The sequence below is a fragment of the Prinia subflava genome, chromosome 2 (assembly GCF_021018805.1).
Source record: "Prinia subflava isolate CZ2003 ecotype Zambia chromosome 2, Cam_Psub_1.2, whole genome shotgun sequence".
Lineage (NCBI taxonomy): Eukaryota > Metazoa > Chordata > Aves > Passeriformes > Cisticolidae > Prinia > Prinia subflava.
Window position 1 is genome coordinate 54,457,935 of NC_086248.1, and position 101,665 is coordinate 54,559,599.

A 101,665-nucleotide genomic window follows, 5' to 3' on the forward strand; every position below is an offset into this window, starting at 1 on the left:
TTGTACATCTGCCTCTTGATAACCAGCAAGGGATATCCAGTCATACACTCAAGGGATATCCACTACATACATTGTGATTTTCTGCTGAGCAAAACTCTGTCTACTCTGAGTTTTGCTGTGTCCAGAGAACTGGACATTGAAGTCGTCCCTGCCTGAAGCACCATCTCAGATACATGAGTTATGTACTGCATCACCAGCTATCCGACGTGAGCAAAATGCATTAAGCTCAATAGATGACGTGATGCAGCTGCCGGGATGGATGGCACGAACACAGACAGGCACACAAGGTGACCACTTCTCCAAACGAACCTCCAAACGCCCCGACACCAAAATCCCGCCAGCGGGCGGCAGCCTCCAAGCACAGCTTTCCTCCCCGGCCGCAGCGTGTGCACGGTGTCTCTCTGTCCCCACTGCTCCGGTGCCTGAACAAACGCGGCGCTCCCGCACCGCCACCTGCCGCCGCCCCGCCGGGCAGGAAACACGGACAAAGCCGGGACACCGCGCTGCAGCCGCCCGTGGCGGCTCCCGGGACCTGTGTCCCCGAGGGCGGCCCTGGCACACGCAGTGGAGCAGAGGGTGCCGCAGGGATGACCCTCGGCTGGGCCCCGGCCGGCGGTGGCTGCCAGCGGAGGCGGGCGCGCATCGCCACAGGGGATAAGCAGGCGGCGGTGTCGCCGCTCCCGGGAGCACAGGGACTCCCGCGGGAAGGCAGCGCAGAACTGCCCTGCAGGACCTCATCTACCGCACAGCACGGGCGCGACTGCTCGGCAATTTGCTTTCGAGAGTAACCACATCACAGAGGCACAATGGTAACACAGAGGGCAAGGCTCGTTCGATAGGTGAAATACAGAGACTGTGGCTCTCAATGCAAATGAGCATTAGTTATTGGTTTTACAGTGCCACCGGGGGGAAGGACGGATCCTTTCAGTCATCCCAAAATGGACTATCAAGGAGTAATAATGTAATAAACGCCAATCGCTTGTTTTTGAAATTTATGAAAGTTTAATAAAAATAAAATGGTTATAAAAATAGTAATACAAATATAATAATAATAATAAAGGTTAAACAATTTAGAGTTAGGACAATTAATGAGACAATACCAGCAAAGAATTACAGCCCGGGCTGGGTACCTCTTCCTGGACCAAAGTGAGCCAGGAAAAGGACCCCGTTAAAAGAGAATTTACCCCTTAAGAGGAGTAACCTCATGACTATGCATATTTTACTTAAAACAAGAAATTTGTCTGGTCCTTGTCAAAAACTTTCTGTTATTCCCCAGGCGCCTTTGAGTCTAAGTCAGGCTTGAAAAAGTTCGTTTCTGTTGATAAGGAGAGCCATAAATTCTTTTCCACTGGAAAATTTAGGGGTCTCTGTAATTGTTATCTATGTGCGAAGAATTTCTTGATTATCTTCTCCTTTTCTTGAGCTAAAAAAAAGAATATCTCACACACATAGTTTCTATTTTAACCACTAAAGCTTGATTTTAATTACACTACTACATTTACTATATTGTTGAAATGTTAATACAGCATAACTTTCCAACCTAGCATAATACATATAATAAATATCTGCGTAGAGCCATATAATATGCATTTTTCACAAATAATATCTGCGGGGCTTTTGAACAACCACCACTTCCTAGGATTCATGAACAGCAAGCTGTATTCCCACGATGGTTTAAAACCTGCAAGGAAGGCTGTCTTTCAGTAATGCCCAGTTTTTAATTTGATTATTCCCCAGGGTGAAGGTAATTCCCAACAGCCCTAGACACAGAGAGAGGAGAGGTATTTCCACTCACTTCCTCACCCGCATCAGTGCCTTCAGCTGTGGTTGAAAAGGTGCTCAGTCCACAGAGAGGGTACAGCCATGAGTTGTAGAGAGGCTGTACCCAAAAAGCCAGCCCAGAAGAATTGCAGCTTCAGCAACAATCACCCACACTGCCACATCAACAACAACCAAAAAACAAAACAAAACAAAAAAACCACCCACCCCAAAAAAAACAACAACAAAAAAGCCACCACCAAAAAAAACCCCCACACAACAAAAACCACAGGTGGCAACACCAGCAAGTGCTTTCTCAAGCCTCCAAGGGCCTGATGCCAAATCCCACTGGCTGGCTGTGAGCTCCAAGCATAGCCTTCCTCCATGGCCAGAGCATGGTTGATGTATGGTTTCTCTCACACTTCTGTTCTGGTGCCTAAATGAAAGTGGAGCTTATGCTGTCATCTCCCCACTCAACAAAGGACTCCTACTACCTAGTTTTATGAAGCTCATAGATGTTTAATTATTTTTTGACACATGCCTTTCCTCCCACCACATTTGCCAAAAATTACTGAAGTCTGCCAACAGACTCAGAAGTAATTAGGGGAAGACACACAAGGTAGCAAGATTACCCCAGATAAATTTCCTTTGGAAATCAGGCTAAAAATTACAGCATTGTACTTATTAAAAGAATCCCCTGAAGCCATGCTTGTGATTGCTATACTGCTGTTACTGGCAATATAGCAGGTTTTTAAAGCAGTTGTTTGAGGATCATATTTGGTCTCTACAAATCAGATTAATTTCGCCCCTTTTAGCCAGAAGCCAGCCATTTATGAACACTTTTCCCATCTGTTAAATGGCCATGACAGGTACTTACCTACTTCACTTGTGGTCTGTGTGCAAACACAAACAGTAGTATAAATGTCTTTAAAGCATTGCTCTACATAAAAAAATATTATAAATACTGCTGTAAGGTTAGCACATACGCATTTTATACTTTTTGAATGGCTGCAACCTTTTAAAGATAGAAGCAGAGCACAGAACTAATCCTAAGATGCATTTAAGTGTGATAACAAGGAAATAATTTCTTTAGCAATCTTTTGCCAAATTAGCTTGCTGCTGCAATTTAACTCAATACTTAGGAAAAGCATGTTTTATTTGAGAGTTACATTGCTTTAAATAATGTCTGACAAAGAAATAATGGGCTGGGAAAAGTTTCAAGTGGGTCTTTCTCAAACATTTCCTTCCTTGTTGGTACTCACTGCCAAAAAGTGCATCTCCTCATCCTTGAATTCATCTGTCATGCCACTGCTTAGTGGAAGGCCTGACAGAAATTCAGCCAGTATTTCCAACACATCCAGATCCATTCATCTTCCTGCTCCCTACTGTCTTCTTGAAATCCCAGTGGAATGCTCAGAGATGCTGCCTGTTGACTTGCAACGTGAGATAAACCTGTCTCACTGCCGCTCACACAGGGGGCAGCTGGTTGGGGTGACACCTTTGCTCCTGGCCCCCATGGATAACCAGGGATGGTGCATATGCTTGGAACAAGGTGGGGAAGAACAGGAGGTGATGGAAAATGAGTGCAAACTCTGCAGTCTTTGAAGAAGAACAGGCAGCGCGAGAAAGGTGTCTACACCTCATACCTTTCCCCTCCTTCATGAGAGGGTTTTTGAGCACAAAACCATCCTTACATGCTCCACAACATCCAGGCAGTGATAAGAGAGACCATCACCTGCTTCCCCACTCCTTCCTCTCCCCAGTACCTGCTGCTCTGCCTGCACAGGGTTGCACACAGCATTTATCTGTCAGCTGGGTGAAAAAAACTCCTGCATACACGTTTCCCAAGTCATCAGACAAACAATGGTGGCCTGCCAAATCACCCCAAATAAGCCACTAATGCAGCATTGTCTTTTTAATTATAAAAGATTCTTATCAGCTTACCTGAATTCATTTTGGACTTCCCATTTGTGCCCTAATTTAATGACATAATTATGAGGAATTAAGAGCCAGTATTTTCAATGAGCACTGAGAAGTCTCCTGTTCCTTTGCACGTGCTCAGTAATTGTTATATTACAGATTTAGCAAAGGTGTATTGCAATTGCAGCAAAGTTCTAAACTTCTAGCCAGTTATTTCTTTTTCCAGCAGGCATTTGTTTTGCAGGACTTTAACTTATCAATGTCTTTTGTCATATACAATGCTACATGCTCTCTACAAAGGCGAAGTCACAAAATAATCATCACTTACTGTCATTTGGGTACATTTTATGCACAAATATAAGAATTTGAATCAGAAAAGAAGTCAGAAAAAAAACAACATTTAATTACAAAAGAACTTCCTTAAATTAAAAAAATGCAATGGCACTAAACCAAAACCAAAGTTATTTAAGAGATCATAACAACAGGTTGGTTGCAATTTTATACTGAAACTGTTAGGAACAGCTGTTCCTATCATCTGCACTTTGCTCCTGATTAAAATAACACCTAGGGTTCCAGTAACAAGTAATCTTTTACAGAACTATAATGTATCAAGAAAACACACATTATTTTTGTATTACATGTCAAAAAACCCCTTATATTTATTACATTAGGTTCATAAATGTTTACCTAAGCATTGTACTGTTTTGGTACTCTATTCCTTGCATTTTAAGAACAGGGAGTTTGTTCTACAGACAAAAGTAACTTGTCTTAGAGGATTTGCCCATAGTGGCACAGTGCTGTACCACGTGGGAATACCCAACTAGATTGAGTATCAAGGGCAGTACAGTCACATTACAACAATTTCCTCTTTTACTCATCCTGCTTTTCAGAACCAACCAGTGCAGTGCTTCCTCTTCATATGAAGTCAGCCTTTGACTTTAAGAAACAATAAATACACACGGCCCCAGAATTGTTCATATGCTGTGGATAACTAATCAGCAGATGTCTAATTTTTCTGTGACCTTTCAGAGTTCTATTTCACTGCTTGTATACAAAAGGGAGAGTTCCAGTGGTTACTTTGTCAACACAGGGCCCATGTCCAAAGCTCAGCAGAAAGGTCCTTTATTCCTTTAATCAGCTTTGATCATGTGAAAAAAATGTAATTCAGTCCTTGATTGTATGTAGAATACTCCCTATGAGGTCAATATAAATCTCTGTGTGCATTGAAAGAAGGTATTCATTCCAAGGATACAATTTCACAGTAGTTACTTCAGGTAGTCAGCACGCATGTGAAAAAGCACTTGAGCACAGCTGAGCTAGTTTACAAATAAACTCTCAAGTGGTACACAAGCTAGCGAGCCCAAAGTGCTGCTGTGGGACGGGCTCTGGAGCTCCAGGCCACAGCTCTTTGTGTTGCAACAAGCCTTCTCAGTCTATAATTTATTATCAATGAATTCCACAGGGAGTTTCCAGTCCTTTCCTGAAAAGGGATGGATTTGCAATAGTTCTCTGTTGGACCACTAATTTTGAAGTGATTTAGACAGCATCTATCAGCATCAGGGAAATGAGAACTTGATTTCTAGCCTAGTCCAGGATAGACCAGATATATAGCTGATGGAAGGTAATACCCACAGTAGACCCTTACATAGTTTTTGAGTGAAAGGTTTAGTGGTTTGCTACCTATGAAATTTAGACTATAGTTTCCTTCCACAGTTATTTTAATTTTCCTGAAAGTTTTTATTACGCTAGTAATAGAAAAGTTTTGGCAGTTCACAAAACTCAGTCTATCAGATGTCAAAAAACCCCCTGAAATCAGTGTGTGTAACATAGCTGCATATCACTGCTGAAAAACCTAAAAGGTTTTTCTAGTGCATGACAATATGCTAGAAAGGACAATGCCAAGAGTAGTGAGCTTTAAAAAGACTCACCTTGTCACATGATCTTTTCTTTGTTTTTTCTTTCCTTTTTTTGTAATAATCTCAAGAACACAATCAATAGGAGTAAAAATAAAATTACTTAAAAGATCTAGCAAAAAAGCTGCATAGAAAGCATTTTCACAGTTGTTTTTAAATAGTTTTCATGAAACTTTAAATTAGGACTTCCAAAGACATTGCATTGCAGGTTTTTTTCCTGTGAAATTCACACTTATTTGGGAAATTCATATTAGGTACTAGGGTTAGGTATTTTTAATACTGTACCATTCAGAAGTGGTGATCAGGATTTGGTTCTCTATTGTACTAGCATTGAAAAGACCTATATGAACACAAAATGCTACACAAACAGATTGTAGCTCTCTAATATAAAGAGTTTAAACACCTGTTTGAAAAATAAATTCTTCTTAAACAAGACCTACCAGATGGGAGGTAGCTTAGTGCCATTAAAATATTTAAGGTTCTTATATATAAAATATATAAGGTACTTATACTTGTTTCAAACATGAGTGGGAAAACTGTGCTATCTCCAAAATTTTGCTGCAAGTAAAACTGAAAGTTTACTGGTTATAATTGTTGGGTCACCATCATTTTGTTGTTGTGGTGGTGGTGGTGTTTGGTTGTAGTTTTTTAACTGGATAAAGTTCTATTAATATACATAATGGTTGAATGCTGAAAGGACACACTATGCCTCTGAAACATTCAGCCATACAACAGAAGTCCACAGGCTGGAGGTTTTGCCATTAGCTGTGATCTTAGCTCTGCTTGGGTTTTATAACCCACTCAGCATTTGGGTTGAGCTGGTATAGGTCCTTCATGTAGGTATCATCATCAAGGCAGCGTTCTCCTACAAACAGAGAAGACGTGGTTACACCAGTAGCAAAAGAGAAACAACTTCTAAAGTTCCTGTTACTGTTTTACTCCATGTACATTTTCAACATCTCTCTGTGGTGTTTAACAAAGGACAATGCACATAAAAGTTGGAGGTGCTCTTACCCTTCCTTAAGGAGGAAGGGGACAAGAGGAAGAAGAGAAGGGGCTGTTCCACGTCTGTGACACATTCTAGCCAGATTCTTCACAAAGACCATGCAGATGGGAACTCCCCTCTGCAAGCAAAAATGGAGCAATGTCCCGATCCTCTTACGATTATATCCAAAACCAACATTTACACTTGCACAGAAGCCTATTAAAATTTCAGGTTATTTCCCCCTTTTCAAATGCTAAGTTTGTGCAAGGTTTTTCCTTGCTAAGAAGATGTTACTCCTTATTCTCCTTCTCTTAAGTCAGCTGTTCTGCATAGCACTTGTAATAATTGCTGTCCTAGGCGGGGAAAGTAATACACTGTTCTTGGTGCACTACAGGCAATTAATTTATGTCTAGTAGCTATGATGAAAATAGCATATGCCGATCCATCAAGATCTGCACATTCTTCCATTCCCCTACAGGCAAAGCATTATCTCATGCATTTGCAGCTCTACATCACAGCCCCTCTTCTACTCTGCTGTGCAATTGGCCGGGGTGGATGGCTCGTGCCAGACAGACATTTCCAGTACCTGCACTCCCTACACGGGAGGCAAACACAGGCAGAACATTGCAGCTGAGTTTGTCCCCCAGCTCTTTGGACTCCCTGCACAGTGAAGGCAAGAAGGCAAGACTCCCTGCTCAACCAGGCAGTCTCTGTCTGCTCTCTCTAGGATTCTAATCCCAGCCTCTGTGACCAGTACTGCCCACGTTGCTGAACTAGATCTCCTCTGCACAGTGCAGCATGTTCAGGCAGTGAGAGCATGGGGACAGTACTTTGCCATGTCCCTATCCAGCCAGTCCCAGGCACAAAGCAGTAGCAGAAGTTCCATTCAGTGCCCTGAAGTCCTACAGTGTATTGACTACTAAAGAAATGTCTGGAGACTTCAGCAGCTGCATCTGCTAGGGGATAAGAACACAGCATTGTGCTTATTACAATTATGAGCGTAAGTGTAAGGATATGAGTGTGTCATTAGCCCCTCAAGTCTTACTGTTCTGGGTGCCCTCCACATGAGCCAGGCACATTGGGAAGACAGACAGATGGCAAAGGTCAGGACAGCTGGCTTACTTAAACCTGTATGGCAGGGTAAAGAAAGGCAGGGAGTTTCTCTTACCTCAACTGAGAGTATTAATAAGGACTAGTAAGGACTAGTTAAAGTTGAAGTAAACCATTCAGACAGAGAAAACATCTACACTTTCTAACGTATGTGACAACAAAACAAAACATATCTGCACTTCCTCTAAGAGAAATACAATTTCTGTCATATGTTTAATAGTAAGTTGTTGCAATCTTATTGGAATTCTGTTACAAAATCTTTTTTCCTGCAATGACTACACCTCTGTAGAATAAACAAGATATTCCTCTCCTTTACAAAAGTCTTATTGTCTGGGACTGCAACCTGCTTCAGCAGGCATAGGAATTGTATGTAGATACTGGATTTGCATGAGAGCATACAATACATTCTGGCACCCAACTATCTTGGTAACTTATTTACTTAGTAAAATAACTTAGTAAAAACACTAAAACATACCTCTTGCAGGAAACATAGGTAAGTGCTATTTAATTAAGTCTTTTGGTTTAGCCAAACATGCAAAAAATTGATATATAATCGTGATTAGAATAAAAGAAAAAATGCTAGAAGTAGCAATTTACATACAGAATTCAAACTTCCAAAGGAAAAAAGTACTGCATGTAATTATAATGCCAAATAAGTTAACGGGTCACAGTTAAAGAAAAAAGTAAATGTAAGTCCAATCTACTACTGCTTTCTAGTTCTCCCTTTGTTTTCCTGAGCATATGAAAAATACTGTGATTAGAAACTGATTTCTAATGCAAAAATACTCTTGCATTTGTGGAAGAAAACTCTAGAACTGTGTTCAAAATTATCCTTGGCATTAACTGTGCTGATCTGCTAATTACTTTAATCAAAAGGGTCCAGAATAAGCAGAGCAGGAAAGATTAACTGTTGGAAAATTTTATCACTTTGTCATCTTTCTGTCTGAGCATTTTCTTCTACCCAAAAGAACCTGCAAGTGACACTCAAATGAAGAACATGAAGGACTGTAAGTTCACTTATTATGCTTCAGTACAAAGAGATAAATAAGATAAACTTCAAGCACCTTTGTACCCAACCTTTCTGTGCTTATTCACTGTACATACATATCAGGAACATCTGTTACAGCTGCCAACTTCCTCTGGGACAGATAATAAGATACTACTAATACAATGATCACACCAACTCCTCTGCTGCCTTCTCCACAAGGTTAACTGTCTCCCTTAGTGTAAGAGAGAACAAGGGACACAGATAAAAATGCAGCTGCAGTGAAGTCCATGGACAGTGGAATCCCATTCTAGCAAAAGAAGTTGTTCAGAAGCCATTCTTACCAATATTTCCTCCTATTTCATAAAGGAAGACCTCTTCTTTCTTGAGTGTTTGGACATTTCCGCTGTGGGGAACAGAACACAACAAATGATCATATTATGAAGGCATTTGTGGATCAGCCACCTAAACATGTCTGGGAGAAGTTATGCTAATTGAGATCAGCACTGCACCCACCACAAATCCTTTATATGCATGCTTACTGATACAAGCGAACAAGAACAATAGTGAATAATAAATAAATAAACACAATAGTGAACAAGAATACCATTGCATGCTAGTGCAAATGAACAGTCCTGCAAGTGAGCAATACACTAGAAAAGGTAAGATAAATACGAAAAAACTGCAGGGTTTAGGAAAGTACTTCATTGTTATTTGCAAGTGGCTTGATATTTACCCTCTGATTTTTCTTTTACTGCTGCTACAAAAATAAGTATTTCCCTCAATAAGCCATAGCTCAGAAAAAGCCATATGGTTGGGTGGGAGAAACCACATTCTTGCTGGATTTAATTGTACTGCAACTAAAAGAAGTAAAGGACAGTGGAAGAATAAAGTCCCTGTATTACAAAGGGGTTCTATTTTTCTCATTGCTTAATTGTAATAATGTATGCTAAAGCCCAGCCAGAAAATAACTCTCTGACAATGGTGTAAAACTCTAAAAACAGTGCTTAGGAAAAGTACCTTCTTAATCTCAACTAGTGTACCACATTATTGCGTTAGCTGAATAGTTAGATATGATGAACATGTGTTATTTTTTTTTTAAAGATGGATTAAAATTTCCCCCTTTCTAAATGGATTTGAAAGACTAAAATGTGGCTTTTTTTTTACATCATTTCATGTGCATGACATTTGCACATTATTATACTCCAATACCTATTGCGCTGTTGTATATAAATGCATTATTTTAAAAAATATTTTCTTTCTTCTTTTTTTATTCCTCTGTTTGCTTGGAGTTCCCTTCTGATTTGTCCCCAGAAAATTACGAAACTATTCCTGACCCATCAGATTAAACAACAATTTTTTTTTTTTACTAACAGCACTCACATATTCCTGAAGGCTTCTGGAGCTTTAATGACATTTAAAAGCATTAAATCCTCAAGTGTGTATTTTGATGGCTAAATTCAGCCAAAAAGTTCATGAACTGACCTGGACTTGGAGTATTTTAGAACTTTTTTCTTGATATAATAAATGAAGAGACACTTCTCCCGACATGGTAACAAAACAAAGATGTGTTTATACCTTTTCTGGCTGAGAAACCTGGCTACTATATCACCGGCTTTCAGTTCTTCTGTCAGCTGTATTGCCATGGAAACTTTGGAAAGATGAGGCGCTTGCACCCGTATCACTCCCTGAGGAACATCAGTCTGCAAAGCAATAAGAGTGTTGGAACAAAGCTGCTAGCAGCTGGCTTTGATGAGCTCCTCAAAATACAGTATGGAATAAGTAAGTACAGTGCTCTGCACTTCACTACCTACTACACTTCACTACAAACACATGATAACTGCACTGCAGTTCAGTAAATTACATCCGACCTTCAAAGCTCTTTTTAACTACAGGGACAACTTCAGAACAAAACAACAGTAGTGTTTAATTATTTTTCAAAGATGTTAAGAAGAACAATAACAATTACGCTATATTAAGAACACACTTTGGTATGATAAGAAGCATGTGACACTGATACAGAAAATTCTTGCTGCAGGCATGAAAACCAGGCAACGCCCCCACACTGACCCTCTGCTAAAACTTCTGGAAGAAACCTGTCCAGTTCCATTTAATCTGAACTTCCTGCCAAAGAAAAAAACCAAAACGCACAAAGTACTCATGGATCAGTCTACTTTAAAGGATTTTTCTTCCCTTTTTGTAAATTCCATTTTTTAAAAACAGATATTCACTACTGCAGGTTTTTCTCCCTATTTCTTATTGTCCAGAATATATTCAACTAGCCAACCTGCCCTATATAATAGTCTGACTATATAATGGATTCATATTTTATTTCAACCCACAAGTCCTTGATGATGAATATTAATCATATTAGCTACAGAGAAGGAGGACAAAGGACACCTTTTCTGTTCAACTTGCAGGTACATGACATTTGAAGTTACAAAATGCATAATTTATTTGTTAATTAGGTCCTACTTTTTGTTCCTGGAATTTTTTCTATTCTGATTACATTATCATTTACCCAAACATACTAATTTTGATAGGAAAATAAAGTAAGAGTCTCTGTACTCAAGGTTGATTATGACGGTTGACTCTCTCCTTTCCCACCCTACACCCCTCCATTTACCCAACTGTAAGGCTGAACATTTTTTCTTTCATAATCAATGAATAAATGTGGGCACCTGTGAATCTAGAATAGCTTCTCTGAAGCCATCAGAGTTGAAGGAGTATAGAACAAATACAAATGTGAGCAGAATCACAGGAACAGCTTCCTGAAAAAGCTGAAGGCTCATGACAAATGATGAGTTATGGTACACAATTTTAACCAAACAATTCTTTTGCATCCAGTCTTATTATTTATCAATTTAAAAATACTCGACATCATAACTATTTCTGTCTAAAGCAGTAAGAATCATTATATTGAGAATTTGCTAGGTAGTAATTGTGGAATCAAAGATTCATAAGGTTGTAGGAGATCTCAATGAGATTTCTCCTATATTTATCTCTAAAATTTGTCAAATCTGTTCTTTAAGGCCTCCACCTATGGAAATAGTGTCTGTAGCCATCTGCTAGGTAGTAAATCCTGCTTAAAAATTTTTGCCTCCTTCCAAACTTTTGGGAACCTGGCAAAAAGAAATTAATTTTTAAGGATGAAATGATTATTTATACATGCCCCTAACCGGTCTTCCATCAACTTCAAATTGGTAAATTTAAAGTAGCTTTCATTTTTTTATACAGTTCTTTATCATTTTGTCTCAGTTGATTTCAGTGGAGTTTCTCCAACTTTCAGCTGGATAACTTTTTTTCTGCTACACAGCAGGCATATGATAAATTATTTAAAAAGCAGTCTGCTTTGAGTGTGTGAGAGAAAGAACAAGAATTGTCCACAGAGCTGCAACATTATGGTCACAGATCAAACAGAATAATTACTTTGTTTATTCACAGAAAATCATTATTAGCTCAGCTAATTAATGCATTTTGCCACTTTCACCACCTGCATTTCCAGGAGAAATCAAGCTCAGCTGCACAGTATGTTCATGCTGCCAAACTACAGAGAGAACAGAACCTGAGCAACCCCTAGCCCATACACCATGCAAGTTGGTGAGAAAGAAAATGTGGCCTAAAGCCTCTAAGAGCTGAATGACATGACCTATTCTCTGCACAGCACAGTTCAAAATACCCAAGTGAGGGGCTCCATATCACAACATATTACACTATGAACCTATGAGCGGACTGACAACACACTGAAGAGTTGGGTCACCTATGCTATTCAGTTTGCAAGTTTCCTTCCCTGCCTCACAGGCCCTCTCAGGTCAGATTTAAAACACTGCAACCCTTGGCTGAATTAGGTATTGCATTATTTTAAAAAAATGAAGACAGTACATCCTTACTTGATGGAAAACACATTGGCCTACAACATTTAGTCTGCAGCAGGCACAGCTGTCATCTGTGAGGTAGTAATCTTCTTCAAACCCCTCCTTTTCAGAGGGACTTGCAATCTATATATCACAGAGCAGCTGCCTGACTACAGGATCTGGGGTAGGTCTCTTCTAGTTTTTTCTAATCCATTTTTCACTCCAGGTGCAGAGAGAAATGTGAGTATGCAATATTTTCACTAATGAAGGAATATTATACATACTTATTAAAGGTGCAAAGTATACCAAGCAGGTGTGGGGCATGAACATTATGAAGAACAAAATGATTTTCAAAAGGGATTCTTGCTACATGGAAGGCAAAGTCTGAAAGAAATGCAAAGCAGTTGTTCTCGTTGGGCTGCAAAATCCTGCACCTAGTTTGGGACAAAAAAACTAGAAAGCCATACACAGATAAATGATTTAGCAGGTAGCAATTTTTTTAGTAAATAATCTGTCACTGCAGTGGCTGACATATTCAGCAGGAATAGCAGACAGGTTACTCTGTGTAAATTCAAACAGATTGTACAAACAGAAGGGCCATGGGATACAATGGTTTTTATGACCTGCAGTAGCTCAGCCCAGTGCATTGCGTTGTGCTGCTCACATGAGAGCTCCCTTTTTTGGAACAACTGCACCATACAGAGGAATACAATGACAGATGGGATAGATGTGGCTAAAGGCAGTAGGTAAATTTCCAGTCCTGAGGGCATCTTTCTTTGCCTATCTAGAGCATTATTCAGCCCAATACCAACATAAAGACTTAATCCCCAACACTGACTTGGGGCTATAGGTATGCATAGTTCTCCCAAAAGGCAATTAACCCTCACAAGCCCTCTAATATTAACCACTCTCAACACTGTACACAGATCTCATCTGAAGTTAGCTTTTTAACCTCTGCTTTTTAACTTCTGTCAAAAAAGGGGAAATGTGATTGAAAGAGAGGCCTCATCAGAGCTAAGATGAAATTTTGTTCAAATGAGATGCAGATACTGAGTTATTTCTGGAGAATATGGAAGTGACTCAGGTTCTGTCCATCTATGTTTAATCATGTAGGGTGCCGCAGCAAGTGTTAGAAAATAGAAACTTATCCTCAGCTTATATTCAGCAGCACACAAGGTAATTAGGTATTGAAAGTTTCAAGCAGGTTTCACTGGAGTGGGAAATTCACCACAGGTCTGGGTGCCTCACTTGCCACCTGACAGTGAAATACTGTTCAAGAACTGCACAGGAAAAGTCACGTCATTTTTAAATTAAAGCATTATAAATTGAAAACTGGGGAGAAGGAAAACCCAGATCAATAAATGTTCCTGAAAGAGACTTTTTTTTACTTCAAAAATATATAGAACTGTCATTCCCAATAACACCTTATCAATTTGTGAACGTGATTTTAAGAGTAATATGTTCTCAAGCACCTAAAATTACTGAATGCTTGCAATAAGCATGAAGGATTTGTAAAAAATTGTACCATTTAATTTTGACAAAAATCTCCACAGAATTCTAGGGCTTAAAGAAAATTATTGAATAGTAACTTTACATTTACATTTAAGTAAGAATATTACAGAAGACTTCAGTTCTATCTCCCCAGTGGATCAGAAAGGCATAATTTACTCTAAAAGACCTCAGTCCTAACCCCTCAGTGGATTAAAAAGACATATCTTTGCACTGAATTACTAAAAAAATCTAATACCTGAACTTGAAACAGCATTTACTTTTTTCAGTGTATTTGCTGTTATCTCGGTGCTGAACACAGGATGGCAGCATTAAGGCATTAAGCATCATCACATCAACTCAAGTGAATTGAATTCAAAGAATTCTTTTCTTATCGGACCAAGAAAAACAAATTCCAGTGTTTAATTAGCTTTATCTTAAAATCATATGTAATTCATTCTGTGTAAAGATTCCTTCATACAGAGAGATACAAAAGTAGGGCGAAGTGATGCCTGGGGAATTAATTAATTTTGGACATTAGGATACCTGTCAAATACTGCATACAAAATGAGGTAGGAATACTGAAATATAAGTCCCCAGCAAATTCTGCATATATAGCATATTCATTTGCCCCATTCTATTTGCTTTGGCTTAAAAGCTTAAAAAATGCATTTATAAGAATATGACAACCCTTTCTTTGGTAACAGTCTGACTTGGTAAGAAAACCAGGCTGCTCAGAGCACTGCATTTCTACCAGCGACCACAAGATGACTCTCCCTCACCAGAATCTTCACTGTGACTCCAAGCCACAAGGGGGAACTTTCATATCACTCAAGTATGAGCTTCTATCACCACCCAAATCTGATACATTTTCATCATGGTATCTGATTACACGAATCAAGATTGGTATTACCTGTTTGTGTATTTAAACTAACTTTGGAATAATGTACTTCAAATGCTTTATAATTCAGGTACTATATTGTGTAGGCTAAAAAGTTTAAACAAATCGTAATTCTAAAAATTATCAACAATTTCAACATGCACGAGATGTATTTTTAAAGTTTTGATGTCAGTGGGAACAGCTCAACTAAAATCTTTCTGAACTACAGGGAAAAATTATCACCATAATTGCCACAGGATTTTTGTATTTTAAAGAATGTGCAAAGAGTGTTACACTGAAAGTTATGCCTTGACATCACTGATGGGTATGGCAGAAGCCAATTACCTAAAGGAGAGATAGTGAACTGTGGGTTATATGCACTGGGGTAAGCTGGCAGTAGCCACTTGGACAGTAGCTGCATAAGAAGCAGTTCATCAGTTTTTCATTTTTGTTTCATCTTTTGAGGTTTCTTGGGTTGGGCAGGTCATGCATGTTCTAGCTATGGACCAGGACAGAGTTCAGTGATTTTGGAACTCCTGTAGATGGGAGAAGAATTAAATGCCAGATTTGTTTCCAAACATTTTTAAATATCAAGTAGGGAAATTTAGATATTTAGTTTTTAAGTAAACACATGGTCTGCTGTGACTTCCACTGGGCAACAACACGTCTAGATGTGGGTTCAGTAATACTGAGGCGTGCCACAACACTTGCTCTCTTTACAGATACAGACCTAATGTATATTTATTTCAGATGCCCAGATGAAACAACCTGGTATCATTTTTTCAGAACAGAAATAGTCTGAAAAATGTGTGAAAACAAACAAAAAACCAGTACAACCCTCTAAATGTGTCCTGCCAGTAACTCACAAACTGTGAAATCCACCCTAACATGCTATCTATTGAAATTCTCAGTTAGAAAAATGTATATATTCCCTTGGCTACATCCACTTTTTCATTAAAAATTACGATCCTATTAGTAAAGCATTTCAGATGTAGGTTTCCTTACATCATTAGGAGGCTTCTCCTGCTTCTCATGCTTTTCCCTGTCATATGCCATCTTTTTCAGAAGTTTCTTCATAGCTTTGTCCTTTTTCTCCTTCTTCTGGCTTTCAGTGTTTTGTTTTCTCACTTGGTTAACAATAAACTTCGGAATCTACAAAAATATAGAGTAAGCATGAATAACTACATAATTTGCTTACCAAAATTTTGTAAATGGCCAGATTTTTAGGTAGAACTCAAAAATAGTGTTTCTTTCCACTAATAACTAAAGACTCAAATAATATAAAAATGTGAAACAATTTTAAAAGCACTTCATTTGTGATAAAATATGTGACTTCAGTGACTTCTCAGGGGAAGAGAGGTTCAATCATACAGAGTTTTTACTTTTGTCAGCCAAAAAAATTCACTTGACATTTAGTGTGTAAAATCATGATAATTACTTTTTCTCACATGCAACAAAGGTCAAAATTGTTTCAGGTTGCTGATGGACAATACACCTCCAACTTGTAAAGTTTATCTAAGGCTAGAGCTTTGCTTAAGACCATGTCACAACCTCATGCTTTACCAAAACATGTTTTACATAATATTAATTTTGTCCCAAAAGAGCAATGAGTTCAAACACTGTGTTTCCTGCTAATACCTCTAAGCCAAAAGAATTGCCCACAGCAATGCATACTGATAGACCAAATACACATATGCCCCAAGGACTTATTTTTGAGTTCAACTGTAGTACGTACAATATTAAAACTCTGAGCACCAGAGCTTAACATAAGAGGTAATATTTTTGTTTTGCTCCCGTGAGAGTTACCTATGAGCAAGAACCCAGCTGGATCGGTCTGATCCTTTTCTAAATCATGGCTGTAGCTTCACATGACTTCTCTATTCAGATACCTTGTTGTGAAATACATCATCCTCCACGCCCCCCTTAAAAACACACTTACTGTCCAGAGAAGTTTTTGGTACTGAATCATGAAGCGCATGACATTTGCTGTCCCAGCTGCCATAGCAAACTCGCTTTGTTCAATAGTCTTGGAGCCAAACCCATGGAACGTGAAAAGGTTTGGGGCCATCACCATTGCAACATTCTTCAACGTCATCTTATTTTTGTCTCGGTGATCAATTACCCTTTGGAGGAATTCAAGCAGTACCTGAAAGGAGAGCAGAACTTTCAGCTCAACTCTGCATGTGAAAAGTGAAGCATGTGCAGAGCTGAAAATGAACACAAGAGTGAAACATGAAGTTGCATATTTTTTTGAAAAAGCTCTTAATTCCTAATAAAACCACGTTAAAAGCAATCAATAATAGAAGTGTGAATATTCATAGAACGGTAATGCAAGTTTTGTTTCCTTCAAGTAATGAAGGAGAACATTCTTGTTGTTTTCAAGGGTAATGTTTTCAAAACCATTCACATGACTTCGAGGCCCTGCATAGTAAGATTTGTCTCAAAATCTTTGTTGTGTAGGTGCATAAGCAGCATCCCACAGATGCTTGTGAAGACATTACTGTTGGCATCTGTTAAACTGAAACTGAACACAAGAGTGCCAGCTGTCATAGTTATGAAGACATGGAGCAGCTAATTCTGTAAGGTAAGTAGTTCACGAGTAAAGCACTGCGTTGTGAATGACAGGTAGCCAGCCAGAAACTGGCAATTTTCAATTAATTTGGCTCCAGATATTTGTAGTTCAACTCAGGAGCCTTCTCGACTGCCTCCACAAAATAAACAAACTCAAAAAGAAAGTCTTGTTTTAACAATAAGACCTAGTAGAATTTTTTGCCTGTAATAGATGACGTTCTGCATCCTACACAAATCCTGCATTCTTTCTTGATTGTAACAGCTTTAACAGTAGGCATATTCTGAAAAACAGTAAGCATATTCTGAAAAAAAAAACATTAATAGTTTTGCTACAAAAGGACAAGCACAAATTGGAAGAATCCATGTAACACGCTACAGATAGCAACAGGAAGCGTAAATTTCTGGTTTTAGAGTAGAAAAAAACAGCACAGAGAAAAATGAGGAATAAAAATGAAGAGCTAAACCCACTTCCTAAAAGGAAACTCACATTCATTGTATTTTACCACTGTTTATTTTTTGCACTGGAAATAATGACTGATGCAAAAAAAAAAAAAAAAAGGAGCAAAACTTCTAAGAGAAAAGGTTGCTCACAGGGAGATTACTATTGCAATCCTGGAAAAATGTCAAGTCACATTCTTAAAAGTCATTTGGGAGGAATTAGGGTCCTAAGTTGTTTTTGTTTTTTCTCCCAAAGTTATGTGAAATATGAGGGAATATAAAGAACCACTAGTTTCAGCATTAACTTTGAACTGAAAAAAAAATGTTAAAAAGACAACAGCATTCATTACAGTGGATTCACAGAAACAGACAAAATGTTTATGCAGGAAAATAGTATTAACAATTCTAACCTTCAGGGTGTCTCTGTTTGCTTCAGGTAGAAGTATAACCAAAAGATTCAAAGCTTGCAGTTGCTGTTTTCTCGTCGGGAGATCTGCCAATCAAGCACACAGACCTCAGTGTTTTGAAATTGTTATTTATACTCTTCAAAAAGCATGATTTCTAAGTTGAAACTTCTTGCAAAATGCTGAGTGCATACACATGGCTAATTATCATAGTATGACAAAGTACTGGCAGGTCCTGATTTTCTGATACTCATTTCCAAAAGTTCTTTTAGGATTCAGTTGGTGTGTGACTCAGCAGTCTTTTGGCAATGCTTTCTGGATGCCTTGTGATCCCTTCTTTATTTTGCAATGCTACAAGAAGGAATAGCTAGCGGTTCTTCCCTCTCTGAGCTGTGCCCCAAATACCAAAGGGTATATTCAACACTGCTTTCACAGCTTCTCTGGTTGCCTTCACAGTTGCACGATCTCCCAAGTCACCCACACTGAATGAATACCACGTGTAACTGAGTAAGGCAGGTCTGCAGCGACATAACCAACAGCAGCTGCCATGGCAAACCAGCAGGGATAAAACCAACAGCAGAGAAGCCTGACACATATCTACAGCAGAGAGTGCTGTACCAAATGAGGCAAGCTATAATTAAACAAAAGCAACGTTGATTCTGCCTTTTACCAGTTGCTCAGTGGTGCATCATTCACCCAAGCTGCACAGTGAATGCATCCCTACACTCCTCCATCTCCTAGAAGAACTCCTACGTTTTGGCAGTGCAGAAAGACCCAGCTCTCTCACAATTGTCTCTTGTGATAAACTTCCTCCTGTCATGCTTTAGGGGACATGCTCTGGCAAGTCTTCTCAGGAGATTCCTAATGAATCAGGCTATCCATAAAACAAGTGAAGAAGGAGGTTCCTACACAACATAGATTCAGCACATTCTTTCAAAATTCAACAGGGCTGTTCTCATGCATCCTGCTGGGATTCCAACTGAATTGCTATTTCAAATACATTTCATCCAAATCAACTGAGACACCATAAACCAAAAAAAAAGTTCATTGATGAAATTAAGAAACCCCCACCTTGCTGATTACTTTCTACCATGCTAAAAATTAAGGATCAGGATAAATGAGTGGCAAATTGTATAGCCATTTAAAACATCTAGTAGTGAGAGCAATGTATCTGCTGGCTTTAGAAGGGCACACATTAAAAGTAAGGCTTAAATTCAGTTTCAAAATACCATATGTCACAATGTTCAAAAAGCAATGAGAATCAGTCTTAGGAAAGTCAGCAAAAATACAATTGCAAAGCAATTAAAATTCATTACTTAAATGAAGAGTTTCTGTCTGCTCACCTAAGTAACAACTGAATTTTAGTTGCTTACGTTACCTGAATTACCAAATTAAATTGTTTAAATTATGTTCTTTAAATATTTAATGCTAACCACACTACTTAGCCATGGTATCATGAAAAACACTGATTACTGTCACAAAGATGGTTCTTTTTTTCTACCACTTAATCTTATTGCATGTAAACAACAAGACAAATTACCTTAACAATGGGAGTCTATGAAGTGCTATGTCTGTTTTGAAGCAAATCCTTTGGTTCATTATAGAAAGCAGTTTGGATCCTGGCACCTGAGTATTTCTGGGTAAGTAAAACCACATAAGCCTCCAGACAGCTCAGGAGCACAAGCAGAAACCTTCCTGGCTCCAATCACTATCCAGTAAATGGAACAACCTCGTGGAGCTCTTTGCTGCCAGCACCATCTGAAAGTGTTCTGGCCAGTTTTAACTTGACACTCAGTATTGCAAAATCAACAACACTGTGTAGCAGGCCAAAGCACCAGCCCCCTACTCCAACCAACCTGATGGCACTGAAAGGCAGCTCAGACCTGGGAGACTTGACATAGCCAGGCCTTTTTAAGAATATTTCTCAGTCTGACTGTCTATGTGACTTTTCTGACCCTGAGTTTAGCTCAGTTGGTTGGAGCATGGTGCTACTAATGCCAAGGCTGATGGCTTGATCCTCATATGGACCATCCAAAAAGTTGGACTTGATAATTTTTGTGGATTCCTTCCAATCCAGACTATTCTGTGATTCCATGAAAGCCCCTCTTAGAAATGAGCCATAGCTCTGCCTGCAGACAAGGGAAATAGAAGTTGCAGTCCCATGTTGACTGGGGAGTGAATGTGTGTGGGTTCTCACTCTGGATTCATTATCACCATGCCACTCTCTTCCAGTTACAGCTGGTATGTTTGCTGTCTTGGTAACCAGTTGGCAAAGAGGACATTTTCACAAAATGTCCCTTGCTGATCTCAAGGACTATGGACAATCAGCAGTTCTGATTATTCTGCTCTAACTTCTCTCTTATAAATGGATAAAAGACCCTAAACAGTATAAATTATCATTTGCTGTATTTCCTGAAGAACTTCTCTTTGTTGTGGTTTGCTTTTGAAGCACACACTATTTATAAACTGATACTGTCATATACATTTTCTGTATAACCCTTGTACACCTCATAACTACCATCAGGAATATTAGGAAGTGAAAATGTGCTTTCACTGTATGTGTAAGCTATTAAAGTAGCTGTTACATGAAAGATGTTATTGGCACAGTAACAAAATTGTGCCCATCTTTTCTCAGGAGAAACTTGTTGTTATTCAATTTGTTTCTCAGCAAAGAGGCACTTCTCTGCACGGGTATCAATTTCTTCAGCAGAGATAGAAAGGACACTACTCACTCTGCACATCTTGGAAAGCTTTGAGATATTCTACAGTGAGGAGTGGCTGAGGCAGTTCACGGATGAAGAGTTTTAAAAGACTTGCTGCATCATGTTGCTTTACGTTTTCCCAGTTGAAAGTCCCTTCATAAAATTTTGCTTCCAGTTCTTGGCAAAGACCCTGAAATGCAATGGATACAGAGAGCACCGGTAATATTTGGCTGCTGGAAGTCACTCATTACACACAGCAATACTTTCCACACGTTGATATGGGGAGAAGGATATCTGAAATATCACAACTCCAGTTGCTGCTGGTCTTTTGCTACAAAACAGATAAATTTGGGATCAGAAGTGCTGCAAGCAAACACATGTTAATAGGCAGCAGTCAAATCATATGGGAAAAAATCCCATGGGCCTCAATCAGAGCCATATGGAATAAATATACAATAAGAAACAGACATCATATTCAAGCACATAAGGGTCATGACTTCCCCTCTGCTCAAATATTAAGACTTGTCTGATATACAGAGCAATTTTGAAACTGCTACCCAAGGGTGTTGCTGTAATGCATACATGGCCATTTTCATAAACAAATAAGACAATTATGTGTGTTGACACACAGCTTCTTATCAAAATATACACTAAGGTGAGGCTGGTTCTCTTTTTAAAACAAAGGGAATGATTTGTGTAAGTGAACAGCTGAATGTCTCACCACCTACAGGGAATTCCATGTTGCTGGGCACATACAGCTTTGCCTAGCACGGCTGTCAAACATGCCCAGTGTGGAAGTGGACTGTTCCACAGATCATGAGGTTATGCAGCAAAGAGCTCTAAAAGTCTCAGTGGAAGGTCATAACTCTGGGGCTGGGAAAGGATTTGATACTGTTGGCAGCAGACATTACCATATCCCAGCCCTGCTGCCGTGGCAGTGTTACTACTGGGCTTTCACAGATGCACAAACAGGAACATGCTGCAAAGACCAAGTCCTTCTTAGTCTATTGCTATGTATCAGTCCTGATCTCACACCCACTTCATTTATGTCCTAGTCTGGCAGAGTGAGAAGTAACCTCAGTATAGGGCCAGAGGCCCTGAGGCACCTCTCACAGGTCCCTCCCTTCTTCTAGCTCAGTTATTCTGCATAGAAAAGGTAGACAGAGACACTGGCTCATATTTTGCAAAACATGTGCTGTGGAAAAATATAGCCATAATTATTTATCTGGACAAGAAGGGCACATTGAACAGAGGATATTAGATACATTTTTAAGATACCCTTCTCATTAAATTTAACTTTGTCCAAATGGAAAACGGATCTATTTAAAAAGAAAATGTGGACACTTAGTTTGATATGAAAGTTGGATATTCCCAACTGTCCTCCAGAGAGCTCTTCTGTCTCCTCTGACTGTATTGGAGGTTCAAATGTGCAATGGTCATGATTCAGATGCCTAAAGTCAAGTGGGTGCGATTTCCTGATCATCAAAAATAGCAAGCCTTAGAAACAGAGATGAAAATTCTCCCCCAGAGACTCATCACCTTCTTCATCCATATTCAGACCAAATCACTGCAGTAAATGCAGGATTAAACATATAGATACAATTATTTTATATGAGAGGCAAAGGCTGAAATTTCAACTATGTGTCCTAGTGCTCCAATGCCAACATTTTAAAGTAAATGTATTTGACTATGGAGTATATCCAATGCATTTTTAATAATAACCCTAAAATCTATAGAATATGATAGCGAAGTATTTTTCTGTGTCTATCCATATAACTATAGAATGAGGAAAATACTTTTTTTTCTGTTTAAGAAAATTAAGGGAAAACTTTGGCCCTTTAGTATGATTGCTTTTTAAAAAAAATTCTATTAGAATAAGTAAAAGAACATACTTGCTAACAAAATTATTGCTTAATTTAAAGAAGTAGTTCCTGCAAATAGAGAGGCTAAAAATAAATGAAAGTTGAATAGTGGATGATCCACTGTCTGGGAAATTGCATTAAGCTAAAAAAAAAAAATCAAAGAACAAACAAATAAACAAAATCATTAAGAAATCACTCCGGTTTGCAGAACTGATGTGAAGTGGAAAACAAAGAACGAAGGAAAACTGAAAAAAAAATTAGTATCTTAGTTACTGGTAAATAAACAAACCCAATTTCCATAATATTCCCTTCTTTTAGTTGTTTCTAATGAGCCAGCAGCTGGACCAAGTTCTACACAACAGAGGCTGGCAGACGTCTTCGGACAGCTGAATCCACTTAAATGGTCCTTTCTGTTTAGAATTTAAGGCCAGTTCAGACCGTCTTTTTAACACATTGAGTCTTGGCATGAATCACAGTGTGTATTTAGCTCCCTGCATTAAGGCCAATACTGGGGAAGAGTCTGCATGTAATTGGCACTCGCCCTGCGAAGTGTCCGTGTGCACAGACGTGCCTAACAAGATTGCGCTCAGTGAGCCGAGTAGTTATATTGCTGTTCATAAAAATAAATGTGAGAGGTTCTTCAGTGCGTGCTGCCCGCCTTGCCCTGCAACGCAGGTTAAGTCTAGCCATTAAAAAAGGCTCACAATGCCAGAGAAAAGCTTCCTCCTGGGGTAGAAAGACCGTGTATGAACTGTTCAGATGGTTAAACTGGTTCAGCGAAAAAGCAAAAGGCTGGAAAGCTCATGCCAAGAATTAATGAGATTTTGGCACAACTGAATTTGAAACGTAGCTTTGACTCTCCTTCAAACTTGAACTACAAAACTACAAAACTTTCCCCAAAACGGCACTGAGTGAAAGCGTCATTTCTCTGGTTAATATAATTCAGCTCTCTTTGTAAAGACATTTTGCTTTCTGTTTTTGAAGATTTTCACAACAACAGGATGCTAAAATATATTTATTTGAAAAAATAAATTCAGCAACCACACATGCATTTTGGGGGATATTAATAACCTGTGCAATGTTTTACCTTTACTCTTGTCGCAACTCCTGGTATTCTAAGAAGTCCCTCTGTTTCCAGAGTTGTCTCTTCTATCTGGGCAATCAGCTGTCAAACACAAACAAAATTGGCATGAACAAAGATGCCAATTAAAATTACTGGCAGACAATCCTGATATATTGAAGCCTTTATGCTTGTACCTCTCTTTTTCTGTGCACATGCATTTGTGCACACAGCTTTGTAACAAGCAGAGGTTCAAACACAGTTTGCAAATGGATTACAGTTGTTGTAGAAGAAAATTTTAATTTGGTTATTACCCTTTTTATGAATAGTATTAAAGAAGAGCTTGGTTATTTTATTAAAAAAGAAAACTGTGGGTTTTTACCTCCTTCAAGCCTCCTCTGAAGACTGAAGAATTCTTTTCAAAAATTACTGTGACTTCAAAATTATATCCCAATTACTACCCTTGTTAAAATGTCTCCAAATCAAAATAACTAAGGTAACATTCTCATGAATACTCTAGGACTTTACAAGAGGAGAACTAAGAACTTCTAGGCTTTGAAGAAGCCTCTGATTTGCAAATTCTGATGTCCTAATGGACTCAAAAGTTTGCAACCCTTCACATGAATAAATTTGCAGAAATTCCATAAAAGTACTTAAAACCCATACAATAATTTTTTCCTCTAAATAATATGCCTAGAAACATTCATTGAAGGATGGATTTAAAAATATTTAAAACAAATCTGTAAACGTCAAAGGCTGATGACATAATTTTAGCACAAATAGTTCCCACAATGTTTAACTAGGGCAGTGCCTTTGTTAAATGCCTTCCTGCACCAATGCTCGAGTAAGAAAAATTATGCAACGGAGTTGTGCTTTTTCCAGTTACAGAAACTAAAGGGAGTTTACCTACCACTGCATTTATGTAACAGATAAATGCTATAAAGAAGACTGGACAGAAAACCCCACAAAGTTAGAAAACCACACTAGAAGTTTTCCCCTAGTGCACTTTCCATGGTTAAAAAAAAAGTGCTGACTGGCCCCATCCAACTCACCCTGTACCCGGCTGACACCGGATCGGTGCCTGCCACTCGCACCTGCTGGGCACAGAGACGCTGTGGGCAGGGTGTGACCTGCCACCACCACCACTGCTGGGGAAGGCAAGGTCTGGTGGCACGACTGGTGGCCACAACTCCTTCACAAACACTCACAAGTGTTCCCTTGGCACACAGCAAGAGGTGGCTGGTGCCCATCACCAACATCCCCCCTGTGGGAAATCCACCCTTCTGGTCTCTCAGGGCTGCTTTGCATGGCCTTATTAGCAGGCCAGAGAATGGAATTACTGTCAGCAGAAACTTCTGATGACAACACATGAATTGGTATTACTGTCAGAATTTCCAGTTGGAAAACCCCTGACTAAATTATGTCATTATTTTTAATTTAAATTCCTCAGTGAAATAAAAACTAGGTGTATTTTTATTTTTAATGAAGCAGTCTTCCTGTCAGCTTGCTTTGTTTCATTTCAGTGATAAACAAGATACATTCAAAAAGCAGAATGAACAAAATTATCTCTTACACTTTATATAAATACCCCATTCTTGGAAAGTATGTGCTGCAGAGCACAAGCAGAAGAAATGGGAAACTTTAAATTTTCATATTCTTATTTGAAGTAGAACTGTATTCCAAATGATGTCTACACCTTGCAAAACAAATTACATCTATAAGATATTAATGTTTATGTAGAATATTCGATGTTGCTAGGACAGCAGAGTGATCAATCACTGTTTGCAATGTGATTTCTCAGTATATAGATAGCATATTTTCCAGAAATGTGTTTTTATGATCCTGAGGAAGTAATTTCTGGCATGAATGACATGGCAGTAGTTTTCAGACTGTGGTGCAAAACTACTTTGAGACTTCTGTTTCTCAAAAAGTAACAAGCACATCTACAAACAGACTGAAATGGTGACAATAGAGCACTGAGTTTCTGTTAGTGTTACAACAGGTCCACACACAGTGGTTTCTTTTCTCCTCATGAAATGAGACATCCTATGTGTGGGTAGTAAATACAGGGTCTCCATCTTCTTTCCAATTATCTCCCCCATTACCATGACATGATATGGGCCATAGCATTGCCCTTTGTACTAAAGCAACAAGTCTTCTGGAAAAGCACCTGCCTTGTGAGTTTATTTCTTTAACTCAAAATATGTCTGATACAATGCGAAATATCACATTTACTGAATTAGTAAGTAAAGTTGCAAATAAAAGTTACACTAACTTGGATGGATTAGAGTATTATACTGAAAACTGCTACAGGAAGCAAATAAATCCAGGACAAAATGTTATGGTTTTGTCATTTTGTATGTACGTAGGAAATTAACTTCTTCATGTCTGTTTACCTTCTGAAAAATCAGTGGGATCTTGGTTCCTGGGACCTTCTTCTGATCCTGTTCCAGTAAAAGTGACAGTGGGACACCAAACAAGCCAGAGTCTAAAGAATAAAGCAAAAGAAACTGAAATATTATCCACATCTTTTCCAGTATATGTGATACTGGCATAAACCCATATTTCTGAAGCAGTAAGTCTATGTAATGTGTTCAGAGCTATTGACCTTTTGTTTAAAGTGTTTTAATGTCTTTGCCAATCAAGTTATTACACAAAACATTCTGGCTAAAAGGATTCATCATTTCTTCCTTAGGAGCCTTCTATTTTAACTTCAAATTGCCATCCACATATTCTGCAGCACAGTAAAGCAAACTGCATAAATGAAAGCAAACTGCGTAGTTCTGGTTTGCAGAATGAATGTGATGATGACCCTGCAATGCAGATCTTCACCACTCAATGTAAGTTATTCTAGTTGAGATTGAAATGGCATGACTAAAATATCCAGAACTTGGTCACTAAAATGGGGCAAATACAATTGTCACCCAGAGTTGCTCTGAACACTTCTTTCTACAAGGGTTTGGAAATAACAGCTTTTCAACTCCTGTGCTTTTGAATTATACAGCACCAGCAGAACAGCAAGATTACCAACTCACTAAAGATTCATTTTTAAAAAAAGCAAAAATACAGTTAATTCTTGGTTAGAAAGTAACTTTTACTATAGGGCTAAGGCAATTCAAATTTTTTTAAAAAAGGAATTCAGTCGCAGTTAATTTAGCCCTGATGAAAAACTAACCTTAGTCTTCATGTAAATGGGAATTTCATGTGTTATGGCCCAGTTGAATAGAAGTGAATAACCATTTAAAGAGAGCTATGCTAATAATGACTAACCCAAGTTTGCTGACACAGAACTTCTCTGCCAGAAGTACTGATAATTGCTGCATGTGCAAGTTTTCTGGAGCAGCATATAACAATAGATGTAGTTAAAAACTGCTGCTTGGTATGGTGCCATGCCAATATTGAACACAGAACAGATGCAATTACTAAAAAAACCTGTCAGCCCTTGAGAAAATATGATATATATCAAAGAGAGATCAATTTCAGTGCCAAAGCAGAAGTTCTTGTATCTCTGTTAGCATAAAAAATCTACCTGTAAAATACAAGGACCTCATACATACAGGCAATATCCATACCCCATAGCTTTATTATCTTGAAGTTCTTGTCAATAATAGAAGTTTCCATTGAAATGTAGTTGAAAAAACAAACTCCAGAAGGTCAATAAAAAGGCAGCACAGCATTCCCCAGAAGAATGATGTTTTCATCATCTTTACATACTCAAGCACAAAGGAGAAAGCAAACAGACCCACCACTGTATGAATCAATTGGCCAAACAACAGTTAAGGAGTGAAGAGGTAAGGGTCAGACAGAGCAACAAGGCACTGGAGGCAGTACATTGCAAAAGCAGATTAGCTTGGCAGAAAAGGTGATGTCCTTGTCCATTTCCTACACATTGCCATGAGTCTAGCCTATCTTATTTACCTTTCAAAAAAGTTTTTAATCAATTCAACATTTTAAAAATGCCAGCCATTCAGATTATTATGCTGAGACTGAAATTCAATAAACATTTTTTTAAGAAGAAGCAGTTATAACTAAAACCCAAAATACAAGAGAAGAAAGTGCTTTGTCTCTGTGTATTAGTGACAGCACAAGTACTTCTGCAAGAAGAAAATGCATTCAAGCAATCAAGGTCTTGTTGATGCTTCTATGTGTGCCTTTTGCATTAAAAAAGCTGTTTACTACTACTGTAAAGTAAAGAACATATTCTGGAAAATCTATTGTACCTTGCCGTGTATCTCTCTATGCTCTCTGTTGCTTTCAATTATTTAAACTGAGCTATTGCACTGTCACGTTCACTGAACCTTGACAACAGAGTTCTGGGCAAAGCAGACTTGTGATTAAATGGTAACACATCTCAAGCTCTTGTAAAGCATTTAGCAGAAACCAGAAATACAAAAACCAAACAAAGCACTGAAAACCTCTAGCATCAAGCAACTGGTTTCCATGCTTTCCATGCTCCCAAGAAAAGCACTGTGATTACACATATGCTCTGATGGCTTGCAGAGGGAAATGACATGTTGCAGCTGTCTCTGCCTCCTCTGCAACAGTTTAAATCTTCCACTTTATGTGATGCCATTCAGCATAAAAACTACATTATAGCCTAAGTAAATACTGGATGGGCAAGGCCTATATGACACAGGAACGTTTGTGCCAGACAGAATAGGAAACAGGTGACAAAGGCTTCCAGCATCTCCCACCAATGGCAACAAAAGCACAAAAGTCAAGTAGACTCACCTGAATGACAGAATTGTAAAGGCTGAAAACTACCTTTGAGATCACTGAGTCCAAATCTGAAAGTAGACCAGTACCTACCTTCAGGAAATCAGGAAAAGAACACCCACAAAGAGCAGATGCTCATGCTCTTTAGGAATAAATCAGCACATACAAACTTTGGTGAAGCAATTCCTGTTGCACATAAGGGCAACATCGTTACCCTTCACTCCTTAGATTATCTGCTCAGTGACTGTCTTGAGTTTTAATTTTAGACAAAGAGTTGGAGGCTTTATGTCAGTGAATTTGCTTAAAACTTGCCTGGAGTTAAGGTGTAAAATTAAATGTTGCTCAGGACCTATGTTACTGCTTATATATTATATATAAATTTTCTGCTGGAAGATCATAAAGAAATGGGTGCATTTGTTTTATTGGATTAAACAGATGCAATTGGTTCAGAATACAAAACACCAACTTACCTTTGGTTTTGATTTTTACAGCTTTTTGCTGCTTGAATTCTGTCCCAAGTATGTCATAGAGAGCAGTTAATTCAATCAGTGCTAAAGAATAGACTTTCTTCATGTCCTGAGGGGCTAGGTCACCAATCTTTGTGGTACCTGTTTTGTCCTTCGGCAGTCTGAAATTCTAAATGCAGAGATTTGCAGCAGAGTGAATAATCCAAGTCATGACAAATTACTTAGCTCAAAGGCTGTGCTTCCTTCAGGGTACAACCTTTCATTATGAAGCCTGCTGTTACTGACTAAATCAAGGGAGAATCCCACAAATAAGTTAAAAAGCAGATGACCTTAAAATGGTAGGAAGATTTAGATTTCCAGTGACTTCTGGAGGTCATCTAATTCAGTTGCTGCTCAAAGCAAGGCTAAATGCAAAATCTGGTTGGATTGCTTGTTGCTGCTATTCAAATGAATTTTGAAAATTCCCAATAACCCTGTGGGAATCTGGTTCAGTGTGGAATGCTCTCATGAGGGCTTTCTTTACTTTGCCATTAGTCACATGTGCTCAGTAACTCTTGTCTTTTTACTTGGCACCTCCAAGAAGAGTCTGGATCTGTCCTGCTTGCAACCACATACTCGTCCTCCACCTTCTGCATCCTTTTCCAGTTTATACTGGTGGAAATGGCTGTCCATGAACAATCCTACACACATACAATTGGGATAGAAATCCTTCTGCACTTGTGCACACAAAATAAAATATTTTGCTGCCATATAAATAATAATAAAGGAATTCTCTTCTTAGGGAAGGGGGATACTTAATAACGGCTCCTTCCTACTGCACTAGATACCCAGAGGCTGCAGTCAGAGATCAATATAAGGAATTTAGTTGAAAGGGTGACGGACTTCCCAACTCATTGAACTTTCTAACCCCATCTCTCACCAGCAGGCTTCTAAGTATGCATGACTCAGAGCAGGAAGCTTGACAAGACTTTCTTCCACTTGGAAAGACGTATTATACTCATGAATTATTTTCTTACTCTGTACAAACCCAGCAACAGCAGAGATGAATTGCTGGTTATGGTACATGACTACAAGGGCACATACCAAAACATAAACATAATTTACAAAAGGTAGATACATAGCCAGCTCCCCACCTTGAGCTTTCATTGACTTGCACAAACATGTCTGTTTAAAAATAGCTGCCGATGATGAAGGCGCAACCAACATATTGTAGATTTAAATTGGTAACTACCTTCCTTTTCCTATAATTTTGCAGCTCCTTTTGTAACTGAATAAGAAATCCCATAGCCGTGTCTTTGAGCAATCCTTCACAAGCCTGGCCAGAAGTAGAGCTAATGTATGTATTATGCATATATATGCATATATACAGAAGTTAGAGCATAGTTTTTATCTCCTTGTTAAAGGCTGCATTAGAGAAACATGACTCAAACACTTTAGAATCCATCTCTAAATATCCATTACTGTCTGGTTTATGATGTTTAAACTAGGATACATGGGGTAATTACTACTTGAAGAACTGCACATGTCCTTATCTAAATTAAGTGTTTGAAGAACTGGGAAACATTATTTCAGAAACTGTGTTTACTCAGACGTGTTTGCATACAGTGTTAGAAAAAAACCAAAAACAACAACACAATTTTCACACCAGTCATTAGTTTACAGGTTATATGTTTCTGCATGTTCATGAACAGTTAGGCAGGAAGAGATCCTCAGATTTCTGAGGATCGACAACAAAATCCCTTGGAGAATTTACTTCTGATTATATGGATTCATTCAGAAAGAGTCTTTTTTAATTAAGAGCTGGAAAGAAAAACTGAGTTCAAATCAATCTTTAATTTCCTGCCACTTAACTTCTATAGACAATTCTGTTCTTAATTCTCATCCCTCACCTACCTGTGTCAGACAACTGAGTAAGTTTCTACAGGCATCCACCAACCACCAACCGTTTTTATATTACAGCAGAGCTTTTATTAGAGGTAAAGTATCTCACCTCAGATAACATAAAAAGGGACTGTAAGCAAACGAAGCAATGATAGAGTGGTACAACTACCACTAAGCCACTATCCCAGCTTAATATCAGAAGTTCATTTCTGCCTAAATATGGAGTGCATTTTTCCAGACACACAACTACATAAACAGGCATCATTGCATTTTCATCTTATCGAGCATACTATTCCCAAAAGTTAGTTACCTTAAGAACCTCTATCTCTACAAAGCTAAATCTGACAACGTTCTTCTAAATCTAATTCACTCAGTCTCACCCAAACAGTACTTCTAGCCAAAAAAAAAGAGGAATCAATAAGAAACACCTACCGGGAGAAGAGTGTCACCCCCTCCACCTTTGTACATTTTGCCTACTGAGCTGTCTTTGAGATTAGCTGCCTGTTCTGCAAACGATATCTCCAAATTGATGTCAGTGTCTGAAGATGGCATGTCATCAAGCAGGCTCTTCTGCTCATCTGTTCCGAGACTGAACTTTGGACCTGGAAACACCATTAAAGAAAAAAAGCTAAAAATCAACAGCAGCACAATTGAGCACCACTCAGTGCATGAGAGTAAGTTTTAAACCAATGCTGTGCAAGCAATGAAATTTCTGATTGCAAAGTCACCGTTCCTGTATTTTTTATGTCAAGTTGAAAATTTAGCTATTGACGAGGGTTCAACTTTTTTAGGTTTTTTTCAATAATTTTGCCAAGGCATAGGGTTTTCTCTCCTATTTATCTATTACGAAAAAATAGAGCAATCCAGCTCAAACAAACAGCAGACTCCCAGAATCTTGCAAAACCAAAAAGCTTTGGCATCAGAAGTTTCTTGCCATCAAATGCTTTCCAGCCTCAAAGACTGTAACATCCTGCAAACAAATCAGCAAAATTTTCTGCTGTTAAAATCTCAAAAGCAATAGAGAATGTGTCCTCTACGATCCAAAGCATTAACATCTGGGAATAACAGGGAGTACACAGATCATATCTTTTTTCCATCATTACTGTTCTCACCTCAGTCTGATTCCTCAAAACAGTTGGGGCATGTTTCCATGATACAAGGAAGAAGAAAGTACACAACAATAGCCTTACTTCTCTTTTTTTGTTCCTTAAAGGAATCAAACACTAGACAAATTTAGAACACTTTTTGCTAAAGGAGTAAAGAATCAAAAAATAGAGAAGAAGTTCTGCTTTTAGAAAAAGAAGTTGCCCAATTTCACAGTAAATCAACCACTGCTTTTGGTCTGAAGTTAAATATTTTGTGAAAGAAGCAAGAACAAAATTATGCAGTAAAAACACTATTTAACACAAAGCATACAAGTCTAAGAAAACTTTCAGTCTCTCATCCATCCTTCTCATGGTATCTATCAAAAAAAAAACATCAAGAAAAAGGTTCCTTTTACAAGATATTATAGAATCACAGAAGGTTTCCGGTCTTTCCTTAAACACCTCCAGGGACCCCACAACCTCCTTGGACAGTCCATTCCAATATCTAATCAGCTTTTCTGTGAAGAACTTCCCCCTTGTGTCCAACCTAAACCTCTCCTGGCACAGCTTGAAGCTGTGACCTCTTGTCCTGTTGCTGCCTGGGAGAAAAACCAACTCTCCCTGTGCTACAGCCTCTTATCAGGCAGTTGTAGAGAGAGGTATGATTCCCTCAAGCCTCCTGCAGGCTAAATACCCCCAGCTCCCTCAGCCTCTCCTCACAAGACAAGTGCTCCAGACCCTTCAACAGCGTCACTGCCCTTCTCTGGACATGCTCCAGCCCCTCAATGTTCTTCCTGAATTGAGGCGTTCAGAACTGGACACAGAACTTGACATGTAGCCTCCCCAGTGCTGAGTACAGAGGAAGAATCACCTCCTGGGACCATGGCTCCTACTTACACAAGTCTGCAGCCTGTTCAAAGCTAATATACCACAAGTGAAGGAAAACTGAATGGAAATGGACATGAGTTCTGAAGAAGAACCATGAGCAATGCATATGTTTTGGTGTAAGAATGTTGTGTAACCTAATAAACTAATTTTTTTTACACTGCTGCGGGAAATTTTTTATGGCCTAGAGTAACTACCCTAAGCCAAGACAGAAAAAAGTTCCCAGAAAATAAAGTACAGCAAAAGATTCTGAAGCAGGAGAATGCCTGCAGATAGGCTGATTAAGAGGAGTCAGAGAAGTGCTGCTCTACACTGATGGTATCAGTGGTCTGTAAAAGAACCGAGCTGCAAGCACACAATCCAAACAGCATATGAAGCATGAAGTTTTAAAAAAATTACAGCACTTTGACAATTTTTCTAAATTATGTCTGTGTCTTATTGAAAAACACAAAACTATTTTCTGACATTATTTAGAGAAAGTCCTGAAAATAACCTCAGCCAGCCAGAGCCAGACTTAGAGGACCTGAAAGGCAAATGGCTGAAGCCACCACAGCCACTTTCCGATAAGACACAGTACTTTACACAACCACTCCCATGTCAAAGCAGTTACCTAAGCTGAGACACTTTCAGGGAGAGAAGGTGGATTTGAGTTAATACTTTGACTCTACTTACGACCAAGCAATGCTGTGAGAAGTAGAATAACACATTTTCATATTCTGCCTATTGTGCGTTACTCATCACTTGTTTTTTCCATAGTGGCTTCTGTTCACTTTCCACAGACCCCAAAACGCCTAGGGCATACGCTAAAGATTAGGCTGATCTTGAAACTAGAGCTGCTCATTTTGGTAAAGAGATATCCGAGTCCTTAGTAAGAAAACATATCCAAGGTCAAATTCATCCCTGACTCTGATCCTTGGCATCCCTGCGTGTATATCTGTATGTATCACGTAAACTGTTTAATGCATCCAAACTTAATGAAAGCAGCTTCCAGTCTCCCCAAAACTTTTGTCATGCTAATGTGGCCTATACTTGACCTACATACTTCCTACCAGCCTAGGAGGGATCTGATGTTAACAAACAAAAAGCAGTAGCTCCTATTTCAGTCCTCTGGTCATACGAAGGTGTCATGTAAAGCAGATGTCTCAGTAATGCTCTGCACATTTTAAAGATCTGGAAGTGCTGCTGTTGTGGGGAGTCTCTTCTTGGCTGTATAGCCTTGCTCCCATTGTTGTACATTCCTGAACTAGGCAGCAGCTGTAAGAGGAAGTAGCCTTGGTGTTCTGCCAACCACATGCAATATTTAACGAGAGAAATTGCAAGTGTGATACCGAAAAATGTAAGTATTGTCTATGAGGATGTGGAAACCATATTTTACATGAGTTCTGTACCCTTTCCTTAGTTCACAGAACTATTTAAAGATTACATAAAATGATGTGAATTCTTCAGGAATAAAACAAGGAAACATTGCAAGTGTCAACTGTGCTATATCCCAGTTTTGCTAGAGAATCTTGAGCGCACACCAATGGAGATAAGCTGACAGATCCTAATTTATGATTGGAAAAGTAGAATGATTTTTTTCTTTGACTGACAAAGCATTTCTCAAAAATTCTAGTTCAGTTGGTTATAAATTGAAAATAAAAAAAAAAACTTGTAATCATTTCACTGACAGCATTACTTTGGCTATAGGATACTCATTTATCATGTAAAATGAAATGCAAAACCAAACTCTTTCAGTAAAAACCACCAGACTTCAGATTTTTTCCCTACCAAGAAACAAACATTACTGCTCTTTACCCTCATATTACACATGGTACACACAATTAGTTCATCCATTCTCTAGATTGTTATGTCTTGAAGCTGCAGAGGTTTTATCTATTATTCCTCCCCTGTAGCTAACCCTAAGTTCAGAGAAACAACTGCAGTCACAGTAAACTGACTTTTGCTACTCCCCTATTTAAGCTAATAAGTATTTAGCTTTTCATATGTTTTATTATTTCCTTTTTATTTCTTGAGAGGTCTCAACCAACACAGTTATTTACTCCTTTTCACACAATTCCAAAGAAAATTACTTCTTTTCTTTTGTATCTATTGAACATAATGCTAGCTTTGCAGGCTTTTTGTGAGTGTTATGGATTGTTAAAATGATAATGCCTTTTGAGAGCTTAATACAGGATTCTGAATTTTCTTTTTGTTTCCTGTAGACACACTCCATACCTACATGAAACAAAGGCACTTATTATTCTGTGAGTTTGCATATATTATTTAGTCAAGAAACAAGGTGTTGGACTGGTAAGAAACAAGAACGGGTTCACATAGCCCAGGTATGCTCTAAGGGCAAACCACTAACAACTTCAGTCTGGCAGAAGCACTTCGGAATGCAGCATTCAAATATCCCATTAGGAGCAGTCATCACCTTTGGAGTATGGCCAAGAAGAGTTTTTTACCGTAACAATTTTAAGATGTCTCAATTTAGGCCTTTTTAATAATGTCTGAGATGACGTTCATTTTTTTTTTTCAGGTAAAACTGGGACTATTTCTGTGTCAAAGAAGGTTTCCATTTTAAAATAATGTCCTTGGATTTGGATTTCACAAATATTTAGTACCTCTGAAATATCAGGCACTGTTTACATTTTGCCTTGAATTCATTCACTGTTTGTATAACACTTATTTGCTAATCATTCTGGAGGAAAGATCAAGCACTGAACCAGATGCATGCTTTTAACACCACCAAACTTCCATGGTTTGACTGCAGATTGAACTGATTTTTCCTTCCTGCTCCAATCTTGGGAGCAGAGACCACTGTAGCACGTTGACGAGAGCACGAGTGTATCAGGATGTAAGCAGGCTGCATTTGCCATCCACATCACAATCTGTGCTGAGGAGAGCCAGCATATGGGATTTGCCTTTCAGAACTTCCCATTTCTGAAGGGTTCATCAGGGCCACGGGGAAAAAAAAGAACCAGATGTGATAAAAACTCTGTAATAATTGCTTGGTAATTTTCCAGCTCTGAATCCTACAGTGAAGTTTATTGACACAAGCACCAGGCATCTTTTCCTTCCCTTGTGCTGAACCAGCAGTCTGGCAGTCCTCCCAATTTTTTTACTGTTCTTATTAGAGTGAGGTTTGCTGAGAGGGCAGGAGGGAAGTACACGCTTCTGGAAACACACAGATCCAGTGTTATTCAGGGCTGGTTTATATTCATGCCTCTCACTTCAAGTGCCATGCACATTGTACTGTCCACTGCTGTCTTCCAAGCCTACCTCTAAAGTAGCAATTTTTCCAAAATGCTACTGGTCAGAACTCTAGAACTGAAGCAGAACTTTATTTGGTGGCTTAATTACAGCTAACTAACTTGCAATAGGTAACTTGATCTGCCTGCTTAATGTGGGTATAGGGTTCAGTGTAACATCTATGTGCTATCCAGTCCTCCAGAAGAAGCAAAAACCCCAACATATAAACAAAGCAGAATAACAGTGCAGCATCTTAAAACTTAACTAGCTGCCAGTAAATAACCTGATCTCTACAGGGGTGGTTAGGGTGGTACACCAGACACAGTGCAACCCTTACTTTGACGAAACCTAACATGATGCAAGAGAGCCACCCTTTTACTACTGGATCAGCACAGCAGAAAGCTCTTCACTGGAATTCATACTCTCAAAACAGAAACTACGTAGTCAGCTAAGGACTTCTGTGATGTACTATCCTGACAGTGAGAGGAAAGGGTCTTCCATGGGTACTGCACCTCTCTTCTGTGACCACATGCCACTGAACACAACCTAGGCACATAGAACACTATTTCGTTTCCATTTTCCTTGAAAAGGTAAACAACTTCGTTTCTTTCACCATTGTTTTTCCTTTAATTTGGGCTGCAGGTATATAGCCAGTTATCACAGTCTTTTTGATGCCTGAGTCCAGCCAGTTCTCATTTTTTTGCTTATAGTCCATTTTGTTTTCATTCTTTTCTATGCACTGATGAGTTTATGCATAGATCTTTATTTCCTGTACTGTACAGCAGAGACAGACCAGAAGCAATAAATCAAGGATCAGAAACAAACTGAGCATGAGCTACAGGAGAAGACTTCTCCCAGACAGCTTGATTATAACCTGATAAATATAAACCCTGATACTAAACAGGGTTTCTCAAGTGGCTCAAAGGACACAACCTACAGGCACACTTAAAATTTTACACACCAACAATGCAGTCCAGAACAGGTTTCTCATTATAATTAATTTTATTTTGCTGAAAAGTTACTTAAAATATGGACCCATGTAGTATCCTGTGTAGTTGAACACCAACAAACGAAAAGAAAAACAAATAAAACAGAGAGTAATTTGACATTACCTTTTGTTCCATCATGTGTTTCATTTTTGTTTTCACTTGTTCTCACAGCTGAAGGCTCACTTCCATCACAGACCTAAGAAAAGAACAATAAATATGCATGCCTATAAAAACCTAGTGTATGGTTGTAGAAACTCCTTTGACTTGGTGCAGGATACTCCTGCAATTCAGGGGTATGCAAAAGCCCATCTCTGTGTTTCAGCAGAAAACCCTTTGCCAAAGTCTAAGGGGATCTGAAACCTAGGTAATTAAAAAAGAAGTAATTAAGTCAATTACTTTTCCTCCTAGAAGGCTACATGGGTGAATGACTTTATTTTCCAGAGCAGCAAAGAATAAGAAAATTCAGTCTGACCAGAAGCTGTAGTTCAAACTGGAAAGGATATGGAAAGGGAATCTGGAGAAGATATTTTGACTGACTCAGACCAAATTCCTTTCTCTTGAAAAAGCTTACATGGTTGCCTCGCCTAAAGAGCAAACCCATCCCTTTTGCAGGGCAGCCTGATGTTAATATCTGTGCTTACAGCTTAGATTTCCAACAGCAAATCCAGGACACTTCAAAGAGACAAAGAACGGGAAAGGATTTGAACCATCCTCTCCTTTCTGTAAGGCTGCCCTACCCGGTCTCAAGATGTGACATTTTGTGAACTGGATGACACCAACTATAGACAAAATATTTCAGAAAATCTATGCCCATATACTCGGGTATACACAGACTCATATACATTTTTACCCACATATCATTTTCACTTTTTGTCAACTGAAATTAACAATGAATGTGTATTTCTAACTGCATTTTACTCAAGCAAATTTTAACTCTATACTTACTGAGAAAACAAATGCAAGTTTTAAAGATTTATCCTACTGGCATGATCTGTATTTTCACTTTTATTTATTTTCAATCAGGTATCTTGAGAGGAGGAAGAAGTTAGCTTGAGTGCCCAGAAAATTATCTCTGTTTCACAAAGCAGCAGAAGCAGACTGGGAAGCTGTTAATGTACCAAAGTCTAGCTTCTCTTCGGGAATATGGCAGGAAATTTAAGAGAAACATTAACACAGTTGTTGTGTTGATGCAAAACATCAACACTATTGTTTTACCTTTCCTCTTCCTTTCCTCCAGATGAAGGGAGGCTACAGGATTTTTGGAGGCTATTATTAAACTGGAATGACTTCATGCAGCTGCAGGTGGCTTCAGTTCTCTTTTGTTATATAAAAAGCTTTCTAATGATGGGTGAGTAACAAAGCAGTGAGACAAGTTACCTAGGGAGGTAGTGGAAGCCACTTCACTACAGGCTTTCAGTAACAGATTTGGTGAATAACCACAAGCAATGATTTTGAACAATTATCTTGCTTTGGAGAAAGGAATGAAGTACAAGTTTGAGGACCAATATTTGTATTACTTTATTTCAGTCAAGGAGATAAATTTAGAAGGATTTCCCCCCCAGTAATTCTGTATTTAATAAATAATCATTTGTTTTAGACATCTTAAATGCCTAAAGTAATTTGTCTTCTCAGTGGTGTCTTCAATATCAAAACACGTAGTTTAGGAGAAGCAAAAATCTATCAAACACTGTGACATAGGATTTTCAAACATTACAGTATGTCACTTATGTACATGAATATTTCTTGTGCTTTACTGGAAAAAAAAAAGAAAAAAAAAAGAGAAATTATACTGCTTTAAGCTACATGATATTTTACCTTTAATTGCTCTGCTATTAGATCTGGTAATTTTTAGGTAGAGTCAATTACAAAGCAGACCCCAGAGAGCTTTTATGGAGGCAATATCTCTTCTGGAACCACAGGCAAAGCAGAACAGTGAAAGGGAAGTTGTGACTCCAAAATATACCACTTCCTCCACTAAACTTCAGCTGCATTTAAGAAAGACTGGAAGCTGTTGAGGGAAGGAGGAAATTAAATCCCCTCAAAATTCACCATGCTTTCCATCACCACAACTACTGCACTGAAAGGCACTGTCAGCAGTGAGAACAAGGGACAGAGTTGAGGTCAGATAAACCAGTTATGCCATAAGACCTCATTCTTATGGCTGAAGATCTCTGCTCTGAGGGAGCAGAGAGGACACACACCCCTCTCCAAGGAAAAGGAATTCTAATCATAGTCTCTATTTCCCTCCTTCCCCTTTCCTGTATATGGGAAAGGAACTCTCTTCAATATCCCATGACGGGAAACTTGGACCCTGTGGGGCCTGTCACAGCAACTTCCCATACACAGTTTAACACACACATAGGCCCTGAGAGCTGGTATAGGGTTTACACTGCCAGCTGACAGGCACAAAGACCTAGCCAAAACCAAGGAGGTTAGGCTAATGCTCCATTTTTTCCCTTTTTAATAAACTAACTAACAAACAAATAAACAAAAGTACCAGTAGGTAAGAGGTAACCACTTTAAGGTAAAAGAAGCTTGTGCTAGCTCTTTGGATGATTGCTGGGATGAGTTTCACATCTGTGTCAAAAATAATTCTGATTAAAATGAGCGGTTGTTTTATTCAACACCTTTAAGTAAGATGAGGCAAATATACACACCTCTTTATAAATACTATGATTGCTTAATGCAATGTCTAATCTAGAGAAACACCATCCCTGAAAATTTAGTGAAAAACTCCCTTGGAAATCAATAAAGTTAAACACAAATCTTCTGGAAATATCCCTTTCAGGTGCCACCCTCCTCTCCCCCCATCCGCACGTGTCCCTCTCTTCTCTCTGCCAGAATCAAACAGAACAACCAGCAGGAACTCACTTTTCCCTTTGAGTCATTTTGTAGCCTGAAGATATCTCTGACATCAGGAATCTGGTGCTGTTTGTTTTTTTTCCTCATGGTTTGTGTGACAGTCTCTACTCGCTTCTCCACCGCAGCTTTCTGGGTTCGGGTCAGTGTGGATAAAAACACCATGCTTTCCAGGGAGTCACCAGAGCTCTCTCCAAACAGATTTGACAAACCTGCCTCCTTCAGCCATTCTTCTTCCAGTTCTCCCTCTGAGCAATTTGAAGAGAAAAAGGCATAAACATTGGCTTTTGAGTGCTGCCAAGCACATTGGATTTTAATGACATGACACAGTTAATATAATTCACAGAAAAGTACCAAGGGAATACGCAATTAAGAATTACTTACACTGTCATGACTCGGAAAAAAGCTATTGTTTCTAAAGACCCTCAAAAGGTTTAATATATGATATAAAAGCTTTTAAAGTAGTTAATCCAATACAGATTGCTATGTAGCAATCTTTATAATAATCTACAGCACTTCCATTAAAATCCTATACCATTTTATAAATGTACCTAAATAAAAATGTATATGGGGAGGCTGAAAGCCAGATCATTGCTGCTTCACTGATTTTTAGCTCAATACTCAATCTTTTTAGCTCTCTTACTGACATGGTTCTGCCCACTTTTCTTGATACATTAATCCTACAGCCTTCCACTAGCTCAATTTAATGAAGGACAAACCAGCCCACACGAGTCACCTTAATGCTATTTTGCCATCAGTTCTTATGACATGGTCTCCAGCCTGCTGTCAACCCACAGAACAATTTTTGCTTTAGTCTTAGAGCTGATAAGGTATCTTTTATTGACAGATCACTGCACATGAAAGAAGAGAAAGCTATTAAATACTGCCACCAATGGCAAAACTTCTGCTCCTGAAATCTGTGTCTCCCTAATGATATTTTCTACAAAACACTAAGTTCTGTCTGTAGCAGTTGAGGTTGTGCTGATTGCCAACAATTCTCCCAAATGTTCAAGCAATATTTCCATTTATCAGATATCTAAAAATGCTCCAAAGCTGGCATGTCAACTTTACTATTGATTGCATTTTACCACTGTGCCCAGGGCACATCCAAGAGGGAATCTTAATATTAACAGAAAACAGGTACCAAAATTTAAGTATGAAATGTGCTATGGCTGTGCAGTCACATCCTGAGCCTCTGACAAAACTCTCAGGTTTTGTTAACGGGGCTGGAAATAAGGGGCTACACCCACACTCGAGAGCAGCTGTGAGCAAGCTCTCCCCTGACTTGCCTTTGCCTGGCCGAGTTTCAGGCAGGTCCATCAGGCAGCCCAAGTGCTCAGGAGTACTCCTGTCCAGGAGAGGTGCTGCACATTAGGCAAGGTGTGGGGCACAGCAACTCATGCTCAAGCTGATAACTCAACTGGGCTGACTCACTCGGGCTTCACGCCAGAGTCAGCTGCAGTAACCAGGGGGAGGAAGGCTGCATACAAACCCAACAGAAATGGTGGGGCTGGGGGTGCAGAGCCTACAGGCACAGACACATCAGTGAGCTGATGTAAGAGAAGAGCTGCATGTACTACAGAATGATGAGGTTTGCTGCTCTGGACAAAGCCCCACAGCTCCTCAGTCACAAGGGTTGGGAGCCTTGCTGCTTACTCCAGGGATCACATTGTTATGCTCTTCAGAGCAGTGACTTTTCAAAGTGCTTAGGAAGGCACAAGTGCAAATCCCTTTGAAAGCTCACGGAGCACATTCTTCTTACTTATGTGGAGGCCATACCAAAATGCAAAATTCACCATTTTCACGTACTGAGACTGTGGGTCTCATAAAAACTGGGAGTGAGGCAGCTGCTGCATTGTTAAAAATATTTTGTAAGAGAAAACTGGAATTAAGGACATCACTCCTCTTATCTGAGAAAACCTAAAAAAAACCCCAAACAAACAAACAAAAAAAAAAACAACAAAACAAAACAAAACAAAACAAAACAAAAAAAAGAAAAAAAAACAAAAAACAAACAAAAAAAACACAACAACAACAAATTGCCCAGCCTCTAAGACCATGCCTCAAGGAGTGGCCCACAATTTATGCTTCTGAGAAACAAAAACAGTACAACTGAACAATCACAATAGTTACAAGCGTAGAAAGTTACTCACTAAACTTAAACCGGTTAATCATTGGCTTGTCTTCTAAAGCGTGAGGTCTCTATCCACAATAGCTACAATAACGAACAACATACACAAAGAGTGAAAGGGTAAGTTAGTTCAACAGTAAACTGCAAATAGTTCAGCTGTGATTTGCAAGTACAGGCACCTTTCTGATATTCTGCAAACACCATTCAAAGGAAAACCAGCCTTTTCCTTGTCTCTGATAAAACTCTCTTTTAGGGCACTGCCTGTTTCTGGTGATATGCATCAGTGGAAACTGAATTTTCAAAGCAGATGTTCAGGAAAGTGACCTCCTTTTTTGATCTGTATTAGGTGGGTGCCATCTCTTGAAATAAGTCTTGAAGAAAAATCCCTACATCACCAAACTGATGAACATGGATAGAACGGATTTCATTACCATCTGGCTCTTTCACTACAAGTGCTACTCGTTCCTCGTGATTATTTCCTCTGGTTTCGTGGATGTTTTCAAGTTCTTTCCAGTAGTCATCCATGGACAGTTCATCCAAGGAGTCCTGGGATCCTGAGCGGTCAAACGATGCTCCATCTGGGATCTTCTTGGAATGGTCATGGTTCATTGTATACTGCCCCGACCGACGGCTACAAGCGTAAATCAAAAAGAGATTTTTGGTTAACATCTTAAGGTACTGGATGTATTAATATGCGTGAAGGCAGCACAAATTGTATCAAAGTACAAAAAGTATCAAAGCAAACCACTTTCACCAAACAAACCAAAAATTAATTTTAGTCTCTGGAATATATTTTCAGTTTAATATTTCTGTTCTATGTATCTCCCAATCTGCAACAGCACAGGAGTCAGTCTTAAAAAGGAAAAAATTAATCCAAGCTCTAGTAATCCTCATCACACATACCTTTAATTCAACTCTCAACAGTCAGGTCCACAAAACTCATGGCACATGTCTTCTTAGAATCACCACTTAAAGAATTTTTCAAAAGTGCCTTTCTGCCTGAGTAAAATCTTACAGCTTGACAGTATAATTACTGTTTCCCTTTGCTATTCCACTTTTATTTTTTAATTGATATTTCCTCTGGTATCTATAACCTTAATTACAGCTGGGAAAGGACAATGTAGAATTACAGCAGTTACAGTTCGCAAAGTAAACTGGCAAGTCCAAATCTTTAATAAAGACCATAGAAACTATTTGTTTCTATCTTGCCACCTCTTTGACTGAAGGCTTACCATTTTTATAGTTTGACGTAATTGGTTTTTGGTTCACCCTGCCAAATGTATATTGACACAGCTTCCAAAAGAATCTTTCATCCTAAATACAGCTGCAGCTATAAAAAAAGAGACCAACTAGCTGAAACCTCTAGGTATCATTTTGACCTCATTAAGTCACTGGCAAAAATGACCACTGACCTAGTAAAGAATTCAGCTTAAAAAGGACACAGGTTGCAATGATGTCAGTGAAGTTACAGTCACCCTTACAGTTAAATATACCAAAATCAAAGGCCACAAACTGATTCAGATTATCAGTTGATTACATGCGTAGTATCTAATTCAACTTCAGAGTTATCCCTACTTTTTGCAGAGGTAAGACTGGACATGATGATTTTCAGTAATCTTTTTCTAAACTACTGCTGTAACAGTGTATCAAAATTCTTCTTTGTATTAAAAAAATAGCAACTTCTTTGTATTTCAGGAAGAGCTTCAGAGTTCTCTATATCTGAATTTTTCTCCATATTCTAAAAAATGTTTGGGGTTAAGTAAAAAATACTCATTCATAGAGAAAAAAGCCTATCAAATACCAAGGACTGTGGATTTATCACAATGTAAACACAGTAAATTAAATCCTACCTTCCTATCTAGCTGACTTGGCAAGTTTATATATGGTATTAAAACGAAAATCTCTTGTCCTTACATTTTATCTCAGGACAACTGATGCTTGTTAGCTGCGCCTAGGTAAAAACGCCATGCCTTTTTCTTTGAAGATAAGTTCCTTGTATGCCCAAGTCACAAATCCTTTCACTCCAGACATGCTTGATTCTCTGGTAAGAAATACTAACCATATGGACTTTGCCTTTAAAAATAAAGAACCTTATGGAACGTTTCTGAGTTTCTACTCACCCTGTCTCTCTGCTCCAAGTGCAAGTTAATAAATGACAATTAATCACCAAGCTAATGTGCACCTCAACACCATTGCTTAACCTGCCCTTACTTGAAAGTTCAGGGGACAAAAACCTCCAAAATATTAAGGACTGTTCAGCTTTTGCATCAATGGCAATAACACCATCATGCCCATAGTGCATGTTACCAAGTAAATACAACTTCTCTGCATAGCTACCTCATGCTGACAGGCATGTCCCACGTGTGACCAGTGCTGCTTGTGAATTCAACACTTATCATTGCAGAAAGATGTTCATGGAGCCACAGAAGTGTCCCCAGCAGGCAGCTGGGGTGCTGAGTGTTGTCAAAGCAGGCCAGACTTCCCAGCCCTTGACCAGCCTTCCCTCCTCCTTCAGCTGAAGGTGCTCAGAGCAGACTGGGTCTCTCTCACAAATACACTCTGGACACTTGAACTGCTGCCTGAGAGAGGTCAAACTTCAGCTCATTGTCCCTCAGTTTAACCCTGTGGAGCTGCTCAGCAGCTCTTGGGTGGCCTTTTACCTTTGGAACAACCTGCTCTCACTGATCCACCTCAGCTGAAATTTAACTACCTCCACACATCATGAAAAACATAAAACTAACAGACAGAATACATTACAGTATGCACTTCGAGGACCTCTGGCAGACTGAGGTGGGATATGCTCCAACATGCTGTGGCTCTGTGCCACACTGACAGGGCAGAGCTACTCCAATCCTTCTATAAAAGCCAGGCTTGTCACCTTCTCCAGACTGTTTTGTCTCTGAGAAGAGAAGCCTGTGTCCTGAAATGCAGAGCTGACACTCAGCACAGAGCACTGAAAGCCATTTTCAGGGTCCTAAGAACATTTTGTGTACACCACAAACACTCCATTAACTCTCAGAGACAGCGCCCTGCCCTTCAGTCTCTGGGCACAGGGCTGCTCTGCTCCACCAAATGTAAGGGCTTTTCTTGCAAGGCTCCTCCTGGCCTGACCTTCCACCCCTCATTAACAAACCAATATAGCAACTCCTAATTCTGAGCAGGCAGTGCTCTATGCCTTGTGAAAGCCCTTTGAAACAGTTTGACATCAGTGACTGAGGGATCCTGATGAGAAATATTCATACAAAAACCTCACCACTCTGCTGTGAATCTTTGAATCTCTCCCTCAATATCTGTGTTGCTTTAGGCCCATCCTCAGCTGCCAGCCTCAACCCCAGCCCCAGCAATGCTTGAGCTCCTCACGAGCCAAGTGTCACACCACTCCCCCTCCACTCACTGATTCCTTGTCTTCCCTCATCAGACTCAATCAGCTCCCTACCCCCAGTTTCTGTTCAGACTGCAAACCCTTTCAAAGCCATCTGCATTTGTTCACAGCCGCAATTCACATTTCTGTGGGCTAGGACAGAGAGACGCTCAGGCTCGCAGAGAACAACTGCTAAAGCTCCGGCTGACAGAGCAGATCAGATCTTTTTTTCACTTCACTTGGTTCAAGGTTTCTTGCCTTGCACAGTCCACCAGAAAAAAGTATTGATGAAGCAGTATTTGGTGCATAATCTGCAAAGCAAAGGCTCCAGGCATCTTCCTTTCTGTCTCTCCTATGAACCTTCCCCTGGGTACAAAAAGGCACAAACAGGACCTTTTGAAGATAACGAGGACAGTCTTCATACCACAGGTTTGGTGTAGGTGAGAAGAGAAAAATGATTTTAAAATTTCCTAGCATATGAAAAAATAGGTTGCCAGTTATGATTTTTATTTTTATATATCTGTTCACAAGAGCAAGAACATGTGTTTTCTGCTGTGACCTTCCACAAAATTCAATCCTTCTCCAAACTTATCCTTAGTAAGCACTTGTATATTGCACAATAGAAATGCAGAGGTGGAAACATTAAGGCCAGGAACAACAGAGAGAAAGGGAAAGGTAATCAGTCTTAGTAATAATATTATAAGGGATCCCAGAGATCTTTTTAAATATAATCAATGCCACATTTATTGACTCATTAAAAATTATTTTAGAAGTATTTCAAATGCCCCATGTTACAAACTTTGAAATTCTGTAGAAGACTGCTTTCCAAAAAACTATCAGTAGGAAATAAATGTCTCATTTAAAAAAGGAACAAAAAACCTCCAACAAACAAACAAATAAATATATTACTGCTGTTGCAGAAAATAGGTTACTTCTCCAGTACATTGGTGTTTCAGGTGTCCAGTTTATGTATTTAAAATTTGAAGAATGCAGCTGTTTTTCACAAGGAACTTAAAGGAGATCTCTTTTTTCCTAGAAAATGTAAGGTACTGCTAACACGCAGAGTCATTTGAAGCAATTTTCAAGCATTTCCGATTACTAAATAGCAAGCTTACTCACCAGCAGTTTCTTCACCCCCAGAAAACTCATATTTTCATTAAGGTCTTCACTAACAATGCACTCAAACTCCATTAAAATCTTATTAACACCTATTTCCACTTACTTGTAAATAGTTTACTCTTCAAATAGCTTTACAGGGAGCAGTGCAATACTCTCATTTCCAGATGGTACAGTCAGTTCTGACCTCGGATACTCAGCCACTGACCTTTGCAGCCGATGAGATTTTTGGCTGTTTATCTCAGTACAAAACAGAGTCCCCCAGGTATAAAACTCATTCTTCAATACAGTTATTGCCACATTTAATCTTCTTGTCCCTCCCACCAGAGATACTTCTTTTTATTGGAAACATCAAGGATGCAAGATGAAGCACTCCAGGTCTTCCAGAAGAGAGCCATTAAAAACCATTCTTGTAATGAACACCATTCATTACATTTACAAGAGAAAAAAACCCCAGATTTGGGTTACTTTGCTAAGTAATGATGTGCTTTATGTTGTGGTAAGTACTTAAAGGAGAAGAACTGTGCAAATTGATGCCTCCATAACTTAGATCAAATTTAAAAGGTGCTTATATAGCTTGAGTTATAGATATCAATATGACCTAATATATACATATAACCTGATATCAATATAACCTAAATCATGACTTTTTATGTCTCTATATAACCTGATACCCATATAACCTGAATCATAGCTTTTATACCTATATAACCTGATAGAAATAACTTTTTATACAATGTAATGGCTACTACATGGTTAACTAGTTGCTTAACGCTGAATAGACAAAAAAAGAAGTAAAAACCCACCAGGTGGATAGCTTTAGAGATAGATAGGCACAGGACTAATGAAAAATTCGCAAGTGCAAAGCCAATCAGCCATAAAACAAAGAATTTAGGCCAGTTAAGACCAGACAGATCAAGGAAGACCTTAACTGTGTGTGCTCTGAAGACAAAGTTGAAAAGTTCTGCTGCAAAGAAGACCTTGGAAGCCTTCATCAAAGACCCCTGATGATCGCTGAATTGGGGAGGCACAAGCACAGTGCAGAAGAACTCTCTAATAACCATGAGATCATACCATGTAAATTAGTTCTGGTGCATATCTGGTGATGTTGTAGTGACATAGTGATATTGAGTAATACTTACTGTATAAATATACCACAGCACTTGACAAGGGTGGGTGAGTTAGGAGAAATCCCCCTCACCACCAGCACTGCAAGAAACAAATACCTGCTCTGTAGACATTGGTCTATGGGGATTTATTTCCAGCCTGTCTTTTGAGTATCAAAATATTTTCTTCACAGCCTTTCCTTTCACGACAACTGTGTCCTTTCTCAGCCTTTAAGAAAATATGACTCTTTTCCTTAATCATTGATTTATGGTATAATAAAATGTGCGCTTTTTTCCAGTTCTGTCATCTTGATTTTGATTTCATCAAGAGTCATAACAGTGCAGCTGTTTTTATTCCTTATCTTGTTCCCTGTGAAAACTAAATCTCCTGTCTGTTCCTCTGCCTTTTTAGCAGTTCATAACTGATGTTTGTCATGTGTAAACTACAACACCCAGAGATGAATCGGCTCTTAAGGTGCTCTTTCACTGGCATTTCAGATACATTCACTTTGCAGAAAGCTAATTTTGCCCTTAATCCCATTCTTCTCACTTGAGAATGAAGGACTATGTTGTGTTCTAAAACAGCAAATGATGAGAAAAAATATAATCTTTGTCATTTTTGTAGTGCTAACCACTAAATTTGGATCTGAATATAACCTTTCAATGTCACAAAAACATAACTGTACAGGCACCAAAACTGTATGAATTATATTCTTATATGCTGTACATACGTGTATGCATATATTAGATGTGTAGATATACTGAAGGGCAGAAATACTAAATGCAAGGATACCCATGGTCATAAAAACTAGGGAATACAAATGTACTGTTGAACCAAACATAAAAGATTAACACTGCTAAAAGATACGTGCAGTTCCTCTAAAAAGATTATTGCAGGAATGCTCACTGATTCTAGGAAAGGACAAAGTCCAGCTACTAAATACTGTACAAGTATGAGGCAAAAAGACACCAGTTTCTAGAATCTGTTATTGTCATCTTGGAAAGAACAATGGATGAAAAACAAGTGAAAGGGGGGAGAGGGAAACACCTTTTCAGCCTACACTTTAGGAACTTCTCTCCAGGGTCCTTTTTTCTACCTGCCTTAGCCAAATTTTGAAATTCAAAATTCAGGCCTGGAACTTTCCTGCACAAAAATTTTCATACCTATAAAAAGTGTCATGAGGGCAACAAGGGAAAAGGCCATCAACTTAATTACTGGGTCTAATCTTAATTTGGATTCAACTCTTCGGGTTAAACAAATATGGTCCTTTACCACAGCTACCAAACAATACTTATGAGAGTTTTAAATACTGTTTTTAATTCAATGTTCTACAAGACTAAGAGTTTCTTAAACATTTGTTTTTATCAGCCAATTTCCAATATTGGTAAAAATAAAGAAAATTGCATTATTAAGTATGCTGGGTTTGAGGTAGTTAATTTTCTTCATGATGGTTAGGATAGGGTTGTGTTTTGAATTTGTGCTGAACACAGAGTTGATAATATAGAGGGAGGGGTGTGTCATTGCTGTTTTGTTATTGGTTTTGTGTTATGGCCTTTTCTGCTTTTCATACTGCCCTGCTAGCAGGGATGTCAGGAAGAGAGACAGCCAGGACAGCTGACCCAGACTAACCAAAGGGATATTGCAGATCATATCACATCATGCTCAGTATACAAAGTGGGGGGGAAAAGGAAGAAGGAGGGGATATTTGAAGTGATGGAGTTTGTCTTCCCAAGTAACCATTGCATGTGATGAGGCCCTGCTCTTCTGGAGATGGCTGGACACCTGCCTGCCCATGGGAAGCAGGGAATTAATGCCGTGTTTTGCTTTGCTTGTGTGCAAATGGGGAGCTTTTGCTTTCCCCATTAAAGTGTCTCTATCTCAAATCCATGAGTTTTCTAGCTTCTACTCTTCTGATTCTCTCCCCAGCCCTGGTGATGAGAGAGTGACTGAGTGGTGACTGATTGCTGGCTGGGCTTAAACCACAACACCGAGTGATGTAATTATTTGTCAAACTGAACCATTACATATCCTTAAGCTGTACACTGAAAATACAATGTTTGGCCTTAAAAGTGTCTTTAAATCCTAGCCATTAACCATTGCTGTTGGAATTCTTGTACAGGCAATGTCTGGAGCACTGCTGCCCTTCAGACACATTTTCTGGCACTGCAATAAACTAGCACTTTACTTACACAAAACAACAAAAACATACCTGACTACAGCTACATTACAGCAGCAACTTCTGAAATGTCCCTGCAAAGAGAGCCATAAAAGCTATTTGGCAGTATTATTGCAGCCATACACTGAGCTGGTAATGAGGCTCACTGATTCTGGACATCACACCAACACATGCTTAGATGTTTTAAGCTGATAAACAAGACACACAAAGAGAGAGGGAGAAAAAAGGGGTGGGTACTTGGCTCAGAAAGGTGAACCCTGCTGTTCAAACTCATGCTGTAAGTCAGTGACAGAAACAAGAATAATTCTCAGATCCCTGGAGTCTTTCACCACTGGACCACTAAGTGTTAAAGATTGAGATCTGACCCCATGGCATACTGCAAGACAGATAAAAGGAAGCTTTGCTGTTGTGGGTTTGTGATCAACTCCAGTACTGTGGCTATAAATAAAACAGCACTCTCAAAGAACAATTATCTGGCTGACATAGGAGTTACAAAGTACAGTAATATGTGTAAGTAATATTAAGTTTTGTTAGTACAAAGGCTAGCTAGATTGAAACAACCAAAAAAAAGTCTGTAAGTACTAGTACTGGTTCATTATGAAAACTATTTACTGAGCAATCACATGCATGAGACACTGTGCCCTGAAACACAAATACAAGAGTTCTTAAACCCTGTCTAATCTAAACAACTAAGTAGACAAGGAGAGGGAAGCAGTGTGATCTCCTGTCCCACTTGTCATCCTGAATGCTTAACTACAAGAAGTGTGGGAATAAGTCAAGCTCGTAAACCCAAAGCTCTTCCCAAACCCAAGCAGCACCACAAGAAGCAAAAACTTCTGAACTGAATTAATCAAGAAAGCTTTAATCCAATGGCTACAGCAGTCACATGGCTTCATCTCCCCATTTTTGGCTGGATCACTGGCCTGGGAAGTGACTGCCAGACTTTTCTACAGCCATGGTACCTACTAGAAGGGCATCCTGATTTTTCAAGATTTCTAGGAAAAGCTGCAGATTTTTTTTGATTACCAAATCACTTATTCTAATGGTTTCAACTCTATATATTTGACACACTTTTGACACACCATCCCTTCACACAGTATCCAGCATTTTGCAGTGGGGTTTTGAGCATTTTTCAAAGCCTTATTCTGTTAAAAAAAAAAAATTGGAATTGATGTGACCATCAAAGCAGGTTGTCCTAAAATAACTGAATTTCACATAAAGCCGTAATGACAAATGAAGATAAATCATTTTTTGAAAATGAAAACGTCATCTTTTTACAAGACTTAACATATTAAAAATTGAGGGTTTTTATTTAATTGACAGTTAAAACCTCCCATCAAACAAAAGCCAGTATCACAACCTTTCATAAGTAACAGGTAACTCTTGAGCAAGAACAATTCTGGACATTTGGAATCCAGAACAATGCAAAAATATTTCTAACCACCCTTAAAGTGTTTCATAGCTTTTAAAAGGCATTAGAGAAACTTCAGTCTGGGTTTGTATGGCTTCTTTTCATTCTATCGCCTAAGTCTTATCATCTGCTGTAACAGCTGCATCCTTTCTTTTCTACCTTTTGTGACATTTGCTCTTGACGTGACTGACTGCAAACTCTTCTGCAATTCAGTCTTTTCAAGAGAATCATATGGAACATGGAAAAACAGCAGTAAGGAAGCAACATAATTTACAGTATTTTTCATGAAATGACACTTAACGTTCCTTCTCTCTCACATTAAATAGTTTCATCTTGGCTACTCTGTAAACTTATGGAACATTTTGAATGTCAAATGCAATCAAAATTCCCAAAATCCCCCTTAAGCTCCAAAGAAAAAACAGTGAAGTAGGAACTGAGGCAAAGCTCTGTTTTCTTTCCAAAGAGTACAAAGTGATTGCGGAGAAGGTAAAAAACAGCGCTCACTTTCTAAATGAGCATAAAAAAGGCTGAGCAAAGAGAATCAGGTCTCTCAGGATTTTTTGTAATACCATCAGCTGCTGTTAATACCTGCTCAAAACTGCTCTGGAGATTAACAACAACAAAAAACAACAGCAAAGAAAACCGAAACCCAACAAAACCAAAAATCCAGAAAACCCCACTAACTGGCATTTTAAACCCCTCTGTGAATAATAAATATAAACCAGGTCAAAGTTAAGGTTGCCAGACTCTAAGTTTAAAAAGCTATATATGCATTGTATAGCTTCCAGCCACATCCTCATTATTACTATGTAGTTTGGTTTTTTTTTTACCTTCATGCACATAATCTTACTACTTCCCCAACCCCAGCCTGTCGCTAAAGAAAACAGGAAAGAAATTGTGGCAAAGGCACAGGCTTTTACATTTAACATTCTAATCCACTGCACCAGAAATGGCAGATTCCAGTTACGATGCCAAAACTTAATCTGCCTGAACTATATGCAGCACTTCTAATAAGATTAAAATATTTCATAACATTTCATTTGACAGGACTTCAAGTTTCTACACAGCCATTTGGACTCTGTTTTCCACTTCTGATACCATAAATTATAATTACGGTAAATTAATAAATTTAATAAATAAATAAATTTTCTCTATATAAATTATATACTCTATAATAAACTCACCTTGAATATTACGTGCAGTTTTGGTCACAGCAATGTAAGAATGATATTAAACTATTAGAGACCATCCAAAGGAAGGCAACAAAGATGGTGAAGGGGTTTTAGGGGAAGCTGTATGAGGAGCAGCTGAGGTCACTTGGTCTGTTCAGCCTGGAGGAGACTGAGGGGAGACCACAGTGCAATTTACAGCTTCCTCATGAGGGGAAGAGGAAGAGCAGACCCTGTTCTCTTCTCTGTGGTGACCAGTGACAAGACCCAAGGGAACGGCCTGAAGTTGTGTCTGTGTTTTTCATCCAGATGGGGACTGGGCACTGGAACAGGCTCCCCATGGGAAGCGGTCACAGCACCAAGGCTGACAGAGTTCAAGAAGGGTTTGGACAACACTCTCAGGCACAGGGTGTGACTCTCAGGAGTGTCCTGTGCAGGGCCAGGAGTTGGACTTGATGATTCTTGTGGGACCCTTCCAATTCAGCATATTCTGTGATTCTGTGGTTCTGATACAGATCACTGGCACCCCATGTATGATGTATGATGTGAAATGATTTATTAACAAAAGAGGTGCTAGAACTATAACATATACACTTTTGAACAGCTGCCAAAGGAGTTATTTGCTATGCCATCTCAGTTTGTTTCAGGAAAAAATGACCTTGTTCCACTCCACACAACATGAGAAAGAATTCAGGACTGACAAGTACAGCCATAAAGCCTCTCCCCATAAAATGACTGCACCAGCTCTGTTTCCTTGGTTTGGGGGGTACTACTGCGTTCCAGCATCCAAGTTGTTCAACTCAGCGCATGCTTTTATCTTTATTCTACAACCATAATACGCAGAAGACTGCTTGTTTCTTTTAGAAAAAGGTGATTCTCAAGGATTCAGATTTGGAGATTATTTAAAACCCCAAAACACCACAATATATCAGACTTGCAATGAAATTATCACAACCTAGATAAACTAGGAGAAGTAGGAGAAGAAATTTGTTTTGGTTTTACTCCTGTACTGACAAAATGACATTGACTGCATTGTCTCAGATCCTGACATTCTGACCCTTTCCATTCTCATTTGAATGAAGACCCTTAGAGGTTTAGGATTCACATTCCTATTTTTTTGCACATACATATCAATTTCTGTTCCAAATCACACATTTCAGAAAATCAGCTATTCCTGGGAGTGCAAAATCCACTGGAAGGGAAAACAAGGGGACAATGGAATGTGGGTGACCCGCATAGCTAAAATCACAAAAGTGGCACCACATTAGGAGCTGGTTTGCAAGTCAAGCACACCTTTGGAAAAGCTGGGCAGCTCACCCTGTCCCAAATTTTACTGAATGAAAACAGAAGTCAATTTCCATACTCAACAAACACTCAGTTTATTTCCCTTATATTCAACCCTAATTGTGTTTAAAGCTATAGTCTAAAAAGACAAATTGTCTACAGCTAGGAAAATAGGAAAAGAAAGGGCCTCACTTGAATCTCTTTCGTCACATTTTTGACTCTGTCCCATGGTCAACTGACCTACCTTTCTCATTCCTTCCAAATGCCTTCTATATCACCTGGTTTCATATGGGCACAGATGTTTTCCTTTGCAATTTTGATTATTTTCATTCTCCACAGTTCATATAAATGACAAAAATGTACACAAAATATGACCCCTGTAACCACCCTCATGATGCTTATTGGGAAAATACTCAAGCATATAAGACACATTTTAAAAGTATACTTTTTTCTGTAATCTTCCACGAGAACCACTGGAACTAATCTTATTCCAAAGAAGAGAATAAAGTCTGTGTGAGATCACTTCAGGCTCCACAAATATCAAAGAGAATAAACCAGGAAGTGAAACAGATACAGTATTTGTAATTCCATTATTGAGAGACAGAGAGGAAAGATTTAAATAATTTATTTTTCTTTTCACACTGGAAAAAAATAAGCATGGCAACAAAGTCCGATTTAAGATATCCTGGCAAATACGAAGACCATTTAGTGGAAGTACAGTCATAGCCATGAAATAATAATGCAGTTACTTTTGTGCCTTTAAAAGCAATTAGTTCTCTAAAATCATTTAGCTCTTACCATTTTAAAGGACCTCTTAGTTTGGCCTATAACCCTGTTACTTGCAAATATAAGGCTTACAGTACAATTCAGTAATTTTGTTTATGCTTGAAGGGAATTGGCATGCATTCATAGGCAATTTATTACAATATAATCCTTACATTCAGAATAAATTGTAAATGAATTTTTATGAGCATTCCCAAACAAGGAAATTCATGCAGGAATCTAAAGGTGCTTTGTACTGAAACCCCTTTCATTGTCCAAACAAACCACCACCAAAGACCCAGTAAGACAAAGCAAATAAAACATGTCTCAGAGAAGCTGGACAAGAGAAGGAAAGGAGGAAGCAGGAAGGGCTGAGGACAGCAGCATGTGCAAGATGGACCAGCTCTAAAGGATTAAGAGGGACACAGGTCTGTTTAAAAACATCAGGGAGATGCTTAATGGCAAAAGGATAGGAGAGAGGGAGGTCTCAAGGATGCTGCAAGGAATGAACCATCTGGGTTTAGTTCAGGCTCAGCAGAGGGAAAGTGGCATTTGCAACCAGCTTCAAAAGTGGTGGCTGGGATTTCACCTAATGCCAGAGGAGCTAACACACAATGCTGTACATGCCTCTGCACATGAGGCAAACCTGCTCTGAGAAATTCCTTTAATAGGAGGCAGGCAGGGCGTGCCACAGCGGGAGCAAAGGGCAATGCAGATGTGCCCTGATCCAGCTCTTTCCTCCACAGCCCTCCCCACAGACCCACTGCACAAAGAGGGCAGCAGAGAAGCCCATTCCCATCTCAGCACAAGAAAAGAGGCTAAAAGGTGCACCCAGCTGCAATCCTAACTTCTTATCTTTGAGGGCAGCCGCTAAAGCTCTGAGTCTTTGCAATGTCTCCTTCCCTATCAATTCCTTCTTCTAAGCAAATATTCCTGGGAAATAGGTATTCCTGGGGTGCAACTGCTGAACTGTCTGCAGTAAGGGTACTGCAGACCCATGCCAACGTGTGCTCTGTTACCTGTGCTAACCAGCACTTCCAAAGGCTTCTCATCCTATGACCAAGCAAGGAACTCACTGAAAAAAACCAAAATTACATTAATATACTCCTTCCCTCCTCATTTTTCTTAGGTGGTTCTTAAATGTCAGTAGGAAACCAAGCAAGCAGGAAGTAGCTCAGGATTACAAATTTTCTTTTTCCCTCTCACCCTTTGTTGCCACATCTGTTTTCTGAACATCAGCAGAAAAGGCATAAAAACGTGTATATTTTTCAACCAATACCCCTGCAAAGCTTTGCTGGTACTTGTATGCATTGGTATATGTCCCTTCACCTACAAATTAAAAATACAGATGTAGAGCTACCAGTCTGAATATACAGATGTGTTCATGTGCAAGTTTAGAAAGTTGCCTACCACAGGGTTCACTGCTGTGCTACCTGTCCACAAGCTATGAGCACCAGGGCTTGAATACAAAACAAGAACTTCAACAGAAGGAACTGAAAGAGCTTTTGTTGTGTTCCAGGAGAGGGAGGGGAAAAAAGATAACATTATACAAACCAAACAACAGAGGGAAAACAGACATTACATGAACACTGGAAATTAAGAAAAAAATAAAAGATGCCAATTAAATATTGATCATTTAACAGAAACAACCATTCAAAATTAAAAACAAACCCTAAAGATAATCTCATATGTATTTTCTGTATTTTGATCACAGTTTCACACGTGTAGTCCTTGTTTCCCATTTCTACAACCAGCATTCCATTTTTTTGTTCTTTACTCCTAAACGCATTATTTTTATGTGTAAGTAGTCTCCGTTCCAGGTGGGTACCTAGGTAGTGCATGAAAACTTAATATGGTCAGGGGAGACTGCTGTCATATTTTAAGGCAGAAAGAGGGATTGTACAAGTCTGGTCAGAAAGAGAAATATGACAGTCACTACTTGCTCTGCAGCTGAAAAGAAAAAGTGCTACTACTAAAATGAGAAAAAAAGAAAGAAAAAAACCAAAAGAGCTTTACCAACTTTAATTTAAATTACATTCATCAAAGAGGATGCAGATGGGGTCTACAAGAATTCTAGTATTTCTATATTAAATACAGGTAGTTAAAAAGAAGTCTGCTTTTAGACATGCAAATTATCTAGTTGATGTCTCTCAATACAAATTATTTAGGAAAATCCTTTGTTTTCCTCCCTAATGAACACCTCTTTATTTACCAACATCTTAAAAACATGAAAGATATTGGTTTCTAAGTTAACATGCAGTGTTCTATGTAGGTTTTCAGTTGATAACATTCTCCATAATTGTTCTAAAAAGATAACGGTCTATTTTGAAAGATATTGATCAGTTATATGAAACAACATGAATCTGGCTTTTCAACATCATTGCATCTCTAATATTAGCTGTAACTCTTACTCTGCATTTCCAAATAAAATACTTCAGTGAAGGGTTAACTGCCAGCAAAAAATGCAAGTAGAAATGACATTGTAATCTTAACTTTCCCCATGAATCTAGAGGTTCTATCCCCACCTTTAGCTTCAGATGTACTCCTTTGCATAAACAGGGCAAAAATAGTACCTATTTGTAATACTAAGTAGCTACAATTACAGATCCCAGTAATAATCAAGGAAAATGAAATACAATTCTTCACATGCAACACATTAAACCTGAAGTAAGGCACAATCCAGATGCAGATGCTTCTATAAATACAAATTCATATTTTCTTCTGCCATGTGTACACATACTGTGTACAGAAAAACAAGAGCAAGGTTAAAGCACTCATGAGTATTGCTATCCATGATTTTTAGTTACAGGACCAAGCTCCTCGTGCTAGACAGCTGTACTTCCCATTATGAGACACATCTACAAATGAATACCATATGTTCTTGTACAGTATAATACATACACAGGGAAATAAAAAACATTTGCTGCATGCAATATCAAGTCATATATGAAAACTCCAATTAAATTGAAAACATCCTATTATGACAGTGAGCTAAGCCTGCAATTTGTGGGGAAAGGGCAGGGAGTGTGTGGGTGGAGGAAGGGAAAGCACCCTGAACAGGCCTGACCTTGGTGTACAGAGCAGAGACAGCAAAGGGAACCAGGTGGGAGGCAAACCAGAGCAAACTGGTTCCCTAAAAACTTGGGAACCAGTACACAGCAACAGCAAAGGGAGGTGACAAGGGCACTGAACACCTCTGGGCCAGAGCTGGGTGACAAATACATCCTCTGAGCTCAGGCAGGGCAACACGGTTAAGTCCCTTCCTAACAGAGGTATTAAAGTCAACTCCTTTTTAATACTGTCTGCACTGAAAACGCACACTTGCAATCCTAGAAGTTTATGTGGATACAAGAAATATTTGATCATATAAGTAGCCAATTCTATTTCAGAGGATAAAGAATAATCCCTTTGCCAAAATAAAGCACCTGGACAAAGTTATTTGTAAAGAACTATAAAAGTGCTGACAGACTGACACAGAAATGGAATCACACACTTGTCAGCATGAAAAGGGTTTAAAACCTACAGTGAAAGTCACCAGAGCAATAGCAATTGATGTAGAATCTCTGTAACAGGAAATTTACAACACATTTTAACATAAAGATGAAAAGGACACTTTCAAAGAAGGACAAATGCCCATATACCTAAATTTATACTATTTTCTCAGTTCTCAGTTCTCTAAATGCCAAACTGGTGTGTGTACTTCACAGCTTCTGCCACCCTTGTTGAGTGTTTGCACCAGATGTGCTCTAATCTCCTTTGTCTTTGAAAGTCAGGAAAGTCCAGTTTAGGGATATTTTCATTGACCTCTAGGCAACTGATTTTATTTTCCCTTTTTTGTTGTCTCATGACACCTCACTTGGAAGTAAACCAGATAGAATTATTTGTACAATGCCCTCTCAGAGTAAATATGACCTTTACTACCAGTATATACACCATTGTTTTAAACAATGAGGTAATGAAGCTGCCTCCTCACCAAGAGTGCCAAAACAGTGATTTGAGCCCAGTCCACTCTTTGCTCACACAAGCTTCACTCCTGTGCAACCTCAGAGTGGCCCGGGAGTGCCCCCAAGCACAACACCTCCAGGCCACCTTGCTTCACATAAAGCCAACACTTCTCGGAGCAACCTAAATCCATACCCCGAAACAACCATGTGCCAGACCCTGGCATGTCCCCATCCTTACCAGCAGGCTCCACCAAGTCAGCACAAGCAGTAAGGCAGCCAGCCTGTTGTACATGCAGTCCAACTTGGGAAGGGCAAAGGTGTCTCTTTACAAGGAGAGATTAAATGAGAAATTGCTACCAGGACTCCCAGGAGATCACGTGATAACACTGAGCAGAGCCAACTAAACGTACAACTGAATCATGCCACCAGCCCAGTGTAAAAGTTAATTCTCTGAGGCCACAGCCGAGAATAATTCTTGATTCAGAAATAATGATGGGTCTACATCCATGGAAAGAGCATCAGCATCACTTCAGCACTGCACCTCCAGCTAACAGACAGGTTTTCTTCCTCCAGCAGACATCCGAAGTAACATAGTCATCTTTTGAGTGGTTAAGCCACTTTCCAGAAAATATTGCTCATTAATCTTGACACATCAGAAGACTTGAATTCCCAAAACTGTACATAGATTTGTAATTATAGACCTTGTAATTAGTTTTTCCTTAATCCCATTTAATCCCAGAGGTAACTGTATCCTAATGCATCCTATTGCAAGGCATCCCTTAAGGGAACCAGAGTACACAGGGTCACATCTGCCCACTAGCATGCCATAACTGGATATGACAGGCACCTTACCCTTCATCCATTCATCAAGCCAGAGAACCAGAGGCCAGCAGACCCTGGTGTACCTGGCTGAAGGAACATGCAAGACATTTTCCTCAGCTCTCCTTAACTTTAACAATTTCCTCAGTATTATGAAGAGCTCACTCAGGCAGATAATAAGCAGCAAAACTCCCACCTGCACAGCAGCAGCAGGTTGGTGACAAACATGCAAAGCAGATGCTCTGAGAATGCAAAACCTGTGGCAAGAGGGATCCTCCATAATGGGAAAACAAAAGCAATATCCTCGTCTGCTCTTAGGGTCACAAGCTTCCCCCTTATGAAGCTAAATGGATCTGAATCTCCTGTTAGCAGCCTGGCACAGCTGAACATCCCATGACAACTCACTGTAGTCCCACTCTCACATTCTTCTCTGATGGCAACCAGCTGGAAGCAAACTGGATGACACATGGATTCACAAAGCCTGAAAAGCTTTTGGTGATGGTGGACTTGCTGAGGTAAAATTGCCAAGCTATTGTTTGACCCAGGAGGACTGCTAGCAGTGATGGATACATTGTACTAAGGGATCAGGAAAAAGACCTGGGAAACTCAGGCTCTACACCCCCAGAGCTAGTGAGGTCAGCTACAGGGCAGCTCACATATCACTAAAATAAAGTCTTTTTATTGAAGACAGCAAGGCACATTGGGAGTTATTTTAAGTAATTTCCTTGTTTAAAGTACTAGCAATGGTTTCTTTTGAGAGCAGCAGGTTGAAATGGGACAAAGGTTCATCTCTGGCTAGCTAACAACAAGGCACACAACCAAAGTAATAGTTAACAATAAAAATCAAAGCTTTAAAATACTACAATTCCCACACTAGTTACTGTGCAAAGTATTCATTCTACTTGTAAAAGTATCTTATGCTTTTAGGACATGTCTACCTGCAGAGTTTTAATTTTCCGCCTTAAGTAAAAAAAAAAAAATCTAACTTCATACTAATATTTTAACTCAGATCAATTTCATCAGTTTTCAGAAGAATCTTGTTATAACTTAAACTACAGGCAAGTGACTAAAAGTTCTTAACACCAGACAGAAAATTATTCTATAATGATGCAAAGACTATACAGGCATAAATGTATATTTGAATTAAAAAATAAGTAATGCATTAAAAAAAAAGGATAAGTACAAAACATACTTAGCAATTCCAGAGTCCTTCAAAAGTAAGGTAATGTCAAATGAAATAGAAACAGAGAATACCTTCTCATGTCAACAGTGTGGTGGTATAATGGAGTAAAACCACAATGGAAAACACAAGTGATGCACAATACAGTTGATCTCCACCCACTAACCAATGCCCAGGCATGCCTGAGCAGTGATCAGCCCCTCCTGGCCAGCTCCTCCCAATTTATATACTGAACATGACACTCTGTGGTATGGAATATCCCTTTGTCCAGTTCAGGTCAGCTGTCCTAGTCTTGCTCTCTCCTGGCTTCCTACTCACCTGCTCACTGGCAGAGCACAGCAAAGTGAAAAGCCCTTGACTTACAGTAAGGACTACTGAGCAACAACTAAAACATCAGTGCATTGTTGACATTATTCTTGTACTGATTCTAAAACACAGCACTGTGCCAGCCACTAAGAGGAAAATTAACTCTCTCCCAGCTGAAACCGGGACAGCAGATGTAACCTTGATTCTTCCATTTAATAAGAACAGTCTCTCTTCCTAGTGATTTGTACAAGATAACCTACCTGGAGAAATATTTCTTAACTATTGAAGGTCCTCTGGATCAAAATTGAATCACATTTTTATACTTTTGATCTTTTTTATCTTTATACATTTTTACATTTTTGTGTCAAAACATGGAGAGTAAGAAAGAAATAGGGGCTCAAAAATTCTCAGGAGACTAATGTAACAGAGCACGATACACAAGGCACCAACCTTGTCCAGAATCAGAGGTTGTGCACCTGTATCCACACCCTGCCACACACAGGGAAGAAAAATGAGATCAGAAAGCTAAAGACCGAGGTAGGATGAAGGGAAGGTTTCTCAGCCTAGGCTCAAACTCATATAAATACAGCTACACAGCTGTCTGATGGGGAGATGCTGGTGCTGGGCTACAGTCTGAGCACAGCGCAGCGGAGAAGTGCCACCACTCAGCACAGCCCAGAAATCTGTTTTCTAGGAGGAAACCCAGCATTCATACAGGAAGGAACACTCCTGTTGCTAAAAGACAGCCAAGAAGCTGGCTCCAGGCTTCTACAAACTTTTACACACAAGCTGAGATTACAGTACTCAGTCTGAAAGGTTTAAAAAAACCTGTCATTTAAGGTTGCTCATGCTGGGTGCTTTGTCGCCCCATTTCTTCTCGTTCCATCCTGTCCCATGCCCCACTTCTTGCTGGCACAGCCTTGTGTTGACCAACAGTCTGGCTCCAGATGCACATTTTTCACCCTAGCTAACTCTCACCTGGCTAACTAGCCTGATCTCACTTAGCAACTTCTGCAAAATCATACAACCAAAACTCAATTTATGCCTAATCTCAATGTCAGAGATTAAGTTTACACATATATTTGAAATTAAGAGAAAATTTAACAAGCTATACTGAGGTCTGTGTTTACTGAGATCTATATCAAATAGTTCTGCCAACAGACATGAGCAAAAATATGTAAGGTAATGTTTTTCCTTATACTCCCTAATACAGGATGACAAGCCTTTCCAAAAATCTCTTCAAAAACTCAAGCAAGACCAAAAAAACCTAAACACTGTGACAAATCACACAAATTTTAATATCATACATCTTCATAAGCTGCTTTCTAATTTCAAGTCCGAAGTGCCAAATACCAGCTTTCACAGCACTGAAGCTCATCTATAAACTTTCATAAGCAGCCCCTACTTACTAGAAGAAAAACAAATTCTGTGTTGGTTTTTTCTTGTACGTACCATCCACAGTAAGCAGTTCAAACAACTACAGTCCCTTTCTTAGCTTTCACCCCAAAAGAGAACAAGCATCACAGTGTAAATATCCTTTTCAGAAATGGGAAGACAGGCACTGGACAGATGCTTGGACAATTTCATTAGTACATAATATTATCAATTATTCAATATATTTGTAAAATATCCTGGATATTTAATATCTTAGTCTTTTTTACTCTTAAACCAGAAAATATTATTGAAATTCAAAGTTAGGTTGTGTTTCCTATAGGAAATCATGCAAGCTACTCTGATTATACTTCTCATTCCGGATACTGTTTTCATGCACTACCTTGGGCACTAAGAAACCAAAGCAATCTCTCTAGTGCAAAGTTCAGAGCAAAGAAAGGTGTGTTTAAACAAAGCACAGATCAGCAAGCTTTTAAGAGCTTATCAGTGGATGACCAACCATAATTTAGAAACTGCACTTTTACTTACCTCATTAAAATCTGTTGGAATCCAAGCAGGGCTTTGTTTCTTTTGGTGAGGCCAGCTGCACGGTGACACGTGCAGACAATGAGGGAAAGGCAGGTTAGCAATCAGCAGCTCTGCAGCAGCAGTGCAGGTGTTCCCTGCAGTGCAAGGCACCTGGATTCCAAGGGTCTGCTCTCACATCACAGCCTGCCTTTTGCAGGTAGAGGCCGTGCACATGACTGAATCACTGAACAGCAGGAGTCAGGACTAAATGAGCTGGAGATGAAGCTTACACCAGCTTTAGAGTGGTTGTTAAAGGACAAGTTGTACCTGAACTGACTAAAAACCTGCCAGTACAAATTTAAGCCATCAAATATCTTTTCAACAAAACTGAACCAATGGAGCTAAATTACTTCAGATGAGCTTCTCACAGGATGTGGCCACAGCCACTACTAGGACTCATAAAAATGAGTTAATGTGTCAAATCACAGCCCCACAGCGATCACATTAAGCTGGCACAGAGGTAGGGCTACTGCCAGAGAATTCTGTCACCCCCTTTCCTGTGAGTTTCCTTCACTCACCTTGTGCCAATACAATCACTGATGCAGTAACTTGCTGAGTTAGATCAAGGAATTCATCGGCCCAAAAACAACACTTGCAAAAAATATTGCTTTCAGTTGAATTTTTTGTTAATCCAGCTCAACCTACTTCAGTCAACTCAGAAATGTCAATGTCAGGGTAATAAAAATATTAGGAAGGTGTGAGAGAAGGAAAGAAACTCGACTTTCAGTGGTGTTCCCCACTCTTTTCAGCAACCATTTATCTCAGCCTACTATAAGCGTGACCTGCACATCAAAACTTCTGCTGGTTCAGAACAAGCCTTAGGAGGGAGACACTCTGAGAGGAAAGAAAAGGTTTCATCAAATATTACCTCTTTTCAACAGAACATGAAGAGTCTCAAGTCTACCTGAAATACAGGCTTCTCAGGCAAGCAACCCCAAAGAGTTTAGCAGGACATTAAAGCCCACTCTCTGGATGGAGTTATAACGATGCTGATGGCCACCTCAACAATGATAACACCATTATCAGCATTCCCTTACACAGCTGTGGCAAAGACAAGCAGGCTGAGAGGCTTCAGAGGCTAGACTACGGATCTGTAGTACCTCTCATCCTCTTAGCAACTGCTGAGAAAGCAACCATCTTCCACTGGCCTGTGGTAACCATGGCTCTGGTGTCCTGCTGTGACTGGCCACTGAGCCTCAGCTGTCTGTGTGCGACAGCAGTGACAGGGCTTCCTCTCTGTAGAGTAGTCAAAGCCTCTTGTTCCAAGACTCTTGCTTTGTATCTGGAATCACAAGACTCATAACTACAGCTATAACCACAACTATTACATGAATTCTTAGGCTAGCTCAAGCCTACAAGAACTTTTTGCTTTATTTGTGCAGCTAAAATTTAACCTTGTACTTTTTCAATCTGGAGCAAAGCTCCCTGTTATCTCTGGATACAGTATACTCCTGGACCTTGATGTTGTATTTTATTAAAGGCAAAGAATTTCTGATAGAGGTGATACTTCATCACTGTACTAACAATTACATAAAAATCTGCTAGAAACCATCAACTAATTAAAAACACTAAAAATTGAGCAATCTGCCTTACTAAGCACATATTGCTAAACATTAACCAAACAATTCTCACACTTCATCCTAATTATTTTCCTGTTTTTAAATAGGGGTATGAATTCAAAACATCTGACTTCCCAAAGCCAGAGTAAAGCCGTTGGGGTGGTTTAGGGACTGCTGGACTAGAAGAAAAAAAAAGGAGTTGGAGGAGTGATAAACTGAAGATTAGTACTGACACTAAATCAAGAAATATGTGCTAACTGTTCTGCTGCAGTTGGGCACTGAGTATGCTTGGCAAGGTATTTATTTATTTGTTAAAGACAATGCTATTCTTACTTTGTCGCTTTCTCATATATGCTGTACCTTCAACCACTATTCTAGGTATGCTAAAAAAATTCAGATTTGCTCCTCCTCAAATACTTCACCGCAAATACTTCACCCCAAACTAAGTTCCCCAAGATTAATGGGGGCCCTGTGGAGAAAACATTTTAAAACATTTTATTGCCATCTTTTGGCCTAAGAAGCCTCCCTAGGAAAGAAGGCTGTTGTAGAAAGATGACAGGTGAAACATCTGAAACTATCAAGAAAGCATTTCTAGTATAACAGGATTGGGATGATGTATCAGAAAAAGCAGGGAACAGTCACAGAACAGAATATTGAGCAGCTTAACCTCACATGAAAATATGACCAGGTACATAACCATATCTGTGTATGCTTTTATTCTGCTGTAATACAAGAGAGCTAGCCCTGAACAATAACCAAAGAATAAGTTCATAGCTTCAACCTTCTTGGGAGTGCAGAGGTGCTCATCCCATACGCTGCTCACGATATCATCAGAAATATACTTCAGAAAATGACGGCTAAAACTGTACTAAAGGAATTAATCAAGTCTGTCTATTTTTTACACATCCAAATACTAAGAAACAATACCCCTCCCCTTTTTTTGTTTTTGCCTATTTATTTGGCTGTAAGTATTTAAATTCCCTGCCTGAACACTATTATTTTGAAACCACAACTCCAAGGCAGAGGCGGGTTCACTGCAAAACCAGCAGCCCTCACAAAACAGCCTGTTGGCACATTCCAAGTACTCAAAGCTTATGAGCAGGGTATTTTTCTTCCCCTGGCAAAGCAGATTTACTGAGGAGTCTGGAATGACAGTCAGTGAGTCATGCATAGCCAAATCTGCAGCACCACTCACAGTGGGGACCTCCCTGTATCACCTACTGTAATTACGGCCTCCCTTCAGCTGGAGCATTTCAGAGACATAAAAAAAAAAAAAAGGTGGTGCACTTTTAGTAACTCCAGTGAAAAAAGCACCACCAACAGAGAAGGGTGCTGGCACTGCAAATGTTGCCCAAACATGTACGATTAACCTTTTAAAGCTGTACAGATTTCAGCTCCTGCTTCACTAGTAACAGTTACAAAACAAGAGTAAAATATTGGCAATAATAATAGTTTATAACTTTTTAAAACTAGTTCCAATATCAGCAGACTCAAAATGCCATTAGTTTTACTCAAAAAACAAATTTAACAATTCTGCTCATGAAAGAGAAAGAAATTAGAGAAACAATTAACTATTCCACCATGCCATACTTACAACACTGGAGTTCAGATTTACACATCTCTTCTGGCACTTTGCTGACCAATTCCATTCCAGTTTTGCATAAAGCCTACAAGTTTATAACAGCACATCTAGTAATATATTGCATTATGCTCAGTGTCATCCAGATTTGTACACATTCAAACAAAAAAGAGGAAGCCCATAATTAAAATATACAAAGGCTTTAACTTTCCCATTCCTAATAGTTAGAAAACCATGACATCTCATACTCTGTATGTTATTAAAACAAAAAAGAAAGCCTATATACAAGCCCTGTTTTTCTGATTTTCCTCTTTTATGATGTCCCTCTATTGATTTGATTGAGCAGAGTTACTCTTGTTCATATTTATTTAAGGTTCTGTCTGACACAAAATAGAACTCAATAGATTGTTTGTCCTGATAGTCAAGGACATTAAATCAAAACTACTCCCACAACATAAAATAATCTAAGTCACCTACTGAACTGGGCTTGTTGAAATAATGTTGTTTTATCATCCTGACAGATGCTGAATGGATGTCTAAGTGCAAGAAACAGTGACCATGTCTATACAATGAGGACTGCACTGAAAGAGCTTCAGCAGATCTCGAGCTCAAAAATGACATGCAAATTGAAGGGAGTTCCCCCAAGATTCTTAGAAAAATAGGATGATATGACTGCAGTACACACAGTTGGCTAAAGTGGTAATCAGCAGCAAGGAAATGATTTTACCTGTATTGGTGACACTCACGAGACTGACCCTGAATTAGTGCATGTAATTCATGCTGGGGGATGAAGGGGAAGCAAAGTAGGAGGGCAAATGTAAAGACGGATGTTAAAATGCTGAAGAAAAGTGTCACAAAAAGGATTTTCAGACTGAAGAAACAAAGGCTCAAAGAGAATAATTTTGCTCCACCCACCAAGTTAAAAACGAGTGGAAAGTTGACCATAGGTAACAGGCACCAGGAGGGCTTTCTAATGCCTTGGCAAGACACAGTAAGAACCAAAGGCAGGAGCAAGATAAATTCAAAGTAGAAATAAGGTGCAAACTGGAAGATGGGGAACCTCATGAAGTAGGAATCCAGAATCAAGGAAGCAGGAAATGTTGGGATACCACATCTTGCTGTCATTAGATCAAGTTACTGGGATTAATACATCAGTAACTAGGCAACACATTAAGGGTCTGCCATATACTCCACATTTATACATGCATGAAGTACAAAAGACACAAAAGCAATTCTAAATAAAGCAACTTCGTGCCTTGTTGCCTGTCAGCTCTACCTGAATATGTTGGTAAGCACTGGACAATGAACCTTGTTCAAAGTAGCAGACAAATCCAAGGCAGGAAAGATTTTTCTAATGCATTCAAATGAAGACTGTACTCATGCAAAACCTGTAGCAGATAAAAAGACTGCAATGGTTTTGTAAAGTCAGCTGTAGTGGGATAGGTCCTTGCTCTGCAGATAGTTATTTCTGCTTTTACAGAAGCAAAGCAACACATGGAAGGTACAGTGCTGAGCCATCCAATACTGGCATCATGAAAGGTTACAGGGGTTAGGAACAACAATTGCTGTGATGACGGCGGCAGGGACCTGGAATCCCTTCTGTACAAGTAGATCGCAAATGAAATTGCAAAATGCTCCACCACCTTAAGGCAGTTGTGAGTAATCAGCTTGTGAGTTTGCTGCTTGTACACTGAGCATTATGTGTACCCCTCACAGCACTGGATTTCACTGGTTTTCAGTTCCAAGAGTGAGTCACTGGTACGAAAAGAAGGGGAAAGAAAAGAGAACTTTTCTCTCTGAAATAAAGGAGATGGAAAATGACCTTGAAAAAAGGCATGATTTCACACTTACTACTAGATTTCTTCTTGGCTTAAGAAGAATACAAACCATTAAGACTTCAGATTAAACTGAGCAAACATTTGAACAAAGAACAAGGCAGATTATTCCAGTAAGGAAAGAATAAACTCCACTTGTGTGACCTGTAATGTCTTTTACAGCCAATGTTCAAAAAAATCAAATCTTGTGGGCAGTCACCGCATCTGTAACTCAAGTTTCTTACTAAGAGATCAAGCAGCAATTGAGTGATTTAGACCACAGCTGTCTGTAGAAAACACCAAATATTTTATGTCCCTCACTTGTCCCCAAAGTGAACGCATGCCACCACTTACTACTTGTGTCACACACTTACCACTACTAAGTCTGTAAAGCCCATTTTTACAAAGATATATAAAATTAAATATTTTTGTTTATGCAGACTTACACAGTAAGCCACAAAAAGGGGCACCTCTCTACAACAAAACCCAACTGAGACTGCCTGCTTTCACTGCCACACTTCAAGACCCAAGCTTCAGCTGGTATCTCCCAGAGTCAGGTGGATTCAGTAACAAAGCAGGACCGTGAAGCTCAAGGGCTGCAGGCCCTGAATAGCAGGTGTCATTCGAAAGAGGAGATCTGAGGTGGCAGCAATCCTCTCTCTTACAACACTCTTTTCCAAAACTGGCCCAGGTTTTAGTTCCATCTCAGGGAAACTCAACTCATTGTTCTCATTTTGCAAGTGAATATCAGCAAAGCAAATGCAAGATTTAAAAAAGACAATGAATGGAGTATGCAGAGAACTGCAGAGCCTCTGAGGAGGAATAGCCATGTCCTAGGCTCTGTGCAACTCTGGAGTCTTTCTTAAACTCTCAGCAATACAAAGATTGTAGGCTCTTTGGGAGTATACAAAGTTAAACAGGCACTGGCTTGCAAAGCTTCAAAACTGAAACTGGTCCTCCAATGTAAGCTAATGCAGTGCACTGAAGTGGCAGCAGAAGTGCACATGCTGGTGAGAAGGCACTGTGACTCACTGGAAACAGATACAGGGAGGCTGTCACAGGACAAGCTGCTGCAGCACAGGCGACAACACAGAACAGCAGCATCCCAAACAGGAGAGAGGTATGGAGAGGAAACCAATTCTACCTCCAGTGGCCAACACAGTCAGAATCATTCATCTATGACTCCATTTGCAGTTTAGGCTTGGCTCTTGAAAATGCCATGCAGCAGAAGTTTATTTGCTTCATGCACTGGTGTGTTGGTGCAGTTCAGTTACTTCTGCATGCACACGGTATGCATTCACTTGTTATTAATCTATTCCTCATGCACTGAATACCCCAGGCTTGGTCTCAACCTTATAATCACATTCAAAACACATTTTTACATACATATGTTTGCATAGACACACACATTCACTCACTCTTCAGGACAGAAATAGTCCTGTAGAATACTGGATAGCATTTGATTGCCTGAGGGTAAGCCCACGGAGCCATATGAAGAGAACGTTGTTATCTGAAACACCTACATGTGGCTGGCAAACACGACACAGGAGATGTGGTTCTTTCTGCCAAAGCAGATGGGTTAAAATTCCTGAGGAACCTAAATGGCACTAAAAACCTATGCTTACAGGTTTGGATTTCACATGCATGAAGGTGACATACCTATGGTCATTCACTGAAACAGTTTTGGACTGGAATCTATCTGATTTGCTTTTGGTTTCCCCAGCCCATATAATAACAAATGGTTCCATGGAAAGACAGAAATTATTTAAAATTTTGTGCATGGATATCATGAAGAAAAGGAGATGGCACCAAAATGCAAGTAGCATGGCAGCCAGTATGGCATTACTGACTAACTGGTTAAAACTTGAAGGTAAACTAATTAAGGCAATATGGAAAAGAGAGCAGTTATTAAAATTGAATTTGATACTGTGTATCCTGCCTTTCTGATTTCTCAAAGAAAGTTTTTAAGATAAATATTTAGGTAGACGACAGAAATCACTCACAACCAATATCTACACCATATAAAGATAATCCTTTAACTGCTACTTTAAAGCAAAATGCAAAATAAATTTCTCTATGGCAAAGACAGATGCTATTTTATGCATCACTACTGATAAAGCAATATTCCTAAACTGACAAACTTGGAAGTAATCACACTGAGGCTGTTGTAGATTTTAGCCTACTGAACCAATGGTAAGGTAAGCCTTTCCAAAAATGAAGTATTTCATAGACTTATTGTGCCTTTAAAGGGAAAAAAAACCCCCAGAATAGACAAGTAGCTCAACAATCTATTAGATCAGTAACATTTTAAGTCTTAGGAAGCAAGAGTTCTCATATGCCTGAAGGGAAAAAAATGGGTAGGAAGGTATAGCTCTTTCTTTCCTATGAGGCCACTTTGTTTGGAGCACAGCCAACATATTGCTTTTTCCAGGAGGTACCAGTGTCACACTTCCCTCCAAAGATAATTTCTAACACGCACTGTTTTGAATGCCCTTGAAAAAATAATTCAACATCATTTCTCTGTTAATCTTCCCAAAAGGGCTGCTTCATTACAGCTGGTACCATATTACATTGGCTTCCTAATATTCTGAACCCTGTTAAAATTTACAGAGTTTTCAAATTAGTAGCGAGATGCTAACCTAGATGTTGACAGTTCTAATTTTGTTATTTTTTTAAAAGGCAAAATAAGCTCAATTTCACATCAGCAACAAAATACAAATTCTGGACTGCAGAGCTGGTCCACTTGCACAGTGTGAAGAGCCTAATGGAAGAACTTATTTCCATAAAATATCTCAGAGTTATAGGGGTTTGGGAATTATTAGTATAATGCTGCTCTGCACATCTTGGGAATGTTGACAAAGAAGGAAACTAGTCACAATAACAGAGGGGAGCAGATGGGAGAGAAATCCCACAGAAATGTTACATTTCAGGAAAGTTTTGTTTGTTTATTTCTAAAAAGACCAAAAGAGAACCAAAAGTGGCCACTTCCCTCCCTCTCTGTTCCCATGAAAATACTCCCAATCTCTCTCACTTCAGAAGTGAGAAGACACTCGGGATGCATGGCAGGAGGGAATAGATCAACCAGGGCCATGGAGTTGAGATGCTGGTTAATAAAAACAGGAGAAACAAAGCTAAGGTTCAAATTTAGAGTGGCACAACAGAAAGGCAGGGAGGAATCCTGTAGGATTTTAGTTTAATGAGCTAAGTGGCAAATGTGCATGGCCTGGAAAGCTGTACTACTGCTGTGGTGGAATTCAGGCAAACTGAGGGAATCCTCTGTTCTGCACAGCTGAAACATGCACATTTGTTTGCTGTAATTAAGGAAGTGAGACCGCTTTTCCCATTTATTTCCCCTTCTCTTAATCTCAAACCAGAAAAATTTGTGAAGGATTGCTATTACTTGCTTGGCAATGTCCCAGTTTACCCAGGAGGCTGTCCACAGAAGCAGCTGCAGAGGAGCTGGAATCTCATGAGACTGCTGCTCCTGATGGTGTGGCATTAGCACAGGAGACAGGTTTCTTAACACACAGAGAGGGACTGTGCTCATGTGTCCCGAGCCTCTAGGGGCTAAGAGTCTGCTGCTTAGGGCCATGTATCCTGACAGCTACATGTAAAAAAAGGGGAACCAATCATAACAATCTACAGATACATAGATCTTTACTCAGAAGTTATCCCAAGAAGCAGGGAAAGCATTTTTTAACCTATGCCTCCACCTCCATGGGGAGTTTGAGGGGAGTTACAAGAGGCAAACATCACAAACAATAACATACAAGTTTTTGGATTTTGTGATTTCTTGAAAAAATATACATATTTTGTATTCCATTGGAAATGGCCAGGTCTGCAGAGCCCTTATAGATGTAGCTAAGATTACATCAGGACTTCAAGTGAGGCTGATAAGGAAGCTAAGATAACATCAGGATTTCAAGTGAGCCATGGAGAAGGAAGTACCTCAAAAAGAGAACTTTGTGGTTCTAAGATGGGGTAGAAGGTATTTCTCAGTTCAGTCCTTGCTTTTGTTGTGGACTCTTGGTGTGATAGGTCACAGTGCACCTGTTATCTCTTGTCCAGGGTGACCCACTGTACTGCCTTCCTTCTTTTAATCAGACTATAATCTCCCTGATGACACACGCTCTTCCTATGGAAACAGTATACCAGTTTCAATACCTTGCCAGTTTCAGCTGGCTTCTCAGCATTACTAAAAGTCCCATTTTATCAATGGGGCCTTTGTTGACAATTTCAGCAAGGAAGAGGCAGGACTGAAATGGGCCATAAAGACAAAAGTCAGTCCTTTACACAGCAATCCTTCTGGTCATTGCTATGGCCAAGCCAGCAGTGACTTCTGACTATATCAAACGTGCCGTGAGGCACTTGGAGATCCTCATGTACGTGAAACTGGCTTCTTGCCCATTATCAGCTTCAATGACAAATGCTTTAAAAAGTTTGTCTCGTTATTACCTACACTTTCTTCCCGTTTATTACATTCAAAAAAATAAGAAGAAGAAGAAAAAAAGGCAAGTTACAAAGATACAAAGTAAGTAAAGCACAAGACTATAGGATAATCTACCACAGCATCCCACTGACAGCCTGATCCCAAAAACCCCGAGGTCCGGCGCCGCCGAGGCCACGGGCCAGCACTCACCGCTGCGAGCCACAAACCCTCCCTGCTCCGAGCCTAAACCCGCGCCGGCCACAGCAGCTCGGGTGTAACACGGACAGCGCACCCGGGCGCCACGGGACTATCCTTGCATACAAACCCTGAGCAACAGCGGGCAGCTGCTGTGTGCGCTCGGCTCTCGGCTGACCAGCAAAGCGCCCGGGGTTTCCTCCACGCGCGGAGCGTATTACAGAAAGGGGTGGAAAAAACCCCAAACCAACCAACCAGCCCAGGGAAAACCGTTTGGGAGCTGCGGGACACAGCGCAAAGACGGGCAAACCCTTTGGCCCCGGGGCCGGACAAAACACCTCCCGCGCAACAGGTTCCCGCGGAGCCGGCTGCGCTCCTCCTCCGCGGCGCGGCCGCCGGAGCCGCCCCCGCCGAGCGCACCTGCCGCGGGCAGCGCCCTCCTTCCTTCCCTCCCTCCCTGCCTGCCGCCCGCCCGCACCTCCACTCACCCGCCGGGGGCGTCGCCGGCCCCGCCGCTGGGGTGGTAGGCGGTGAGGACCACGCCGCGGGAGCCGGACCGCCAGCTCATGGCGCTGGCCGCCGCATCCCCTCCGGACACAGCGAGGCGGAGCGGGGCGGCCCGGCGCGGCCCAGCCTCCTGCCGGCAGCCAGCGGGGCAGGGCCGGGTGACGGCAGCGCTTCCTGCGGCCCGGCGGGGCCGTGCCCCTCCTCCCGAGCCCCGCGGGCGAGGGCGGCGGGAGCGGGCGGCCGCCGGGAGCCGTGCCCGCGGTACAGCTCCGTGCGCGTCCTCAGCCGCGGGGTGTGGGGAACCGGCGTCCTCCGGGCAGGCTGCGGATGGTGGGGAGGTGTCGCTGAGAACGCCGTCAGTTCAAGAAAAGTCTCTGCCCTTTCGGCCCCGAGTCAGCTGCCAGGGCGAACTGCTGCGCCCCGAGGCTGCCGTGTGGCCAGCGCGACACGGCAATAAGAAAAAGAAAAAGTGTGTTCAGCGTTTGCTTTGCACGTTTTCCATTTCACCGAATCGCAGCAGTATTCCGCGATTGCTTTAACTTTTCATACGCACCAAAAAAAGTTGTTGGTTTTTTTTAAATGAGAAGCTCTCATCACAAAAATCACAACAAGGGTTAATGTCAAGCAAGGACACTGCTGACTGAGCCGCCTCCGAGCTGCTGGGCCTTACACGAGCCGCCATTAGCTCCAAGGTCACGCTCTATCAGCCACTGAGAGCCAGAGGAGCTCAGCACTGGGTCGGCCTTTTCAGTGGGCAAAGCCCCCACTGTGCCTCGGCACAGAGATGGGACTCACTGCCTTGGTGTTAGTTTTGAATGGGTAGGCAAGACCTGTAACACAACACCCAAACCTGTTTGGTTTTTTCCATGGCAACATGTAAATGCACATAACGCTATTTATGTTTGTAATTTGTACCCTTGCTCACATATGCATGTGATTTGTCTGAATTATTATCAGTTTGTTCTGCGAGTGAATGGATCAACTTCAGTTGAGATGAGTGTAATTTGCATTGTGTTTACTTTTTTCCTTTAAAAACAAACAAATCATGCAACTGCTTTGCTTGCAGTTAAAATCTTCCAAGTTGAGTGCTGGGCTCTGTGAGATGTTCTGAAGCGTGTGGGTATCGAGTTCTGAACTTTCGCTCTTTTAGTACCTAAACTGGAACTCTGCATGCAAGGCTGTGGATGGACTGTGCAGTTTTCTATGCAGCTGTTCTGCAGTGCAGAGCTGCCTTGCAGGAGCAGCACAGAAATCCTCTCCTATGGCCACTATGAAGTTGGTCCCAGCAGAGAAGCAAACTGGCAGAAGTCCTGGTCATGTCTGAGCAAGATCAGTTTGTCCTCTAAAGTCCTTGATACTTCCAGCTGATGACTTTGGAGGGATCATAGAACAACTCAGTTTTTCCACTGATGATGGAGTTCTACAGAAGGCTAAACAGGAAGTCCCGATTTCTTTAAAAAGGGTAAAGTTGCCAGTAAATTTTGAGAAGAGTCCCAACATTACAAGCACAGGAAAGCTTGGATGTTGTTCAATAACCCAATCATCAGTGTTGCCTTTTCATTTCTCACACACCTGAGGGTCACGTGCTGCCTTGGTTTTAAATTCATATAAATTATTGAAAGGGGGGGTGAGTTTTGATAAAGCCTGCCTCTTCCGTGGTTTCTTGGATGTTATCTGTGGGCAGCTAGCCAAGTGGTTTTGGTTAAAATATTTTTTGTATTACGTTTTAATCAAAATTTTCACATGAAATTTGAAAAACCCGATTTATTAAAAAGACATTAGTACCAACAGATACTCTATGCGTATAAATTAGAAAAAGGAACAGGTCAATTTTTAACTATGTGATTCTTTGATTTTTAATCTTTACAGTGCCTAGCAAAGAGGCTGCCTTACCTCCAGGAGATGTTCTCCTTCTGCAAAGGGAATGGGTAAAAGAGAAGGCACAGCTTCAGTGCAGCTTCAGCAATAGCTTAGTACCATAGTTACAAGAGTTTAACTAGCAGTATGCACCAAAAGCACTGAGACAAACTTTCTGCATGTACCGACACACTCACATAAACAAGACCTGAAACCACTGCAAAACTTAGGACTGTAGTAAGATTTCCCTGTACTTCCTCTGCAAAGGTATTGCATTCTCTACATCTCAGGCTATGTCCCAAAGGCAAAAATTAGCCTAACTTTTCACACAAGCATGCAAACAAGACTCTTCTGTTTTCACAGCTCACGTTGGAAATATATCAGCATGAGGTGAGAAAACATCCTATTAATGTATGTTAGCACTCCTATCTGCTGGTGCATTTGGCTCTTTCTTTAAATGCACATGTGATTAATTGTTAAACAGCATATGCAGAATGCAAAATTATTTTCTGAAGGACATTTTTTTTTTCTTTTAAACTAAACCAGAAGAACTGAACGTAAATACCAGGGTCCTTAGGACCTGGCCTTGTCTAAAGCTTCAGCTAACTGGTTGCATGCCAAATACTCCACTTAGTTATAAAACTTCCTTTAAAAAATAACTAAAATGAAACAGAAATAAAAGTAAAACATTTAGAGCATTCCATGTCTAGTAAGTGTTTTCCAAAGCCCTTTGCCCAAACTAAATATATATTAAGTGCTATAAGAACAAAAACGTAAACTGCTTTTTCTTTGATAAGCCTCTTAAAACACATCATAATTAAGGCACAACACAGCATGCTTCAGCCTCGCTGTAAAAAGAAGAATGCAGAAACAAGATGTAGTCAATGTGGCGTCACTAGGGGCTGCTCAAAAGACAATTTTGCTGCAAATGGAGAACGGGGAGAACCTGCCTTGTTTGGGGTGGGAGGGGAGATTAAGAAAGGCAAAACCCTGAATGAGTTTGTACCAGTCAGCTGGAGAGTAAGAAGTAAGAAAGCTTAAGATTGTGTAAGCATGTAACAAGTGAGAAAAAGAGCTAGGAAGAAAAAAAGTCCTATTGAAAATGAGACTAGAGATTAAATTAGTGATAAAACCACAAGAGATCTTGATTCCCTTCTTACATCTGTCTTTATTATGATGCACTTCAAACATAGAAGTGAATTTAGGAGCTAACTCTAGACACACTTTTTCCTCCACTTGATAGGATCAAACCCAGTCCTGTTATGAAAAGCATAACATCAGCAAGGTTTTCTTTGATTAAATGATTCGCAATTTACACTAGACACAGATAGATAATTTTGACCTATAGGTGTATTATTGCTGTAAACTGCTGTAAAATATCACTACTCTCGTTCACTATCTTCTCTATAGATATATCTTCTGCCTAACTCTGACTAAATAGTCATTAATTCCTGAGCTTGCAGTTAATATTTTTGTTTTTAATAAGGTTCAGGCGTACTTACTTGGAAAGGAAGGTTGTTCATAGAGAAGAGAAAGCTTTGGGAAGACCTCACTGAGGTCTTCCAGTACCTCGAAGAGGCTTTTAAGAAATAGGGAGAGGGACTTTTCATATAGGCAGATAGAGACAGGACAACAGACAATGGTTTTAAAGAGAAAGCAGGCAGGTTTATATTATAGACGTAAAGAAGAAAATCATTACTCAGAGGGTGGTGAAGCACTGAACAGGTTGCCCAGAGAGCTTGTAGATGCCCCATCTCTGGAAGTGTTCAAGGTCAGGCTGGATGGGACCCTGAGGGACTTGATCTAGTGAGTGGCATCCCTGTTGATGGTAGGAAGTTTGGATTTACATCATCTTTAAGGTTACTTCCAACACAAACTGGTCTATAACTCTATAATCAGCTAGGTAAGAATGCACCATTTGAGGCTTATAGGTTTATGTGCTAAAAGAAGGATACCATGGAGAAAGGGGACTGCAAATCAGTCTATCTTGCTACAGAATCCAAGACTCCTTCAAAGAGTTTAAATATTTAGATTAAGATGTCATGCACTGCCTTTACACTCAGTATAGTCAGTCACCAAAGCCAAGCAGCCCATGCAGGGTTCTCATGCTTAGTGCTCTCTTTACAAAACAACTGCTAAAAAGAGAACTCTCAGCAGTGCCATCCTTTATTGCTGCTTTACAGGGTTTGAATATGCATGTGTTCAACATGTGCTTTTGACTTTTCACTGCAGAGTGATTTATTTTCATTTTTAAAATTTTCCCAAATTAAAAAAAAAATCACACTGTTTTTCATATTTTGTATAAATATATGATTATTCTTTTAAAATATGTCCTAGGTGATTTTTCACACTCCAGTTCCTAATGATATGTTAATTATCAGCAGGTAAAAATGTAACCCACTGAGAAGAATTGGCTAGAGGAAATAGTAACAGGTCAGCTGACAAATTTAAATTCACAGGCTGACTTCAATAGCAGTAGAGGGATTTGGTCTGGCTGAGGTCTAGAAATCCCCCTGCCCAAGAGCATTTTGACAACCACTTCAATGCTAAGGTAAAAGTACAACTGGACTTTCAAAGCATATTTTTAATGCAGGAGAGTTTCAACCTTTCCCTTCTATTATCTATTCCAGCATTTGTTCAGATGGGTTTTAAACTGAGCAGAAAATGTCTCACCAGCTCACTCACCTAATTCACATTGAAATAAAATGGCAGCGCTTCCATTGTCCAAATTATATTTCCAGGGTTCCAGCCAGCAGCCAGAAAATACATGAAATTGAATGTTGTTTGTGTACTGTAAGATGAAATCTAACCTTTATTAAGCTTTGCATTTTATGTATTGCTGCGCCCCTATTGCTGTTCTTAGGGTACCTAAAGAACAACATACATGAAGAGTATTCTGCAGCTGTTAATAATCAATGCTAGGAATAATACAAAAATGTAGATTACAGGTACTTAACTCTTGATGTCTAGAGCTACGCAACTGATTTTACATTCCATGAAATCCGTGAAAGAAATGATCTTTTATAGGGTAAAATCCTCTGTCCTATGTTAGACCTCCACTTCAGCACATAAAGATGAATCCTGTGCCAGAATTGTCCATTTATTTCCACTGATTGGAAAGGCTGACTACATGAGTAGGTCGCATGCAGATGTGCACATCTGTCTGGTAAACTTCACCTTTAATGCTTTTATGTTGCCCTTCAAAATATGGAAGATGATCTTACACATCCCCAATGGCAAAGGTGGGGATGAAGTCACACGTGTACACAGAAAGCAGTGACGCCTCCCAAGCTTTCTGAGTCTTCACCTTCTTCCTCACTGCCCTTCTCACATATATTTAAAGAGCTGATTCATTTCCCATAACAAAAACAAAAGAAGACCACGAGAAAAGGGAGTAACAGTTCTTAGGTTGTTCACTTTTCTTGGGAGTTGCTCTAAAATGTATCTGGTGCACTCTGGTGGCTGCCTTGGTAATTTTTAATTCCATGACTTTGCAAAAGGTGAAACAGTAACTACCAGTGCTGCTTTTGAGATTATCCATATGAAGACTAATGAGCACGTGAATTAATTCTATTTTATCCTGTTTGATTTTACTTGAATGCTTACTCTGGAGAAATTCAGATCTTGCCCATTGCTGCCCATCTGCTTCCCTTATGTAAATCACAGCGCAAGGATTGAGAGGCTGTGGTTCTCGTCTGCCTTATGTTTTTGCTCATGGTCAGACAGTTGCTGAATTTTACCCAGAGAGGTATATATGTTTCTGTGAAGTGATTTATTCACGACTATTTGTAGTGTGACTTTGCACAAGCCCTCATATCAATTCTTGCTTCCCCTTTCCTGCAACAGGGAATCCATATAACTGGGCTAATATTATCTAGCTATTTATGAGGATTATTCACCGTATGTTCAATTACACTGAAGGGTACCAAAAAATTCAGAAAATTATTTCCCATTACATCAGTAGATCTACTTTCTTCTGGTGCATGATTTAATAGGGATAAAATGGCATGGATTTCTGCATCCACAGGCATAGAGAACAGATTATAAATCTAGTGCACTTTATAGCATCTCCACCTGAAGTATAGGACTTTCAGGGAAAACTGAATACCACAACTTATGTTTCATGCCACTTTGGGAAAGGGCAAGTCAGCATGAGTGTTGGAGACTAAGGGATTTTTACTGGTAACTCTAAATGACCCCTTTTTTTTGAACTACTTCCGATACAACTTTGATTTTATAAACCATGGCTTCACATATGCCACTAATTATGAAAAGGTGGTTGTATTTTCAGAATATAATCATGTTGCCCCTTCTTAATTCCCCCAAAATGTTACCTAAATGTGGTGCACACTGAATGGATTCACTGCAGAGGTAGATACACTCTATTAGCATATGAAAATGAAATAAAGATAGATAAAAAAGTTTGGAGAATGGTATCTCATTTCTCTGTTCAATCATGTTTTAGATTTATACAAGGCAGCAGTATAACCCTTAAAAAACAATTTTTTTTTCTGGGTTAAACACACTTTTTGGTTTTCTTTCAGAGGGAGATCTTCCATCCTCCTGACTCCTTGTTGATTCTTTCTGCATCTGTTTCAATTTGAGCTGATCTTTCTTGAGCATGAGGACCCTGAACTCTGTAGAGCAACTGGGACCTTGTACATCACAGATGCTTTATTGACTGTATCACAGGCACAGTACTGTGGAGAACATCAGCTTTTCACACGGCTGCTTCTCACATTGGTGAGACTGTTCTGAACAGTATGCATTGTCTGCTACCTTTGGAGCAGACCTGCTGACCGGCTTGCACATCACAGCACACAGAGGAAGCTCCTTCTGAAATGTCTTCTCAGGGATCTGTACTATGCTTCTGAATGGAAGGGGGCATTTACTCTGTTGTTGAGAGGCTGCTGTCATGAAGGCCAGAAATCCTAGGTTTGTCTCTTCTCTTGGACATTGCAACCAACACCAGACCCACTGAAGAGGCAGGAGGGAGATGACTCCAGTAACTAACAATCCACCCCCCTTCTTCCTTAGGTCAGGAAATAGGCCCCTCTATCCAGTATTTGGGATATAACAATTGATGAACTCATCAGCTGCAGTTTCATCAAGAAAGATGAAGGGGGTGCTAGCAAGTGCAGAGAACATACTTGGAAATAAATATATGATTTGCTGCTTTACAGACGGACTGCATCCATCGCTTGGGTTCAGGGTCGCTTGCCACCACCCCTCCTCTTAGATCAGGCTTCAGTAGGGTCTGGGATAGTTTTTTTCAGTCTGCATCTGGCTAGGAAGTTGAAGCCATGCTCTCTCCCACACGTGTTAACTAAGTCAGTCAGCACATTGACTGGGAGCTCTTCTCTTCCTTACCCTTCTAATTTTGCTGTTGCCTGCAGATTTGATCACAGCTGAAGTTGTAGCACAAAAACATCTGATGAAATGAAACAGAGCAGCCACAAAGGAGGAGAGTTTAGTCAGTCAGAAAAGCTCATGAAAATTGTGACACAATCCTAAGCTGAGCAAGCCAGAACTATCTAGAAATGTCATTATGCACCGAGGAGTAGTGCTTCAGAACAAAAAAAGGAACAATTGCATGAGTCATGGGCTGTGAGAAAGAAAACCACTTGCCTTCAAGGGTTTAAGAATACCACTAAAACTTCAAGTTAACACAATGCAAAATATTTTTAGTTCTTTCTCACTGACAAAAATATTCATTTTGCATCATGTTCTTTCATCCCAAACAAATTTTAGAAAAGTGTTTCTTTGTCTCACATTTTACACTGCAATCAAATTCAGCCACTCTTAATACAGAATATTTCAAGATGTCAGTCTTATTTTTGTATTTTGAATGGAAACAATCTTCTGAATTCAAGATGGATTTTAAAAATGGTTCATATCAACTCAGAACATCATTTTCCAGAAATTTAAAATCCAAAAGAAGACCACCATACTTTAACCACTTGTGAGGTCCCAACTACTGTTTAAAATATATCACCTTAATTGGACAATTTTGTTTTTCTCCCAGTAGCTTCAGTCGGTCTCGGCTGCCTTGGTTGTTCCTGGCCAGGGGTGCACCTACGTACCCCCCTGCCCAAGCAACTCCGGCAAAGCTCCCGGGCACAGGCAACACTTAGCAAGCTTAGTTATAGTGATATTCAGCTCTTAGCAGTGATCAGCTCTTTTGCAGTGATTCTCAGCTCATAAGCTTGCTAAGGTGCCTTGGCAGACGCAGGGAGAGAGAGGAGAAGCGCCGTATGGAGTTCCACAGATGAATCTTTATTGGCTTCTTCCGTGAAGGGTTTCAGGGACAGCTCTTCTGCTGAGCTGGGGGAAAAGTGGGGTTTTTATAGGGTACCGAGGTTTTGAGAAGTGGTCCAATAATGTGAGTCAGGGTAGAAAGTGACCTATTGCCTTACAGGGAGATAAGCGAGGGTCCGAGAGCGGGAGAAGGGTTATTTTGGCTTAGTCACCATGACTAGGCATTTCTGCCCTTAGGTGACTGCCCGCCAGAGAGGCCTACCAGGCCTCACGGCTGCAACAGGACAGTATCTTTTAAAACCATGTTTGCAGTATCACAGACAAATCAGAAAGAAGGAATGGAAATTCCCACATTCTTGCTTGTCTTACCTATTTCATGAGCTTACCAGGCTCATTTCAAACAACCAATTTTTTTTGGACATCTTTTGTATATAATAGGTCTCACAATAACATTTAGCACTTGCAAGTTTTTTAAAAAATGAATGTAAGTATATGATATTTGGGATTAGAAACATTATTATAACAAGGATTAGACAAATTTTGAACCAAAAGTTTGACAAAAAAAAGCTGTAAGAAAAAACAGATCTTTATGATAGTACTTCTGATGTTTTTTATTTACTCTTCCTAGACAGTGAAAAGTAACTCTCATTAATAACAACTACAACAACATTAGCATGAATACTTGTTCAAAATTTTGTACAAGATACAAATATTTGAGGGTTTGTTTCTTCTTGGCTGAAAGCCAGTTAGAAAACTGAAAAAAACTAGTCATACACCAATAAAAACTCACAGCACTATTATAGCTATTCTGTAGTACCATGTAGCAAGCAGTAACTATAAAGTTCATGAGTATCTCTAGATTGATGCATAGCCACACATGCAAGTCACAAATAATTTTAAACAAAGTGTCAAATCTGTTGCCTTCAGGGCTTCGGTCCTCTAAGGGTAAATTTGTGACAGTCATGAGTGACTACATTTAATAAATTTGCACTGTTTGCTCATCTTTGCAAAGATATTGTGATAGGTTTGTACAGCAGGGTTCAGCAGAGCTGCAGAATTACAAGGCAAGAATATACTACCACTGCTGTGTATTTTGGAAGCAATTCCTGGAGTTACAGGAGGCTAAACTTGAACACTTGCCTACATCAAGATATTATAGTGTCGTTTCTGCAGGAAAAACATAACATTTGCAGTTCACTTGGAAAACATTCACCCCTAAAAAAACTGTATTTATGTTATAGTGGCTAGATTTACTTTGATTTACTGTAGTATCTTATTATTTAATAACTCACGCTATGTACAATACTGTTCACCATATGTCCAGAAAGGGGAAAAAAAGGAGGGAAGCTGAAGTAACTTTTAAATGAGGATGCATGTGTGGAAAGCAATGCAAATTTATGTATATGAAAACATAAATATTGCGGGGACATCTATGACCAAGTCTCCTGAAATTTCAATCTATCAAAGATAATTATAGGTTCACTGGGAGAAATTAATATGGTCGCAGGCAAAATCAGAACAGCAGTGAATGACACAAAACTGTCAGGAGAATTGGGGGTGGTTTGCAGAGTAGGATTCACATGTGTATCCTGCAAGAGGGAAGAGTACCCAGGGAATGGTTCCAAGCCATATGGCTGCCATAGGGAAGTGGGGTCAGAGTGAGCAGTAACAATGTACAGCTGCACTGGTGTTTGGTCTTTGATGGGAAAGATCATCTGCAGCTCTTGGCTGCCCCTGGTTACATCTTGGCACTTGAAAATCAATGGGAGCAGTGCTACTTACTTGCATCAGTGGAAGAATGCATTTCTCTCAGGGACAGAAAGCAATTCCCAGAATCAGGGAACACTAGCCCTTATACACTATCTCCCCCTTTCCCTGGGGAGCCTCTTTAGTGTTCAGCCATCCTCTGGGTGAAAAACCTTTTCCTGATACCTAACCTAAACCTCCCCTGGCACAGCTTCAGGCCGATCCCTCAGGTCCTGTCACTGATCACCACAGAGAATAGATCGGTGCCTGCCCCTCCTCTTTCCCTCATGAAGATGTTCCAGATGACAATGAGATCTTCCCTCAGTCTCCTCCAGGCTGAACAGATCAAGTGACCTCAGCACTACTCACAAGGTTTCCCCTCAGGGCCCTTCACCATCCTAGTGGCTCTCCTTTGAATGCTCTCTAATTGATTATTATCTTTTTTTTTTATATTGCGGTGCCCAAAACTGCACACAATGTTCAAGGTGAGGCCAGTGCAGAGTGGGACAATCACCTCCTTTTGAGTGCATTTGAGAGTATTTTTTACTAAATATAAAAAGTTTGGCAGAAGGCACTATGATCTGGTCGGCAATATTTCCATCTCAGAATTTAGATTACTCCATCTGTCTCTTACAATGAACAAATTATTTAAAATATCAAAGAATCATCAGCATCTTTTTTCTCTTTTCTTGACCATTAAAGACAGTGCTGTACTACTTTATATACTGTGAATGAGAGACAGACAGAGGCAAAGAGATGAGGATTGCACTTTGTGTTAATGAAAAGTAACATTTTTGAAGGGGCACAATTTCCAGCCAGACTAACATCTTTTTATCAGTAACTTTGTATTTTAACAATCCCAATATGGTAAATCAGCTGCATAAAGTTCTGGTTTCACCAAACTGTGCCTTTTCCAAGCACATTTTCTACCATCTTTAAAACTGAAATACAAGAAGTGAGCACTTTGAGTAATTCAAGTATTTCACAAATTCTCATTCAGAAGGGGACTCACCTTCTGACTGTGAATGACAATGAAATTTGATAGAAAATATTACGAAGAAGATACCTCTAATACCATGAGTTCTTATATTCTTGAGGGGATTTAGAACCTAATTATTTTACCTGTGTATTGGAACATCTTAAAGAAGTACGAGGGGAAAATCATCTGTAGGATTCTTTTTATCATCTGCTGGCTGATGTACAAAAGCTTCAATTATACACAAGTACCTCCACTCCAGAAGTCTTTAATATTTCCTCAGAATTATAAGTGTTATTGATAAATATCATAAAATCACATTTCTGTTAGCTTAGCTGGTTAGGAACAATCAGATAGCACTCATATGAAAATCCTATTGTTTGTGTTTTGCTTTTCTCAAGCTGCAAGGTGAAAGACAAACCAGAAGCATGGCAAAACCAGCACACAGGCCACAGACAAGCAAACTTCAACTATTATACAAATAAGGTTTTCTCCCTCATTGCCCATATATGCAGATATACAATGATCAGCACTCCAAACTTTCTAATTGCCTAATAGGCACTACTATAGATTGTTTGAGGTTCTCTTCTTAAGGCAACAGATGATAAGGATTGATGAATAGACAACAGGCAAATTGATAAATTATAAGGTAAATGCTTACATTGTAGAACAAGAAGTTATTATTCTACAGCTGAGATTATCAGTGTGAAGAAGGTAGCCTTACTTCATCAAAGGCTGAAAAAGATTTGGGAAACGGGGTTATAAATGACAGGGCATTAGAACACTGCAGCTTTTCTGCTGCCAGAGCACATGAAGCAAAATGATGACCCCACCAGAGCTAGAGACTAAGCCTCTTCTGGTTTTCCTGGACTAATATTTCAACCCCTAGTTCCTGTCCTGTGAGCTCAGCATCTGCTGGAACACTTGGGCTCCTTTACACTCATCTCTGAGATGATGCAGGAGAGATGGGCACCGGGGCAGCTCCACCAACACTGCAGTCCCCTGGCCTGGTGCTGCTGGAGCTGGTTGCTCCACCAGCCTGGCTTTAGGCTTGTAAATTCTCTTCTAAGGAACAAATAAATAGATGAGGGAATTATTTGCTGTCTGGGTTTTGGATTCATAAGAGATTTTCAGTTTTAAGTATTTAAATCGCTTTTTTCTTGTGGTTCATTTGTTTCTTGGGTTGGTTTGTTGTTTTGGTTTGTTTTTTTTTTCACTGGGGGATAATTATAGGATAACCAATATTTCTCCATTCTGCTTTCTTTTTGTATTTTTTGCTTAGATCGCTTCCTGATTTATTTCAACATCATTCTTGGTACCAGAGAAGTCTTTTAAGAAATAGCACTATGGTAAAAAATTAGAGCATTCTTTCAGGTAAAAAAACCCCAGAACAGATAGGAGAATGGAACAGCAGTGTGAAATGCCACAAGAATTCATGTACAATTATTTCCTGCACAGTTCACACCAAAATGATGGGATTACCAGGTGTCAGCTCCCTCCCTCTTTCATATTCAGAAAGATATTTACAGCTCAGGCTGGGCACTTGTCAACAGCACCCAAGTGTTCAGCACAATCCAAAGGAGTTCATGAGAATTTTGGAATGGAAGCTTTTTCACTACAGCTTTCTACACTTTAATTTTACTAGTTGGACTCTTCCAGAATGGGTACAGAGAAAACATACTAGTGTAGATTAATTTTACCAATTGTCGTGGTTGCAAGGGAGGTGAATTTTTTTTCCAGGGGGATGTGGGCAGTCCAATCAGTGATCAGCTTTTCTGCTGGCACCTAGATTGGTCACTCGGAGGTTTGGACACGCCTCTGAGGACACAAAGAGTTAAAAGCAGGAGTCTAGGGGGTTCGGCCTCTTTTCAGATCCTGGTTTCAGCAGAGGGACGTGTCAGGCCTCCTTCCCCTGCCCGGCCATGAGGCTGGGTGGGGGAGGGGAAAACACGTGGTCGGGCTCAGGTAAGCCGGAGCCCCAAGGAGAAGAGAAGAGGGTAGACAGGACTGGAACTGAGCTGCCCCGTCCAGGATGGAGGGGTGGAAAACTGTGGAAGTGCCTTCTGTGTGTGCTCACCCCCTCCCCACCCCCAAACTCCGGGAGAAGGTGCCCAGCTACGTGGGAGTTGCTGAGCCTGGGAGTGCCTGTGTCTGCACCCTGCTGGGAGATAGAAGCTGTTAACCCTTGCTTGGCAGAAAGAAACTTTTCTTAGACATTGATTCTCATGACTGGTGATTTTGGAAAAAAGGAGAAGGAAGCGGCCTGGGACCGAGGTGATAAAGCACGATTGGAAGGAACCCGATGGAAGAATGAGAGGAGTAGCCTTCTGAGCTGGACTTCTCTTGCATAATGTCAGCCATGGACTGAACTTAAGTCTCTTTTGAACATAAACTGCATTTTGGGTGGATACAGCTGCCCTTGCTTTTGCTACAGTGACTGGCACTTGAAGAGTGGAGCGAGCAGAGAAGAGAGGGGGAGGGTGAGGTGGTGCCCTCTGCCCTCAGGGCAGACCTGCTCCTGGAACCCCCGCCCCTGGGTAAAAAGGGGAGAGCTTGGCATGCAAGTATCCTTAAAAGAGCCCTGTATGCAGTTTTGGCCTATGAGACAGCGGTGAGAGCGCTGGACATAGGAAAAAGAGAGAGTCACCCTGGCAGACTTCTCTGGGCGGTGCCACGGGTGACATGGGAACACATAAAGAGTAGACCTGTGTGTTCTAGAGAACAGTCTGTGGTGCCAGAGAGACTCCTCTCTCCCTTGCTGAATTGAAGATTAGTTTTTTTTGAGTGGTGATTGTTTGATCTAAAACCCAAAGGTTAGTCTGTGAAAAGTGATGGGTGGGGAGGTAGAAACCGGGAGAAGAAATGTTCTAAGAAGTTTTTTATTTCTGTCTCTGTGTGTGTTTAAGAGTATTTCTGTCCCTGTTCTTATGTAATTAATAAAGTTTTGGTGGGTTTTTTTGTTTTCAAGATTTAAGCCTGCTCTGCTCTGTTCCTGATCACATCCCACAGGAGTTGTTAGAGAAAAAACATATTCATGGGTGCATTAACATCTGGCCAGTGCCAACCCATGACACCAATGAAAGAGTACTTGTATTTAATACTTGTATTTAACACCTGTTCAGGTATTTATGTGGCTGGAGTAGTGTAAAGTGCTTTTCTATTGCAGCCACAGTAGGGCTTTTCCTTGTATAGCTATTGTTCCTAAAAATACACATTTCTCACTGAAATAGGCTGGTTTTCAAGGGCACAAAAGCCCAAAAAGCACTTCCAAAAATTAGAAAAGATAATCTTCAGCCACTGAGCCTTCAGACATCTCTTAGTTTCAGTTTTACCAAAGCAACAGTACAAACACCACAGGTCTCTATGATGGTTTTGTGGATCCTGGCCATGAAAAAATGTTAAGGGGAAAAAAGCTGCATGCCAAAATAATTATTTTTATATTTTTTTCTTAACCTGTTGTTTTCCCCCTTCAGCTGCTTTGGATCATCACTAAAATCTAAGACAAAATTGCTATAAAATATTACTGCTACTCTAAGAGCAGATGCTCATAGGAGCAGTTTTCAAACTGAAGATTTTACTTTTTCCTAGCCCCAGTTTCAGAGTTATCTATTTGTGGAAGCATCAGGTTACTATCTATCCAAAGTGCATTTCATTACAGTAATTACGGAAAGATATTTTTACAAGGAATCACATGTATAATGTGTGCTGCAACATTATGGAGAAATATATATTACAATATATAACCATAATAGTTTAAAACGTCTTAAGTGCTGCCTAAAGTACTGTTCACAAGGGCAAAACTGGAATGTTGTTTTTCCCCTTGAAGCAGGTACATAATTTTTTAGCTGCCAACAAGCTATGAAATAGTTACAACTTTAGGATGTTGCCATGTTTCAAGTACCCTGCTTCAATCGGTAGAATTCCCTACTTTTAACTATTCAGTTAAAATAGTTCAGACTATTGTAACTACTTTAGTCAACCTAATTTCCTGTTCTCTTGGCTGCAGATAAGTACTTTAATGAAAAGCATGGACAAAATTTTAAAACAAAGTTTCATCACAGTTGCTTGGCAAGGACTCATAACACATACTAGATTTTGTATTATTCACATTTAGGGTCTGAAACTACAGAAGTGTTGTAATAGATGATTAAGTATCAGTCTTAAATTATAGACATGTTGCAGAAGAATACTGGGAATCTATTTACAAATCTCCCAAAAGCATTTACTGTACTATGCTTGGTGTATGTCAGAAAGACTCTTAAGTCATAAAAGTACATGGCAAACTCTTTTGGCATAACATATTCTTACTGAAGCAAACAATGTGCATTAATAATAAAATAAGTATTGGCCTCAATTGTACAGTCAGATCAGGTTTTCTTTTAAGAGGCTGATTGTCCCAAACATCCAAAAAAAAAATATAATGGAAGCTGTGTTTATGTTTAAACAATATAAACTATATTAAATACCATTTCTAATTCAAGACTTTGTTGAATATACCTTGCTCACAGAAATAATCCTAGTGATTTGACTTCAGGCTACTGTAATTATAGGATCAATATTTAAGAGCCACCAAACACTCACAGAGAGCAGAGAAGGTGGTCTACAGGTGAAGACCGGGAACTAAACTGCTGAGATACAAACCTCAAAGGAGAAGAGTTGTATCAGTGGATACAACTCTGTCTCTAACAGCAGCAGCACTGGGGAAATTAACAGTAACTACAATGAAGAAACTGACTCTAAACAAGGTGAAGAGGGTGGCATTTCACATAATGTATCACCACACAGCGTTATTGCTTGCCACAGGGTGCTGGTGAAGCTAAAAGCTTACACAGGTCCAGCAAGACCAGACATGTTTGCGGAAAATATATCCACGGACTATTGCTAAATACACAGAAAGAACATCTGGCTCAGGAACTGCCTGGCAGCATATGGCTGCAAGCATTGGGAATATTGCCCCTTCTTTAAAACCCTTTTATGGGTGTCTTTTAAACAAGTAGGATACCAGGGTGATGGACTTGCTGTCCAAACCTGTCGAGCTACCTTTATGTTCAAATAGGCCATAATTTTAAATAATTCTTGTTCCTTGCAACAATGAAAGTAATGGAAAAGCATGTGAATGCCAAAAAATAGAAATTATTATTTAGCATATAGGACACTAGAAAAAAGTAACTTTAATATACTGCAGTTTTGGTTTTTTTGGTTTTTTTAAGTAACACATCCTATTTAATTCATGATTGAATTTATTGAACTTTCTGAGGATACAATTTCCTGATTAGATTTAAAACCTTTCAAGGAAATCTGGATCACATTTAACATGCAGTTGTCACAAGCAATTCTCAGGAACTCATTCCCAACCACGGACCTTGTGAGGTACAGGTTGGCCTTTTCCAGCTTTGCAGAAATGAAGCAATTCTTCAACTCTAACCCCTGCAGCTGAAACATTTTAAACACAGAGTAACACTGACAGTGTACTTATCTGCAGAACACAGGCCCCTTTCTAAATTGCAAGCCGTGTTCCCTGCTCATAGTGGATGTTCAGCGTTATCTTAATTCAGTGAATTATGTATTCACAAAACAAACATGCATTTAAATTTTAACAGTGCACTTTAGTCAGCAAAACTGTTGTGTTCGTGCCCTGATTGAAAATGTAAATATCAATAATGTCAGTGGACAAACAGAAAGACATCTGCATCACTCTGAATTTCTGAGTGATATTTTGAGTAATGAATAAAAACTGCATTTTCCTACAGCAAAAAGTAAAGATATTTAGAACACCTCTGGATTAGAAGACTTCCTAAAAAAAATCTGTTCTCCCTGTAAAATGTCAGTATATAGTATCAGATCCTATGTCCTTTGAAAAATTACATTCACAGGCATTGCCAGAGCTCATAATCCAGCTCCGACTGATGCCCAAAGACTGTGCTGCTGATTGTTTGGGTTTGGTGTTATGTTTGAGTCAGTAGGACTGAAACCTAAGAACAAATTTTAAATAAACTTTATTTACTTCAGATTAAACCAAGATAGATGGAGCAAATAAAACAAATCCCCTTGAGAATACTCGCAAGAACTCATCTGTTTGAAAATGGTACTAAATACAGTTTACACAGTAGATCTTTAATATTAGAAGAGAATTCCACATTTTGTTTCCTTGCATTTCATTCCTAAACACTTGATCACTATTCATACATTCTGCAGTGTCATGAAAATACCTGCAATATTTAATTTCATCTGTTAGGGCCTAGAGTTTTTTATTTTGCTCCAGCTATTTGTATTTGCATGCAAAGCAGCTAACACAAAGGAGAACTGCAGAATCAAATGATTTGCTAAGTTAATCACAGCATGGCTCTTAGCTAGAACAAGAGTAGGTTCAAAGATCCTCTGAATTACAAATTCAGAGTTGCACAAATTCCAGAGCATGATTCCAAAAATGTGTGAGAAGTTCAGTCTCTGTGCAGCCAGTTCACAAGGTGGGTTTTCCAGCCTGAGGAACCATAGACTGCAAACATTAAGGAATTTTGTTTCTCAGAGCGCCTTTCTGATAGGAAGATAGAAGCGTAGGACCATTTTTCCTTTCTGTCCTGCTATTCTCAATATTTTGTGTTTTGCAAAATAGAGAGCAGCTTTGCTTTCACTTCCCTCAGCAGCTAGTAGGCTAGAGAAGGTGCACTTTAGGAGACTTTGGACATAAGTCCATTTTCACCAGAAGCTGAGATTTCTGCTGCTGGAAATTCTGAGATGACTTTGAGTATTTCTACCGTCAATAATTAGAATTGTTTGCTATAATTTTCTAGATCAAAGCAAAATAGTTCATAATCTGACACTCACATAATCTTTCCCCTTTTCCTGTGTATTAGAGATTTGTACCCTTGGGGTGATCTACAGCACACGTACACAGTGCTGCATAATGGTGGGTGCAAACCAGCTGCCTCCTGTAGCTTCCATTGTTCTTGTAAATATTGACATCTGTGTTTTCTATTCAAAGGATTTCACCTGAAATTACAATACAGTTTATAATCTCGAAAGGTACAGAATTATTTGCCTGATTTTTAGTGCAACTTTTTTTTTCGTCCTCTTTATCCATGTCTGAATTCCATTGTCTTCCCAAGCTAAACTCAGAAAACACACAGAAAGGACAAGATCTTCTGTTAAATTCTCCAGCTTCACAACCAACAGTGGTCACTATTCTGTGCATCACCAACTCAAAAGGAGATTTTTGTGTTAAAAAAAAATAAAATTAAATAAATGTTTAGTCTTCTCCTTTCAAGGAATACTTTGCCACTTAGCAATCTTTTATGTTCAATACCAAATGTATTCAATATATGTGGCCATACCAATAGCTATCAGTCATAGCAGCACCTATAATGAGACTGTGATCCAGCAGTGTTCAAACCAGATTATCAAGGATCAGTTTTGGAACTTGAAGATTCACCTAAGTACCCCCATAAGTTGAAGCTCAGGGAATAGGTGAGGCAAATGTATTTTTGTGTCTTGAAAGTAGCATCTGTCCATAAATGCAGAGATGTCAGCCTGATACCCAGTTCCAAGGCAGGGCCCTCCAGCTCCTGTAGCTTCAAAAGACTCTACAAACTCCTTGCTTGGCCCTCTGCCAAGAGTGGTGATTACAAAGTGTCATGACATGCAATGCTTACTCATTTTTCTTATGTGCCCCAAATGCCTGGATTTTTTCCTCCTGACAAGTTCTGGATCTTGCTATTCCTAACTACAGAACTAAAAATAAAATGCTGGTGCAGAACAATGTCTGTCAGCTCCTCTCCTAAAGCAGAGGACAAAAATAAACAAGACTATCCTATATGTAATGCATGGATACATTAAAGAGGGTTTTGTTATGAAACACTGTTTGCATTTACTAAAACATAAAATGGAAAGACTGAGCTTGTAATGGTGCAAGCAACAACCTATCACCTTTTTTTTCCCCATCAGATTAAGAAGGAAACAGCTGTTGTCAGATGGCACATGATGCCAATAGTCGAACAGGAAGGATTACAGCATTCAAGTCATCTTAATCCCAGTGCATAAGCATTAATAGAGGCTTTTCTTTCGCCACAAATGGCTAATGTAGCTAAGCTCTGACACTGGTCTGAACTTCTCACTTACCTAGGGAAACTAGATACTGTTGTTAGCAGCACAGTAGATGAAGTAGTATTTCCTTTAATAAAAATGTCATGAAAGATTTACAAATCTGATGTAAACCATTAAATTGACAAGACCATGAAGCCCAGAATATTAAAATAGTTTCTCTATGTTAGCTCTAAAGACACCTTGAAAGAAAACATAACATCCTGTACCACATTTAAATCTATTGTAAGCAGCTCACTGTGATTTCTTATTTATCAAATTGATCTGGACCTTATACTCTGCTGTGTGACAGAGTTCAAGGGAAATTTCTAAGGGCACAGAGTGCAGGGGGAGTCAGTAAATACCAGGCAGCTCACTGCATGGAAACTGCTTTTGTTTAGGAGCAGAAACTGAGTTCTGAAAGACTAAGACATTTCAAAGTGATATTTACTTAAACACCGCTGTTCTGTCTTCATTTTATGTCTGTCTCATAATTCTGAAGGCCTTTGTTGATCCTATTTCTAGCGAGCACGCATTCTCAATTCTTATTTTTAAATTAATCTTAAAAACATCTAGTTACCTCGTATCACTACTACATGTTTTAATGCTCTTTTATTAATATCATCTGTATTTTGATGAGTTTTACTGCTCTTATTAATATTACAATGGCAGTAGTCTTAATTATTTTTTTTATTATTATTATTTACCTTACTGGGTAAATCACCATTATTCACCAAAAAGCTGAGAGCTAGTGTGGCACTGTGGGGAGGAAAAGCTAAGGACAAATTTGCTGCTGCAGGGAGTTCAAAGGATTATCACACAGCCCAATCCTTCAATTTTATTAGAAATTGATCCCTTAACTGAATTAACTACCCAAGTAGGTTTTTATCCAAATTAAGTTTCCTTCTTAAGTTTGTTTAGAGGCAGATGGCAGCCTTTAAAGGTTATTGGAGATATAAAGCATTCTATCTTATGTTTGTAATCATAAATCAATACCATGTCCCTCATTCATAGAGAATATGTGCTTTTCTGTGGCTATGAAATCTCTTGTCTCATTATGCCCAGGTCTAATAGCATTTACTGTCATAATAGCAAAATGTAGCATTTATGGGAGATGTTAATCTGTTGCTAGTGCTGGCCACCAAATGCAGGGCCATATGTTTCTCTGCTGGGAAGAACAGAAAGGATTTACACTCTTTACACAGAATTAAAATTTCCTACAGGAACAATACATGACAAATCAGTTCTCCTCTTGCACCTACCCTTTGCTGTAATGTCCCCAAACCTGGGCTTTGGAGAAAACTTAAAAAATTGGGTAGCATTGTAGAGTGGACTATAGGGGTTGGTTTGCCGCTGTAGAGAGGGGAGGGATTCTCTCATTTTTGCTAGAGGAAATGTCAATTCTGCAGAAAGGAAATTAAAGTAAAGATACCTGTAAACAAGGGAATGTATGTCTGGATCTCATTACTTTGTGTAAATCCCTAGGCCATTTGATTTTGCCTCAGAAATTATTATAAAATCCTCGATGTCAATGCGTGCCCCTGCTATGAGCATGAGGAGATTCATCACTTCACTACCTACAGACATTCCAACTTTGAGAGCAGAATCAAATACAATTTAAAAAAAAAAACAAAACCAAACAAACAAAAAAACCCACACCACAACTTTGTCCAGACTTGATGCAAGGAAGAAATAAACAGATTTTTTAGCTCCATAAATATTTTCTTGACTTTAAGCTTATTTTTCAGCAGACATGAAGTATTAGCATTTCTGTTGTTAAAAACATTAAATTTTTCGAATGTCTACGACTACTTCATTTCTGCTGGACATCTCTGTGTTGAGTTTGTCTCCAAATGTCATTCTTGACCCTTTTATTTCTTTTCCTTGTATTATGCTTTTCAATCTAGGTGGCAATTTTGAATGGCATCGGCATGCATTTCTTGCTGTCACTATTTGTTACTATGCTCCCTAGGAAGAATATTTTTTGCAAATGCAACTATATACAGTTTTTTGTTGAAGTCACCAAGTTCTTGCCATGACATTGCTTGACTTATGTATTAGTAAGTCCACAAAATGTCTTGATTTCTAATTCCTCCATCAGATAACTTCAGATTTCTGCAGCTCAGTGGGACACATAGTGCCTAAGAGCTCTTTCTGAGATGTTGGCTTCTAGTAAGTAAAATGTGCTTGTCTACATTATTTTCTTGATTTGACTTTCTATTAGTTATCATTGCTTCTGCTTTAAACCTCTGACATCTCAAATCTTACTTTACTACACAAATCTTACATTGTTTCTTATTTTGATTTTTGGGGTACAGAAAGAAAAATTATTGAAGTGATGCAACCCTTCCCTCCAAGCTGATGGACTCTGATGGCCACACTGGCTTCTTTTTTTTAATCCAGAGATTATGAAGGGAGTTTTGAAAGTACAATGGAGGAATGAAGCTGACAAAAATTATGCTTATTACATGACAGAAATCAAGTACCCATCGATTATATTGATCATTCTTGCAAGGAAAAAAAAAAAAAAGAAAGTTATATTAGGCTTTTTAATTCTTACTGCAGTCAGTTTTGCTGAGATGATATGTCAGGAAGGCTTGAAGGAAAAAAGTGTCTGTGCAGAAAGAGTGAGGGAATGAAGGTCTACGTATGCCACGCATACTGTTGTACTCCCTAAGAGAATGAGGGAAACAAGCTCTAGAAAAGCCACCACATGGGCTACCCTGCCAAGACCACGCCTGGATTGACACAGAGAGGAGATGCTGGCTGGGAAATATCTGCCAGCCATCCTCCTCCTTGGTGGTAAAGATCACATTCCACCTCCAAAGAGTACAAGCGTCTCTTGGTGAGAGGCTGAAATGGTGTCTCAGGGCACGTTCCTTGGGCTCTGATAATCCTCCTGCCTTTGTATGAGTTCCGGGAGGTATCCCATGGAGCAGAATGGTGAGAAATTAAATGATAACAAAATGTCAGTGATGACCTTTAACCAAAGATCTAGTTAAGTTCAGTTGAGGGAAAACTGCTGGGTTGAAACTCTTAATTCACTCTGAGAATTTTTTTGCCATTTATCATAGATGGCTCAGAAAGTGGTTTAAGCCATTTCAATGCAGTGATGTACAAATATCCTTTTCTTTAGCCAAAAGTGCTGATGGAAGAGGGTGACTTCTTTGCAGAGCTGGAAATACGATCATTTAGTAATCCTTTTTAGTCAAAATGAGCTGAATTGACAACTTTAAATAGCATGTAGCTACTAACAGCATTTTGCTGAGTGCATGCATTTTTCTTTGCATGTCAGTTTTAAATAAAAATAAGAGTTCAGGCTTACATACAGATGATTCCCAAGTCTAGATACCTTGAGTTCTCTGTTCCCCAGCCTCACCACAGGTTTCTCAGATGTTCAGTATCTTCTGAAGGAAAAGGATTGGGAGTTCCATAAAGATCACTGACAAGTGTGCTGCATCTTCAGTTGAGAAAATAAATGGATTTATCTAAACACTGTATAAAGTATGAGCAAAAAGTCTACAAGAAAGGAGTGGGGAGGGAGAAGCAGCAGAGGATGGCAAGAAAACTCTGTCTTAAAAGTCAAAAATGTAGGGATAAAGTAAAAATTGCTGAAAGCCAAGCAGGCTCCTGACAGTTGACAGATCTCGACACCTAACAATATAAATAAAAATATATATAGTATTCTTTGACAGTACAGAGAAAAAGAGAAATTAAATGGCAATGAAGTTGCTGCATAATAAGAATGAAGTTGATATCAAAGATAATGTTGGCATGGCCATCCCAAAACTTCCCAATTCAATAATACTCTGTTGGGATAATGACAGCAAAAGCCAGACTAGTCCTGAAAATCTGTGGATAACACTACATTTTATTCAAGTGAGAAGCAAAGTTTTTAAGGTTTAATAAAATGAAGGCAGGCAGAACAGATAATCATCTGTCCCAGATATTGAAATAATTTCCCTTAGAATTCAATAGTAAGTGATAACAATAATCTATCAGCTCAAGTGATGCTATATTACCAGAGAATGTCAACATAACATAATAAACATAATTCAGACAGAGAAAAACTGAAAAACTGGCAACTTACACCTGTTACTCTGAGCTTGACAGTGTGCAAGTGTTTTTTAAAAGCTTCAAAGGAAAGCAGATTTTGAGATGCAGCGGTAAATGGAAAACTGGCATAAAATACAAGGCACTCTTTACCTTTACCAAGGTAAATACAGATTTTAATAATAAAATAACTTGTATTAAGGAGCAGGGGCTGCAGGAGACCTATCCTATATGGCCTTCAGTATTGCATTTGATGCTGGAACACATAAGGATTATAACTACATACAGAGCTAAACAAACAGGAAAGTGGGAACAGTACAAGGTTGTAAATGAGGGAAAAGCTTATCTGAAAAGAGACAGCAATACATTACACTGAAAAACAAATGCATTGGGGGGGTCTTCCTATTAAAATTTCTCTGGGTTCCCTCCTACTAATGATCTTATTATTTGGTGTTTTCATTCATAACTTTGGCACAGAAAGAAGAATATGAAATTTACTGATATTCTAAAATTAAGGATATCAATTTAGAGAAAGTCCAGGATATTATACAGAAAAATGGATTAATGAAAGGACTGAAAAAATAAAAAATCATCCACAAGTGCATGAATTTAATAGACTTAACAACTACATTTTATGCTATAAGCTAGGGGGCTCATCAGCTTGAAATGACAGATATTAATTGGTCATAAGGCAACCATCAAACACAGTGTTTTACAGTAATAAGAAGCTACAGGCAGTTCTGTGTACATCTAGCTATATCAGGCTAGATAGCAGACTTTTAATAGCACAGGCATTGATCATACGTTAAGTAAAATTATAGTGCCCCTTCCAATCACTCATGATCAAGAAAAATGTGGTCAAATGTGCACAATCAAATGTGGAAAAGAGAAGCGTCTACTCAGCATGAGCAGCTAAGAAGCAACAGTAAAATTCCTGTATGTGAGTACTCATAAACATATATATCTTAGGTGGGAAAATCAATTTCATTTCATAGACAATGTCGATACAAAAGAAATAGTAGAAACTTTACACTGGCATTTATAGATTTCCAGAAATTAATTTCTAAATTTCAAGAGGAGCATTGTTCCAGCACACCCATCAAGAAGGACAAACAGGCTAATCTTTTAAAAAACTTGATATGTTCATGAAGTGGATTAAAGACAGTAGCTTTTTTATCAGGTAGCACTCAGAGAGACAAAAAGTCTTTTTCAACCTGGCATCCTTATGTCTTGTGTTTCTTCACCAGGGTATAAGAACAGTAGAGAGTGGCTACATTAGATATTAAAAAAAAAAACCAACCAAAAACATTAAGGACACATTAAGCTCCTAAAAGAAAATGAATTCAAGAACTTCAGAAGTCAACAACATCACTTCAGCTCTGTGTGTCCCAATATGAAAATTGTTTTAATGTATAATTTTTCAAATCAAACAAAATCATTCACAAGTATACCTTTGGCTTGAGAGGAGAGGAGGGGCTGGTAAGAATAAAAGAGCAGCCAATGGTCTGTGCAGACCATTTGTATGCTACTGCAAGAGCATAAGGAGCCATAAAATAATGCCTGAACTCTTTAACCTCACCTGCAGCACTCAGCAGAGCCATGTGTCCTTTACTTGACCATCAGAGACACTAGCACCAAGCCCAGAAATCATCATGGTTGCCTGGGATGCTCTAAGAGAAACATGAAACTTCTGAAAAAATTCAGAATTCACACATTCCAATGCTGTGCAACCCAAGGATATCTTTTGGTGAGTGTAAAGGTGTTGGAATCAGAGGGATGAAGTAAGATGTAACTGACAGCGTCAGCAGAAGTCAGTTACTTCTAAAAGTAAAAGCCTTATTGTATTTCATACGACCACTTTCAGAGACAGGTTGTGAAAATTAATAATTAATTGATTTTTAAAAAAGGAACTTCCAAAACAGCATTTCAAGCCTGGGACAGCACTTTTCCCCATTTGTAGCTTTAGAATTTGCACTTCCTTAAATGAACTACATCAGCCATGCTTCAGTTTGAATTTCTGCAATACAATTTACTGTGGAAATCTCCTTCGAATGTTCACTCTCCTCATGAATATCTCACATTCATAAATCTAAATGTTTGTCTTTAGTTTGCTTGTACTGCCTGGTGTTGTCATTGTGAACTGCTCTATCTGCTGCCATCTCCTTTGTTTGTTGTTCTCAAGAATCACTGCTCGTTTCTCTTTTTTTGTGCACTGCTTTGCTCTCACTTGGTGCATGATCTTTATTTATATGAAGATAATTACATTAAGTATATTTGTATGAAAGCATCTCACCTTGCTGAGAACCTAATTTAGTATTTTTACAGTTAGTTTCTTGGCTTATCCATTTCCATTCTGTGAGCCTGCTTTTTGTCTGACTGAAACTAATCAGAAGTTTATGACTCAGCAGAATGGGTACAGAACCATGCTCTATGAGGGTTAATTAGCTGAGGTAAGTATGAGAGACAAAGTACTGCTACATGATTTCTTCTAGCATCATGAGCATTGCATTTCAGTGTATTCCCCTCTGATTTTCAGAAAGGGGATTTTTTGGCACAATTGTATAGTGCCCAAGGTTTTCATATTATTCCTGTAGCTTCAGGATCCTATGTTTGGCAAGCTGTCCAATTCAAAGACAGGTTCCTATGATGTCCACAGTTCTGCTGACTGTGCAAGTTCTAAAGTGATTTGAATTAACTACCTACTTCTAAGTAAGACCTGAATTAAGGACATAGTTACTATTTTTTAAAGATCTGATTATAGTAATTGTTTGGGCTATTTTACTCTCATAGTCTAATCTCGTCACAAACTCTATTCTTAGAAATTTATGAAATACAATTTTTAATATTTAAATACATTTTTCCTAATATATATTAACATAATGTTTATTCACTTAACTGTGTCAGAACTTTAAAATTAAATTCATGGACTGGGACTCAATGGTTAAGAATTTATACAGAATACAGGAGTTACAACTTACCCGTAGCATTTCTGCCTGGGGTGAGAAAAAGGCATACTGCTGATGAGAAGCATTTTCCCCATCACGCCAGCTACCTAACTATTCTTAACTCAGCCTGCCAGCTAATTTTTTGGGGGTTTCTTGCTGTTAATTGGTTTTCAGCTACTTCCATTTTCATTAATAGTAAACTAAATATTATGGTGTGGCTATCCAGAAGCCTACTAAAATTATTTAACCAGAAATCACAGTATTTCAAGAATTTGTCAGACAATTTCATATGTATGCACTTGTTTCTACATTGCTGTTTTCTTGATTCATTTTTATGTTGCTGGTCACTTACTAAAGGAGGCAAATAATAAGCACCTGGTAATACCTAACAAAAGTTGTTTATATATGACTAATATTGACTGAAACAACCGTCCCCTATCTATCATGACTTTGTGACATGAACGGAAAAAAATATTATGTGATCTTGCTAAAATTAATCCATACTTTAAGCCTCCAGACTCACTAAAGATGACCAAATGTGCAAATCTTCCCTGTCCTGCTGATGAGTATTGGGTTTAGGGAACACCTTTTGCTCATTTATATCCTGACAGATACTTCCACAATTTACCACTCCAGCAATAGTCAGTGAACTCCTCTTGTTTAGCACTGACAAATGGTAAATTATCCTTACTCATGTTCATTTAGGACTAATAACCTTCAGTTTTTCAGATGCTGCATTTATTGCATCCCTTCTGAGCCGTATCTCCAAGAGCTCTACTTCTCATATAAAAGAAGATTGATTGACTTCTTAGCATCTTCCCTAATTTTATTGACTTCTTTCACCCAGTACTAAACTACTCCAATTCTGCCTTCAGCCAGGGCACTGACCAGGCATTTATCAAACTTTCAGATACGCTTTTCACTCCTTCTCAATGTTTTGATGCTCATCCAGCATGAGAAGAGCATCCTTAAAATTTATTGAACTTGTTAGCCTTTTTGCATCTTTTCTCATGATAGCTACAAAATACTTGACAGTGATGAGGCTGTCACTAGATCAAGAACATAACTTTTTTGCTCTGCTGCATTCATTCAGCTGTCTGCACTAATTGCTGTTCCCTAATTCCCTTTATAATATAAAGTCTTTGAGGCTGAGGTGTTTTTAGTCTGATGTTTATAAAGCAAATAGAGCCATGAAGCTCTGATTCAAAACCAGCAGGAATATTCCTTTAAATAAATAACAAGGGCAGAGAAAAACAGAAGAGAGGCAGGAAGAGGGTTCTGGCAGCGGTTTTTGGTTCTTGACTTCCTTCTCTGTTAGCCCAGAAAAGTAACACGGTATAAAATCACATAAATTTACAAATTTAGAGCTGTGGTTTTGGTCAGACTTGCAGAATAAGCTTAACAGTTGTAGCAGTTAAATCAGTGGGAAAAACCTCATGTAAAACTGGTGATATTACATACTTCTCTTACGCAATTCATGTCAAAGTATTGTTATTTCAACAATTGTTTAAAAAATATCTACAGACTGCAGGTATTCTAGGAATCAAGTCTTAAATCATACCAATAAGAAGTTATAGTACAGTACATTGATTGCTTTTGTTTCCACTCATTTGTATGGCTAACTTGAAAAAAATTAGGTAATGAAATCAACTCTCAGAGCAGCCTTATGTGAAAATGCTACACTAGAATATCATTACATTCAGAAATTGAATTTCTGTTTGCTATTCTTGATGCATGTTATTCAAGTTTTCAATCGCCTCTTTCGATGTACATCAAGTGTTCATATACAGGAGAGAAACAGTGATTCAACAAAACACAAGTAGAACATTACCAGAAGTGAGTGCTTTTTTGCTTTCCCTCCACTCAGTGCAAAAATATTTGTATTTGCCGGCTAAATTCTAATTAGAATAGATGATACTGGGAAAAATGGCTTAGTAATGCGTCCTGGCAGAAATTGTATTAAAAAAAAAAAGACCAAATATGCAATTTGTCTAATCCATGCTACTATAATCACACTGTACAATGCTGTAGGGACGCCGACTTTTCAGACTTTAGACAGATAATGCGGTGCCGCAGGACGCGCTCCGGGGAGCGGCCGGGAACAGCCGGCCGCGGCGGGAGCGGGGAGCGCCGGCCGGAGCAGGACACGCTGCCAGCGGCGGTGACAGCCCCGCCACTGCCGCCCGCTCCCGCAGCGCGCCGCGGTTCCTGCCCGGCCGTCGCGCCCGGCGGGAGGAGCAGCGCGACGGCCGCGCTCGCCCGCCCTTACCTCAGGTGCAGGTAGTGCACCAGCTTCGTCACCACGGTCACCATCTTCCCGGGTCACCTTCGCCGCCGCTGCCTCGGGGCCGGGAGGGACACGCGATAAGAAGGGAGCGCTACCCGGGGACTCCTCCGTCAGCGGCTCCTCTCTGCCGCTTCACCGCTCTCGGCTCCTCGGGCGGCAGCGGCTTCGCCCCTCAGCCGTGCCCTCCCTGCCCGCGCCGCCGCCGCCGCCGCCGCTGCGGACACTCGGCCACCGACGCCCCGCCCTGGCAGAGGTGGGGCCGGGCCCCCCGCGGCACCGCCCGGGCTCGCCCCTGCTCCGCCCGGCCCGGGGCAGCGCCCGCGGGGCCGGAATGAGCGGCGGGACCGAGGGACGGCTGGGCCGCGACCCCGGCGCATCTCCGCCCGTGGGAGCGCGGGGAGTCCCCGCCGTCGGGCGGCCCCTGCCCGCTCCCCTCCGCTCCGCTGGGCGCCGGCCGGCGGCGGGGACACCGTGACGGGCTGGGGTCGGGCCAGGGGCAGAGGGAAGGGGAGCGTGCGGGAGCACGGGCGGGGAGGTGCGGCGCGGATGCCCCGCGGGAGGGGGAAGCCGGACCCGTCCCATCGTAAGGCACGGCTGAGACCCGCACGGTGCCTGT

The 101,665-nt window shown here is 39.6% G+C and overlaps 1 protein-coding gene across 7 annotated transcripts; it reads right to left on the minus strand.

The window, feature by feature from the left end:
• Positions 1-4,060: 4,060 nt before the first annotated feature.
• ARHGAP18 (Rho GTPase activating protein 18) lies at positions 4,061-101,158 on the minus strand. 7 transcript variants are annotated; one of them, XM_063389987.1, is made up of 16 exons: positions 44,512-44,882; positions 42,606-42,805; positions 42,197-42,258; positions 40,056-40,291; positions 37,308-37,380; positions 31,427-31,596; positions 29,117-29,282; positions 26,327-26,418; positions 23,958-24,035; positions 21,039-21,198; positions 18,313-18,395; positions 16,833-17,039; positions 15,899-16,045; positions 10,250-10,374; positions 9,016-9,077; positions 4,061-6,456 (listed from the first exon to the last, which is right to left on the minus strand). In XM_063389987.1, exons 3-16 carry the CDS (start codon positions 42,216-42,218, stop codon positions 6,365-6,367), a joined length of 1,713 nt encoding a protein of 570 aa, XP_063246057.1. In that variant the 5' UTR covers positions 42,219-42,258; positions 42,606-42,805; positions 44,512-44,882; the 3' UTR covers positions 4,061-6,364. The 7 variants fall into 7 exon arrangements, with proteins under 7 accessions (XP_063246057.1, XP_063246053.1, XP_063246056.1 ...); XM_063389983.1 differs by lacking the exons at positions 42,197-42,258; positions 44,512-44,882 and adding an exon at positions 101,032-101,158; XM_063389986.1 differs by lacking the exons at positions 42,197-42,258; positions 44,512-44,882 and adding an exon at positions 72,823-73,706.
• Between the last annotated feature and the right edge of the window lie 507 nt (positions 101,159-101,665).

What these genes read in the sequence shown, in the direction of transcription:
- ARHGAP18 (XM_063389981.1), bottom strand. Translation starts at nt 72,912, where the DNA reads ATGAGCTGGCGGTCCGGCTCCCGCGGCGTGGTCCTCACCGCCTACCAC. An exon ending in TCCCACTGATTTTTCAGAAG is followed by an intron (nt 24,036 to 26,326) that starts GTAAACAGACAT and finishes TGTGTTTGACAG; the next exon opens with CTGATTGCCCAGATAGAAGA. An exon ending in ACCAAAAACTTCTCTGGACA is followed by an intron (nt 16,046 to 16,832) that starts GTAAGTGTGTTT and finishes ATATTTTTGTAG; the next exon opens with ATTCCGAAGTTTATTGTTAA.